Source organism: Mytilus californianus, unplaced genomic scaffold (assembly GCF_021869535.1).
Source record: "Mytilus californianus isolate M0D057914Y unplaced genomic scaffold, xbMytCali1.0.p SCAF_4, whole genome shotgun sequence".
Classification (NCBI taxonomy): Eukaryota; Metazoa; Mollusca; class Bivalvia; order Mytilida; family Mytilidae; genus Mytilus; species Mytilus californianus.
Genome location: NW_026262690.1, coordinates 106,843,575 through 106,987,753, shown reverse-complemented (window position 1 = coordinate 106,987,753; position 144,179 = coordinate 106,843,575). Strand labels below are relative to the sequence as shown.

Sequence of the window (144,179 nt, the reverse complement as noted above, 5' to 3'; positions counted from 1 at the left end):
GGAGATACAGAAGAACACACACAAGAACACACCAAAGGAGGTAATGGGTAGTGCAGAACCAATCAAAGTGATAGAAGAAAACATTATCATTGATCGGGTGACAGCAGCTACCATTACAGTTCCAGTGGTCATTAACAAGATTGTGGCTAATGCAGTTATTGACACTGGAGCAGAGGTGACGGTTCTTAGTGACAAGCTGTATAAACAGATTCCTGAGGGTCAACGGCCAAAATTAAGGAGAGCAACAAGGAATTTGGTAGTTGCTGAGGCTGGAAAGAACCTAACAACAAGAGGAATTACAGAGGTAGACTTTGGTCTAGGAAGTGAAACCTTCAAATGGCCTGTGTATGTAGCACCCATTGGTGACAATATGCTATTAGGTTGTGACCTAATAGATGATATGGATATCACAATTAATTCCAAGAGAGGCCTACAGATAAATGGTCAGTGGATTGAGTGTGAGACAAAAAGACAAACTGACGGAGTAGCCAGAGTCAGAGTAAAAGACACAATAACTATACCAGCTAACTCTTTAGATAATAGTTGCTGGAAAAGGTGAAAATAGCAAGTTTCTGTCAACAAGATATTCCATGGTAGAACCGGTAGTGGAGGATGGTAGAAAATTTATGGTAGCATGTACCTTGGTAAATCCTTTTGGGAATAGAATACCTGTCAGAGTAATTAACCTTGACGAACACCCTGTTAGATTGAAAAGAAACTATTTGCTAGGAGAACTTCACCCAGTAGTGGACATAACTGAGGTCAGTAACATGGAAGAACAACAGATACGTAGTGATGGCAACATTCATGATAAGTGTAATACATGTTACTACAATGGTCCAAATCCTAAAGATTTCATCTCATACCAAGAAAATGGAGATAAGGTGATTGTACCAGAGTCATGGGTTCAGAATACAGATCATGTAAGAAAGATTACTGGGGAAAATTGTCAGGATACACAGATGAACAAGGCCGATGTTCAGATGTTGCCTGAATTTTTGCAAGATTTGTATGAAAGAAGTATTAAAGATCTTACAGAAGAACATAGAGAGAAATTGCGACAGCTTCTAATTACAAATAAAGATGCTTTTGCAGCAAACAAGACACATTTAGGAACCTGTTCTTATATTAAACATAGCATTGACACTGCAGGTGCAGCTCCTGAAGGCCAGCCATTAAGACGTACACCTACCAGATTTGAAACAGAGGAAGAGAATAATCTAAAAGACCAATTGGAACAGGGTGTCATTCGACCATCAACTTCACCGTGGGCTTCAAATGTTGTTTTGGTACGAAAGAAGGACCAAACAGTGCGCTGGTGTTGTGATTTTAGAAGGCTTAACGAATTAACTGTAAAATGCGCCTACCCCGTTCCGAGAATCGATATGTGCATCGATTGCCTTAGTTCTGCATCAATATTTTCCTGTATCGATTTACAAAGTGGATATTGGCAGCTCAAAGTTGAGGAAAAGACATCCCTAAAACAGCTTTTATTACTAAATATGGGTTGTTTGAATACACTAAGATGCCATTTGGATTATGTAATGCCCCAGCCACATTCCAACGTTGTATGGAACTTATATTGCGTGGTTTACAATGGCAAACAGTATTAATATATCTTGACGACGTCATCATTTACAGTTCTAATATAGATGAACATTTGAAGCATCTTAATGAAGTGTTACCTCGATTAAAGAATGCAGGATTAAAGTTAAAACCATCCAAATGCGATCTGATTAAAGATGAAATTTTGTATTTAGGGCATATTGTTGGTAAGGATGGAGTTTAACCTAATCCTAAGATTATAGAAAGAGTACAATCCTGGAAAACACCTAGCAACACCAAAGAAACCCAACAGTTCCTAGGACTCTGTAATTATTATAGGCAATTCATTAAAGGATTCAGTAATATTGATGCCCCATTGAGTCATCTGACTAGAAAAGATACCATATTTGAATGGACAGATGCAGTACAAAACAGTTTTGACCTTCTAAAGACAGCACTATGCACAACACCTGTACTTGCATATCCTAAGCCAGATGGGAAATTCATATTAGATACAGATGCTTCAAATATTGGTTTAGGAGGTGTCCTGCACCAGATACAAGATGGAAAAGAAAAAGTCATAGCTTATGCCTCTAAAAAGTTGGATAAAACCCAACAGAGATACAGTGTGACAAGAAGAGAGCTTTTGGCAATGGTGACTTTCATACACCATTTCAAACATTACTTGTTAGGCAACAAGTTTACCATCAGAACTGATCATGCTGCATTAAAATGGTTGTATTCCTTTAAAGACCCTCAAGGTCAATTAGCAAGGTGGATTGAGTCATTGGCACAGTATGATTTTGATATTGCTGTCCGTCCTGGCACCAAACATAATAACGCTGATGCAATGTCAAGATTAGATTACAATGATCAGCTATGTGAACACCAACAGAAGGAAGAATTTAATCAAGACTGTAAATGTTGCATAAGTCTAATGAATGACTGGCAGAAATTTAAGTCAGAAATTGACAATATAAAAGAGCTAAATAGCAAGATGGATCATAGTAAAGATACAGAGAGCAAAATAAGGGTTACAACAAAACAACAACATAATCAAAGTACAAACAAAACCTGGTTAGCCAAATATACCAACCAAGAGATGGCTGTATTCCAAAAAGAAGATGAAAACATAAAAGTTCTTCACCAATGGATAAATAGTGGATCTATACCTGATAGAGATAAGGCGGCAAGTCTGAACCCTGCTGTACGCCGTTATTGGTTAAATTGGCAGAATATAGTACGTTTGGAGGGAGTAATTTATCAAAAATGGATTTTAGACCAAAATGGTAGATACAATCTACAGCTTATAGTCCCGGCTGTTCTACAAAAGGAAATCCTGATAAACGGTCATGACACACCCTTTTCTGGACATTTAGGTGTTGCCAAGACAAAAGAAAAAATGAGACAAAATTTCACTTGGTATGGAATGGGCAAAGATGTGACATCCCACATAAAAATGTGCCAGATATGCAATAGATGGAAAAACTCCTCAAGAAAACCAACTGCACCTTTGGGGGACTACAGAGTAGGAAATCCAATGGACCGCATTGCTATTGATATAATGGGACCTTTGCCTCTTACAAAGAAAAAGAACAGATATCTCTTAGTCATAGGAGATTATTTTACTAGATGAATGGAGGTGTATCCAATTCCTCATCAAAATGCAGACATCATAGCAGAGAAATTGGTTCATGAATTTATAGCTAGATTTGGAGCACCACTGGAGATTCATACTGACCAGGGAAGGAATTTTGAGAGCCAGTTATTTGCAGAAGTTTGTAAACTGCTAGAAATCTCCAAGACTAAGACCACAGCTTATCATCCAGCATCAAATGGAATGATAGAAAGATTTAATAGAACATTAGCTGGAATGATAAGAAGTTTCATAAATTCAAATGCAAATAATTGGGATTTATATATTAATCTTCTTTTAGCAGCTTATAGGAGTAGTCCACATCCTGCAACTAGACACACACCTAATTTTATGATGTTGGGAAGAGAAATCAACATTTCTAGTTCAATTTTGTTTCGTTTTCCCAAGGTAAAAGAATATGACAACGAGGATCAATATATAACAAGATTACGAGATAAGATGATGGAAGTTTACAGTATTGCACGAAATCACTTGAAGTCATATGCAGAACGATCATGATACGAGGATTTTCCACAGTCAGTATGAAGTTGGGTCCCTTGTCTATAAATTTGACAAAAACATTAATAAAAAATTTAAGTCACCTTGGGTTGGTCCATATAAGGTTACAAAAATTTTAAGTCCTGTTGTGTATGAAATATCTCATAAGAACAAAACTGAAATAGTTCATTTTGACAGACTTAAGCCTTGTACTTCTGATTGACAAGAGTTTCAGAAAATACTAATCAACTTGGACATGTATGTAGTATAAGTTGATATAACCATTGAAGTAAAACCTTTGGTTAATTTTATGTATTTTCAGTAAAAATGGTTTTCCTTCAATGTTCCCTATGTAGATACCAAGGAAAAAGGAAAAATGCTGTTGATCATTATTTAAAGAGACATTTGCCTGAGAAAGAAGTTCCATATTTTTGTGTGTTATGCAAATTCAGAGCAGTTAATAAATCTAAATGGGAGAAATATTTGCATTCTTTTCCAAAGCATATTAATGCTATTAATTCTTGTCTGACTAAATTATCAGATAGTGCATACTGCAAAGAATCTAACAAGAAATTTGAGCTTGACATAAGTCAAAATGGCCAGCTTGTACCCATTGAAAATATAAATGCATGTGTTCAAACCGTCCAACAGAGCACTAATATATCGTTATAAAATAATATTGGTTGTGAAAACAATGATGAACCCGTTCCTGAATATTCTGAAGAAATAGTGATTGTTCCTATGACGGAGGAAGATCAAAATATTTTTAGTCTAGATGAAGAAATACTTCAATTGAAAGACACTTTATTAAAAGAAAGAACACAATTTGAAGATTATTTAAAGAAGCTGGAGAAAACTAAAAGTACTCTAAAAACTGAACTAGATCAAACTAAAAATGAACTGGAAAAACAGAAAAATAAAGAAAACCAGAAGAGTGGAGAAAAGGGAAGAAAAGACAGAAAAAGGACTTTCCAGGAACCAAGAATTCAAAGTGTAGTTGTTGTGCCAAAGAGAAGACGGTGAATTGTTAATAAAAACATTTTTTAGTGACAATATTAATAGAGACAAAAACTTTAACTTGTTGACATTATTTATTTGTATATATATTGTGTTTATTTTCATTGATATAATTTTTAGCATACTAGGTGTGGTGTCGTGATATCAGATTAATCGTGACATAGCCAGAAATATATATATACATATATATTTTATCCAAGATAATTGAAATATTTTAATTTACTTTTATATCCATAAGCTCCTCAGCAGGTGCTTGTTAAAATCGTTTTATTGAATGTTCCAATTTGTTAAATATATCACATTTAATTTTTGTAATTTCGAGACGAAATTTTATTTGATGGAGGGCAGTGTTATGAACGTTTAATTATACTTTCATAGTTTTGTTTAGCCGAAAATATTGTTCCCGGCAAAATTGACAATTTCCTATTTTGCGTTACGAAATTCCGCCAACATGTGGCATTCGAATAACATCTTTTGTTTTCCAGTTTGTTATTAATACTACATTTCCTCAGTAACTGCATTTTACCTGCTTTATATTCCCAAATCGGTGTAAAGTCGGATGAAATTGTCCATTCCTTCAATATAATCCAATGTTTACGTACTCGCTAGTTTTAATACACACAGTTAACCTTGACCGGTAGCGACCTATTTTCTTACACGCAAGGATAAGGCGTGCTAAGTATTATAAAAAGGGGATTTTCCGAATAGCAAAACGAATTTGAACTCATCTTTACAGAAACTTAGTAGGTAAATACTTCACGCACGAAAATCACAGAAAACCGTTAAACATATTGTACTTTCATTCTTTGTAGTAATTTATAGTAATAATAATAATTTCTATTTCTTGAAATAGTAGTTTAGTTGTTATTTTATTTAGAAAACCTGGCTAATGTATTTCGAAAAGCTCAGTTGAATAGAATAAATATCTACAGACTAAAGGTATTGTAAGAAAGATTGAGAACAATCTTTACAGTGTGCTTAAAGCTCGCTTCAGGTAATCTTTTAATTCCGTTGGAATTGCAACCAAAGACGAAGAACTGGATCTTCCATCACTGTATTGGATACCTAAACTACATAAGTGTCCTTACAAACAACGGTATATTGCTGGGTCTTCCAAGTGCTCCACGAAACCTCTTTCTAAATAATTAACATCTATTTTATCAGCAATCAAAGCCGGGCTCCAAAGTTATTGTGAAACTGCCTATTCTAGAGGTGGCGTGAATCAGATGTGGATACTTAAAAATTCCAAAGATCTTTTAGAGTACATACAATCTAAGACTCTCTCATCTTGCAATAGTATTAAAACATTTGACTTTTCTACACTTTACACAAGTATTCCCCATTCCAAACTAAAAGACAAATTGAAAGAGTTGGTATTACTTTGTTTCATTAAAAAGAATGGCGAACGTAGATACAAGTATCTTGTCTTGGGGAGGGATAAATCCTACTTTGTAAAGAATCACTCTGATTCAAACAAAAAATTCTCTGAAACTGACATTATCAAGATGCTTGATTTCTTGATTGACAACATATTTGTTACGTTTGGAGGACGTGTTTTTCAACAGAATGTCGGAATTCCAATGGGAACCAATTGTGCCCCTCTTCTTGCCAACTTGTTTCTTTATTATTATGAGGCTGACTTCATACAGGAGCTTCTTAGGAAGAGAGATAAGAAGTTAGCAATATCCTTTAACTCTACGTTCCGCTATATAGATGATGTTCTCTCACTAAATAATACAAAATTTGGTGACTATGTTGAACGAATCTATCCCATCGAACTAGAGATGAAGGATACTACAGATACAGTTAGGTCTGCCTCATATCTTGACTTACATCTAGAAATTGACAATGAGGGTCGGTTGAAAACAAAACTTTACGACAAAAGAGATGATTTCAGCTTCCCAATTGTGAACTTTCCATTTCTATGTAGCAACATTCCAGCAGCGCCTGCATACGGAGTATATATCTCCCAATTGATACGATATTTCCGGGCTTGTGTTTCCTATCATGATTTCCTTGATAGAGGATTGCTGCTCACAAGGAAGCTATTAAACCAAGAGTTGCAAATGGTGAAGTTGAAGTCATCCCTTCGTAAATTTTACGGACGCCATCACGAGTTGGTTGACCGTTATGGAATAACCGTTTCACAGATGATATCGGATATGTTCCTTATGTCGTAATTACAATACCCTTCCCTTTTCACGAATGTGACTTACCGAATTAGACTATTTACCGGATTTGTAATAACATAAGCAACACGACGGGTGCCACATGTGGAGCAGGATCTGCTTACCCTTCCGGAGCACCTGAGATCACCCCCAGTTTTTGGTGGGGTTCGTGTTGCTTAGTCTTTAGTTTTTTATGTTGTGTCACCTGTACTATTATTTGTCTGTTTGTCTTTTTATTTTTGGCCATGACGTTGTCAGTTTGTTTTCGATCTATGAGTTTGACTGTCCCTCTGGTATCTTTCGTCCCTCTTTTTTAATACTTGATAAAAGCTCTTTTGCTGTTATCTTACTTTCTGTATCATAAATGACTTATTAAATTGAAAAAATTTCGTTATGAAGAAAGCAAATATGTATGCTCTGACTCATCATTTACTTAAATCAAAATGTCTTAGTCCCTCAACAATAAGAGCAAAATACCAACAATGATATATTTCATTGATAGAAGTTAGAAATATATTTTAAATAATAAGGAGATGATTCCTGAGTCATGCCAAGAACATTAATGGGCAAAGGGATGTAAACTGTGACCTATAATTGCTAAAACCAACAGGAGATGGAATAATCGTTAAAAACGCCCTGTAGTAGTAGTAGTAGTGGAATAATAATTCACAATTTAAACTAGTAACCAATTTAAACATGTGAAACTTTTTTTTTTACAGATGTCTTCATAAAACCGGTGGATCCCTCCAATTCAACTCTCCTAAGTGTTGCAAGATGATTGGGGCATGTTTCAGACTGCATAACAAGGCTTGCAGTGAAGGGCTGCCAGTACCTGAAGATGTGGACATTCAACAGTTAGCGCATCATAACATTATCAATGATGACCAACAAAATAATGAGGCAATCGCTATAAGGAGGAGATTAATCCAGAGATTTTGAGTCAAATTAAATTTGGGAAAACACTGATTATGTAGTGATTAATTTTTCAAAGTACCAAAAAAAAACAAAATAACTTTCAGAAAATTTAATAACTGGTGACAAACAATGGAGATCTATTCCAAACTGGTGTTCTGTCAGCTGTGAAGCTCTAATGGCTTCTAGGGCCACAGTAGACCTCCGTTGCATATCCAGCATCTGCTCCATGATCTTCAACTTTTATGCTTTGTACATCTCTATTTTTTGGAGCTTACTTTCTTCTAGTAGGAAAATACTGCTCTTCGGCCTCAGAGGCAGCATCTTGTTTACTCATGGCAGCTATTAAACAAAAATATATATATTGTTTAAGCATGAATAGTGAAATGAAAGCTACTTAAAAAATCTTTTTTACATTTTATCCATGTTCTGCTTTGTACTAGACAAACTTTAAAAAACAACATCTCTGCCAACAAGGTTGCATTGATTAACACTACAATTTTCCAATTTTTTTAAATGCTTTATTCAAATGCTTTTTTTTTGGTGAACTGTATGTGATCATATAATTACGAGCAACAGATCAAATTTGAGTTGCATGCTGATAATGTTATTATTATTATTATTATGTTATTATTTCTAATGATTAGTTGTTTTGTTCATAAACGATAAATTAGAAGTGACTAACAATAAAAAAAAAATAGCGGTTAACCGATAAATTAATAGCGGTTAACCGATAAATTAATAGCGATTAACCGATAAAAATAGCGGTTAACCGATAAAAAAGGCAGTCAACCGATAAAATTAGCGGTTAACCGACAAATATATAGCGGTTAATCGATAAAAATAGCGATTAACCGACATTAAATAGCGGTTAACCGATAAAAATAGCGGTTAACCGGTATATAAATAGCGGTTAACCGATAAAAATACCTTTTGAACCAAATGGTGTACCATTTTATCGGTAAACCGCTATTTTTTTTATTGTTAGTCACTTCTAATTTATCGTTTATAAACAAAACAACTAATTATTAGAAATAAGTAAGTGATTGATTGAGGAAGTTTATCGCTTAACCTGTTTCAACAGTAATTTGAAATGCTGACTCCTCCCATGTTGGTCAATTATTCCCACCCAACTTAAAGAATTGTTTGACGAACGCCCACTTGTTTCGAGCGTTGAGCACGTGGCAATATCATATAGCACATAGCACTATATTGCACGTCAGCAATCTTTATTTTATATATGACAAAACGTATTGCTTTGCGTGAATTAATCACTAAAGAATGGATTAATTTACCTCTCAGATTCCCATCTTCTCCCGCCCTCACCTCCTTTTTTATATTTACGCCGACAAAACAACGCGGTAGACGCCGCCTGGTGATGGAATTTACAATTTCTACCTCTTTATTCCTAAATATCATAATTTCTAGATCGATTCGTGATTTATTGTTTTTTTTTGTTCATTCTCTTTATAAAACATTGAAAAAAATATTATACACTGGTTGTTTTTGGCTTATTAAGCATCTTTAACGCTTCCACAAGATACCAAAATGACACAGAAATTAACAACTATTATAATAGGTCACCGTAAGGCCTTCAACAATGAGAAAAGCCCATACCGCATAGTCAGCTAGAAAAGGCCTCGAAATGACAAATGTGAAAAAGTTCAAACGAGAAAACTGACGACCTAATTTATGTACAAAATAATGAACGAAAAACAAATATGTAACAGCAACAAAAGACAACAACTGAATTACAAGCTCCTGACTTGGGAGAGGCAGATACAGAATGTGGTTGGGTTAAACTAGAATACATTTTTCAGAAAATTTATGAATACTGGTAGCTTTTTTCTTGAAAATGTATCACTTGATTTTTTATGAAGCGGTTTTTTGTTTAGGTAAAACACATTTTACTATCACATGAACCCAGAATCCTTCATGTGATGATATAAAACTAAAACCATATACTGTGACCTATAAGAGTCTAGTAGTTATTCGTGTCGTTGGATTGCTGTCTAAATGACATATACTATTGTTTCTAATGATACATGCAGAAAAGTCTAAAAAGAATGCTCACAGAATTATGAGAATAAAATGTTTCTTTGGAAATGGTTAAGATATATTATAAACCAAAAAACATTGGTTGGCAATAAAATAGATGCAGGGAATGTGCCACGGGAGTTTACAATACATTTTATGGCACAAGTAACACGATACCGAATGGCATATCTCCCTATTTCTAAAATATTTTGCACACTTTGAATTTGATCCGAGTTATTTTGGAATATGAAATACAAAATGGGGGTCACCATTTTTGTTTTCTTGTAATTTTCATAGGAAAACTTCAATTTTGGTGGCATAGGACAATGATCACTTTAGGCCAAATATAGCCCTGAATTTTAGATATTTATCGTAAAATTTCAAAATCTTAAATGGATCTGTTTTTAAAAGATTTACTATCTTGGTAAAAGAAATCTCTTCATAACAGTGCATTCTTTGCTTCAAAATCAGCACATTTTTTATATTTTGTCAAAATAGGATGATTTTGTGAATTTCGGAAAATTCCGGACCTATTAGCTTGAGAAAACCCTTGGCTGCAACCTAGGATTCAAAATGTTCTGTAACCAATTGTTGCCAATGATGATATTGAATCCCTAGACACAAAACTTTCTGAATTTGTATGGTGGCCAAAGTAAATTATGCAAAAACATGTTAAGAATTATTGACCAAATCAAATAAAGAATACTTAAAGAGTCAATACTTCGTCATATGTAATATGATGTGCCAAATTGAAGTTATTTTGTAATAATTTAATTTTGGATGTAACGCGTCTTCTGATTGGCTGACGTTGTTTTGTTTATCAGCTCATAGACATAATTTTGTCATGTGACCGTGACGTCATCAACGTTTTTTCATGGTTTACTCCGGTTTAAAAAGATATTTAGAATTGAATTATAAGAAATGACTGTAATATTTTTTCTGTTTATGCGAAATAACATAAAAAATGTGGTGCACACTTTAAAATAACCCGCTACGCGGGTTATTCAGTGTGCACCACATTTTTGATGTTATTTCTTCATAGACAGAAAAAATATTATAGTCATTCCTTAAATAAAAGTAATATCATGACTATTTCTATGTGATCTGTGTAGTATTATGGCCTGATTAAAAAAAAAAAACATCAAAATCTTACGGCCAATGTTAGACCTTCGTGAACTTATATGGATATAATAAGGAAAAAGCCTTTTTCGACTTACAGTGGAGATCACTTCTAACCTCTCATTAGAACTGTTAGAATAGTCTGTTATAGAACTGTTCTAAACTGTCCTAGAACAGTTCTACCTAGAAAAGTTCTACCCTAGAACTGTTCTAAGTAGAACTGTCAGAATCAGTTCTAGGTAGAACTTACCAAATCAGTTCTAGGGTAGAACTGTCTAAAACTGCTCTAGATAGAACTGTCAAAATCAGTTCTAGTTCTACCAGTTCTAGTCGTAGAACTGTCAGCAGAACTGAACAAATCAGTTCTAACCATAGAACTGTTCGGAGCTTTACTTTTGCGCCAATTGGCATTTCATTTGCGCTAAAATAATCTTTCATTTGCGCCACAAACCATATTTCATTTGCGCCAAAATAAAACATTTCATTTGCGCCAATGATACAGGTTAATACAGGTAATTAGTAAAACAAATAGTTATATTTAAAGGAGACTTTTCATAATAACCTCAAAACACAATTTTTGATTGCATCATAAAATATATTTCTCCGAAATCAGTCATCGTAACCATAATGAAAGCAATATACACGGATACGTTCTTGATAACAGATATTTCATAATACAATTCTGTTATAAATTAACGAGATCATCAAACCCAAAAGGAAGCACTATACACTGGAGTAAGACCAAAAGTTCGTTCTGACACAAGACTTGTAAGCAACGGCCCGGATGTACTCATGTACACTGGATAAACTATATGTGTGGTCAAAATAAAAAATTACAGACTTATTTTATATTTATAGTTTTATATCTAAGTGACTCTCAGTTTCATGTATAAGAAATGAGCATGAACTTACTTAGATATCAAGGGGGAATACCCTAAACAAACCTTATTCACGATAAAACGATTTATATTTTTAACTTTTCCGTTAAAAGTTACCTGTAAAATGGCGCAAAAGTAGTTTTTATTTTTTGGCGCAAATGAAATATAACCTTGTGGCGCAAATGAAAGATTGGATTTTGTAAAAAAAAAAAAAAATTGGCGCAAATGCAATGCGCCCGAACTGTCAGCAGAACTGAACAAATCAGTTCTAGCCGTAGAAATGACCAAACCTGTCATGATTGTAGAACAGTTCTAAATGACGTCACTGCACTTAGGGCATCTCACTGGTCACCATTCAGTGTTATTATTATCGTTAATAAAGACACACGCAAAATGAGAAATTTTTAATATATATTATATTTTTTTGACTTATTTATATTTAAGACAGAGAGTTATGAAAACTGGTCTATGGATAGAACTGACTAAATCAATTCTAGCCGTAAAACTGACCAAATCAGTTCTAATCGTAGAACTATTCTAGTCGTAGAACTGTTCTAGCCGTAGAATTGTTCTAGTCGTAGAACTGACCAAAGATTTGGTCAGTTCTAGGTAGAACTGTCTAAAACTGTTCTAGGGTAGAACTGTCAGGATCAGTTCTAGGTAGAACTGTCTAAATCAGTTCTAGGTAGAACTGACCAAATCAGTTCTAGATCAGAACTGTTCTAGTTAGAACTGTCTAAAAGGTGTCAGGGTGACAGTTCTACATACTGTCCTAGAACAGTTCTCCTGACAGATTTGATGAGAGGTTAGAAGTGATCTCCACTGTATCTATTTAGATTTTTCAATGTATGGCTATTTTCTTATATATGGAGAAATAAGACTGACATAATATTCTGGATTGTATACTACATGTAATTGCATGCATGTATAAAAATACTAATGTCACCATCCCTTTGTTTTTTTAGATAAATTGCTTCAAAGTTGATCAATCAATACGTTTAGAATTTGACCGAAAACGTGTATCAGTGACGTTATTGAATATAGAAAAAAATTAAACGTTATTCTTTACTCAGCCGCTGAGGTTTTGAACAAAAAAATATGTGTCGGGATCTGACAGGTGTTTATTTTAGTTTTATTTCGCCCTTTATTTTTCGTAACAAAGGAAAACCGACGAGGAGACAAGAAGCAGTCAACATAACACAACATAGAAAACTAAAAACTTAGCAACACGAAACCCAACAAAAAACTGGGATGATCTCAGGTGCTCTGGAACGGAAGTAGATCTTTCATTTTGGCCAGAAATTTTTGTAGTATAAAAATAAGAAGATGTGGTATAATTGCCAACTCTCCACAAAACACCAAATGACACAGAAATTAACAACTATAAGTCACCGTACGGCCAATTTTTTACAAACACTTTTTTCATAAGAACTTTTTGACTCAATTTTACAAATGATTTTTATTTGATCTCTTGATAGATATATGTATACAGTTTCAGACAAGGTTCAAAATGTATCACTTCAAGGCATTGAAATTTTACTTTTAACCAAATTTTTGGCAAATGTATACGTGACATCTTTCCCCACTTTTTGCAATATGCTTTATCAAATACATGCACGGTGTTTTCGCCGTGTCAGCTTCTACCTCACCTAGATTTCTCGGCATCGATTGCTGTCTATGCCTTCTTGTTCGTCTTCTACGATCTCTTCAAGCTCCGTAACAGCTATTAACCTGTCTCTCTTGAGCTCTTACTACCTTGCCCACAAACCCAACTGCTTTATTTCCAAGTAGATATATTAATTGTGTTACTTTACATTCTGTGAACTAATGAATCTAACCAACTAAATGGAGAATGTATCCGTGGGACATATATAATGCCCCGGCTTGCATATAACGTTATAAAAGGTCATTACTCCAGAACGGTAAAAGTGACGCCACCCACATTCGCACTTGAACTGGGTTTTTTTATGGTAATAAGCATATTGTATACAATTAAGTTAGAGAACGGAAACTATTTGTTGGGACGTACAAAAGGATATTCGTCATGTTACTACTATGACATTAGGATATTCATTAAGTACCTGCTATGAAAATAGGATATTCATCAAGTAACTGCTATGACATTAGGATATTCATTAAGTACCTGCTATGACAAAAGGATATTCATCAAGTAACTGCTATGACTATAGGATATTCATCAAGTACCTGCTTTGACTATTATAGGATATTCATCAATTCTCTTATTTGAATGTAGGATATCCAACAAGTAGCTGCTATGACTATAGGATATTCATCCAGCACCTGCTATGACTATAGGATATTCATCAAGTTACTGCTATGACGATAGGTCATTCAACAATAACCTGCTATGACTATAGAATATTCCTCAAGTACCTGCTATGACAATAGGATATTCATCAAGTAACTGCTATGACTATAGGATATTCATCAAGTACCTGCTATGACAATAGGGTACTCATCAAGTAACTGCTATGACTATAGGATATTCATCAAATACCTGCTTTGACTATAGGATATTCATCAATTCCCTTATTTGAATATAGGATATTCAACAAGTAGCTGCTATGACAATAGGATATCTATCAAGTACATGCTATGACAATAGGATATCCATCAAGTAACTGCTATGACTATAGGATATTCATCAAGTACCTCACTACCTGCTATGACAATATGATATTCAACAAGTACCTGGTATGACAATATGATATTCATCAACTACCTGGTATGACTATATGATATTCAACAAGTACCTGGTATGACTATATGACATTCAACAAGTACCTTCTATAATAGCAGGACATTCATCAAGTACCTACTATAACAATAGGATATTAAACAAGTACCTAGTATAACTATAGGACATTCAAAAAGTACCTACTATAACAATAGGACATGCAATAGGTACCTACTAAATTTTATCTATATGACATTCATCAAGTCCATGCTATGATTATAAGACATTAAAAAAATACCTGCTTTGAAAATAAGACATCCATCAAGTACCTTTGTCTAATTTTATGGTATTCAACAAGTACCTGATATAACTATAAGACATTCAATGAGTATCTACTATAGCTATAGAATATTCATCAATGGCCAATAATAATTTCCCATAGGGTCCAATGTTAAACTAAGTCCCCTCTAGCGGCCATCTTGGATAAAGGATCAGCTACAAAGTAACAACACTTGGTCAGCACCTTGTAAGGAACATTCATGCTATGTTTGGTTTTATTCCATTCAGTGGTTATCTAAAAGAAGACATTTGTATGTATTTCCCGTAGGGTCCTATGTTAAACTAAGTCCCCTGATTGCAGCCATCTTGGATGATGGATCGGCTACAAAGTAACAACACATGTTCAGCAGCTCATAAGAAACATTCATGCTATGTTTGGTTTCATTTCATTCAGTGGTTCTCTAAAAGAAGACATTTGTCTGTATTTCCCATAGGGTCCTATGTTTAACTAAGTCCCCCGATGGCGGCCATCTTGGATGATGGATCGGCTACAAAGTAACAACACTTGGTCAGCACCTCATAAGGAACATTCATGCTATGTTTGGTTTCATTCCATTCAGTGTTTCTTTAAAAGAAGACATTTGTATGTATTTCCCATAGGGTCCTTTGTTAAACTAAGCTCCCCGCTGGCGGCCATCTTGGATGATGGATCGGCTACAAAGTAACAACACTTGGTCAGCACCTCATAAGGAACAGTCATACCATATTTGGTTCCATTCCATTCAGTGGTTCTCTAGAAGAAGTTCAAAATGTAAAAAGTTAAAGACGACGACGACGACGGACGACGGACGCCAAGTGATGAGAATAGCTCACTTGGCCCTTCGGGCCAGGTGAGCTAAAAAAGCAGTTACAAAAATGTATAAAACTAGAGGCTCTAAAGAGCCTGTGTCGCTCACCTTGGTCTATGTGCATATTAAACAAAGGACACAAATGGATTCATGACAAAATTGTGTTTTGGTGATGGTGATGTATTTGTAGATCTTACTTTACTCAAACATTCTTGCTGCTTACAATTATCTCCATCTATAATGAACTTTGCCCAGTAGTTACAGGGGAAAATATTTTGTAAAAATTTACAAAAATTTACAAAATTTATGAAAGTTGTTAAAAATTGACTATAAAGGGCAATAACTCCTTAAGGGGTCAACTAACCATTTTGGTCATGTTGACTTATTTGTAGGTCTTACTTTGCTGTACATTATTGCTGTTTACAGTTTATCTCCATCTATAATAATATTCAAGATAACCAAAAGCTGCAAAATTTTCTTAAAATTACCAATTCAGGGGCAGCAACCCAACAACGGGTTGCCTGATTGGTCTGAAAATTTGAGGGCAGATAGATTTTGACCTAATGGACAATTTTATCCGGTCAGATTTGCTTTTAATGCTTTGGTTTCAGCGATATGAGCCAAAAACTGCATTTTACTCTATGTACTATTTTTAGCCATGTCGGCCATCTTGGTTCGCGAGCGGGGTCATCAGACACATTTTTAAACTAGATACCCAAATGATGATTGTGGACAAGTTTGGTTAAATTTGTCTTAGTAATTTCAGAGGAGAAGATTTTTGTAAAAGATTACAAAAATTTACGAAAAATTGTTAAAAATTGACTATAAAGGGCAATAACTCTTTAAGGGGTCAACTGACCATTTTGGTCATGTTGACTTATTTGTAGATCTTACTTTGCTGAACATTATCGCTGTTTACAATTTATCTCTATCTATAATAATATTCAAGATAATAAACAAAAACGGCAAAATTTCCCTAAAATTACTTGTTCAGGGGCAGCAACCCAACAATGGGTTGCCCGATTCATCAGAAAATTTCAGGGCAGATCGATCTTGACCTGATAAACAATTTTACCTCCATGTCAGATTTGCTCTAAATGCTTTGGTTTCAGAGATATAAGACCAAAATCTACATTTTACCCCTATGTTCTATTTTTAGCCATGGCGGCCATCTTGGTTGGTTGGCCGGGTCAACGGACACATTTTTTAAACTAGATACCCCCAATGATGATATAGGCCAAGTTTGGTTAAATTTGGCCCAGTAGTTTCAGAGGAGAAGATTTTTGTAAAAGTTAACGACGACGGACAACGACGACGACGGACGACGGACGCCAAGTGATGAGAAAATCTCACTTGGCCCTTTGGGCCAGGTGAGCTAAAAAAGCAGTTATGTACATTTCTACTAGTTGATGCACAGTTTTCCATTTTAGGCGGAATTTTGACGAACTTTCATAAAACGTTTGTTTCTCGTTATTAAATAAAGTTATACTTTCTTATTAAATAACTCTCTCCATGACTTTATACCACCCAGCTTGTAACATATATCGGACATAAATCGGAAAGTAGATGCTGAATCCACCTTTTTTCTAATAAGATTTGCAATAATACAATTATAACAAAAAATACATTCTTCAAGTGATTTATTAAAAAAATATTGAATTAAAGCATTGGTAGAGTTCAGTGGCGGATCCAGAAATTATGATAAGGGGGGCCCACTGACTTCCTAAGAGGGGGCCCGCTCCAGTCATGCTTCAGTGATTCCCTATATAATCAACCAAATTTTTCCCACAAAAGGGGGGCCCGGGCCCCCTGAAAAACCCTCTAAATCTGCCTCTGGAGTTTTTGAATAGCATTAATAATTTAATTCAATAATATAGAAAATGTATCATAGATATCGTTTCATGTCTGTGGGAGAAATATGGAAGAGAACAGATTTTCATTTCTAATTTGGAAATAACACAAAATATATGTGCATGTTAGAAGATAACATTTCTCGTCTTCATTACACACGGTATCATCAATCGAATTATCATTTATACAGATTTGTAGTAATGGAATATATACAAGCACCTCTTTTTGATAAATGAGCATTTTCATGTTTTTTCACTAAGTTTTTGGAATTTAAAACATCGTCATATAATTATTTTATATTCAGATCCATGAAATCCAATACATTTTGTCATATTAAAAGTGTAAAATTAAATAAAACAAAAATTGTTGACGTACAATAAAGTGCTATATAGAATTGCCACGTGTTCAACACTAAAATCTTGTGTGCGTATGTCAATTAACAATTCTATAACTTGGGTGGGAGTGATTGACCAAAAATAGATATATGGGAGGCGTAAGCAATCCACATTACGTTTTAACAGGCTAAGCGATAAACTTTGTCCATCAATCACTTACTCATTTAAGATAATAATTTATTTGTGCATAGACGATAAATTAGAATTGATGAAGCAATAAAAATAGCGATTAACCGATAAAAATAGCGGTTAACCGATAAAAATAGCGATTAACCGATAAAATTAGCGGTTAACCGGTAAAACTAGCGGTTAACCGGCATATTTATAGCGGTTAACCGACATAAAAGTAGCGGTTTACCGATAAAATAGCGGTTAACCGATAAAAGTAGCGGTTTATCGATAAAAATACCTTTTGAACCAAATGGTACACCATTGGAGTTTGCCAATTTTTCTATGGCCGGTTTCGTCAAATCGTTTCAGAATATTTGGTCTGCTGGCATCATTATCGTGATGAACATGGAGCATGGCAAGACCCCACAGTCTCTCGCCACTCATGCATGCTCTTTCCCAAGTTTTCAGTCGTCTCAGGGCAGAAAAAGAACGTCCACAGCAAACACTCGTCACTGATATTTTAGATCAAGAATCGAATAATGAGGGGGTAGGAGGGGGTCCGATCCCGAAATCCCATATTAAAAGACACGAAATTCCGTAGTCCCGAATTAGAAAACACGAAATACCGTTTAAAAGGTCCTACCGTCCCTCAATAATGTCAAAATTGGATTACGGGATGTTCTTAAAAATTTTAAGGTAAAAGAAACATGGATAAAAACTAATCCATGCAGGTTTCATATTATTTATATTTTGTTTATCTGTAAAGAGAAGGTTGGGAAAATGAATACGCAGACAGGACCGCTCCCGTACGGGTGCCCCAGTACTTGATTTGTCAGTCTATTTATTGTTTTTGGATTAGTTCCATTGAAAATATATTCAATACTCGAACTCTTAACACCTGTTGTAATCACAAACAACATCAGTTAGTTTACTAGAACTATTCCTTCCTCACCTTCAGTATCGCTTTTCCTTTTTCTGCAAGAGCCTGTTTTTAACCAGAGATCGGATCCATGATGATTACCGTTACTAGGTTAATGTAATCGAGAAACCCGGTGAGATGCTGAGTTATATCCGGGAAGAACAATTTAAAAGGAACGATGTGACTCAAGTTATCGAAGAAATTAAGGTTGAGACAGAAAAAACAAATGACTATATTTCGTATTTAAATACCATAAACAAATACATAAAAAAAAAATTCAGTGTCGAAATTTTAGTGAGGCAATTGCCTCACTTGCCTCAATGGTAGTTACGGCCTTGCACCAATGGTCCATGATACTATTGTAATCATTCTGCAAAATTTAAATAATACAGGTACAGACATTTTGAAATGCAGTCTATTATACAAATTGCAGTTAAATTTTTAAAATACATGTTCTTTATTTATACTCAGAGACTGCTTTTTTCTATGTGAAGCTCAACAGGATAACATGATTCAGTCGGTGGATGAAATGCCAGATGGTAGAACTCCAACAGATGATTTTAATGACGGTATTCTTGTTTTGTGTCATTTTGATATAAAGACCATTAAACCACCACAATTCTTGTTTTTTCATGGCATTTGATGATTTCAGATGAATTTCTTAAAGGGGCACTAGCTCTCAAATTCATGATCACCGATTCGACTTAAACTCTTATACTATAATTGGAATTTTCTAAAGTGTCAGAAGTAAAGGTAGAGAGTGATATACAGTCAAATATGGTATGTCACAAATGAAGATACAATCATTGCATATTTCTAGTTGCTCAATTATCAAAGCTGATATATATAAGAGACAACAACAACCAGAACCAAGTTATAAAAAAAGGGCAATTAAATTTATAAGATAATTACAAAAAAAAATCCACAAAAAGGAGTGAAATAAGGAAACTGCTTCATGTTAAATAATAATTCAATACTAATTCTTATATGATTGTTAATTTTGTCTTAAATGTTTATATTTACAGATGTTGGTTCACAAGCAAGAAACCAGTAGTAGCAGTGCTCCTGCAACCTCTGCATCAAAGGGGAAGAAAAGGGGTAATCATATTGTGCTTTTGTCAGGAAAATAAATGAAATCATCAATAATTCTGAGAGTATTGCTTGTGCAATGCAGTATCTCCTACTGGCTGTTAAAACTTAATATTTTTTGCAATCTTTATATTTCAAGGGCAATAACTCTCACAACATTATCAGCATACAACTCAAATTTGATCTGTTGCTCGTAATTATATGATCACATACAGTGCACCAAAAAAAAAAACATTTGAATGAAGCATATAAAAAAATTGGAAAATTGTAGTGTTAATCAATGCAACCTTGTTGGCAGAGATGTTGTTTTTTAAAGTTTGTCTAGTACAAAGCAGAACATGGATAAAATGTAAAAAAGATTTTTAAGGAGCTTTCATTTCACTATTCATGCTTAAACAATATATATATTTTTGTTTAATAGCTGCCATGAGTAAACAAGATGCTGCCTCTGAGGCCGAAGAGCGGTATTTCCTACTAGAAGAAAGTAAGCTCCAAAAAATAGAGATGTACAGATCATAAAAGTTGAAGATCATGGAGCAGATGCTGGAGAAGCAACGGAGGTCTACTGTGGCCCTAGAAGCAAAAATCGAATCCCCAAGAAGCCAAATCTGACCCTCCATTATTGTTGGTATATTTGAATTGGCCAGAATGAAGGCATCATGAGTGGCTCCTGGCCACTTAACAACTATGTTTGTAAACCTTTTAAATAAAATAAAAAAAAACTTTATTACTGAAAAAATAATTATGATCCTAGATACTCATTTAAATGCAAATCTGACTTGGACTTTTTCCTTGGTTTCTGTTCAGATTATGTTTATTGGCTATTTATTTTTTAATTATTTATGCCAGCAGAAACCATTCACTCTAATATGTAGAATGCACATCTAAGGCAGTAGAATTGGTAATATTGTTAATCTAGATTTGATTTCATTTAATTTAAGTTTTTTTTAAATGTATTTCTATTTGTATTATCCATCTGATGAGTTAATAGATATAGAAAGATGTGGTATGAGTGCAAATGAGACAACTCTCCATCCAAGTCTTTTTCAACTGATTTTTATACGACCGCAAAAAATTTGCCTTCGTATATTGCTATCACAATGTCGTCGTCGTCGTCCGAAGACAGATTGGTTTCCGGGCAATAACTTTAGTTAAAGTGTATGGATCTCTATGAAACTTAATCAAAAGGTTTGATACCACAAAAGGAAGGTTGGGATTGTTTTTGGGGGTGATGGTCCCAACCGTTAAGGAATAAGGGGTAAAAAAAGGGGCCCAAAACAAGCATTTTTCTAGTTTCCGGAAAATTACTTGTGAATAAGTTTTGTTGATTGCTCTTAAATTGTACCACAAGGTTCAATACCACAAGTAGAAGGTTGGGATCAATTTTGGGGGTAATTGCCCGAACATTTTCAGGAATGAGGGGCAAAAAAGGGTAAAAAAAAAATTGTTTTTTTTCTTCAAGATTTTCGAAAATTTCCATTTTTTCACAATTTGGTAAGCAAATTTTTTTTGGGGGGGGGGGGGGGTGGGTTTCTCTCAATTTTTTTTTTCACAATTGATTTTGCTTATTCTTTGTATATAGTCTGAAATCAGATAACAGCACATTGTATTGCACAACAGCAAGAAATCTTCAATTGAAAATAAATTCAAATCATTTAACCAATTTCAAGTTCTTTGACTACATTTTTTTCAGTGTCAGAAACCTATAATGTGTCAAATATTTAATTAAAATCCAAATTCAGACCTGTATCAAGCTTGAATATTGTGTCCATTTTTGCCCAAACTGTCCAGGATTGGACATCTGCGGTCGTATCCAGCTGCGTTCGGCGAAGCACATTTTTATAGTTCGTTCTTATGTTGTACTGTTACACCACTGTCCCAGGTTAGGGAGAGGGTTGGGATCCCGCTAACATGTTAAACCCCGCCACATTATGTATTTATGTGCCTGTCCCAAGTCAGGAGCCTATAATTCAGTGGTTGTCGTTTGTTGCTGTGTTACATATTTGTTTTTTTGTTCATTTTTTTATACATTAATTAGGCCGTTAGTTTTCTCGTTTGAATTGTATTACATTTGTCATTTCGGGGCCTTTTATAGTTGACTATGCGGTATGGGCTTTGCTCATTGTTGAACGGTGACCTATAGTTGTTAATTTCTGTGTCATTTGGTCTCTTGTGAAGAGTTGTCACATTGGTAATCACACCACATCTTCTTTTTTATATTGAATAAGAATCAGTGGAAACGGGGAATATGTCAAAGAGATTCTATGTACATGTAAATAAGTACACATACTTATTTTCGAATATTGATTTTCTTTAGCTTAAAAACCATGTATAGTTAATTTATACAATGTTGTTCATTTTGTTTAATTACTGATGATGAACTTATAAAAAGAGCTTACTTCAATTCTGCATCACAGATGGCCTGCACATTTATTGCGTGGTACTGTTTTCTACACACATAATTTGGCTCATCATCCCCTGACATCCCTTGGATGGGAATCAGCGTCCCATCAATGGCACCCAATACATTTGGAAAGCTACTGATGTCGTAGAACATTTCTTTTACCCTCCTCTGTTCGGCTTCTTCTCTTGGGAACTTGATGTTCTGAATCCTCTCACAAATAGCAGCGCAAACAGAATGAACTACTCTAGATGCAGACGCAATGGAAATGCCATGCAAATCTGCAACTTCTGACACATAGTCACCCTTTGCCAATATTCTCAATGTTGTCATAACCTTCGAAAAAGAAAAAAAATATATATATATTACACGCTGCAGCAATATGTAGTACACCACAGGCAAATTCCGGTGTACGATGATATACAATGAGTGGGTAAATAGGAAAACAATATAAATGTGTTATTCGGAATATAACTGTCGCCGAAATTACGCCCTGCAACTTGCAAGATTTTATAAAGATTTTGTCAACTGAGGATAAACTGATTTGCTTGGACGGATTGAACATCTTTGTGACTGCATGTCATTAACAATTTGTACACCGGATATTGCAAGTAGTGTACTCACTACTGGAAATTGCGAGAGCTAAAGCGAACGGAAACATTGATTTAGACGAATGAATCTTTATATATATCTGCGCTGTGAATAATGTATCATGAGGGGACACTGGACAAACTCCATATAATTTTTAAAATAAATGTATTGATTTGGCATGAATGTTGATAAAACAACTATACATACTAAAAAAGTTAATTAAGATTTAAGCAGCTATAGCTAGGTCACCATTGGCCAGACTTCAATAATGCGTAAAATTCAATAAATCGTATTTTAAGCTTAAAAGATCTTGGCATTACAAAACATTTAATTGGTTAAACGAGAAAACCAACCGGGACGGATTCATATATTTAAATCTGAAATAAAAAAAAAATTAAAAAAATGATAGAAAACTACCCAACAGAACCACGACATTACAATCTCATGACTAGGGAATATATGGAAATGCATGCAGTATTATGAAAGCCATCATTGCTTAATTACAAGCACCTGAGATCACCCCGGGTTTTTTTTTGGGGGGGGGGGGTTGTGTTGCTTATGATCAGTTTTTTTAGTTTTCTATGTTGTGGTAAGTGGAGTGCTTGGTGTCTAGTTTTTTTTTTATTATTATCGTCACGGTATTAATGTTTTGTTTTCGACCTTTGAGCTTAATTGGCCCCTTGGTATCTTTCGCCTCTCTTTTAATCAGTTCCTATGATGAAACAGTATAAATATATCGTTCTATAATAATATTTATTGGAAAAAAAGAAACTAAAGTCAGTGGATGCTTTGTTAAATTTTCAATGACAATATTCCTAGATTTACTAGTTAATGGTCATAGGTTTTCTATGTTTTTTAATGTTGTCGATTTTTTTTGTGATTTTCACTCGTCATCAAAATGACTGACCCTATTTTCGACAAGGTATTCTGCGGCTCTAAGCACGGACATGGGACGACCCTTGTATATGGAAATTAATGTCAGATATGCAGAATACCAAGTGTTTTCATGAAACCCATCATATCTTTTAATTGTAAACAAAAATTTAAGAAGCAATTTATTACCTTTTAAAACATGACCGAAACAGTTACATTGAATTAAATTTGTAATAATAAATTATATGTCCGGCTTTGAAAGCAACTACTACATTTCTAAGTCGGATAAGCATGCACTGTTGTTGTTCTAATTATTGAAACCCGAACATGCATCATTATATGCAGATGTGCAGTTGAAATGGATTAAATAAAGGTAGGTCGAAAACAGGTCATCTGACAATCCCCCCCTTCATCCGAGTACCCTTCATATCTCACCCCAAATGTGTCCATTTCTGCAACTGTGTGTACAATAATCAGACTGATAAATTTAAGGCTTGGGAAAAAAGGTTTATTGATCTTTAACATTCTAAAAAAATCTGTCAGTACAACCTCGAGTCTTGCTTGTGTGTATGTGTTCGGGATTGGCGTAACATAATTTGCAACCATTCACTTCATAGCGGACGTGATAGAGAGCACCAAATTTGCACATTCAACTACAAGACGGAAGAAGAAAGTTTGATTTGTGTTGTTATACTTACTTGAATATGGGGAGGGATTGCATTTGATCTGTTGGAAGGTCTTTTAATGGCATCTCTGAGCGTGTCTGTTAAATCCAAAATAGACTGCCTGGGGAAACGATACCGTGCAATTAACTGGTCATCATTTAAAAAATCAAGGTTGTCTGTCCTGTCACGAAAAACGCGATCTCTTCTTAAAGCTCTTCTGTTTATGACATTGAAAATAACTAAGGCAGCCATTTTTATTTTCTTAAGATTTCTCTTAAGTTTAAAATATATACTTAAGAGTGGGTAATAGCACTCTTAAAGTTACGATAGTTTTTACTCTTAAGATTTACTTAAGATTTTTTGTGAAAAACCTAAAAATCTTAAGATTACTCTTAAGAGTAAAATTTATCTTAAGATTTTTTGTGAAAAGAGTCGCTGGATTTGTACCAAACTTGGACAGAAACTTGTTTATGATCAAAAGCTAGTATCTAGAAGGAAATTTTGTAAAAATTTATTTCCTGTTTTTCCGTATATTACTTATAAATGGACTTAGTTTTTCTTCCAGTTAACATTACATACAGTCTGCAGTTAAAAGTTTTTAAAACATTTATTAAATTCATAAACCATCCTTGATTTTTACCAAAGCTTCTTACAATCAAAAGATAGTATCTAGAGGAAAATTTTTAATAATTTTTTCCCCATTTTTGTTGAGCCTGCAACTAACAGCAAAAATAGGCGAGACAATGGGTTCCGCGGAACCCTTACGAATTTTGTAGATAGTTTCCCCACCGAAAACTGTACTCGAGTATCGCTCGGTAAAGCCAACGAGTACTCGATTAGTAATTCTTCGCCGAGTTCACATCCCTGACATAAGGCCAAAATTTTTAAGCGAATGTTGTCATACAATTGGATTTATAATTCAGCGACCCTTGGGCATATTGTGAATTGATCACTCAAGATAATCGTGAAGAAGATATTATAATTGAGCCCTCTGACTTTAATGATACGATATAATGGTATTCTTCTATCTGGTCAAAATCCTGCAAACGTCCGGTCTGTGTTTTTGTTTGAAGTTTTTCTGCTTTGTATCGATCAGATGAGTTAAGCCTCTTCAACTATTTTTTTATAGTTTGTTCTGATGTTGTGCTGTTACACTACTGTTCCAGGTTAGGGGCAAGGTTAAGGGCTCACAAACATGTTTAAAGTCAGGAGCCTGTAGTGCAGTGGTTGTCGTTGGTTCATTGTCTGTCGTATTTGTTTTTCGATTTTTTTTTGTTATAAATTAGGCCGTTAGTTTTTTTTTCAATTGAATTGTTTCATATTTTTCATGTCGGGGCCTTTTATAGCCGACTATACGGTATTAGTGTTTCTCATTGTTGAAGGCCGTACAGTTGCCTATAATTGCTTACATCCACTTCATTTGAACTTTGGTGGACAGTTGTCTCATTGGCAATCATATCACTTCTCCTTTTTTTTTAATTGGTCTTAATGTTATGTGACCCCTAATTTTAAATAAGAGGATAGGTTGAATCCAGAAAAGGGGTATTTGTATAACCAGCTGTCTTGGTAAATTACTTTCCTCTATATAAATTATTGATTGGATAATTCTTTACTTCAACAAAGAGATAATTTCTCCCTTTCATATTGGCTTTTCAAAATAGTGCAAAAAATCCGATCACATAATTTGATGTAAATAAAAAAAAGGAGATGTGGTATGTTTGCCAATGCGACAACCATCCACCAGAGCTCAAATGACATGGATATATGCAATTATAGGTTACCGCACGTCCTTCAACAATCAGAAAAACCAAAACCGTATAGTCGGATATTATTGACTAGTATATGCCAAAGTCTATATAATCAATAGGTGCACATTTTAATTGCATCCACATCAATAATACATATATAAACACAAAATATGTGACAGAATAGCAGAAGGCGTTGTAATTATAAATAAACACTTTTTTAACGTATCGGTTCTAAGCTTAAAAGATCTAAAAATAGATCTACCTAATTCTTTTACATTGTTTTTACTCATTAGTTTAATAAATTTCTACATCGATAGTTTTCTCTAATAATGTGGCTTTATATAAATTTTTTTAAACTTTGAAAGAATGGACATTTGATGATGAAATGATACTCATCCTCTTTATCATTTTTACAAAAGGTATATATTATTTCTGATTATACCACACAATGTTCCATTTTCTATAGCTAAGTTGTGGCTACTTAATCTTCGTAATACATGTTTTGTAAACATTAGGAATTGGTTTGCATAAATAAAATTGCAGACAAAAATTATCTAACATGCATTTGTAATTAGACCCTTTCAGAGAAGTATGCAACTGAGCATCAAGTTCTTGTTTTAGACAATCATATAAACGTTGCTTTATGACAGCATAAAAATATATCCATCAGGCAAGTCTGAAATAAGGTTTTGGCTATACTATACATCACATAAACCAATAACAAACAGTTCATTCTTAATAAAATACAACCAATTACACTTATTATTTGGACATCTCTATAATTCGCCATATATATAATTATAACAGTTTTTTAAGATATAGTTTGGAGTATAAAGCAATCTAAACCAATATTTCAAAATCTTGCATTTTCTTGTTAAAATAAGAGGCAATCTACCTAGTTCATGATATATCATAATATTGTTAGTAAATAATTTAACACCAAGTATATTCTTACAATAGGTTAAGTGTACTCTTTCTATGTCCGGGGCTTTGTGTGCACCCCATATTTCACTTGCATAACTCAATAAAGAATTGATACAAGTATCAAAAAGGGATAACAAAGTGACATAGTTTAAATACATACTTTTGACATTTCTTCTCAAAGCAAACATTGCTTTTCTTCCTTGTTCCGAAAGTTTCTGTTGTAACATTATATTTTTGTCATTTAAATTTAAAAGTACACCAAGGTAGGTAAAATTATTAACAACTTCAATTTCTTGGTTATCATAAGACCACAAGACATATTTCATTCTTCGAAAAAAAAAGCTTCTGTATGAAGTCTGCCTCATTTGAATAACGGATCAAGTCGGCAAGAAGAGGAGCATAGTTGGTTCCCATGGGAATGTTGATTGTTTTTTTGAAAAACACGTCCCCCAAACGTAATAAATATGTTGTCAATCAAGAAATCAAGCATATTGATAATGTCAGTTTCAGTGTATTTTTGTCTGAATCCGAAGGGTCTTTTTTTACAAAGTACGATTTATCTCTGCCAAAGTAAGATACTTATATTTACGTTGGCCATTCTTATTAATGAAACAATTGTAGGTCACCGTACTGCCTTCAACAATGAGAAAAATTCATATTGTATATTCATCTTTAAAATGCCCAGTCATGACAAAATGTGAAACAATTAAACCAACACAAAAAATACGAAGGCCTTATTTATGACAAAACAGCAACAACAAAAGAACTTGACACATATCAACCAATGATAACCACTGAATTACAAACTCCTGACTTGGGACAGTCATATACATACATGTGGCGGGGTTCACATGTTTTTGTTGCATTCAGTGTTTCTGTTGTTCCGTTGTTTTCCTCTTATAGTTGATGTGTTTCACTCGGTTTTAGTTTGTAACCCGGATTTGTTTTCTCTTAATCGATTTATGACTTTTGAACAGCGGTATACTACTGTTGTTTTTATTTGAGCGCTCAACCCACCCCTAACCAGGGACATGGTGTAACAGCAGAACAAACTGTCAGATTGACACGAAGCACAAAAACAACTTAAATCAAGACAAAATAAGTTTACTTAACTGAATCATAAAATAAACTATCGTCAAATATATTTCAATAACCTTTGCTATTTTTTTCCTTCATTTTCTTTAATGGATGCTGATATGGAAAGCCCTTTAAATAACAACAAGACTTAAAATATCGTCCATGTTGTACACGTTTAATTGTTGAAGATTTGGTCATGGAAATGTTCATAATACACACCTAAACAACAGTTATTGGATAGCGATTCTTTCTCTTGTCTATCGGTTTTATTCTAATTTTTCCCCATCTGAAAGTACGAGAAAGTCCAACTAAACACCAAATAGTTTGAATAGATCCATGCATTCCTTGCAGCTAACACTTTTTCAGATGTCCATAACTTTTCCAGTTTATAATTTTTTCACATTCTTAAAGCCATTTTAAACTTTCTATATATATGTTTACTCTCGCCACACCTTTTTCACTTGTTTAAAACTACAATCATATAGCTGCAATTGAATGCTCAATCAGGAGTAAGAATTGAGACATTCAATAATTTCTAACATTTTCTGTACGATGAACGAATTTTTTCTTAATTAAGTAAAAGGAGCTTACAGTTAGGAAGTTGAATTTTTAGATATTTTTTACATGTTAATATGAAACATACTCCATAAGTGCGGAAGAGCTTTAGGCCCTCGAAATTTCCCCTTTTATTTTCGAAATTTTTTTTTCACAAATATCAATGAGATATATGCAGATTTTTTGAATGCAAAATGATTCTATTCTTCCGCGAAAATATAACGAAATAATCGTCAAAATATGCTTTTTCATGAAATTTGTTAAAAATTTAAATTAATTTTGAAATGAATTGTTAATTGTCCAAAATTGTTGAACCTAGTCAAATATTAAAATACCACATGTTGTGTAATAGGCCGCGGATCAACATTGAAAACATCGATTGTTATAAAAAGCAAGATTATCTATACGTAAATATTTGTATATAAATAGAATAAATCCCACTGGACTCATTTAAAGGTATACTGTAAAACATTCTAAACATTTTATCAGTAAATAAATGATTATTTGTTGCTTCTCTGCTAACCACACAGCATTTAGTAGTAGGAACAAAGACTGGCTAACTCCGGTGTCAGAATAATGTGTCCGTCGAGTGATAAGTCTCCCTGCGAACTGATACCTTGTGAACTAGCATTTTAAAAATTCGACTCAGCTTGTCTGTCTAGTATAAAGCAGGGTTTATATTCATATATTATCATCGTCCTAAATATGCATTTAGTTTGCCACTGACATTAAACAGCCATCGATCATCAGCCAATGGAGAAAACAAATTACATTCTGTTGATTATAACTAAATATCTCCTTTTCAGGCTATATGAAGTTATATACCTTGTTTAAAACTTGAAAGGAATATTTAACTGTTCATTACAGTTCAGTAGACTATTTTCATGTTACCGACTTTTGACCTTGGATTTTCGATAGGTAACATATTCTGTTACTCGGCCAAGTAGGAGCAACCAAAAGAAGTAAAATTAATCTTACATACAATCGGTGCAATTTTAGGAAAAACATTTGCTGTTTCCCGATGATTTTACCTTGTCAAAAAACATGAAACAGTTAATATTTCCCCAAAATTGCACCGATTGTACTTTCTTTTAGTTGCTCCTACTTGACCAAGTACCAGAATATCCTTCGTCAGATAAGTAAACTTGTTGGAAAATTAAACAATCCTGAGTCAAAAGTTATATTTACAGGACAATGCTGGTTAAAATGAAGTAATTATTCGCATTGCCGACAATATCAACATTCCTCCCTCTCACTCACCTGCCAGAGCTTTAAGGAGAAACGTGTCTTTTAAATATAAGAGTATCATACCTTGGGGTGTTGTTCAGTACCACAAAAACATATGTTGCCGCAGCTTTTTTTACTTTTAATATTGGTTCTTAACAACTACCGTCTGTATTGCACCTAATTTTGGTGTCAAAAATTGGGACTTGCACCTCTCCAACAGATATTTGAAGAAAATTTTTACTGATTCAATATAATTATTTAAATGTATACATAATGTTGCATAAATAAATACCTTTCTTCCATCAAAGTCATTACTTTAAATATCATACACATTCATAAAAAAATACTTCTTGGCTTTATTTTGGATGCCAGGTGGCGCACATAACTATATTTACTTCCTTGTAACCTGCTGGTGTTCAGTGTGCATTGAAGCTCAATGAGAGTCAATTAAAGGGAATACAACTGAGGGTTAGGCGATGTGATGTGAAAGAAGCCCAGAAACAGAAAGAAAAAGTATAATTTTTAAGCCATCAGTTTATTATAATTTCTGTATTTATAGTAGAATACATTTTATGTGCCTGTCCTTTGGAATTTAGACTCTTTTAAATGAAAGCAGGGGTGGATTATTTTGGCATAAAGCCATTGAACATAATTTGTTTTGTTCTGTTCTCCAAAATTGTCAGGATTGTACTCACTCTTACTTCAAACCTGGATCAACACCTTAAAAGTATGATTTTTTATCTAATTCTCTGTCTTCTGTTTACTTTTATTATGAAACATTTTTCCGTTCTATACGTCCGTTTATGGGACGTATTACGGTAAACCATTGTCCGTCTGTCCGTCTGTCCGTCCTTCGTCAACACGTCGGACAATAACTCAAAAACGCTTTCACTTATTTTCATGAAACTTTGGTGGTGAATTGTTTATATCTTTTGACGTAAGCTTCCTTTTTTTATGTATAAATTTTATATTTTACGTTTGCGATTCTATTCACAAAAAATGTTGAATTTGCAAGTTTTCCGACTATAACTCAAAAATGCTTTAAAAATTTTCATGAAACTTTGGTGAATTGTTTATATTTATTGACGTAAGTTTCTTTTCGATTTAAAAAAAAATTCTGATTTTACGTTTTGGAGTATTGGGACATCATTAAAAAGGGGGGATTTTCCAGTTTTCGGACAAAAACCCAAAAACGCTTTCAGCAGTTTTCATGAAACTTTGGTGACTTGTTTATCTCTATTGAAATAAGCTACCTTTCGTTTTTTTTATAAGACATTGGAGAGTTATGGAACTTTATTCGTTTAAAATAGTTGCAAACTGTCTATTTACCACACTTTAGATGGTTATAGAATTTTATTCGTTCAAAAATCGAGGCCACAAACTTAGTAAAACTTCAAGTAACCTTAATAGTGCCAAATTATACATGTTTTGTCTCAATGGGTACCACTGTGTGTGCATGCCTTCTTTTGGGGGTGGGTTGGGGTTGGGTTTGGGGAGGGCTCACAGTACTCTAGTTGATCATATAAATTCATTCAAAGCATAAAGACGAGCTAAAAGAACTACGGGCGTATCATGCGGTCATGGCGCTCTTTATTCTCAATTGCAAATTTTATGTTGATTAAGACATCTTCAGTCCTCCCAACTGAAATGTATTCCCAACTTGTATAAGCATTAGTCAATTTGGTTGTTATTTTGATTTCCATCTTAATCTTTTAAGAATATATGTGTAAGAAGTGCTGTGTGTTTGTTTATTCTACATTGGCTAGAGGTATAGGAGGAGGGTTGAGATCTCAAAAACATGTTTAACACCCGCCGCAGTTTTGCTCTTGTCCCAAGTCAGGAACCTCTGGCCTTTGTTAGTCTTGTATGTTTTTTTTTAAATTTTGGTTCATTTATATGTTTCGGAGTTTAGTGTGGCGTCCATTTTCTCTGAACATTTTTGTTTAGGTTCCAGCTAAAGCCCGCTTCCTGTTGCGTGATTTTCTCGCTGTGTTGAAGACCTGTTGGTGGCCATGAGCTATTTTCTGCTATTTGGTCGAGTTGTTGTCTCTTTGACACATTCCCCGTTTCCATTTTCAATTTGATGTCAACACTTTTTTTTTATGTTTGTTGATTTTTTATCTTAACTGATTGAAATACAGATCCTGAGTCCACACTTTGCTACCAGGGATCTGAAAACACCCTGTTCTATTTTCTATTTTGATAATCATTAAAGCAGCCAATTAAATTTTTCTGCCTTCAGAGAAGTTCAATAAGGCACTAATTTGGCCCCTATTTCCAGCTAATATTTCAAATTAGGATTTATTGACTGATATCACAATGAGTCATAGCTTAAAAGAGAGCAGAATGATAGCAAAGGGACATTCAAACTCATAAGTCGAAAATAAACTAACAAAGTCACGGATAAAAAAGAAAAAGACAAACAGACAAACAACAGTACACAAAACACAACATAGAAAACTAAAGACTGAGCAACACGAACCCCACCAAAAACTGGGTCGATCTCAGGTGCTCCGGAAGGGTAAACAGATCCTGCTCCACATGTGGCACCCGTCGTGTTGCTCATTTTTGTACAAACCTGTTAATAAGTCTAATTCGGTAGGTCACATTCGGGGAAAAGGGGACTAGATTGTAGTTACGAAAATTGGAACTTATCCGCTATCATATGTGAAACGGATATTCCATAACGGTCAACCAACTCGTGATGGCATTCGTAAAATTTGCGAAGGGATGATTTCAACTTCACCATATGGAAATCTTGGTTTAATAGCTTTCTTGTGATCAGCAATTCTCTATCAAGGAAATCATGATAGGAAATACAAGCCCTGGAATATAGTAACAACTTTGAGATATATACTCCGTATACAGGCGCTGCTGGAATGTTGCTACATAGAAATGGAAATTTCACAATTGGGAAGCTGAAATAATCTCATTTGTCGTACAGTTTTGTTTTCAACCGACCCTCATTGTCAATTTCTAGATGTAGGTCAAGATATGAGGCAGACTTAACTGTATTTGTTGTATCCTTTATCTCAAGTTCAATGGGATAGATGCGTTCAACATAGTCACCAAATTTTGAATTATTTAGTGATAGAACATCATCTATATACTAGTAGCGGAAAGTAAAGTTAAAGGATACTGCAAACTTCTTTTCTTTCTTCCTAAGAAGTTCCTGTATGAAGTCATGAATTCCAAATGAATAAAGGAACAAGGCGGCAAGAAGAGGAGCACAGATGGGTCCCATGGGAATGCCGATTGTTTGTTGAAAAACACGTCCTCCAAACGTAACAAATATGTTGTCAATCAAGAAATCAAGCATTTCTATAATGTCAGTTTCAGAGAACTTTTTTGTTTGAATCAGAGTAATTTTTACAAAGTAGGATTTATCCCTTCCTGAGACAAGATACTTGTATCTACGTTGGCCATTCTTTTCTATGAAACAAAGCCATCTTGTTTCTTGAAATTATAGCATCACATCCATAATACAATCTACAAGAAAATCCTTTCAGATAGCATCACAGAACCAGGATGCTTAGAGAGGAGAACAATTGCTTGTATTGTGCTTTCGTTTTATCTTAAGACGACTTACCGGGTATTTGAAATATAGGTCATATTTGACATGTTTGTTGACTGCAACAAATTTATCTTTTCTCCAACTGAAATGTATTCCCAACTTGTATAAGCATTAGTCAATTTGGTTGTTATTTTGATTTCCATCTTAATCTTTTAAGAATATATGTGTAAGAAGTGCTGTGTGTTTGTTTATTCTACATTGGCTAGAGGTATAGGAGGAGGGTTGAGATCTCAAAAACATGTTTAACACCCGCCGCAGTTTTGCTCTTGTCCCAAGTCAGGAACCTCTGGCCTTTGTTAGTCTTGTATGTTTTTTTTTAAATTTTGGTTCATTTATATGTTTCGGAGTTTAGTGTGGCGTCCATTTTCTCTGAACATTTTTGTTTAGGTTCCAGCTAAAGCCCGCTTCCTGTTGCGTGATTTTCTCGCTGTGTTGAAGACCTGTTGGTGGCCATGAGCTATTTTCTGCTTTTTGGTCGAGTTGTTGTCTCTTTGACACATTCCCCGTTTCCATTTTCAATTTGATGTCAACACTTTTTTTTTATGTTTGTTGATTTTTTATCTTAACTGATTGAAATACAGATCCTGAGTCCACACTTTGCTATCAGGGATCTGAAAACACCCTGTTCTATTTTCTATTTTGATAATCATTAAAGCAGCCAATTAAATTTTTCTGCCTTCAGAGAAGTTCAATAAGGCACTAATTTGGCCCCTATTTCCAGCTAATATTTCAAATTAGGATTTATTGACTGATATCACAATGAGTCATAGCTTAAAAGAGAGCAGAATGATAGCAAAGGGACATTCAAACTCATAAGTCGAAAATAAACTAACAAAGTCACGGATAAAAAAGAAAAAGACAAACAGACAAACAACAGTACACAAAACACAACATAGAAAACTAAAGACTGAGCAACACGAACCCCACCAAAAACTGGGTCGATCTCAGGTGCTCCGGAAGGGTAAACAGATCCTGCTCCACATGTGGCACCCGTCGTGTTGCTCATTTTTGTACAAACCTGTTAATAAGTCTAATTCGGTAGGTCACATTCGGGGAAAAGGGGACTAGATTGTAGTTACGAAAATTGGAACTTATCCGCTATCATATGTGAAACGGATATTCCATAACGGTCAACCAACTCGTGATGGCATTCGTAAAATTTGCGAAGGGATGATTTCAACTTCACCATATGGAAATCTTGGTTTAATAGCTTTCTTGTGATCAGCAATTCTCTATCAAGGAAATCATGATAGGAAATACAAGCCCTGGAATATAGTAACAACTTTGAGATATATACTCCGTATACAGGCGCTGCTGGAATGTTGCTACATAGAAATGGAAATTTCACAATTGGGAAGCTGAAATAATCTCATTTGTCGTACAGTTTTGTTTTCAACCGACCCTCATTGTCAATTTCTAGATGTAGGTCAAGATATGAGGCAGACTTAACTGTATTTGTTGTATCCTTTATCTCAAGTTCAATGGGATAGATGCGTTCAATATAGTCACCAAATTTTGAATTATTTAGTGATAGAACATCATCTATATACTAGTAGCGGAAAGTAAAGTTAAAGGATACTGCAAACTTCTTTTCTTTCTTCCTAAGAAGTTCCTGTATGAAGTCATGAATTCCAAATGAATAAAGGAACAAGGCGGCAAGAAGAGGAGCACAGATGGGTCCCATGGGAATGCCGATTGTTTGTTGAAAAACACGTCCTCCAAACGTAACAAATATGTTGTCAATCAAGAAATCAAGCATTTCTATAATGTCAGTTTCAGAGAACTTTTTTGTTTGAATCAGAGTAATTTTTACAAAGTAGGATTTATCCCTTCCTGAGACAAGATACTTGTATCTACGTTGGCCATTCTTTTCTATGAAACAAAGCCATCTTGTTTCTTGAAATTATAGCATCACATCCATAATACAATCTACAAGAAAATCCTTTCAGATAGCATCACAGAACCAGGATGCTTAGAGAGGAGAACAATTGCTTGTATTGTGCTTTCGTTTTATCTTAAGACGACTTACCGGGTATTTGAAATATAGGTCATATTTGACATGTTTGTTGACTGCAACAAATTTATCTTTTCTTCTATCATACAAAACGTTAAATTTTTATCATATGATAAACAGTAAAGAGAAAAAAAATAATAGATCGGGAACAAAACTGGGCAGGGATAATAAGAAACTGAGCTTCAGAAGTACCAATAAGAAGACTGATCTATTTCAACATTTAAGTGACAAGAAAAATAACCATGAATTATCATTGATATTGTCATAATTACAAATTAACTGTTAACAGAACTTTGAATTTTTGAAATACTAAGGCTTTTCTACCTCAGGAATAGATTACCTTAGCTGTATTTGACAAAACTTTTAGGAATTGTTGGTCCTCAATGCTCTTCAACTTCGTACTTTATTTGGCCTTTTTAACTTTTTTTTATTCGAGCGTCACTGATGGGTCTTTTGTAGACGAAACGCACGTCAGGCGCAAATACAAAATTTCAATCCTGGTATCTATGATGAGTTTATTATGTAAAGACATCAAGCAAACAAAAACATTTCAGATTTGATGAGAAAACAAAAGGACAACCAAAAGGAAGAAAAACCTTTGATATGAAAGATACGAAAATGAATAAATGATACTGGAATTTAAATTGTTTTTTATTTTGTCCAAATTTGGGGATTAAAGTTAGTAATCCAATTTCAGATCATGGGAGTTTGATATCATGTTGTTTTTATGCTGTTTTTTTCAATAGTTTTTATCAGCTACACTAAAATGTGTCGCATCTTTTCTTAGGAAGACAAGATTTTAAATTTATTTACTGATTGTATCTTCTATGACAAATTTATTCATAAATATCACACAACTCAGCTTATGCGTACAATGTACGTCTGGATATTTTAATGATTTCTTAGGACAATTGTATTTTGGAAGTTGCAAAAATGCCAGTTTTATATCGTACACACAACACAAAGTGCTATTTTATAGAAACTGATAGGGATCAGGAAAAAATTAAAATGTTAATTATATAGTATGAAGCTCGTCTCCGGTTGCGGGATTTTCTCGCTGCGTTGAAGACCTATTGGTGGCCTTGGGCTGTCTTCTGCTCTTTGGTCGGGTTGTTGTCTCTTTGACACATTCCCCATTTCCATTCTCAATTTTATTTCAGTGACTACCAAAACATTAATATAAAATATACTGAAACTTCTAAATAAAACGTTTTTTAATTTCACCAAAATTTAATTATTGGAGTTCTATTATTAGACGAATCTAACCGTGCATTTAGATATTTAATTGTGCGGCCCCGTTTTCAATTGGTTCACTTGAAGGTCCATAGGGTCCAAAATTAAACTTTGTTTGATTAAAAAAAATGGATTCTTGATATGCAGAATCTAACTGTCTATTTGTATTTTTGATTTTTGGACCGGTTTTCAAATTGGTCCACATTAAGGTCCAAAGGATCCAATATTAAAGTTTGATTTTAACAAAAATTTCATTCAAGTGGTTCTTTGATATACTGAACCGAAAAATTGTTTTTAGATTTTTGATTTTTGGGCCCAGTTTTCAAATCGGGTTCCAAAATTAAACTTTGTTTGATTTTAACAAAAAATGAATATATGGGGTTATTTGATATGCTGAATCTAACCGTATTAATTGGTCCAAATTGAGGTCCAAAGGATCCAAAGATAAACTTTGTTTGATTTCATAAAAAAATTGTTCTTGGGGTTCTTTGGTATGCTGCTAACCATGTATTTAGATTTTGGATATTGAACCATAATAGGTAAATGTTCAATTTCAAATTATCTAAGTACTTAGACCACATTCATTCTGTGTCCGAAACTATGCCATGTCAAATATTTAATCAGAATCCAAATTCAAAGTGTATTGCACAATTAAATGAAATTGTAAGTTAAGTCATAGTTAAAAAAAAATAGATACAGCATCATTATCTAATTTTAGAGAAGAAATTATGTATAGATATAGTTAGAAATTTACTGTTCAATATTAGATATTTTAAAAAAAAAAAAGTAAGAGGTAAGTTTTAAAGATTTTTTAGAGAATTTGTATAATAAGGAAATTGTTTTTTTTTTTTTCATTCTTTTTGTAAATTGTTTGAAGAAATTTGTGGTCAGTTTGTTCGTTATTCTGTATAAATTTATTTTCAGAATGCTATATATATTTTTTTATGAAGAAAACCCCTTTAAAAACGTAGCTATTATTTTCCATAAATAAATAAATAGATTAAATTCTTGGCGTACTTGGATATGCTGAATCTAACTGTATTTGGATATTGGACCATAATAGGAACAAGTCCAATTTTAAAATTTTCAGTTCTCTGACCATATTCATTCTGTGTCAGAAACCTAAGCTGTGTTAAATGTTTAATCACGATCCAAATTCAGAGCTGTATCAAGGTTGAATGTAGAGTCCATACTTGCCCAAACTGTTAAGGGTTAGACACCTGCGGTCGTATAAAGCTGAGCCTGGCAGAACATTTGATGGTATATGTATCTGAAATACATTGAAGTTATTAACAACTTGGACTTGGATCAGTGTACGTGTGTATTGTTGGATAGCATAGGCCAGTTTCATTTTTCTGTAAAAGAATAGCATTGTTTTATATATATATATATTTTTTTAGACAAGTGCAAGTTGTATTGTCTGTTGAGTCATAATTGACACATGCATATGTTTTTACAAGTGTTAATCACTAATTCTATTTTTTGACAAAAAGTAGATGAGCTTGGGTTTTTGTCTCGCCTTGACGGAATCAAAAATCGAGACATAGGTATGCTGTTTCCGGCGTCGGCGACGGTGGCGGCGTCAACAATGTATTAGTTTGTGATTAGGTCTAGTTCATGGTGAACCACTAGTGGTAGGTCAATGATATTTGGTATGCAGTTGTATTAGCATTGGCACATTTCATTACCATGGAGATTATTTGGCCCCGGCTCCTCAGTCAAGGTCTATTGACTTTGAAACTTTGCTTAGTTTACATGTATTAGTTTGTGATTATGTCAGTTTATGGGGAACCACTAGTGGTAGGTCAATGATATTTGGTATGCAGTTGTATAGGCATTAGCAAATCTCATTTCCATGGAGAATATTTGGTCCCTACCCCTCAGTCATGGTCTATTGACTTTGAAACTTTTGCTTAGTTTACATGTATTAGTTTGTGATTAGTTCAGTTTAAGACGACATGCTAATGTTAAGTCAATGATATTCGGTATGCAAATGTATTGGCATTTGCAAGTTTCATTTCCATGGAGATTATATAACCCCACCCCCTAGTTATGGTTCATTAACTTTGAAACTTTTACATAGTTTACAAGTTAATGTTTGTGTTTAGGTTTGTTTAAAGGGAACGACTTATGAAAAGTCAATGGTATTTGGTTTGCAGTTGTATTAGCATTGGCACGTCTCATTTCAATGGAGATTGTTTAGCCCTGTACCTTCAGTCATGGTTCATTGACCTTGAATATTTGCATAACTTACATGTTAAAGTATTGCTATTTTAATTTCAACATTTGCATTATCAAAATATCAAATAGGCGAGACATATCTCTGTGTTAACAGTTTATTAAAATTAATTGTCTAAATTGCAATAATTAAAGTAAGTTATAAGTAGTTTATTTTCATTATATATATGATTGTATGAAAAATTTAAAATACTTGATATGCTTAGAAAGCATATATCAAAATATTTATGGAAAACAAAATTTAATATTAACAAATTGTAAAAAAAAAAAGAATTTTGTTCTAAATTCCATTGATAATTAAGTGAGCTCATTTATGTCGACCATCAAAGTCGAAATTGGATTTGAATTCCCCAAATTAATGTTCTATGCTATTGAATGTCCATTTAGTTAGACCAAAATATTTGTGTAAACTAAAATTGAAGTTGATATCAGAAGTTTTTCATCAGGGAACACAAAATTTTTTCAAAGCATATTCTTGTATCACAAGGACGGAAAATTCATTTAGTGAACCGTTTACACAATAAATAACAAAAATTCACTCTACATGCCCAAGTTTGGTTATACTTGGCTCCTTGGCCGTTTCATCTCGGCCTCTAGTAAGTGTTTTACAACTAATCTTTCAGTGCTTTTAACTAGTTCCTTAACAACTATAAAAGAACTTTTCATTAACTTTTGTAATGAAACAGGAAAAAGTGGAATTAAATAATTTTGGAGTGTAATAATTTCTTTGGATGTTTTAGATAAATTACGTGCTTTTGAAGGTTTTTTTTATTCTGTTGACAGTTTTGACTTTTCAACTCTTTAAACTACACTGCCACACAATCTTTTCCTATTTAATTAAATGGTCGTCTGGTAAATCTGAACGCAAATATATTTTGCTGCAACTCATCAACAGCCTTCTTCTCTAATGGGAAAGATAAATCAATATACATGTACTAGATATACTTTCTGGAAGTGTGATGAGATGCTTGAAGCTGTTAATTTTCTCCTTGGTAATATTTATGTACGTTTCGGCAATAAAGTTTATCGACAGGTTGCAAGTATTCGTATTGACACCAATTGCACCTTTTTAATATCAAACTTTTATTAATAACAGTAATGACCACACTCAGTAAAGAACCGTATAAATTGCATTTAATTGATAAATTTAACAACACTTACCGTTATCTTTATGATACTATTTCGTTAAATAATCTAGATTTTTCTAGATATACTGCCGAAATTTACATAAAGGAAATTACTTTAAATCAATCAAATATAAACGGTAATAATGGTCCTTTCCTAGATTTAAATATTTCAGTTTTACATGGGGACTCTTCACTAAAATTTACGACGAAAGTGACGATTTTTCGTTCCCTATTGTTAATTTTCCTTGTTTGGACGTTGCTATTCCATTGGTACCATCTTACAGTGTTTATATATCACAAAACGTTCTTTATGCCCGTGTCTGTTCTGACGTTTTGGATTTCAATGAACGTAATTTTTGTATTACTTGTAAATTATTAAGTCAGGGATTTCGTTACCACATATTACTTAAAACCTTCACTAAATTTTTCCATATATATAATGATGAGCTAATCCCCATTCAACTGATGTTTATAGTTTGTTCTTATGTTGCATTGTTACACCTCTGTCCCAGGTTAGGGGGAGGGTTGGTGCCTTCAAACTAGTTTACCTTTCTGTATGTGCCTGTCCCAAGTCAGGAGCCTGTAATTCAGTGGTTGTCGTATGTTGCTGTATATCATATTTGGGTTTTTTTTCGGTCATTATATTGTACATAAATCCGGCCATTATTTTCATCATTTGAATTGTTGAACATTTGTCATCTCGGAGCCTTTTATATCTGACTATGCGGTATGTGTGTTACTCAATGTTGAAGTTCGTAGGCAACCTATAGTTGTTAATTTCAGTGTCTCTTGTTGAGAGTTTTCTCATTGGAAATCATACAACATCTTCTTATTATTGTTATATAGAAGATATGATTAATTATAGTTAATACGAACTTGATAAATGTTTTATTCAGGTGTGTATCAAAAATTACCTCCATGTCTGGATATGATTGCCAATGCGACAACTATCCAGCAAAGACCAAATAAAACAGAAGTTAGAGTTTGTTTTGTACAGTAGTTTTCTCGTTTGAATTGTTTTACATTTGTGATTTCGGGGCAATTCAATTGACTATGCGGTATGGGCTTTGCTCATTGTTGAAGGCTGTACAGTGACCTATACTGTTAATTTTTGTGTCAATTGGTCTCTTGTCTAGAGTTGTCTCATTGGCAATCATACCACATCTTCTTTTTTATATGTGTCTGTAATGGGAAACTCTCAAAACAAATTTAATTCAACATGAAAATCTCCGATAGATGATTTCTCATGGTTCTAAGTTTAGAAAACCCCAACGCATCAATTGGAACCATAACTTCAAAATAATAATGGATGCCATTGAGGACTAAACGAGAAGAAGTTGAACTGGACACTTTGTCAGAATGGGTGAAACAAATAGGTCTCTGATAAAACTTCGCATTCATAAGTTAAAAAATTGTGTGAATGATCGACCAAAGTCTGTTTTTACAGACAAAGAGGCTGTGAAATGTCTATCATCTCTTCATGATAAATATGTTGTTGTTCCTGCGAACAAAGCTTCAAATAATATTGTCTTTGTAAGTAAATCGTACTACTACGAGTGTCTTGTAAAAGAATTAGGAATAAATGAGCACTCAGGTAATCCCATATACAAAAAAATATCATTTGACAAGGATGAGATTTTGGCGAATCATAAGTCCTTCATGGCTTCAATGAACATTACATTAAACAACAAATCGGAAGACTTACCTTGTTTGTATTGGATACCTAAGCTTCACAAAATTCCGTACAAACAACGGTACATTGCCGGCTCATCTGCATGTTCGACTTAAGAATTGTCCATTAGATTGACAAAAAATTCTGTCCGCAGTGAAAAAGGGTCTTCAGCAATACTGCGAAACTGTTTACTCGCGTTGTGGTGTTAACCATATGTGGATTCTAAAAACTCTAAAGAACTTCTGGATAATTTTAAATCTCGATCTTTTTCTGAGATTAGTTCTATCAAAACTTTTGATTTTTCAACCCTGTATACCACCATTTCTCATGTGAAATTGAAAAATCGTCTAAAACAAATAATCCACAATGCTTTTCAACATAAAAATGGTAGCATACGCTATAAATTTATTTCTTTGGAATATACATTTTGTTAATAGTGAACAAAAAGGTAAAGCATGCTACACAGAGGAACAAGTGATCAGTATGCTGGAGTTTCTAATTGACAACATATTTGTTGAATTTGGAGGTAGATTTTTTCAACAAATTGTCGGCATTCCTATGGGAACAAACTGTGCGCCTCTCCTTGCCGACCTCTTCTTATTTTCATATGAATCGGACTTCCTCCAGACACTCGTCAAAAACAAGAAGACCAAAGAAGCCAGGTCATTTAATTTCACATTCAGATATATTGATGATGTTCTTTCCATAAACAATCCAAACTTTTCTGATTGGGTTCCATTAATATACCCCCCAGAACTAAAAATTAAAGAAACAACAGACACGGCTTCCTTCGCCTCATTTGTAGACTTATACCTCGAGTTTGACATACACGGTCATCTCAGTACCAGAATCTATGACAAACGAGACGATTTTAATTTGAAATTTTCAATTTCCCTCACCTTAGTAGCAATATACAAACTTCACCTGCATATGGGATATACATTTCCCAACTTATTTGGTATTCAAGAGCTTGCAGCTCCTGGTTCATACTCAGACTAAAACGTCACCAGTGTCTGAGTAGAAAGTTTATGAACTCGTCCTTTTTCTTAAAAAAGTTCATCGGAAGGTACAAGACCTTGTTGATAAATATTCTGAATCAACTTCACAAATAATACACGATGGTCTTGAAGTATAGATTCTGGGCACTGACGTTGTTTATCATCTTGATAACGTGTTGTTCTTTTATTTGTCTTTATGAATGTTACTTTTACTGTTTAGTCTGTTTATAATGTTATCCATTTGGCGTGGCTCTGTACTTATACATCCCGTCACTGTGTTATTGTTCTATGATAATTTTTGTATTCTTGTCTTTCATTTTTGCTTATGTGCTTTGTCTATATTCCTTTTTGTGTTTCTTTTAAATATATGAAGTGGCTCTGTACTTATACATCCTTTCATTGTTCTATGATAATGTTTTTTCTTCTTGTCTTTCATTTTTGCTAATGTGCTGTGTCTATATGACTTTTTTGTTTTTTTTATACATATGACATGGCTCTTTACTTTTACATCCCGTCATTGTGTTATTGTGCTATTGTAAATTTTGTATTATTGTCTTTCATTTTTACTAATGTGCTTTGTCTATATACATTTTTGTGCTTCTTTGTTACATATTTGTTTGTTTTTATAGTGATTAAGATTAAAACACAGTGTTGACTGCTGTACCCCTATTTGTGACATTTTTACCTATTATGTCTGTTTGTTTTGTTCACACATCGTTGTCAATATAATGGAATTTTATGCGACAGCCATACAAGTGAGAGGTTTAGCTAGCTTTAAAACCAGGTTTAACCCATCATTTTCTACATAAGACAATGCCTGTACTAAGTCAGGAATATGGCAATTGTTATCCATTCGTTTGATGTGTTTGAGTTTTTTATTTTGCCATTTGATTAAGGACTTTCCGTTTTGAAATTTCCTCGAAGTTCAGTATTTTTGTGATTTTACTTTTTCATCGTTTAAATCTGGATTTTTTTTTTATTCGTATCAAATATTTTGCAGGTGAGTTTCAGTGTTACTTTATCTATAATAATGTTTACGAGGCTAAATATTGTACTGAGAATATAGGAATTCTAAAAACCATTAAGGTTTCAAGTTCCGGTGGAATTTATTTTTTTTATTTTTACTTATTTTTTGCCATAACTTGTCGTAATTTTCTTCATAAAAAACGTTTTTGAAATTTTCCTATTAAACTGTTTCGTCAATTCCAACACAAATTTGGGCCGAAAATCCTAAATAATCCTCAGAGTAATTATTGTCAAATCAACAAAGATAGCCACTAATCTGAAAATTTAACACAAGATGAACAAAAATGCTAATATGACGTTTTAATGTTTTTGCTTTGTATCAATAAACAGAAACAGAAATTTAAAAGAGAAAAAAATATCAACAATGCTATGAAAACTGAAACTTATAACTGATTCCATACGAGACTTATTGTCCTTCAATAAAGTATGATAGACTTAACTTTTCACAGAAAAAAATGACAAGCAATACGAGATGAAAAAAGCTGAGCCACCAAATAACGCCATATAAAATTTATTGCATATCAATTGTAATTTTTAAAAACTTTTTTTTTAAAGTTATGGGGAGAGAGAAACTTAGCTGAACAGTGAAATATATGGGTAATAGTTAAAAACTGAAAAACTGAAAAGTTAATCCCCTTGGTTTGAGTGCTCTTCAAAGTTGTATATTTGGAAATAAGTTATCTGTTTAAAAAAAAAAAACAATAAATAATTGAATACGAAAAAGTAAAAAGATATCAAATAACCATTTTTTTTTTTTGCTAGGTGAACATTTCAAAGTCTAAAGAGACATATGTTTATGAATAAAGGATGAGAAAAAACTGCAACATACACCGAACCTTGGACGTATTTTATTGTAAATATATTACTTCCATAGTACAAATCACGGTCAAATGTGTAAAACCATGAGTTTATATCCCAAATGAAAATACACTCAGTAAATGTTGCTACAGTTTCCATAAAAAAAAACATGTTACAGCAAATCGCTGTTTATTGAAGACATTCTAAAAATTTCCGTTTTATGAAGAATGAATGAAACTCTGTATAAAGGACACTAGATTTTTTACAGTAATTAGTCTATATATATACTATTTAGTTTTATACTGTACACATTGTAGCAGTTTCGTTTGTCTTGATTACATTAAAAGTAAAAAAAAGAAAAACATTTTTGTTTTGCTATGGAAAGTTAATCCTCGGTAGAAATCTGCAAAATTCCTTTCTGCTTAATAATGTTTAAGGTAACATTTTTAGTATCTGAAATACTGTTGCTTTTTTGTCTTGCTTCAACCAACAGGTCATCTATTGCAGAACGCATGACTTCCATCTCGCCTATGACTGTATCTAGCTTTACATTCAAACCCAACTTGGATATTTTCATTTATCATGTCTTGGAACTTGTCGAATTCTTCAATTTTGTTGTGAAGGCATATGAGATTTTCAATCTTATTATCTCTCTCTTTTATTTCTCCTAGGAGTGCTATTGTTTGCTTGTTTAAACGATCTTGGAGTAAGCAGTTTTCTTTTTGCAATAAGTGAAGATGTTTATCTTTTTGCTTTAGTATAAGTTGTAAAACATTTATGTCTTTCAAAGGGTTTGCATTCGAAGACTGGTTTTGTTTGTAACGAACATATTTCTGCTTTCTTCTTAATCTACTTCAGTATCCGGTCTTTTACCTTCAGTTATCATGAATAAAAGCTCCATTGCTCTTTCATTTGTACATTTGCTTTTGCCTATCTTAAAAAGAGAACAAATTATTGGAAAATTTCAAAACAGCAGTAATGGAAATAACTTGTATCAGTTCTGATGAAAAATCAAAAAACCTTATTGTCTCTCTCAAATAAAGTACTTGTAGTACTAAGAACAATTGATTATGGATTTTCTTATATATTGTGTGTAACACCGTCACATTGCTTATATTTCTGTCCCTAAACAGGCGCCTCTGATCCATTGGTTTGTCAATGGTTACCGTCTATTATATTGTTTTACCTCTCTAAATTTCCGCAAAAAATTGTTCTGATCAACCGTTTGTACTTATTGCATGATGATTTATGATAAATTAGAACTCTTAACATGCTGAAGGTCTGGTTCTTATAATATATATGTCTTCGCATTATCTTTTCATTATTTAACGTTTTTATGCTAATGTTTTCATTTTTTGTTTGTTTTTGGAACTTGATAAAAAAAATGAAAAATTATTATTAGCAAAACAAGTTAAAATATAAATCAATTGTTTTAAAAACAATTGTTAACGGTCTTTCCCCTCCGAAACATGATTAATTATTTTTTTTTATTGATTGATTGATTGATTGGTTGGTTGGTTGGTTGGTTGATGTACTAATTAAACAAATGGGATAGGGTCTCTTGTAACAGGCGAAAAAGAAAGAAATGAGATGTTGGACCCCGTATCAAACAGATCGATTGATTGATTGGTTGGTTGGTTGATTGATTGATTGGTTGAATGATTGGTTGGTTGATTGATTGATTGATTGATTGATTGATTAATTGTTTGCATGGCACTCTCTTTCTATGCAAGGCATCAGACTTAACGTCCGTATTCTGACAAAACGTGTCTGCGTACTTGTTTATCCCGGACAGCCAAACGGACGGCCTGGATTTCTTAATGAATAAAAACCTAATATCTTCTTTTTATTAGTTTTCTCTACTGTCTACGGGAACTTGGACTTCATGTTTTTTTTTTTTTTGTTGTGTGTGCATTTTGTTTAAACTTGTAAGAAAAAACTGAGTTACATTTTGTCTTGAAAGTTTCGCTTTCTATAGTTGGATATGGAATGTTATATACTAATTTTAGGTCCGCGCGCGCGATGGTGTTGTGAAGTCACGTGACGCTGAGATATATATATCTGGAGAATATTAATTTCTTTTCAGGGGAGACCGTTGAACAGAGCACATGTGTATGAATCGGAGAAACACGATCATTCTTGGTTTTATTTTTTACAGGTCGATGATGTCGAATCATGAATGCATTTTACGAACACATGTTTACGGGAGCACAGATTTGTATTTTAATGCATGTTTAGAAATTTTATTGTAGGATTTCAGTAATATTTACGAACTTGGAAGCGATTTCTACGTCATTGATTTTAATTTCTCAATCAAGCGGACTGCACGTGTCTTACGGGAATATATTTTCTTGGTTCATTTTACAGGTAAACTATTGTCTAATCGCTGATCACGAGTCTGCATTCATTGCATGCACACAAAAATAATGCTGTTGTTATATTATTTTAACAAATGTTTATCGATTAATTTCAGAAAATACACGAATTGGAGCAGATTTTTTCAGGGATGGATTTCTATTTCAGAAAGAAGTTTGTACATAAGAAGGATTAGCATTTTACAGTAAAATGTATGTACGGGACTATAAGCGATTAATTTTTCTCATATAGAAATTAAAAAAAAACAGTTGAAAAAAAAAGAGGCGGTGAGTGTAGTGGTAGACTGTGGTTGATAATTGAGATAAGAAACATTTACAACATGATAGCTGCAAAGTTTGAATTTTTTGAAGTAATTTGTTGATTTGACCATAACAGGGTCATAGACCCTTCAATAAAATGACGCGTACCATTTTGACAAAAAAATTCCAGTAAGGACATATCGCGACAAACATTTTGGTTAAATTGTTTTGTCGATATCTATAACTCTTTCTGGGAAGAAGCGATATGAACTGAATGTAAAAAATCACAACATGACCTTGACCTTGGACCTAATTTTCTTTATTTTGGACCAAGGACCTCAAATCAACAGACTAGGTCTCTATCACTTATGGTTTACCAGATGCAAACAGGGGCGTTTCTAGGATATTTGAAAGAGGGGGCATAGAATGAAATGTTCGGTGAGCGAAGCGAGGCGAAAAAAATTTTTGGACCTTTTTTTGGGGCATAAAAATATTAAATAATTGTGAAATGCACTAATGTAACGGTTCCTGACTTGGAGCATGTATATTTTATAGTTAAAGTGTCAGGGTTTGACATTTTTTATGCCGAATATATTTTATAGTTAAAGTGTCAGGGTTTGACATTTTTTATGCCGAATTCTCTCCATTAATTGTCTATAGTATATTAAAATGATTGGATGGATCTTAACAGCAGTAGACCAATAACGAGAAATTCCAAATTCTAGGGTATAAGGCGTTACTTAACATTTCAATAGTCCTAAGCTAGGATTTTATGAACGGGAGGAAAAATTACGGTTGCCCTGGTAGAGGGTCTATGGGAAAGCTCAGAAGCTCCTGGATTTCAACAATTTAGCATCAAATTATGAAGTAGCCAGACTGATAAATATCTCTCTATTTTAGATTAAGTTCTGGTTTCGTTGAACGACACACATGATACAAGACAAACAAACACTGAAGTATAAAGTTCTTTCGTTCTAAATATTGTAGGCTTTAATGTGGAATACATGATTGAATATGAAAAATTGACGTCATTGTACTACAGCACTAAATTAAAGCAATCATGTCACTGTCTAGTTCCGATAGGTGGTATATGGTGCATAAATAAATATGGTGCTTGAACTTAATGGCAAAATGTAGGTCAATGTCACTTAGTTACTTACTAATGGATATTGAAAGAATATGATACTACCAAAGGCTATCCAGATGGGAAGTAAAAATGCTATACCAAATATACATGTTACTAGTATAAATGTACCTTAACGCAAAACCTAAAATGAACATAGAAATACTGACCGACTCTCATTTTCAATGAATGGTTAGACTAGAGTGGATTCATTAGAACCATTTCAGAGTATGTGTTTAATTAATGTATATGCAGATTACGATAGTTTTTTTTATTGAAAAGGGGGGGGGGGCGTACGCCCATTACGCCCTCACCTGGACCCGCCCCTGGCAAATGTATATTACTTATATCAAATGCACAAGGGACATAACTCTCATATGGAGTCTCCGGATGGCTCCGGTCAAAATTATTCTTCAGATCCTGAGGATATTGTCGTAATCTTTTATGGTTGCGAAGGAGATGCGCACACAAGAAAAACAGTGTTTGGGGAGATATCTCTTATAATAAGCAGGTTAAACAGGGTAGGTTTCAACGTCGCAATAACTGTTCGATATCATATGCAAAAAATCTAAGCGACATCTTACGAAACCACCAAACACCGGCGGAAGAAGAAAAAACATTAATAATAATCAGAACAAATACAATAGGACTTTCCACAGAAAAGTGGAAAGACCTAAATATATATAAGATATAAACAGTAATGCACCTGATGTCATATGTTATATTATTTTATTACAATCAAATTACAGTTAATGGGTTATGTCATTGTTTTTTTTTTGGTAAAGTATGCATACCACTTTGGCTCTTTGAGCTATAGTAATAAATACAAATCGGATTATTAAAATTCAGTCGTTATATTCGGCTGCCCTACGATTGATTGTTTGTTGCTTAACATCCAGTGGAAAATATTTCATGCAGGTTTAGGACGAGGCTACATTAGGTATTAATACACAGTAAGGAGTGTTATGTGGCATGTTGGCCCCGTTGATGTTTTTAATTGAAAGTTATTACATGTATGCAATAAAATTTATTTTAAGACAGCTGATAACTTATTTTTAAAGCAATCAAAGTGAATTGATAGGAACATCAAGATCAAAAAATTGAAATAACAAAACGAAACGAAATGTTGACAAAATAAACGAACCGAAAAGTTGACAGAAAACAACGAAACCAAAAAGTAAACAAAAAACTTTCCAAAGAAAAGTCTCAAAAATAAATGGAACGTGACTGACATTCTCCAAGAAGGTAGTGGCTGGCGGACTGCATTTTTGGTCAAGCATGTCTAATTTGTCTGAATTTTAAAACAAACTTAGATTATAAATATTTATAGAGAGACAACTAAAGAACAAAACTCTTTTTCAAACGATTCTTTATCACTACACCTTTTGAAACTTTTTGGTAGAAAGTTTTATTTTTCGGTTGCGCTTCGTTTTGATTTGTCAATTTTTTGTTTTGTTTTGTTTTGCCTCGTTTTCGTTTCGTTCATTGCATTTCGATTTCGTTTCTCATTTTAGCACAACCCAATTATTAGTGCATTCCAATTAAAACATTTGGAAATCCAAATTAACAAAGTTTAAATTGCACAGAAAGATGCCAACTAATCGTATTGGTCATTTCACTTATTTGGAGATTTTTTTCTTGCTGATCATTTTTGCATGTATAACGATTTAAATATTAAAACCAAAAACGTGAGAAAAGAAATTGTATAAATACATATAAACTTTAAGATAATTGCTGCCAGGTTTGGTTGCAGTTTTCAGAAGAAATGAAGTATTTTTGTACAAAAAAAATAAAACAAACGACGACGACGAACAAAGAACGCACTGTAATGACAAAACCTCACTGATAAAAATGTTTTTGTATATCAACAAATTGTTTATATACATACATTAGCTACGTTTTTGATATCTTCCTGTTAACATTTTAATACATGGTGGGGAAGGGGAGTGCTTCATGAAATGTTGTGATTCTTGGACATTTATAGCTTCTTCATGTTCAAGAAATAGCATTTGTAGAGAACGTTTCGATATTTTAATTTTATATTTTGATAATAGTAATGAGAATCTCGGATGTGCTATAATATTTTGGAAGTCAACATTACACTTTACACAGATTAATTCCAAAACTATCCAAATCAAATGTGTACATATCCTTAAATTTTTAAAGCAAATTTTACTTTTGTAACATCAATACAATATTTTAGCACTACTGATGTATATAGACTATTCTTTACAAACATTTTAAAACATAACAATTTCATATGATCTTATATACGCTCAATGGCGGAAAATGTTATCAGTGATTTATCTATATTTAAAACCAGATAACAGTTCAAATAAACCTGATCTCTAAGTAAAAACGGTAAAATATCAAAAATACAATACATGTCTCTATTCATACATGCTATTCATTTCGATCATACTTTTTTGGCAAATATCATCACTAAAATCAATAGATTAAACCAATGTCTAGAGCTCACTTTTTCAAGTTTCTACATGTCAATAGTATGAATGTTAAGAAGGTAAAATTAAAACAAAGGTTGTCATGAATATTTAAATTATTGACTATTTTTTAGATTAACCAATAACATTTACTGTTATATATAAGTGGTTCATCCTTACAAAAGTAGTCTGTGTTTGAACAGGTCCGGCGCACTACTTATTAGCATATAATGTTCCCGCCAATATAATTGTTTGTTTACATAATCAAATACTCATATTTTGTTACCTGCATAATTGAAAAATCAAATGAATGACTTGCAATGCATGGTGGACTACTATGTGTTTAAAAATTTACGGAGAACACGTGTTTTTTATAATGACAACCATTTTTTTTTCTTTTTATAAGATTAAATTTACAGACCAGAATATAATGTTTTAGCTCTTTTTTTTAGATTAAACAATAATCGTTTCTGTTTTAAAAAAAAGAATGTTTGAATACTTGAACCGTGTAGCCACTTATATTATGGATGAATTGGAAACAACTTCCTGGACTTTAAAGTTATCTCGTAAAATAGGGAAACCGATATAATATCAGTAATATACACTCTTAATCTTTTATTTGGTTCTATGATCTTTAACTTACTTCTGTAACAGCAAAGGTCAATAAAACTCAATACAGGGGCAAATTGGTTAAAAAAAAGCTAAATACTGCACACTCTCAGAGATCATCAGAAACTGTGTATAGTCTTACCACGTGAAATGAATATTACACTATAATTATTTAATTGTTAATAGTTATTGTCTCGGGTTTTTTTTTTTGTTATGGCGTCATAGTGGACTCCGACTGTGCATATACCAGATTTACGTTAATGGCAAATACATTCATTCATAACTCAAATACAATATTTCATTCAAAATAGAGGCCAAGAACTGACGGACTAATAAATTCGACAAAGCACTACATATATACACAATGAAACCGTGAACTATTACAAATAATGCAAATTAATAGCTGTAGCTCAGTAATCTAAACCTTTACTAGAAAACTATTTAAAAGGTACGACAAAGCCGCATCGAATCTTATCATAGATTTTGATAAGGATAACATATATATTGATCCATACATTTAACTGAATGAAATTCTATCGGGAAACTGCCACGGTGAATTAGACTTTTCAAATAACAAAATTAACATACCTCTTAATAATGTATCAACATTAAAGCTTACGCTAAGTAAGCCGGTTAACCAGTTCATGAAATAAAAAAAAAAAAAACAATATATATTTATAAGGCGTAGTAATTTTCCCGCGTGCTTGCAATCATATTTTTATTTTAGTTGACGCATTCATGTGTATAGTGACGTGTATTAGAACAATCTCCGTACAGCGCTCGTTTCCTTTCCGTATACTCAGTACACTACAATACAATATTATTATCCTATGGCATATTTTGTTCCATCATGCTTCCGTTTCAATTTCATCAACCGCTTTGGTTTTGAAAAAAAACATAGTTTATCTAGATACCATTTTAGTCTATTTTTAATCATTTTCAACACTATTGTATTTCAGTTAGATGTAAGTGCGATTTGGTGGTATGAACGAGGATCATTAGGATTTTTGGTATACAGTTTTAGAGTGCAATGAAAAGGAATTTGCATAGAAAATATATATCATCATTAATGGGATTCCAATTCCAAGAGACTGGTTTTACAAACGTCTAAACATTGTATAACCTAGGTACCATGCGAAATGTCATATGTATCAATTACCGCATCTTTCAGCTCTGGTAAGTGAAATTTTAAGTATGATCTTTGTATTTTTTATTCTTCATTATAATAACTTCTGCTACTGAATGTAATTAGCTTGTGAGATTATTATCAATCAACTTTTTGCTTGGTAGAGTCAATTGTATATCGTTATCTTTTATTGATATCATTTCCTTTTTTACCAGTATGTTTACGTAACATTGTAAAAACAGTAGTGCACAGATTTTGTAGTATAGTGTCAGAGTTCAAGGAGTCACAATATGATTCAAGGTATTGTTTTAAGGCGATCCTTATTGTGTTCCTACGAGCATTTTGTTTTTCCTTGTCAGTGGAATAAGGGTACAAGGGTACAAACATTTTTTTAAATATTTTTGTTAGTGTTTAACTAGGAAGTACTGACAACCGATTCTGTATATTGTTCAACCAGGATTTTCTGTTTCATGTCGATTCTCACAGGTGGTACTAAGTTATGAGTGTTTTTGGCCCTTATTGTATTATAAAGGTTTGCATAAGTAGAATTTTACAGATTATTGAAAATGGCCTACCCCCTTATCTCATTTTTGTCAATTTCACAATTTCAGTTTTGTAACCGTAACTTCAGATTTTCAAACATGAACCACTTTGAAGATTTTTTTAAACGATGCGCCATTGTCTCCTCTACAACACCTATATAGTCGTTGACCGTCACAATCTCTTGAAATTGGTCCAAAATTAACTTAAATTGTCCTACCTCTCCCTAATCTCATTTTGTCAATTTCACAATTTCAGTTTTTTAACCGTAACTTCAGATTTTCGAACATAAACCACTCTAGAGATTTTCTTAAACGATGCGCCATTGTCTCTTCTACAACACCTATATAGTCGTTGCCCGTCACAATCTCTTGAAATTTGTTCAAAATTAACTTAAATTGGCCTACCCCCCTAATCTCATTTTGTCAATTTCACAATTTCAGTTTTTTAACCGTAACTTCAGATTTTTGAAAATGAAACACTCTGGAGATTTTCTTAAACGATGCGCCAACGTCTCTTCTACAACATCTATATAGTCGTTGACCGCCACAATCTCTTGAAATTGGTCCAAAATTTTCTTTTAGTGCCCTACCCCCCTAATCTCATTTTGTCAATTTCACAATAAAATTTTCAGTTTTTTAACCGTAACTTCAGATTTTCGAACATAAACCACTCTGGAGATTTTCTAAAACGATGCGCCATTGTCTCTTCTACAACACCTTTATAGTCGTTGCCCGTCACAATCTCTTGAAATTGGTCCAAAATTAACTTAAATTGACCTACCCCCCTAATCTCATTTTGTCAATTTCACAATTTCAGTTTTTTAACCGTAACTTCCGATTTTCGAACATAAACCACTCTGGAGATTTTCTTAAACAATGCGCCAATGTCTCCTCTACAACACCTATATAGTCGTTGCCCGTCACAATCTCTTGAAATTGATCCAAAATTAACTTAAATTGACCTACCCCCCTAATCTCATTTTGTCAATTTCACAATTTCAGTTTTTTAACATTAACTTCCGATTTTCGAACATAAACCGCTCTGGAGATTTTCTTAAACGATGCGCCAATGTCTCTTCTACAACATCTATATAGTTGTTGCCCATAACAATCTCTTTAAATTGGTCCAAATTTTTCTTTTAGTGCCCTACCCCTCTAATCTCATTTGTCAATTTCACAATATAATTTTCAGATTTTAACCGTAACTTCAGATTTTCGAACATAAACCACTCTGGAGATATTCTTAAACGATGCGCCATTGTCTCCTCTACAACACCTATACAGTCGTTGCCCGCCACAATCTCTTGAAATTGGTCCAACATTAACTTAAATTGTTCTACCCCCTAATCTCATTTTGTCAATTTCACAATAAATTTTTCTGTTTTTTAACCGTAACTTCAGATTTTCGAACATAAACCACTCTGGAGATTTTCTTAAACGATGCGCAAATCTCTCCTCTACAACACCTATATAGTCGTTGACCGTCACAATCTCTTGAAATTGGTCCAAAATTAACTTAAAGGGAAAATTCGCGATTTTTTACTTTTCATCTTATTATGTTCATAATACCATAAAAAACATATTTACCAAGTTTTATCTGGATATGAACACTAATAAAGAAGAAAATTGGGAATTAATAATTTAATTTATTCCAACTTCCTGACTTATGTGACGTAGTTTAAGTCTTTTTGCATGCCGGGAGTGAATAAATCTCGTTGTAAGTCTTGTTCGTTAATCATCTAATAACGCGATTTAAAGCGCATCGACGACTTTTGGCGTAGCTATTAACCAACTAATAATTAAGAAAGTAAAGTGATCCGCCGTGCAACTTTCAAAATTGAAATGTACAATTTATATTTAAAGGATTTCTGATATGATTATAGTAATAAAAGTAAATCATACAATAGAATATATTTTCATGAATTTTTTTTCCGACGGATATTTTGAACAAACATATATAACTGATATTGTTTTACAAATGCATGTTTGTATTCTCACCTGAAGGCTTTTACTTCAGTCTAGTACTGTGTAAATACAATGTGTATTGTACTGTGACACTAAGTGACCACCTGTTGAATGCGTGGTTAAATTCAAGGTAATTAAAAGATTAGCATTCTGTAATTCTATTCTTTTGATCTTCACTCAGTGAATTTTAGCCAACACGGTTCACCGTTACAGGTGTGAACAACATTTCGTATGAATGATAAAAACATTAATTATTTGGGGAGGAATATGGTGGCAAAAAACCTGAATCGCCGTTATATACATGTATATCTTTTATATTTTGCGTAAGCTTAATTTTAAAATAGATAGGTGAGTATTTTGTTGTAACATCGAAATTCTGAATAACTTTCAATTAAATAATTTTACAAATAAAAATGGTCCACGAAAACGAGCGTATAAACCAAACACTGTACTTACTTTTTCAAATTATCATGGGTATTAACCGTGAATATTTCAATGTTTAGAGAAAATTATCGCGGTTACATGATTAATATAGGTTGGTCCGTCCACAGCGATCTACATTTACCTAATCGGGAATGCCCTTATTAAAATATTTAAAATCTCACAACGTATACATACTTTAGCTATTTGACCAACGATGTTTAAAAAAAATAACAGAATCAATCTAACGTCAACTTTCCTTTTTTGAATGGAGACAGACCGGAGGAATCAATTTTCAATGTGCTTTATATCTTGTACCTTTGCAAGACTTATCATTCATTCATAAACCCACTTTATACCAGAGACATATATGTCAGTCTTAACTGACAAGAATACACCTAAAGCGGACAAGCAGTATTTTCTTTAAGTTTCTGTGATTTAATACCAAGAAAGAAAAAAATCCCGGAATTAATTTGATACTTTGATACTCAATATTTTTCCTGGAAAATATTCATATCCTCGTTTGGTCTGAAAATAAGATAAGAATTTGGTATACAGAACATGCAGAAGTGTGAATGTCATAAAACCTTGTTATATCAGAAACCATTATAAATGTGAACCTGTATACGTAAGACCTCATGGGACGTCACCTAACCACATACAGGTAATATACAACTAGCTCTGTTATACCCGGAAATGTCAAGGTAAATCACTACCGATACAGAATGTACCAATGCAAAGAAAATTCTGATGATTGTGAAGCATGACCATTCATGATTTTAGAGGAGTCTTAGGTGGAAATTGCCGGTACGATTTAAATTCTGACTATATTTTTTTCTTTCAATTTAAATCACTGAACTTAAAAAAAAAAGAAACATACTCCCAAGATCAGAATTCTTCATGTAAGAAAGTATATACTTGAAATAGATTTATGATGAATAATATGCAACTGCAGCACCCCTTTTTATCAAAGTGTACATGCATGTATTTTAATGACTGTCCGTTATTTCGATTAAGAATGACAAGTGTACGTGAAATTCTATAGTTGCCTGTGAGACTTTTTTTTACCAGATATGCGACTTTTCGTATTTATATTTTCTCTTATATTACTCTCATTTAATATTTTATGCATAAGTGCAATATTAGGAATGGTTTATCCCCCCTCCCTTTTAAGCTAACTAAATAAATTAATCAACCTTTTAGCTGACCAGACGTTAACACATCTACTATCAGTCAATTCGGAGTGAAGTTTCTTTATTTCTTCAAATAAGCTTTTTGGGGATCATTAGTGTACGTCCAGTGGCATATATATTACATGCATGTCGGAACAGGAAAATTGACATGAGGTATAATAGAACCATGTTCACATTATTACATTATTATATATAATTCACAACCATTGAGATGATGACGACTTTCTTAAACTGTTCAAAATAATCTTATGGTAATAAAAATCTGTGATTTTACTATGTGCATAACTTTCATGAACCAAAGCAAGTTAGATATAAATAATTAAAATAAACAAAATAAATAAAATAAATATTTTATTATAGTGTCACATATTTGATCAAACAATATATATATACAACAATTCACAATAAAAACAGAGATCAAATATCCAGCCTTAGAATAGACTTATGAGACACTTAGATATCGACCTGTATTTAAATCAGATTGGTTTTGGATGTTTCTCTCGTATATTCAATATACATGTATATATTCTAAATTGCGACTATCTATAGTTCCGTAACCTTTTATCTAGGCGTATAATCCAATGATCGACAAGTGCGTACATTTTGTTAAATCAATATTTGTACGTTTCAAAATGTCCATAATTATTGACGAGTAATTACTTACATTTTCCCCAATTTACGTTTGGAAAATATGTAAATATATTTTTATTTTATCAAATCTTTTTTTGGAATTATTTAGATTTTCATAAATGTTCTTTACACCATAAATGTTATTTATAAACAAGCGTATGAGTTTAGTCATATATATGATGGCTATTATATCTATGGTTTAGTAAAGACTAGCATATCACTATCGGACACGCAAGACAAAGATGTATATTCACCTGATAGTTTCAAAATGGAAAGTTACAAGTTATCGGCCGTGTACACTTCTCAATACCCTCAGAGGTGAAGTGATGCACGAACTTGCTTTATGTAATTGTGTAATAAGAGTTTTAAAGCCCGACAAGAAATCGCTTGAATACCTGGACTTGTCAACTCACAATACCTCTGGGAACAATTCCTTTAGCAATGCTGGTGATCAGATAAGGGAAGGTCCGAATTTATTTAAATAAGATTATTACATAAATGAATTATGAACACACTAGATTTTCGAAAACATTTTTACACGGAACACTTAATTTATCACTTTGAACTTTTTAACTAATTTCCATTAACATTTCTTGTTTCAAAAACTTAGTAAAAAAAGACAGTTTCAAAACGACAGACCATAGTACTAGTTATTCAAAAAAAATTATATATAATTACATTTTCCGTATCAAGTTAGTTAGGAAAGGTTGCATGCACAACCATGTCTATTATAATCTTTTTTTGTGACCCGGGAAACTGTTTAGGCTTTCCTTGTCGGGTAAAACAACCGTACGCTTGACAAGATATCGACACTCAATTACGGCTACGTTAGGTTACCGCTTGTTTTGGTCCTTTGTGGTTTATAGATATATCGTGGTTTCTATTCAGGGATGATGTCAAAATGGCCGCACGCGGAGAAGTGATACTCTAAATTTAAAATCGATGGTGATCTCTTATCTAGCAGAATTAAACTTTAATATTTATGAATTTGTGGTTTTTTATACATAATCAACATAATATCAATTTTTCATTTTTTTGCGAAGTTTCCCTTTAAATTGCCCTACCTCTCCCTAATCTCATTTTGTCAATTTCACAATTTCAGTTTTTTAACCGTAACTTCAGATTTTCGAACATAAACCACTCTAGAGATTTTCCTAAACGATGCGCCATTGTCTCTTCTACAACACCTATATAGTCGTTGCCCGTCACAATCTCTTGAAATTTGTTCAAAATTAACTTAAATTGGCCTACCCCCCTAATCTCATTTTGTCAATTTCACAATTTCAGTTTTTTAACCGTAACTTCAGATTTTTGAAAATGAAACACTCTGGAGATTTTCTTAAACGATGTGCCAACGTCTCTTCTACAACACCTATATAGTCGTTGACCGCCACAATCTCTTGAAATTGGTCCAAAATTTTCTTTTAGTGCCCTACCCCCCTAATCTCATTTTGTCAATTTCACAATAAAATTTTCAGTTTTTTAACCGTAACTTCAGATTTTCGAACATAAACCACTCTGGAGATTTTCTAAAACGATGCGCAATTGTCTCCTCTACAACACCTTTATAGTCGTTGCCCGTCACAATCTCTTGAAATTGGTCCAAAATTAACTTAAATTGACCTACCCCCCTAATCTCATTTTGTCAATTTCACAATTTCAGTTTTTTAACCGTAACTTCCAATTTTCGAACATAAACCACTCTGGAGATTTTCTTAAACAATGCGCCAATGTCTCCTCTACAACACCTATATAGTCGTTGCCCGTCACAATCTCTTGAAATTGGTCCAAAATTAACTTAAATTGACCTACCCCCCTAATCTCATTTTGTCAATTTCACAATTTCAGTTTTTTAACATTAACTTCAGATTTTCGAACATAAACCACTCTGGAGATTTTCTTAAACGATGCGCCAACGTCTCTTCTACAACATCTATATAGTTGTTGCCCATAACAATCTCTTTAAATTGGTCCAAATTTTTCTTTTAGTGCCCTACCCCTCTAATCTCATTTTTCAATTTCACAATTTCAGTTTTTTAACCGTAACTTCAGATTTTCGAAAATAAACCACTCTGGAGATTTCTTGAACGATGCGCCAATGTCTCCTCTACAACACATATATAGTCGTTGTCCGTCAGAATCTCTTGAAATTGGTCCAAAATTTTCTTTTAGTGCCCTACCCCCTAATCTCATTTTGTCAATTTCACAATATAATTTTCAGTTTTTTAACCGTAACTTCAGATTTTCGAACATAAACCACTCTGGAGATATTCTTAAACGATGCACCAATGTCTCTTCTACAACACCTTTATAGTCGTTGCCCGTCACAACCTCTTAAATTGGTCCAAATTTTTCTTTTAGTGCCCTACCCCCCTAATCTCATTTTGTCAATTTCACAATATAATTTTCAGATTTTAACCGTAACTTCAGATTTTCGAACATAAACCACTCTGGAGATATTCTTAAACGATGCGCCATTGTCTCTTCTACAACACCTATACAGTCGTTGCCCGCCACAATCTCTTGAAATTGGTCCAACATTAACTTAAATTGGCCTACCCCACTAATTTCATTTTGTCAATTTCACAATAAAATTTTCAGTTTTTTAACCGTAACTTCAGATTTTCGAACATAAACCACTCTGGAGATATTCTTAAACGATGCGCCATTGTCTCCTCTACAACACCTATTTAGTCGTTGCCCGTCACAACCTCTTAAATTGGTCCAAATTTTTCTTTTAGTGCCCTACCCCCCTAATCTCATTTTGTCAATTTCACAATATAATTTTCAGATTTTAACCGTAACTTCAGATTTTCGAACATAAACCACTCTGGAGATATTCTTAAACGATGCGCCATTGTCTCTTCTACAACACCTATACAGTCGTTGCCCGCCACAATCTCTTGAAATTGGTCCAACATTAACTTAAATTGTTCTACCCCCTAATCTCATTTTGTCAATTTCACAATAAATTTTTCTGTTTTTTAACCATAACTTCAGATTTTCGAACATAAACCACTCTGGAGATTTTCTTAAACGATGCGCAAATCTCTCCTCTACAAAACCTATATAGTCGTTGCCCGTCACAATCTCTTGAAATTAGTTCAAAATTTTCTTTTAGTGCCCTACCCCCCTAATCTCATTTTGTCAATTTCACAATAAATGTTTCTGTTTTTTAACCGTAACTTCAGATTTTCGAACATAAACCACTCTGGAAATTTTCTTAAACGATGCGCCATTGTCTCCTCTACAACACCTATATAGTCGTTGCCCGTCACAATCTCTTAAAATTGGTCCAAAATTAACTTAAATTTTTCTTTTAGTGCCCTACCCTCCTTATCTCATTTTGTCAATTTCACAATTTCAGTTTTTTTACCGTAACTTCAGATTTTCGAACATAAACCACTCTAGAGATTTTCTCTAACGATGCGCCAATGTCTCCTCTACAACACCTATATAGTCGTTGCCCGTCTCAATCTCTTTAAAATGGTCCAAATTTTTTCCTTTAGTGCCCTACCCCCTAATCTCATTTTGTCAATTTCACAATATAATTTTCAGTTTTTTAACCGTAACTTCAGATTTTCGAAAATAAACCACTCTGGAGATTTTCTTAAACGATGCGCCATTGTCTCCTCTACAACACCTATTTAGTCGTTGCCCGTCACAATCTCTTGAAATTGGTCCAAATTTTTCTTTAAGTGCCTTACCCCCCTAATCTCATTTTTCAATTTCACAATTTCAGTTTTTTAACCGTAACTTTAGATTTTCAAACATAAAACACTCTGGAGATTTTCTTTAACGATGCGCCAATGTCTCTTCTACAACACTTATATAGTCGTTGCCCGTCACAATCTCTTGAAATTGGTCCAAAATTAACTTAAATTGGCCTACCCCACTAATTTCATTTTGTCAATTTCACAATATAATTTTCAGTTTTTTAACCGTAACTTCAGATTTTCGAACATAAACCACTCTGGAGATTTTCTTAAACGATGCGCAAATGTCTCCTCTACAACACCTATATAGTCGATGCCCGTCACAATCTCTTGAAATTAGTCCAATATTTTCTTTTAGTGCCCTACCCCCCTAATCTCATTTTGTCAATTTCACAATAAATTTTTCTGTTTTTTAACCGTAACAGGAACAATCATGGTATTTTTTTGTCTATGAAACTACACTATGACATCTGATCTGCAAAACCTACAAACAGACACAGAAATATCATCAAATAGTGAAATATAAGATTGATTGCACCTTGTATGGATAGTTCCGACACGTGTTACATGGGGAGCCCGTTTGTTTACAAATAATAATGTCACGTGATCACGCACTGACCGTCACAAATTTTTATCCTCCGCCATAATTCTACACAATATTACTGTACTTGCACAATTCACAAATGCATAACCCATTTATCTTGCGGACATGCAATGGGAATGTGCACGGTTATCAAAAACTTCAAAAATATTGCATGTACAGTTAATGAAGAAGTTATTTCATCAAATAGATAAGATTTTCACTCATGACTGGGTGTCATCGCCATCGGGGATAATTGATAAATGGGATTAAATTGACCGCCAAGAAGGTGTAGAGAACCACCTCTGGAGAACCTTAACATTAATAAATAATACTCAACAAAATTTCTCTATAATTAACGCTATTTTCTGTTGGAAAATTTGAGAAAGATGCTGATAAACTTATTTGGTGACACAGATTATTTTCTTGTTATGGCGCGAAATATATTCTTACTCTTAATGCTTGACGTAACAAAATTTGTATAGAATTATATTTTACTAAAGCTCAGCGTAAAAATGCAGAAGCATGACAATACATTAATGATAAAATGTGTAAATATTTCTGTAAAGAATATAATTTTACTTTACCAGCATACTTCACTTAGAATTACATTTGAGCGCAAGAAAATCTCTATGTGAATCGGCTGAATCCCGGGGTCGAAGTTCAACATATCAACGGAAATTTTTGCGTGTGCTTGCGTTGCTTTAGATCAAGGCCTCAGCTTTTCAACCAATCGGGGAATGTATACTTGGGGCATACATCTATTTTTACTGCAGGTTTCGACATGTTTAAATCGGGATTATAGAACAATGGAATGTTGTTGGTAGATACAAAACAGAAAATGATGAACACTTTTAGCAAAAGATAAATTGGATCGGGGGTCTATGAATTCACATTATTTGTACAACCCTCCTTACTCTTGGGAAGCGTGTGCTTTACATCGAGGCTTGCGTTGCTTTACATTGACGCCATAGTAGTTCAACCAATCGGGGAATGTTTATTTGGGGCATACATCTATTTTTACTGCAGGTTTTGGCATATTTTAATCGAAATTAGAGAAAAATGGAATGATGTTATGAGATATAAAACAGAAAATTATAAATATTTTTAGCAAAAGATGAATTGGATCGGGGTTCTGTGTATTCACATTATTTGTACAACTCTCCTTACTGATGGCAAAAAAATGGAATTTCCGTAACCTAAATGGTTCGCGAAAATTAATATTTTTATATATATATAGTAATAAAATACCTTCAAACAAATTTTCTTGTAACTTAAAACGACTGTATCTTTAAATGTGTAACCTCGAATTATGATTGACTAAAATTATTATGCATTAAAATACCATTGTTGGTTAATATGATTTTGTTCAATTCTTACAGCAGATCTGTAATAAAATAAAACAACATGGTAAACCAGAAGGTGGGTCGGACTATATTTTCTTAAAGTTAATCTTTGCCTAGGTTGAAATGTAAAGTTTGTGAGTAAGCGATCCATTTTACACATCAATAACCTCTAGAAAACATTTGTTTAATCCTTATAATTCTTAGCCAAACATTCGCAATTTCAAATTAACAATTTTTGTGCATTAGTTTCTATTTACCATCAAATGCACAATTGACATGTCGTAACTAAGGAGTTAGCCACCATACTGACTTTCTGCAATCCATAAATATTCGATAAATGCAATAGAAACTAAAACTAAAATAACACTTACTTCAAAAACTTCATTTTGATGAGATACTATATACTATAAAACAGAAAATTTTTCGCGATTTGCCAACTGATTCTTAATTCTCGCCGTTTTGATTTCGCGAGTATACCAACTGATTCTTAATTCGCGCCGTTTTGATTTCGCGATTGGTGGGATTATTCACAATTTTTAATGATTTTGAAACGGTACATGTGTACGTGTATTGTAAATTAAGGGTTGAAAATCGGACAGAAGTCTTTTTATCTGAACAAAATGAACGTTATCTTTGGTCAATTTTTGTAATGTATCAGATACACCTTGAGGACGTTAATTGTGTAAAAAAATATTTTGGATTTTAGGGGAAAAGAAAATATTACACAGTAAAAAGGGGTACATAAAAGGAAACAACTTTGGATATTAAACACATTGGTGACTAGTCCCGACCTGTTTAATGCATAACTAGACCTAGATAAATTAAATAAAAATGCATTTTATGTTTCAGAAAATTAAAAGCTTTTTATATTCTGTTGTTATTTCTTCTTTACAAAAGGTCCTAAATTAAAACAAATTGGGAAAATATGTTTGGGAAGTCCCCTTACGTAATAATTGTTAACAATAGAGTGACAATTTATATCTGTACAACAATAGGTGATTTAAACTGTGTGACTGTGTATACCGTATTAAGTGTAACTCACGTGTTTGTTTATTTTATCATATTCTGCAGATTTGATAAAAATGCACATCAAAATCTAGGCAAATTATTTTTTTATTTTCTTGAAACATAAAATGCATATATAACTATTATATATATATATATATATATATATATATATCTGGTGCAGCCATCAAAGGCGCTTGGGTACATAATACAGGATATTGTATTTGATATTGTTGGCTTAAAATTTATTTTTTTTTATTTTTATACCACATATCTAACACTACTGCTCATGTCTCACTTTTACAAACTCTGATACAACCAATTATTTTCGATTTTTTACTAAAAAAAATGAATATTTTGCACCAGAAAATGCAGAACAAAATCAGTATTATTTTAACACAAAAGTGAAAAAGAATAAGCCGTACTAGCAATAGGTATAAATGAATATACCACCAGCAAAAAATCCTCCTGACCCCTAGAAATTCAAATGGTCGTCCCCAAACCAGTACTTTATTTGAGAGAGAACACATCTTACTTATTTGGGGTTACTTTTCATCACATTCGTTTTTCTCCAATAAAGCTATATTTCGAAAATCTTCCATCAAAAGTTTCTCTTTTTTAGGTCAGCAAAAATTAATGTGCATATGAAAGGGCAATGGAACTTGTTTCCATGATGACAGAAGACAAAAGACAGATTTCTGAAGTGGGTGATACAAGAAAACAGATATATGATGATTACAAACAAAACCAGTCTTCTAATGCAAACACTTTGAACGATATTGATGCTTTACAACTTAAACTAAAGCATTAAGATAAGCATCTACAATTTATACTCGAAGAGAAATGCTTACTCCAAGATCATTTAGACAAGAAAATAACAGCACTTCTAGAAGAAATCAAAGAGAGAGATAATGAGATCTTACATCTTCGCAACAAAGTAGAAAAATTCGACGACAAGTTCGAAGATGTGATAAAAGACAATACCATAGATGGGTTGACTGTAAAACTAGACACAGTCATAGGTGAGATCGAAGTCATGCGTTCTACAATAAAGGAACTGTTGTTTGAAGTAAGAAGAAAAAGCAACAGTCTATCAGATACTAAAAATATAACATTCAACATTAAGCAGAATGGAATTTTGCAGATTTCTACTGAAGACTAACTTTCCATAGCCTAAACATTATTTTTTTTCACTGTTTATTTTTCTTGGACGAATGATACTACTATTGTTTATACAGTATAAAACTAAATTTTGTATAAAGACTAGCCACATTAAATTAACTAGTGCCCATTATATAGAGGTTGATTTATCAAGAATTCTTCATAAAACAGATATTTTAAGAGTGCCTCTAATAAACAGTGATTTGTTTTGAGATTTTTGCAGGGAAATATAGCAACATTTAAGAAGTGTATTTCCATAGGGATAAAGTTTCATTGTTTTAATAGACAGTAATTTGTACATAATTTTGTGATTGTTTCAGTGGTTGTTGCAGGTTTTTTTTTATCATCCTGATCCTAATCTTAAGACCTTAAAATGCTCACATTGCAAATGTGTGGTAATTTGATTTTTTTAACTTTTCTGTATTCAAATGGGGGTTGTTGTTTTTTTAGAAACAAATCACTTATTTTCAAATATATAACTTTTCAAGATCACTCATATTAAACCAAGGAAAATAACTTTTTTTCTAATACCAGGTATTTAACATTAATAATTTAATAGGGAACAAAAATCAGGATATTTTTATTTTTTTGGCAAAGTTTTGCAAGACCCCCAACCCCAGTACACCTCAATTCAAATGACCCTCCACTTAGTAGTGATCACAATATCAAAGACCAATACAATGAGTTGTAGATCTCAACTTATTTGTTAAAAATAAACTCATCATAGATACCAGGATTGAAATTTTGTATTTGCGCCAGACGCGCGTTTCGTATACAAAAGACTCAGTGACGCTCGAATAAAAGAAAGTTAAAAAGGCCAAATAAAGCACGAAGTTGTAGAGCATTGAGGATCAAAAATTCCTAAAAGTTTTGCCAAATACAGCTAAGGTAATCTATTCCTGAAGTAGAAAAGCCTTAGTATTTCAAAAATGTAAAGTTTTGTAAACAGTTAAAGTTTCTCTCTTTGTTTACTTAAGAAAATGTTCGAAAAAGTTCATACAAATTACAATTAAAGGGCAATAATTCTTATATGGAATTAATTTTTAGATCGGTCATATTAGCGTCTTTGATCTTGTATTGCTTATCTTATCTGCTGTGAAAATTTATGTCTATGTATCATCCTTTTCATGATAATAAGCAAAAAAGAAAACAAAATTGTCAAGTGCGTTATTGAAGGGCGATGACTCAAATAGTGCCTATATAATTCTTTGTTCAGGTTTTTATAGATCTTTTATAGCTGATAAATTTTTCTTTACAGTTTCTGTCTGTCAACAACTGATAACAAGCAAAAACATAAACATGACAAATGTTTGTTTAAGGTTAATAAGGCCAATAGAAATATATGCTTGTTTCCTACCTCCCGACCGTCCCTGTCTCAGTCCCTCCGACCCTAATTTTTTTTGTGCTCTTGTAGAAAAGTTTGAATTAGTCGTCGATTCCGGTTTATTTTGTCTAGCTCCTCCAAATATAAACAAAATGTCAATCAGACAATATCAAAATAAAAAATAATGTATCTAGCTTTTATTCTCTCATAAAATGTTAAATAATGCAAATTTATCACCACACAAATAGCCCTGTACTTTGTACTCCTTTCCGAAAAGATAGAGAAAATTTCTGGATAAGGGAACTATAGGTACTGCAATGCCATATGGTTGCAATGACAATGTCAAAGGAGTAGGAAATTTGGCAAGTCCAGCATGCAGTGATGTTAATGTAATGAGTTTATTTAATACTACCTTACGAAACCACCGTAGTCATGGGTAAAACATTACCATCGGCCTAATGTAAAAAAGTCTTCCAAATCTAGATCACCCTCTGGGAGCTTTGATGACCTTCTTTCTCATCTTCATCATCCGCTAGGGTTACATTACATTAGAACTATTCTTTTTTCACTGCCTGTTAATTTTCTAAAATGTTTGAGAGATTATGCACTTGAAAAAGGATGCATAAATACATTTTCTTCAATATACAGACTTGTTAGTATAATTTGTGATGTAGCTCTTTTCCGTCTTTTCAAACCAGTAAGATAGGAACATTTACATGAGGAAAAGAGGAAATTCCTTCCTGTTTACTTTACCAATAGAGGAATTGATGCAATCAACATCAGCAATGTTCTACATCACAAGGAGGTAACATCTAAAATTCCTATTTATTTTCAAAATCAGTCTGTTCCTATTGTATCCTACAGTTACACCAAAACCATTGCACCCAAAATATTTAACTATAAACAAGCATTACAGGACCTTGATTTAGAACAATACCTAAAAAACCCTCTGACATGTGACTGTTCCCACTCGCCTTACAATTACAGCCCCTCTGGCCATGTTATTACTGGGGATCTAAACATAATTCAACATGAAAATTTTCGAAAGGTGATTTCTCATGGTCCTAAGTTTAGAGAACCCCAACACATCAATTGGAACCATAACTTCAAAATAATTATGGATTTCATTGAGGACTACGCTAGAGCATGGGGTAAATGAGAAGAAGTTGAACTGGACACTTTGTCAGAATGGGTCAAAACAATCAGGTCTCTGATAAAACGTCGCATTCATAAGTTGAAAAACTGTGTGAATGATCGACCAAAGTCCGTTTTCAGAGACAAAGAGGCTGTGAAATGTCTATCATCTCTTCATGATAAGTATGTTGTTGTTCCTGCGGACAAAGCTTCAAATACTATTGTCTTTGTATGTAAATCGTATTACTACGAGTGTCTTGTAAAAGAATTAGGAATAAATGAGCACTCAAGTAATCCCACATACAAAAACATATCATTTGACAAGGATGAGATTTTGGCGAATCATAAGTCCTTCAAGGCTTCAATGAACATTGCATTGAACAACAAATCGGAGGACTTACCTTGTTTGTATTGGATACCTAAATTTCACAAAATTCCGTACAAACAACGGTACATTGCCGGCTCATCTGCATGTTCCACTAAATAATTGTCCATTAGATTGACTAAATGTCTGTCCGCAGTGAAAGAGGGTCTTCAGAAATACTGTGAAACTGTTTACTCGCGTAGTGGTATTAACCATATGTGGATTTTTAAAAACTCTAAAGAACTTCTGGATAATTTTGAATCTCGGTCTTTTTCTGAAATTAGTTCTATCAAAACTTTTGATTTTTCAACCTTGTATACCACCATTCCCCATGTGAAATTGAAAAACCGTCTAAAAGAAATAATCCACAATGCTTTTCAACATAAAAATGGTAACATACACTATAAATTTATTACTTTGGGATACCATAAGGCATATTTTGTTAATAGTGAACAAAAGGGTAAAACATGCTACACAGAGGAACAAGTGATCAGTATGCGGGAGTTTCTTAATGACAACATATTTGTTGAATTTGGAGGTAGACTTTTTCAACAAATTGTCCTATGGGAACGAACTGTGCGCCTCTCCTTGCCGACCTCTTTTTATTTCCATATGAATCGGAGTTCCTTCAGACACTTGTCAAAAACAAGAAGATCAAAGAAGCCAGGTTATTTAATTTCACTTTCAGATATATTGATGATGTTCTTTCCATTAACAATCCGAACTTTTCTGATTGGGTTCCATTAATATATCCCCCAGAACTAGAATTTAAAGAAACAACAGACACGGCTTCCTCCGCCTCATTTTTATACTTATACCTCGAATTTAACATACAGAGTCATCTCAGTACCAATCTATGACAAACGAGACGATTTTAATTTTTTGAAATTATCAATTTCTCCCACCTTAGTAGCAATATACCAACTTCACCTGCATATGGGATATACATTTCCCAACGTATTCGGTATTCAAGAGCTTGCAGCTCCTACTCAGACTTTGTAAAACGTCACCAGTGTCTGAGCAGAAAGTTGATGAACCAGGGGTATATAAAAGGACGTCTCGTCCTTTTTCTAAAAAAAAGTTCATCGGAAGGTACCAAGACCTTGTTGATAAATATTCCGTATCAACTTCACAAATAATACACGATGGTCTTGAAGTATAGATTCTGCGTACTGACGTTGTTTATCATCTTAATAACGTGTTATAGTATTCTTTTTTTGTCTTTATTAATATTACTTTTACTGTTAAGTCTGTTTTTTGAGATATCCATTTGACGTGACTCTGTACTTATGTATATCCCGTCATACTTTGAACGACAAAATTATTTTATTTATTAATATTACTTTTACTGTTAAGTCTGTTTTTTGTGATATCCATTTTACGTGACTCTGTACTTATGTATCCCATCATACTTTGAACGATAAAATTATTTTATGTCTACCTGTGCGAATTTCAAACGCGCGATTTTACGCCAGTACTTAAAACCTTCCATCCTTTATGGGTGGATTTTACATAGATAAATAAAATCGTATAATAAAAAAGCAAAATGAGGATGTTAAATTTGATTTATGCCTTTTTGTGATTCTTCGTTACATTTGTGTTTTTGTTTTTATAGTGATTAAGATGATAACACAATGTTGACTGCTGTACCCCTATTTTTGACATTTTTACCTATTGTGTCTGTTTGTTTTGTTCACGCATCGTTGTCAATATAATGGAATTTGATGCGACTGTCATACAAGTGAGAGGTTTAGCTAGCTATAAAACCAGGTTCAATCCACCATTTTCTACATAAGAAAATGCCTGTACCAAGTCAGGAATATGACAGTTGTTATCCATTCGTTTGATGTGTTTGAGCTTTTGATTTTGCCATTTGATTAGGGACTTTCCTTTTTAAATTTTCCTCGGAGTTCAGTATTTTTGTGATTTTACTTTTTTGGTATTGGTCTTGAGTATTTTCCGTTCTGTAATTAACCCTGTATCTTAGTTATTTTTAAAAAAAATCCTACCTACCTACCCTATTTTTTCAGGTTGAATGCATCATTTTTTGTTGGTCTAACTCCTAGGTGGTGTCATTTGATTTTTTTAGTCATATTAGCATTTTACTACACCTCTTTTTAGCCATAGTGACCATGTTAGTTGATTGGGAAAAAAACTAAAATGTCACAAAATAATTCTTAAGGACCATACAGGCTTTTTCAACTAAAGTTGGGTTTATATTTGTGAAGTGGTTTTAGAGAAAAAGATTTTTTTGTAAGTCTTTAACGAAGGATGGGACACCAAGTAATGACAAAAGCTCACCAGACTAGGACCAGGTGGAATTATTATTGTATTCAGAATTTCTCTATTAAAAGTACAATTGTCTGCCTTGTAAACAATATACTACAAATATACAAAAAGGGTTCATATTAACTAGACAAATCCCTTTCTTTCAATAAATGTCCGAATATAGTAACACTGAAAGGCACCAGCAGAATATTTCAATGTGATTTAGAAAAAAAAAATCGATGTTGAGATGCTCATTTTTGGTTGGACAGTTTTCCCTAATAAAGACACACTTTTCCGTTCACAAAAGTGACACAGAAAGTAATAACTGTAAAAACAAGCTCTAATTAGATACTATATCATCAAAACAATTACTAGCAAGTGTTAATTGGTGATTGACCTGTATACCTGGTAAGTAAACAAGTTCCAGGATAGTAATCTGGTTTTTTTTCAGTTGAATTTCATGTTTGACTAGTTTGCAACTAATTAATAGTAGCAATAAATGATAAAGTTTGTTAAAATGATATCAAAACTAATTAAATTCAAAAGGTTTTGGAGAGGAAATCGACAGAACTACGTTGTTTGCATCCCCCCCCCCCCCCCCCCCCCACACACACACAGGTGTGAAACGTAAAAATACATTCAAAAATTAATGTAAAACACATAAAATAAGCATATGCAACATTTAGGACGTCGACGCAGCCACATTGATTGCATAAATACCCTACACACGCAATTGTAAAACGTAAATATGCATTTCAAAGTTAGTGAAAGGCTTATATGCTCTTAATCATAATAATTTTATATATTTTCCTTAGAATGTTTCTGCTGAGCTAGAACATTCATAAGTCAACTTGGTGTGAAGGTTAAGTAAAAAGCAAGGTATATAAAAAAGAAGATGTGGTATGATTGCCAATGAGACAACTCTCCACAAGAGACCAAATGACACAGAAACTAACAACTATAGGTCACCGTACGGCATTCAACAATGAGCAAACCCCATACCGCATAGTCAGCTATAAAAGGCCCCGAAATGACAAATGTAAAACAATTCAAACGAGAAAACTAACGGCCTAATTTATGTACAAACTAGAGGCTCCAAGGAGCCTGTGTCGCTCACCTGCTATTTTTGTTTACAATTGATGCATGAAATAATGCCATCATTATACTTTTGCTTTAGTTTCAGAGATATAAGCCAAAAACTGCATTTTTAGCCATGTCGGCCATGTTGGTTGGCAGGCGGGATCATCGGACACATTTTTTAAACTAGATACCCTAATGATGATTGTGGCCAAATTTGGTTAAATTTGTCTCAGTGGTTTCAGAGGAGAAGATTTTTGTAAAAGATTACAAAAATTTACGAAAAATTGTTAAAAATTGACTTTAAAAGGCAATAACTCCTTAAGGGGTCAATTGACAATTTTGATCATGTTGACTTATTTGTAGATCTTACTTTGCTGATCATTATTGCTATTTACAGTTTATCTCTATCTATAATAATATTCAAGATAATAACCAAAAACTGCAAAATTTCCTTAACATTACCAATTCAGGGGCAGCAACCCAACAACGGGTTGTCTGATTCGTCTGAAAATTACAGGGCAGATAGATCTAAACCTGATAAACATTTTTATTCATGTCAGATTTGCTTTAAATGCTTTAGTTTCAGAGATATAAGCCAAAAACTGTATTTTACCCCTATGTTCTATTTTTAGCAATGGCGGCCATATTGGTTGGCAGGCGGGGTCGTCGGACACATTTTGGAAGAAAGATAACCTAATGATGATTGTGGCGAAGTCTGGTTAAATTTTGAACAGTAGTTTCAGAGGAGAATATTTTTGTAAAAGATTACAAAAATTCAGGAAAAATTGTTAAAAATTGACTTTAAAGGGCAATAACTCCTTAAAGGGTCAATTAAAAATTTTGGTCATGTTGACTTATTTGTAGATCTTACTTTGCTGAATATTATTGCTGTTTACAGTTTATCTCTATCTATAATAATATTCAAGATAATAACCAAAAACTGCAAAATTTCCTTAAAATTACCAATTCAGGGTCAGCAACCCAACAACGGGTTGTCTGATTCGTCTGAAAATCACAGGGCAGATAGATCTAAACCTGATAAACATTTTTACTCCATCAGATTTGCTTTAAATGCTTTAGTTTCAGAGATATAAGCCAAAAACTGTATTTTACCCCTATGTTCTATTTTTAGCCATGGCGGCCATGTTGGTTGGCAAGCGGGGTCGTCGGACACATTTTTTAAACTAGATACCCCAATGATGATTGTGGCCGAGTTTGGTTAAATTTGGCCCAATAGTTTCAGAGGAGAATATTTTTGTAAAAAGTTAACGGACGACGGACGACGACGACGACGACGGACGACGACGACGACGACGGACGACGGATGCCAAGTGATGGGCCAGATGAGCTAAAAATGAACGAAAAACAAATATGTAACACATCAACAAACGACAACCACTGAATTACAGGCTCCTGACTTGGGACAGGCACATACACACAGAATGTGGCGGGGTTAAACATGTTAGCGGGATCCCAACCCTCCCCTAACCTGGGACAGTGGTGTAACAGTACAACATAAGAACGAACTATAAAAATTAGTTGAAAAAGGCTAAACTCATCAGAAGGATACAAATAGAAATACATATAACAAAAACAAAGAGTGGACGTGGCCGGGTACTTGTATATCCCAACAACAATAAGACACTAAGTACAGATCTGAGAGTACTCGCAGTTACTGACAGCTAGTTCAAAGCCACTAACAACTAATTAAAAAAATCATGCATCTAAGACTAGATTATCAATCAGTACACATCCAACATCCAATGGATTTAGTGTAAAGACGTCATAAACAGTCAGAGAAAAACATGACCCTGTGCAATGCCAAGATACAGGTATCGACAGATTGTAGATCCATGAATGTGTATATGTATATAACAATAATATTTAGCATAGCGAACGAGTTGTGAAATATAAACACCGTAAGATGGTGCTAAAGGAACATCACCATCCAAAAAGGGAAAATTAACAATAGGGAACGAAAAATCGTCCCTTTTGTCGTAAATTTTAGTGTGGTGTTTCCCGTGTAAAACCGAAATATCTAAATCTAGGAAAGGACAGTTATTACCGTTTAAATTTGATTTATTTAAAGTAAGTTCCTTTGGGTAAATTTCGGCAGTGTATTTAGATAATTCTTAATTATTTAACGAAAAAATATCAAGATAACGATGTGTTCATCAATTAAATGCAATTTAGACGGGTCTTTACTTAGTTTGGTCATAAACTGTGATTCATAACAGTACAAAAACAAGTCTGCTATCAAAGGGGCGCAATTGGTGCCCATTGGAATACCTACAACCTGTCGATAAACTTTGTTGCCGAAACCTACATAAATATTATCAAGGAGAAAATTAGCAGCTTCAATCATCTCATCACACCTCCAGTAAGTATATCTAGCATATTTACCTTTCTCATTAGAGAAGAAGGCTTTAAATGACTTACAGCAAATATATTTGCATTCAGATTTACCAAACGACCATGCAATTAAATAGGAAAACTTTTGTTTAATAAGATTGTGTTGAAGTGTAGTGTAAAGAATAGAAAAGTCAAAACTGTCAACAGGATCAAAAGGACCATCAAAAGCATGTAATTTATCTAAAACATCCAAAGAATTTTTTACACTCCAAAAATAGTTAATTCCACTATTTTCATATATTTTATTACAATAGTTTATGATAATTTCTTTGATAGTAGTTAAGGAACTTGTTAAAAGCACTGAAAGATTAGTTGTAGAACACTTACTAGAGGCCGAGATGAAACGATATTTTACTGGTTTTTTTGTGTAGTTTAGGTAACCAATACATAGTAGGTACCTTCAAATGTTCAGAAGAAGCCTTAAGCTGTGATGTGGTTATGATATGTTTGTTTACTATATGACTCTCTGTGCAGCGCACGGACTTGAATGTAGATGAATTTAAAATTTCATTCTTAAGATCGTCCGTGTAGTGTTTACGGCATACCACCACCACATTCATTTGACAATTGAAATTTAAACGTTATACTAGTAGTCAAGAAAATATAAGTGCTGCTTGACTTGAAAAAGCTTCCAATCAATCAAGCAAACAAATATAAAAGCATCCAACACGCCATATTCCATATGGCATGGTCAATCAACCTATAGTGTCAGATTATTTGGCAAAACAATACCTGCTTATGTGTAAACGCTAACCACTAAAGAATTTATTTATTCAAATGTTTCTGTATATTTCGTATTAATGTTTTGATGGTTACTGAAAGAATATATTTAATCATCATTATCACTGATAATTATCAGTTTCTAGATAATAGCATCTTGTGTTGTGTGATAGGTATAAAACTTGCATTTAATTCAACATTCAAAATACAATGATTGTTTCTAAGAATACATATAAAGACGATTGTAATATCCTGTGAATTCAGTATTTCATTTACATTTAAAATTCCAGACGGACCATGCATGGATATTTGCTATTGAAGAAATAATCCGTATATTAATTCACCTTTTAAAATGTTGTCTTCCCAAGAAAAAATGCGACACATTTTCACTGTAGCTGCTAAATCTATAGAAAAACAGCAGAAAAACAACAATTTTAATTTTAATCCCCAAAATTGGACAAAATTAAAACAATTTAAATTCCAGTATCATTTCATTTATTCATTTTCTATCTTTTCGTTTTCTTATCTTTTGTATTAAAGGTTTGTTCCCTTTTGGTTGTTTTTTTTTTCTCATCAAATCTGAAATGTTTTTGTTTGCTTGATTTCTTTATTTTTCCTGTCACTTAAACGTGAAGTGGATCCGTTTTTTAATATTGGTACTTCTGAAGCTCAGTTTCTTATTATCCTTGCCAGGTTTTTGTCCCGATCTATTAGTTTCCCTCTCTTTACTGTTAATCGTCTGATAAAAAGTTAAGGGCTTTTATAAAAGCAGAAAAGATTACATGGTTTCAGTTTAATGTGCAATATAATATGCATTTCATATAAGGCATAGTTTTGAAATCAAACGAAAATACAATACAAGCCAAGTGTGAACTCAGGATTTGTATTTTAATCAGTTTGGATAAAAAATCAACAAACATTTACATCAAAGTTTGACATACATTTTAAAAAGATTACACAAGAACTCACAACTACAACCAAATTGACTTAAGTTTAGACAAGTTGGGAATAAATTTCAATTGGGAAGATTGAAGATGTTTTAATCAACATAAAATTCTGCAATTGAGAAAAACGGAACAATATTTCATAATAAAAGTAAACTAAAGACAGAGAAGTAGATAAAAATCCCACGTTCAAGGTGTTGACCCAGATTTGAAGTAAGAGTGAGTAACTATATAATCCTAACAATTTTGGCGAACAGAACAAGACAAATTATTTTTAATTGCTTTATGCCGAAAAAATATATTTTTCCTGAATATAAGGGGTGGTGAATCCACCCCTGCTTTCATTTACAAGAGTCCTAATTCCAAAGGACGGGCACATTAAATGTATTCTATCATAAATACAGAAATTATTATAAACCGATGGCTTAAAAAGGATACTTTTTCTTTCTGTTATTGGGCTGCTTTCACATCACATCGCCCAACCCTCAGTTGTCTTCCCTTTAATTGACTCTGAAGGAGCTTCAATGCACACTGAACACCAGCAGGTTAAAAGGAAGTAAATATAGTTCTGTGCGCCACCTGGCTTTTACATCCAAAATCAAGCCAAGAAGTATCTTTTTATGAATATGTATGAAATTTAAAGAAATGACTTTGATGGAAGAAAGGTATTTATTTATGCAACATTAGGGAGCTATCATTTGATTTTTATGGGGGGGGGGGGGGGGGGGGGGCTAGGATGAAAAATATTGTCCTGCATTTTTTTTAGTTGAAATCTCTGTCCTGCCTTTTTATTTTTCACTCTATTCGGTCCTGCCTTTTTTTTTATTAGTTTATCCTGACTTTTTTTACATATATTGTCATCCTGCCCTTTTTTTTTTTGCCAAGTTGCTCATCCTGCCTTTATTTTCAACTCAAAACTCCGGTCCTGCCTTTTTTCAAATTTCATCCTAGCCCTTCATAAAAATCAAATGGTAGCTCCCTTATGTATGCATTTAATAAATATATTGAATCAGTAATAAGTTTCTTAAAATATCTGTTGGAGAGGTGAAAGTCCCAATTTTTGACACCAAAATTAGGTGCAAGATAGACGGTAGTTGTTAAGAACCAAAATTACATGTAAATAAAGCTGTGGTAACATGTGGTTTTTTGGCACTCTCTTTATTTCTCATGATGCAGATCGCTTAAATTAATTTTGGTTTTCCGATAATTAAGCTTGTATGGAATGATTTTGATAGAAAAAGGCCATTGTTCAATAAATCAACCATTTAAAAAATTTAGTTCACAATTAGGTTTCTTAAACTGATTTCTGATTATAACTTTAAATTAAAGTAATAGTATACATGACACGTGGCTCTGCAGTAAACTTTGAATTTAATTATATGTCTTAACAATTAAGATCAAAGTAATAATTTCAAACTTTGAATATTGAACAAAATATAGATATTTCCCATAACCATCACAATATCGTTGTCAGTACTTTTTCAAACAGACAAAAGCAGGTCTTCTTTGTTTGTTTATTCATAAAGACACAGTCTTTGTTCACAATGAAACATGAATAGCTTTGATTTAAATTGCACCACTTTTCCGATCGGCTTTTTCAAAAAGGTACATAAATAACAATCGTTTTTTTTTTTTTATTTTACAGCTGTGAATCATCGATCATTCATGATTGTGCCGTACATTGTACCTACCCCAGGTTTAAATATCCGCCTTGGTCTGACAGAGTACTATCTATACTTATACACAAAGAAATACTAAAACCGACGCATGTTTTCAAATGGGAAAATTCCATATATCGGGAATCATACAACTATATAAACTGTAGTTTGCCAAAATTGCCAATTGAGATAAATTAAGATCGCAGATACTAATATGCACCAAACATGCTATAATATTGCATTAATGTTCAAGTAAGACCAAAAGAGACAGCCTTAAAATTATAGTTTGCAAAATAGAAACTGCAGACTCTTAGTGAAATGGATATCAATCGACTACATGTACCTAAGGTATGTCCACCAATTCAATGATTTACCATTCATATTGCTGTTTTCGACTAAAGTTTCTTTTGAAAGATAGGGGACGAATATTTGATATTCTGGGGGGAAGGGGATAATTTTGGGAATAAATATTCTGGCAAGGTAGCAACTGAAAAACCTTTTGTTTTAGATAGAGAGCAACTGTGAACATGAAAAACGATCACCAATACAAGATCAACAAAAAAGAGATTTTTGCTATGAATTATATTCTATTCAACAACGTTTAAGAGTGTCCATTGTTGAAGATGCACATATAGACATGGGAATAGTATATACTTATATATTATGTCACAGCATAGACCTAGGAACCTCTAGTTCCAAAATCCGTTGTTGGTCACGTTATAATATATCTCTCTCTATGTACATGTATTTCAAATTAGTGACTGCTGTGCATAGTGAACAAGCAATTGATAGTAAATGATAAACAAATCTTATTTCGAGTATATTCATGTAAGTTAAAGGCATTGGTTTCGTTTACCCGCAAAAAGTAACAATAAGAAATAATTACTATTACTTCCTAGACTAATTGCTAAAATGTATTTCCGGACAGGGACCTGATTCCATACGGAAATTGCAGGTAATTATAATATCATGTTTTATTGATACCTGCTAAATTTTATATTTGCCAATTATGTCTTTTTTTGTGTGTAGAATCGGGATATATTGTACTGTCTTCTTGTCATTGCCCCGTATACGTTGTTTTACATATTTGAATAAATTCATTTAAATAAAAAAAAATACGTATTGGAAACCATGAATGCATGTACATTCCAAATTCAGAATAAATTATACCCTTCTTTTATATATTTTTTTTGGGGGGGGGGGGCTTTGGTGGTACTCCTGTTTTACAAGTACTTATATAACTGCACAAAATTTGCATCTGGGAGCCGTTTAAATTTATCATTAAAATCTTGAAAGGATATAAACTTTTCGCCGACCACAAATGGGACAACTTGCTCATTCGTATCCATGCTTCAGAATAGTGTGTTGTTTTTATCGACCTCTATGTCTGTTGTGGCAAAACAGAAAGTGATATTGGTAAATACATCTGGAAGTTTAATCACGGTAAATGTTTTTTTAATTTTTACATTATAATGTAATTGTTTAAATTTATTTCACGGAATACTCGCAAATCGAACATTTATTAGATCAGTGCCTGTCTGAATATGTTTTGCAGGTTATGGCCCTTATGGTTACTTTTTGCGGTAAATCGTAGCCAGTGCCATTCGTGCAAGTGTAACACAAAAAAACATAGAAAAATCCCCAAAAAATAATTTAGAAAAGGGGGGGGGGGGGAGGGGGGGCAATAACAAATTTCCTGCTCCAAGAACCTTTGCTTGCGGCAGCAATGACGCTCAACGAAAAGTCAAAGATAAGCGGTTGATTTAAAAATTAAAGTTAGTTTATAGTAATTAAACTTGAAATGTTTGCAAATTAATGTAAAAGTTTTATCGTTACTTCTCGCCATTTAAAACTGTACAGCAGTGTACCAGTACTTAAACAAGTATACTCCCTAACAAAGGCAAACACTGGTCTTCAATATTGTAACTTTAAAATCAGAAGTAAGTTTCAACTGTTACAGAAGGACAATCGATATCTACATAACGGGTGATATAAACTATGGAGATAAGTGCACCGTATCAAAAAGAGAGGCGAAAGATACCAAAGAGACATTCAAACTCATAAGTCGAAAATGAACTGACAACGCCATGGCAAAAAAAATAGATCTCAAAAGACCGAGAGACAAACAACAGTATACAAAACAAAACATACAAAAACTAAAGACTGAGCAACCCGAACCCCACAAAATAACCGGGGTAATCTTAGGTGCCCCTGAAGGGTAAGTCGAATTCGGTAGGTCGAATCGGGGGGAAAATGACGGGGTTGTGGTTACGACAATTGGTACATACCCATTGTCATTTGTGAAACAGATATTCCATAACGGTCGACCTACTCGTGATGGTGTCCGTTAAATTTACGAAGGGGTGATTTTAGCTTCACCACTTTGAACTCGGTTTAATAGCTTCCTTGTTAGCCTCAACCTTATATCAAGGGAATCATGGTAGGAAATGCAAGCCCTGGAATATCGTATCAACTAGGAACTATATACTCCATATGCAAGTGCTGCTAGAATGTTGCTACATAGATGAATGTTGCTACATAGAAATGGAAAGTGGGATCATTTGTCGTAAAACTTTATCAACCAACCCTCATTGTCAATTTCTAGATGTAAGTGAAGATATGAGGCAGACTAAGTTGTATATGTTGTATCCTTACTTTCATGCTCGATAGGATAGATGCGTTCAACATAGTCACCAAATCTTTAACTATTTAGTGAGAGAACATCATCTTTATATCGGAAAGTGAAGTAAAATATAGTGCTTACTTCTTTTCTTTCTTCCTTCCTAAGAAGCTTCTGTATGAAGTCAGCATCATATGAACAAATGAACAAGTCGGCAATAAAAGGAGCACAGTTTGTTCTCATGAGAATGCCGATTATTTGTATAAAACACGTCCTCCAAACGTAATAAATAAGTTGTAAATCAAGACATCAAGCATCTTTTCAGAGAAATTTTTGTTTGAATCAAAGGGATTTTTTACAAAGTACGATTTATCCCTCCCTAAGACAATATACAAATGATAATACATGTGTATCAGTTATCTTGATTACTAGCGGTCTTGTCGGTCCTGACCACCAAGTAGGTACCGTAGGTCTGTCAATGTTAGGTTTTGTGTTGGTCCTAGTGTCCAACTAAATGTGTGTGCTTGTTTTATTCTCTTTAATATAAATTATAGCGCCTGATTACAATGTATACCAATATTTGATATTAAACCATATATAGTTATTGTGCAAAATTGGCCTAATCTTATTTATACCTACATGTATGGAAATAACAGCAAAAAGGTTTATTTATAGATGATTAATTTTCATCTTTCTCTAGAAAATGCAAGCTATTCATTTAAAAAAGATATGTTTAAAAACTCTTCTTCAAATGGTTTTCTTTTTTTAAGGTCAGCAAAAGAAAATGCACACATGAAAAGGCGGCAGAAGACAAGAGACAAAATACTGAAGTGGGTGAAACAAGAAAACAGATACCGGTATATGTTGGTTACAAACAAACCCAGTCTTCTGACAAAAACACTTTGAAAGATATTGAAGCTTTAAAACTTATACTAAAGCAAAAAGATAAGCATATACAAGCACTTCTAGATGAAATCAGAGAGAAAGATAACATGATCCAACAGCTTTGCAACAAAATCGAAAAAATCAACAAGTTCCAAGAAGTGAAAAAAGAAAATACCCTAGATGAGTTGACTATAAAACTAGATACAGTCATTGTCGAAATTAGTGGCATGTGTTCCGCAATAAACGAACTGTTGTTTGAAGCAAGGAGAAAAAACATTCTATCAGATACCAAAAATATAACACTAAACATTAGGCAGAAGGGAATTTTGCAGATTTCTACTGAAGACTAATTTTCCATGGCCTAAAAATGTGTTTTTTTTCCACTATATATTTTCCTTAGACGAACGATACTGTTTTTGTATAAACAGAATGATACTAAATTTTATATACAGTCTAACCACATTAAATGCATAAGTGCCCATTATATAGAGGTTGATTTATCAGTATTCTTCATAAAACAGATATTTTTAGAGTCTCTTCAATAACAAGTGATTTACTTTAACATTTTTGCTGCGAAAATGTAGGATCATTTAATGAGTGAATTTCCATGGGGATAAAATTTCATTGTTTTAAATGACAGCAATTTGTCCATAATTTTGCACTTGGTTCAGTAATTGTTGCAGTTTTTTTCCCGCTCATATGGCAAAAATATGGTAAATTGATTTAATTTATAGGTTTTCAAATGTTTTTTTAAGAAACAAATTACTTATTTAGGAGAAAAGGTTGATAAACTCTAAAACAAAATAATGTTAAATATCTTCCTTAGAATGTTTTTGGTGAACTAGAACACTTAACTCTGTGTGAAGGTCAAGTACAAAACAAGGTATATTCATTTGACAATTAGAATCTTAAACATTATAGTCCAGAAAATATATGCAAATAATATATTTGCTGCTGGACATGGACAAGTTCCAATCAATCAAGCAATCAAATCTAAAAGCGTCCATAAAGCCATATTCCATATGACATGGTCAATCAACTTTTTTTGTCAAATTATTTGGCAAAACAATGCCTGATTGTCACTTTGTGTGTAAACACTAACCAGTATAGAATGTATATTTTCAAATGTTTCTGTATATTTAATATTAATGTTTTGATGGTTACTGAAAGAATACATTTAATTTTAATTATCACTGATCACTATCAGTTTCTATATAAAAGCATTTTGTGTTGTGGGTTAAATTTAAAAATTGAATTTTTATACTTCCAAACTACAATAAAAAATTATAATGTGGTATGCAGGGTTTCCCCTGGGTCCATCTCTTTTTTGCCAACTCTTTCGCCAAAACAATATATTTTTCGCCACTTTTAAATTTTTTCGCCAACTATTACATAAACAATTGTTTAAAATTTTCCTTCTTTCTAACAAATTCAGTTTGCTGCATTGTTGTCTACAATTCTACATATTTATTTTTTTATCTGCATTGGAATAAATAAACACTCATTTATAACAAACATTTACTTTTTAAAAGATACTGTAAAATTGCAACATAGATCATGACATCATTTTTTTTTTTTTACTTTTAGGAACACAGGATTAATCTTCGATATCATAAGTTTATCGGAATTTCTTCACGACTGTTTGAAGGATAAAGACTAGAGTCAAAGATTTTTCTTTTCTGGGCCATCGTCAAAACAAACACTATGATTCAAACACATGTGTCTCTAAAACGATTGGAAAGTACCCACTTCAAAGCACAAAAAAATCCTTTAGGTGACATGTGAAGCCATTTAACCACACCATTTCATTAAACAATACAATCGACACCTTTATTAATTAGTCCATTGTTACCAACAACTATAAAATGTAATCAGCTGATTATTGATTTTCTATCAAAATCGTTAATTTTAAGGTGAATTCCCAGTATTGTCTGATCTGGGAAAATATTTGAGAAATGTTACATTTCTTTCGCCAAAAATGAATTTTAATCGCCACATTTTTAATTTTTTCGCAAAATGCGAAAATGGCGACCACCTGCGGAAACCCTGGTGGTATGATTGTCGATGAAACAACTCTCCAACAGAGACCATATGACATTGAGGTTAACAACTATAGGTCACCGTATAGCCTTCAACAAAGAGTTAAATCCATGCCGCTCAGTCAGCTATAAAAGGCCCCAAAATGACAAATGTAGAACAATTCAAACGAGAAAACTAACGACATTATTTATGTACAAAACAATGAACAAGACAAATATGATATACATAGATATAAGAAGATGTGGTATGAGACAACTCTCTCATCCAAGTCACAATTTGTAAAAGTAAACCATGTACATGTACAGCAACAAATGACAATTACTGAATTACAGGTTCCTGACTTGGAACAGTAACATACAGAATGTTGCGGGGTTAAATAAGTTTACTTGTGCCCAACCTTCCCCTTATCCGGGGACAGTGATGTAACATCACAACATATGAACAAACTATAATAAACTGTTAACACAGAGATATTTCTCGCCTTTTTGTTATTTTGATAGTAAAATGCCAATGTGGAAATTAAAATAGCAATACTTTTAACATGTAACGTATACAAAATATTCAATGAACCATGACTGAAGGTACAAGGCCAAGCAATCACCATGGAAATGATATGTGCCTACGTTAATAATTTTGCATACCAACTATCTTTGACCTACCACAAGTGGTTTCCAAATAACTGACCTAATCACACACTATTACATATAAACTTAATAGAAATTTTTTAAGTCAATAGACCATGACTGAGTGGGCAGGGCCAAATAAGCTCCATGGAAATGCTAATACAACTGCATACCAAATATAATTGACCTACCACTAGTGGTTCACCACAAAAAAACCCTAATCACAAACTAATACTATGAATTCATTTATTTTTCGTGGATACCAATTTTTGTGGATTGAGGAAATCTTACATTTTCGTGGATATTTGATTTCTTGGTTTTTGCAAAAGTCTGCATACAAACCCATAGACAATTTGTACCGGTAATTTGTTGAACTATTAAATTCTTGGTTCACCTGTACCCATGATATCCACGAAAATTGGTATCCAACAAATAATAATGAATCCACAGTACATGTAAACTTTGTTGTCTGCTCTTTGGTCGGGTTGTTGTCTCTTTGACATATTCCCCATTTCCATTCTCAATTTTATTCAAAAGTTTCAAAGTCAAAAGACCATGACAGTGGGCAGGGCCAAATAATCTCCATGGAAATGGGATTGACCTACCACTTGTGGTTCACCATAAACTCGACCTAATCACAAACTAATACATTGTTGATGATGCCTGCTGCCGCCGGAAACAGCATACCTATGTCTTTATTTTTTTACTCCCTCAAGGCGAGACAAATATCAGTTGACAATTGTTTTATTCTGTAAATTTAATAAATATATATGTTATTAGGATTTTATTTACCTTTAAATTTCCTGACACACCTTGCATGAAGAAGCTGAGTTGATATTTATGGATAAATTTGTCATAGAAGAAAAAATTAGTATACAAATTTAAAATCTTGTCTTCCTAAGAAAAGATGTGACACATTTTCACTATAGCTGCTAAAACTATAAAAAATCAAAGTGCTTGTGAGCACTGAAGGGTAAAGATTGCTTTCATTTTGCAATTTTGTGAATTTTTAAATAAAACATTGAATTGTATTTTGCTGAACATATGAAAAATAATTTGATTTGGAGTTATCGTCCATTGTTCATGATTGTACATTTGTAGTTGACGCTATCTTCATAACATATTCATAAACTATGCATTTATTATGTAATTTTTAATAAAAAAATGTTTTCTTGACAAATATTGTAATTCAATTACACATCATATTGTGACTAAATATCAAAGTGTATCATATGGGTTACACATCCTCAATAAATTGCATGACATTGACTGGATAGGATCTAAATATGATCATTTCGCTGCACTTATTTGTTTGAACTATCAAAGGTAGTGATAAACCTTGGAAGATATAGATATCAAGTCAGTACCATAGGGTTTTGATTGCATTTACCCCAAAACAGCATAAAAAGAACATCATGACAAACTCCTTTGATCTGAAATTGGATTACCAACTTTAATCCCCAAATTAAAAACAATTTTAAATTCCAGTATCATTTATTCATTTTCTTGCTTTTCGTTTTTTTATCTTTTGTATTAAAGGTTTTCTTTCCTTTTGGTTGACCTTTTGGTTGACCTTTTGGTTGTCCTTTTGTTTTCTCATCAAATCTGAAATGTTTTTGTTTGTTTGATTTCTTTACATGTTTATTTTTCCTGTCACTCAAATGCTGAAATGGATCAGTCTTCTTATTGGTACTTCTGAAGCTCAGTTTCTTATTATCCCTGCCAGGTTTTGGTCCAGATTTATAGGCTTTCCTTTCTTTACTGATTATCATCTGTTAAAAGGTTGAGGAATTATAAAAACTAAAACATGCTCATATATATTTTTTCAATTTGAAGATCATGCCTTATTTGAAAAGTATGTTACTATGCATTTTATTTAGCACAATATTACTTTGTTGCAGTACCCAAAAATGTCAATTGTAATCAGAATTTATTCTAGGGCATGATCTTCAAATGGCAAAATAAATATTAATATTCAATAAAGGAGTAGGGGCAATAAGGTCCTTATTTTGACCAAATATTACTGCAAATTTAAAAGTTATCATACATATTCTTAAGTTTGTCCTTACTACACTAAAGTACAAGGTATTCAGAAAATAAAAACAAATTCAAATCAAAAGGTTTGAAGACATCATTCAATGATATAAAATCCCTATTTGCCACTTTCCAAAATGGTGTAGCCTTAATATAGAAAAATGCCAGACTTATGATGTTACTTTAACATAATGTAAAGGTAGGTATCAGATGTATAATGCATTTTTTTTAAATTGGCAATGGAACATGGTACAAATCGGCTTATCTCCCATTTACCACAATAAATCTCAATTAAAAAATAACTTATCCTTACAAATGCATTAATGTATGTGAGATAGATAAGATAATTAAATAAGGTATAAATTATGTTGCTTGCATCTTTTTCTCTAATAGGTGACATCAATGCGGTAATACACTCCATTAACGAGACGAAACGTCAAACAAGATCACGGGATTCAACATTACTACTGCAGCTACAGGGGATACAAAATGGCATCTTACAACTAAAGGGGGGCAAGAGGGGGTCCATTAACAGGTTAACAATTTTTGATTTTGCTCAAAACAGATTAAACAGTAAATTTATAAATACTGATAAATGATAACAGCAATTTAAATTATCTTAAATGAAAAAACTGAATTCAAAAATCAAAAAACAGTTAACAGGGGTTATTTTTTCACAATAACAGTTAACAACAATGTCAATTTTAAGAAAACAGACAACAGCTAATTAGTCAGCACATATATTTTCAAAATAACAGTTCACAAAAGTTTATAAATGCCTAAAACACCTTAACAGAAAAAATCTCCCCGCCCCCTTCAACTAATTATCATCACAAAATGAACAATTGTTCAAACATATTCTAAAAAGCTTACTTTTAGTGTCAATAACCAAACATATTCTAAAAAGCTTACTATTAGTGTCAATAACAAAATGGACAATGGTTGGAAAACTGGATAATTACATAGATAAATGACAAGATGTGAACTCATAAATTCCTATAGGGAGGACTGGAGATGTTATAATCAGCATTAAATTCTGCAACTGAATAAATAACAACATCAAATAAGGAAGAAAAAGAAGAGTGTACAAGCAGAAAAACACATTTTCATTCACTGAGGTCCTAATTACAAAGGACAGGCATGTAATTTGTATTTATTTTGTACGATTATTTCAAGCTAAACTTAATCAATGGGAAATACTGTATTTAAGTATTGTTTAACAATTTTGCCATCCCAGCTAGCATCCAGTGTATAAAAAAATAATTCTTTTTTAAATTTAACAAGATTCTAATTTTTGAATGTAACGGTGTTGGTCCATTAATCAGAACTATTATAAATATACAGATTATAAAAAACTGAAAAATAAAAAAATAATACTTTTTCTTTCTGTTTCTGGGCTGCTTTCACATCACATCTCATAACCCTCAGTTGTCTCCCCTTTAATTGACTCTCATGGAACTTTAAAGCAAACATAACACCGTCATTTTCCTGTAAAATATAAAACACACCAATAACTGTAATGAACAATTAAATCATCATCTAAGTTTCAGACAAAAGGTTTATGATTTAATATATGCCCAGAGAACACAGAGAAGGACAGTTATGTCCTTTGATTTTGTTGTCTACATGTATACTGTAGCCTTTTTTGTGGACAGTGTAATATGTGTAAAAAAAAATGCATACACCTTCCCAATTTATTTCTTCATGTTATATGCACAAAATAGTAAGTAGGGGGATGAAATTACACTGTAAAGTAGTGATTTGGTCCAGTTGAAACTAGAGGCTCTCAAGAGCCTGTGTAGCTCACCTGATTCTACTTTGGTTTTGGAAATCATGTTAAAATAGATTAAAATCATAACAGATACCCTAATAATGAGAGGCCAAATTTGGTTTAATATTGGTCCTGTAATTTAATAAAAAATCCTGGTGGCCATCTTTAACAGTAAATCAGCAACAAAGTAGCAACACTTCATCAGCACCTCATAAGAAACATTTATGCCATGTTTGGTTTCATTCCATTCAGTGCACCTCTAGAAGAAGCATTTGTATGTATTTCCAATAGGGTCTTATGTTAAAGGAAGTCCCACCGCTGGCGGCCATCATGGATGAAGGATCAGCTTCAAAGTAACAACACTTGGTCAGCACTTCATAAGGAACATTCATGCCATGTTTGGTTTCATTCCATTCAGTGGTTCTCTAAAAGACGACATTCGTATGTATTTCCCATACTGCCATAGGGTCCTATGTTAAACTAAGTCCCTCGCTGGCGGCCATCTTGGATGATGGATCGGCTTCAAAGTAACAACACTTGGTCAGCACCTCATAAGGAACATTCATGCCATGTTTGGTTTCATTCCATTAAGTGGTTCTCTAGAAGAAGTGTAAAATGTAAAAAGTTAACGACGACGGACGACGGAAGCCAAGTGATGAGAAAAGGTAACTTGGCCCTTCGGGCCAGGTGAGCTAAAAAGGTAAGTAAACTGTTGACACACAGATATGTCTCACTTTTTTGTTATTTGATAGTATAATGAAAACGTTGAATCTCAATGGCAATATTTAAATATGTAAATTATGAAAAACATTCAAAGTCAATAAACCATGACTGAAAGTGCAGGGCTAAATAATCTCGATGGACATGAAAAATGCCAAAGCATATAAAACTGCATACCAAATACCATAAAAATTTTCACTTTAAGAACTTAAAGGGAATGTTAAGTTATAACCAAAATAATGTCACTTTATATTGTCCATTGATGTCTTTGCAGTCTAGGTACTGTGAAAGTACTTTTATTCGTGGGGAACCAATTTTCGTGGTTTTCGTGGATGACTTTATCCACGAATTTAAGTGTCCAACGAAATATAACAACTGTTGCCCAAATCAAGACATGAAAAGATTCCCATGTAGGTTTGACTACCGATATGATCTAGAGAATACATTGAATATCGGTAAATCTGAGACTACTATTATAGTAGTCTCAGGGCAAATGCTCTATGAACTACAACTGCAGGCAGGATTATACCCATTTAATCTTTAAAAACCTAAACTGTACAACTTCTGATTGTTTAATTCTCATAAAAAATATTTTTGATCGATGAAAGTCAGATTTCTGGTGGTGATATGCTATGATAAAGTGTTCATTTTATATCCTCATAATTCTTGTACGGGAAATAACAATTTCATGCTGGGCTTGCTTTTAATAAGAATTAATTTAACAATTCAATGTACATTTATAGCATTTGTTTATGTTTATTGTTATTATTGTTTAAGTGACATGTTTATAGCCTAAATAACACCTTTGATGGTCTTTAATCTGTTGATCGCTCGATCCCAGGTTAATTAGTGTCATCACTACACGGTTGCAACAATTTAGATGTTTACTTTGCAATTTCCTTCAATCAAGGCAATTTGTAATCTTCGTTTCTAATGGCTTCAATTCTACACTCTATTTGTTTGTTTTTTTTTTTTTAGAAAACTAAAATCCACGAAATTAAAAACCCACAAACATGTAACTTTTGTTCTAACCACGAAAACTGATACCCACGAATTAAAGTACTTTCACAGTACTTCAACATTACCTGAGTCAACATCTTGTATTTAGTTTGTCCAAGGGAGAGAACTACAGATAGTAAGCAATCAGACCTGGGTGGCACAAACATCAATCAAAACTAAGACTTAGTAAAAGAGTAAAAGACATTTGAATTTAAAGTGTAAATTAAATCTGTTGTATTTGTTTATGATTTATTTCAATCTTTGAAATTTAAGGGAAGTTTTAATAATATTTATTGACTTTTGTGGAACCAAGTCCAGATTAAGCAACTACTCTCTGTAAGCTGTTTGTGTTCTGTATTTGTATTTTAAGATTCCCTGTGATTTACATCTTGGACCTTGTAGAACAAGGAATCAAATATCAAATTATCCCCTCATAATACAGAGGCTGAGAAATATGTGACAGAAAATTTCCATGCTCAGTAGGTATTAGAAAAAAATCAAAGTATCATATAACAGCATGGGATTTGGCAATGGCTTACACAATAAAACTCATTAATCTTTTGTTCCAAACCAACTATCAAATATTTAAAAAAAAAAACATAACAAAAGTAATGGACAGCTAGGTGAATGTAGTTTACAACACCCCGTGAGTTGGGATATAATTAGAAAGCTTAGTTAATTTCATATTCCTGCAAAATTTCATTGTTAAACCATCAAACAATCTGAAATCTTTGCAAATTCTGGATTTATCATTGTATAGATTATTTACTTTCCTTTAACTGTATGTACCGATATGTAATAAGTTTACCCATTCCAAAATCTGAAGTAGATACTCACTTTGAACTGTATATATCCAATTCCCTTTCCTGTGCCAGTTTTATTATCTCGTATAATTCTGACATTCTCTATTTCTCCACAATCTTCAAAATGATTCCATACTTCATTTTCTGTTATATCTAGAAAATCAGAAATTCGTATCATGTAAATGACAACTACATTTGTAATTAAAATCTCGCAGTATATTTCAAACACAGATTCGTAAAATTTTTAGACCTTAGATGTTACTTCTTAGTTTTTTCTTTTAAAACTGACAAGTCACCATGTGTGAAACCCCTCACAATTACTCATTAAAGTTTGTTGTTATGTTTCATAATGCTATCAGGTATAATTGACCTTGAAAAATAAAAAGTTCTCAAACTCTCGGACTCCCAATGATCAAACTTGAACAATGTTTGATGAAAACTGGACCTTAATGGACCACACGCAAGCTTTAATCTCATAAATATGTTTCTACTTAATTTGTAATACCAGTTTTCTTGTATCGATAAACCGATATATTGATGCAATTTATGAGTAAAACAAAGTTTACACAAGTTGATTAGTAGTGTTGTGACCTTGGCCTATGATCTTTAAATAGGACTCAAGCGCTTCCTATTGCAAAGAATTGGATCATAATTGATGGATTAGATGCACAACTGGACTAAAGTAACTGCATGTCTTAATCATAGTGTGTTAAATAGTGTTATTACTTTTGACCCCTGACCTTTAAATCAATAATCAAATAATGGAAATAGGCTGCATATCAGATTTGATTTCTTTATTGGCTACAAGAGCATTTGGATAGAAACACACACAACCATGCACACAGACTTGCTATTGGAGGTTGATGATTCAATATCTCTTTCACATAGTTTATGTAAATTTTCAAATATTGTCCAGATTCAGTATTATATCCATTTCATATCACAGGCCTTAAATTGGCAGAGATTCATAAAATTTAGCATTTGAACAAATTAAAAACTTTAACATGAAACTGAATCTGTTTAAAACTAAATAAACTTATATGTCAGGAAAAATGTATATATCAATAATGTGTAACTCCAAGTACACTGAAGCATGACTAATGAGTAGACTTGTATTCTTTTCCAGGAGCTAAAATGCCCATGTCAAATGATTGTACCAAAATTTTATGGAAACTTTATTTTCAAGGCATTATTAAGGTTAAACTTCTTTAGTTTACAAATTATTGACAGCAATATTTGCTGATGTTATAACAGCTGATTCAGATTATTCTTATCTATAATTGGTCAATAAACTAGATTTTTCAGGAGCAAAAGTATCGGATAAAGACTAAATAAATGGACACTATCTGTCTGTTCTACAACAGATTAACAAAAATACTTATATGAACCAACTTACCATAAGTCATGTTTCCAATGAAGACTGTATTGGCATCGTCATGCTGTAATGAAAAAATATCATAATTGTTTCAAATATATTTGAACAGTTTTTAAATTTTATTTATAATCGAGTATTGAGGGAAAATGGTATCTTCGTAGATATTTTGCCAAAGTTTGCATACAAGCCTACAGAAAATTTTTAATTTGTTGAACATTAAAATTTGAGGTTTACATACACCCACAAAAACAAGTCACTGAAAATAATAATAAAAAGAGGGACACAAGAATGTAATTTTTTTTTAAAATTAGACCTAAAAGTCTTTAAATCAAAACAAGTAATACAGTTAAGTAAGCATAATTGGGAATTTTTTTATCTAAATCTTTTGAAATTTTGTATCATTTTAGATCTTGTTGAATTACATCTGAATATTGATAAAATATCATAGCTTACCCTCTTTGCATTGTTAGATATATCCACTCTAATGTGATACCCATCAATGTCCTGACCATTTCTATAATGTAACATAAGCAAATATACTTAGCATGTCATGCTTATGTTTGATTGCTTGATTTTTTTTTGGAAATTTTTATTTGTTATATTTTAAATTCATTGTTTTTCATAAGGGTCTCGGGGAAGACTAGTTGCATAGCTAAATGTATTATCCTCTTTAAATTAAGAATTATTATTAATTTCATACATGAGAATCAATAATTTCAATCAACACCAATGACTGTCTCAGTTGTCTGCAGACATGGCTTTATCCCCAGCTTAGTTCATTCAACAACACAGCTTAAAATTAGTATCTGCTGCTATAGGTAGTAACTTTTTCATGATCACATATAATGTATGTTCCCTATGTATTGTCCTTCTATAAAGAATGATACAAATACCAAGCAAAATTTGATCTACTGTCAACTCAGAAATTATTGTGTACATTTATTATCATGATTTTGTCATTTTAGACCAAAATTTGATTATTATTTTTTGGCGATACTCAGAAAAATTCAGCTTCATTCATATAAAAAAAAATCCAAAATGAGAGTTTAAATTATTGCGATTTCAATCCTGTCACATTTACATCGCAATAATTTCAGAATTTACAGTATTAAATCATTTTCAAATTACAAATCTTAAATTCTTTAAAAATGTAACTTACAATAATAGAGCCCTTCTGGCACTTTCCTCGTCTTCAAAGCATACATAGGATATGATATTATGTCTGTCTTTGTGAAATGTTTTCCTACAAATTAATAAAAGCATGCTAAAGACATTCAATATTTTGTTTTCAAAATTGCCATTAAAATTAGTGTTCCTAGAAACCTTCGCTGTTTAACAGCCAGCCATCAATACAATTTTTTTTCTATTTTATGCCTTCTTCTATGTAAAGTTATGGTGGTGATCTTGACTTATCAACTTCCCTTGTTAATTTCTTTACTTACAGTGACTTGGCTAACAAAGGAGGTCACTGCACTGGATATAGTCAGTCTATTTTGTATTGACCAAAGTTTAAGAGATGAATTTTTTTTTATAGAAAATTATAGGCTACATTAAACCCCATACAGACACATTTTGAATGGCATCTCTTACATTGAATAATTAAAGAGCTGATTCTTGCAATAAGATAGCTCAGAATTTCTGATACAACATGTCTAAATAAAATGCTCCGCAGGGCGCAGCTTGATACGACCGCAGAGGTCGAACCCTGAACAGTTGGGGCAAGTATGGACACAACATTCAAGCTTGATACAGCTTTGCATTTGGATTGTGATTAAATATTTGACACAGCATAGGTTTCAGACACAGAATGAATGTGGTCTAAGAACTTAAAAATTTTAAATTGGACATTCACCTATTATGGTCCAATATCCAAAATCTAAATACATGGTTAGATTCAGCATATCAAAGAACCCCAAGAATTCAATTTTTGATGAAATCAAAAAAAGTTTAATTTTGGACCCTTTTGACCTCAATGTGGACAAAGTTGATAACGGGGCCCAAAAATCAAAAATCTAAATACATGGTTAGATTCAGCATATCAAAGAACCCCATATATTCAATTTTGTTGAAATCAAACAATGTTTAATTTTGGACCCCGATTTGGACCAACTTGAAAACTGGGCCCATAATCAAAAATCTAAATACATGTTTAGATTCAGCATATCAAAGAACCCTAAGAATTCAATTTCTGTTAAAATCAAACTAAGTTTAATTTTGGACCCTTTGGACCTTAATGTAGACCAATTTGAAAACGGAACCAAAAATTAAGAATCTAAATACACGGTTAGATTCGGCATATCAAAGAACCCCAATAATTCAATTTTTGATGAAATCAAACAAAGTTTAATTTTGGACCCTTTGGACCTCAATGTGGACCAATTTAAAAACGGGGCCCAAAATCCAAAAAGTCAATACACGGTTAGATTCAGCATATTAAAGAACCCCAAGAATTCAAGAATAAAACCACATTGAAATTGGTCAAGAAATAAGCAATTTATACGAAGTATCTTCTTTTGCACAATACTGTGCAATTCAATATTTCTTGCTATTGCGCAATACTGTACAATTGACAATTTCTTGCTATTGCGCAATATTGTGCTATTGGATATTTCTTGCTATTGCGCAATACTGTGCAATTGAAGATTTCTTGCTATTGCGCAATACTGTGCAATTGAAGATTTCTTGCTATTGTGCAATACTGTGCAATTGAAAATTTCTTGCTATTGCACAATACTTATTACATAATAATTTACACATCCTGTTTGGTGTGTATCTCCTACCATATCATTATTATTTGCTTTTAAATATAAATCAGAAATAACCAACTTAAAATGGAAAATTTTAAAAGAAAAAAAAAAGGAAAAAAAAAAAAAATCCCCCCCCAAATTTTTTGAACCCCCTTATGATTCATCACCCCCAAACTCAATCCCAGCCTTCCCTTTGTGGTATGGTACCTTGCAGTACAATTTCAGAGAGATCCATACACTTGAACACAAGTTATTGTCTGGAAACTAGAAAAATGTGTTTTTTGGCCCCTTTTTGGCCCCAAATTCCTAAACAATTAGGGCAATTACCCCCAAACTCAAACCCAGCTTTCCCTTTGTGATATGGAACCTTGTAATCAAATATCAGAAAGATCCATACACTTACACACAAGTTATTGTCCTGAAACTAGAAAAATGCTTGTTTTTTTCCCCTTTTTGGCCCCTAATTCCTAAAATATTGAGGCAATTACCCCCATCATCAATCCCAGCCTTCCCTTTGTGGTATGGTACCTTGCAGTACAATTTCAGAGAGATCCATACACTTGAACACAAGTTATTGTCTGGAAACTAGAAAAATGCTTATTTTTGGCCCCTGTTTGGCCCCCAATTCCTAAACGTTTCAGCAATTACCCCCAAACTCAATTCCAGCTTTTCCTTTGTGATATGGAACCTTGTAGTACAATTTCAGAAAGATCCATGCACTTACACACAAGTTATTGTCATGAAACTAGAAAAATGCTTGTTTTTTTGCCCCTTTTTTGGCCCCTAATTCCTAATATTTTGAGGCAATTACCCCCAAAATCAATCCCAGCATTCCTTTTGTGATATGGAACCTTGTGGTACAATGTCAGAGAGATCCATACACTAACACACAAGTTATGTCTGGAAGTTACAAAAATGCTTATTTTTGGCCCCTTTTTGGCCCCTTTGTGGCCCCTAATTCCTTTACTGTTGGTACCATAACCCCCAAAATCAATCCCAACCTTCCTTTTGTGGTATTGAACCTTGTGGTAAAATTTCATAGAGATCCATTCACTTAAACTAAAGTTAGAGTGCGAAAACCAATGTGTCTTCGGACGACGCTGGACGACGCCAGACGACGACGTCGACGACGACGCCAACGCCATACCAATATACGACCACAAAAAATTTTTTTGCGCTCGTATAAAAAACCATTGAAAAGTTCATTATCTTATTACCGGTATAGATTAGTCATGTGGCTGTACTTTTCCTTAGTTTGATTGATGAGTTTTTATTGTCTAAATTCTAAATTAGGCTTTTACTAAACTATTTTTTGCCGATAGTAACTCCAGATTTAAATGTATTTTGTTTTACTCAATAAAGTTGTCCAAATTGAAGGCAACATTTTGAGTTTTTGAATTTAGAAACTAGACAATTGCATCGAGAATATCAATTTTTTTTTATTGTGTAGTTACCTCCCTTTGTTCTAGTTTTGACAATTGTTTTTGGAGGTGTTCATCATACTATCCATTTTATTTTGATTTGAGGAATTCTTCCTGATGTTTTTTGCACTTACATATGTTTTCAGCAAGCCGCAATCATTAAAAACATTTTAGACCAACAATTGATACATTTAAGAAAAAACGTTTGTTGAACATCCCAAAAATTTGAATTTAAGAAAATTAAAATAATAAATTCATGAACATATGTTAAATAAACTATGTAAGAACACCTCCACACAGGGAAAGACAACTCTTGAAAACTTGTATCATGATGATAATAATAGGTTGTACATTCTTACGTGATTGCAATGGCTCTCTTTGGTAATTTCAAATCTGCAGGTGGCTACAAATATAAAATAAATTCCTTTTTATGTTATTCTGATAAACATTGATTATTTGGAACTTATACATTTATGATGATAGACACCATAATACCAGGAGTGAATAAGTAAATAGTATAAATTTTAGAAAAAGAAAGTTTGAAGATGTAAACATTTAAAATATATATGGAGTTTCTCATACTGCAGGAAGAATAGATAGACCTCTTATTCAGCTTCATGTAGGAACCTGTTAGTCCTTATTATCTATAGTATTGCTCTACATTGTTACAGCTTAACTAATCAATTGTGTATATACTACAACAAATTTAGGTTTAACTGTTTGTTAGTTTGACCATGAAATCAAGTTCACTGTTGTTTTTGAAAGTTTCAATTGTCATTTCAAGTAAAAGTATTGTACTGTCGTTTCATTATTATTTGTTGATTTCTTGGGTACAGGTGTATCAAGAATTAAAAAAAAAATCAACTAAGTACACATTTTTTTATCGGTACAAGTAGATTTCTACAAAAATACATTTTTTTCTTGATCCCCCCAAATTAGTACCAAATTTAATCCACAGTATTATAAAGTAGGTAACATAAGGATTGCTGAAGAACCTGTTTGATTTGCTTTTTCTGTAAGTATCATAGAAAATAAGTAATTCATGAATACCGTAAGTATTTTAATTCTTCGTAGTAACTAAAAGCCCATATCAATTAGCTGAATATCAGAGCTCAGGCTGCAGCCATTATTTAATACTCCATACGTACATGTAAACAAAGCATACTATTTAATTAATCAAACCACTAGGTAAAATGAGGCAGACACTTACTGGACACCGGAATCTGACACTTTCTATTTTACCACACGATCTGAAAATCTTCATGAGTTGCTGAAAATATAAATATAATTACTGGTCAAAGGAAATATAAGGTATATGTCAAAAAGTCATAAAAAAACCAGAAACACATCTAAGAGTTCAACATATAGTCTTCAACAATGGGTAATTACACAATATGCCAATCTTTCAATTAAACCACCTTAATGATGAAAAATAAAGGGCTATTCCAGTAAGACCATGCAACACTAAACATTTGTTTCTGTTGGTTGAGGATGATTTTAAGTTTTCATTCATGTTATTTTTTTCTAAAAACAGTGGGTGTTATCCCCCTTAGGTAATTATTACTGGAAAAGCATATTTTAGACCATTCCCTGAAAGGAAAATGAAATAAATATAGGCTGTAATCATGGAAGTATTTCATTAACCTTTTTATCAAATGATAATGGGAGATTCCCAACAAATACAGTTCTTGAATCTTTTGTTCTGTCTCTCCTTTTATGTCGAGGTTTTCTCCCTACCAAATTTGTTCCTTCACTCTCGCCTTCACCAGTCCTACAAATCAATCAGAGCATTTTATACTTTGAAATTTCTTTCTATTCATTAATCATACTATATAGCACAATTGTTTTCTGTACATGTACTTCTTGGTTATTTTGATCTTTTTCCTCCTGTTGGATACATTGAGGTCTATTCCATTTAAAATTGAGGGGAAAAGGAAGGAACTTTCAAAAACCCACCACAACTAACCTACCATCTTCAAATTATTTTGCATTCTGATTCATCAAAAAGATATCACTGTTATTAACATTAAATGACCGAGTACCTATGTCAGAAAACAAAACTCCCCCACTATTCTACCATATTCATTTAAATGGATAAGCCCTAGAGAACCGTTTGGGGAAGTTTATAATTACAGTACACACAAGTTGTCTGGCTTGCTCAAATATTTTGGTGTCAAGCGAATTTTTAGACACAACATTTTATAACACGGTTGCTTCTATTCTTTTAAAATAAAAAAAATAGCAGAAATAAACATCAGTCTTTGACCATAAATCAAATTTAAAGGAGAGACAAACTTCTCTATAGATTAATCTGATAAGGGAGGTAATCTCCTGTGTACACAATTTTAGAAGGGGAGATAATCCTGGTGCAACCATTTTGCTGAACTTCTGGTCTTTTCCTTTTTTTTGTATTTGTTGTATTGATATTTGTTTACTCATGTAAAACATCTTGTTACAATTTTTAAATGTGTGATTTTGTAATTTTAGTAAAATAAATAAGCAAATGTGTTAATTTTCAGTATGCAGATATGATTACATCTTAAACATATACTACAACGGTTTTCAAGAAGAATACCTATCTGTAGTGTCCTTAAGCAATGATTCATGAACTATCCCTGGGGGTGGGTCAAAGCCTTCTTGATTCTGTGTAGGTATACTTATGTCCAATCCTGTCTTTCTTTTTTTATGAATTTTCTTCTCTTTATTTTTAGTGACATTGACAGTCTTTAATGTTGTGTTCTTTGTACTGACATATGAAATTGGCTGTAATTTAAATCAAACAAAGTTAAAATAAATATCAATGATAAACAGTATGGATTTAGTTTAACATATATCTTAATGGCAATTATACTATAATAGGTCCAAAAGGACTGAGTAAACTGTGTAAAAAAATACATTAAAATTAAAATTCAAGAGGAAAATACACAAAAAACCATCTTCTTTTATGCATAAATCTGAAACAAACAATCACACAGAGTTTGGAATCTGCTGGAAATTTATAATTGACCAATCAGAATAATTGGACATCATGCTCTGATTCTATTTTGAATTATAGTGTTTAATTTATATGCACATCAGTGGTGGCCGTTTGTTGCTGTGTTACATATTTGATTTTTCGTTCATTATTTTGTATATAAATTAGAGAGTTGTCTCATTGGCACTCATACCACATCTTCCTATATCTATAGGCTGTTAGTTTTCTCATTTGAACTGTTTTATATTTGTCATTTCGGATCCTTTTATAGCTGACTATGTGGTAGGGGCTTTGCTCATTGTTGAATGCCATACGGTGACCGATAGTTGTTAATTTCTGAGTCATTTGGTCTATTGTGGAGATTTGTCGCATTGGCAATCAAACCACATCTTCTTTTTATACATAATACATGAATTTAGTAACACAATTTTCCATATGTAATACTGGCACTTGTGCATGTCATGCAAAATTGAAATAGGATTACCCAAACATACAGATGTTTAAATGCAAAGTACAGTAAACCTAAACAGTGTGCACATGTATATGTACAAAATGGAAATTTGAATGGGTGTTTCAATGTGTTACATTTCCAGGGAGGTGTCAAAAGATACATATCTGAAGGGAAGAAATATGTTTTAGTCCAACGAGTTGTTCTCAATAAACTGTGTGTTTGAATTTTGTTTATTTATACATAACAATGATAACAATGCACGATTTCAATCATAAAACATTAAAAACATGAAGGCAGATTTGAAATTAAATGTACTGTGTATACATTGTAATAGGTGTGGATTATAAATCCTTGCCTCAGGTTCAATTTTTTTAGCTGGTGCAGCAAACAAAGAAGCTAGCTTGGCTATTTCTCCTTCTGATGATTTTCTCTTCTTTGCTTTTGATGATTTCTGGATGACATCAGACAAGCTCCCTACTTTATATTCTTCTGACATTCTAATTTACTGAAAAAAATTATGAATAAATTAAAAAACAATAAAAACAAAAGAATGTTCCAATCAAAAATAAAAAGCAGCCAATCCAGCAAATGGTCATTTAATTCCACTGACTCATATTTGGTTTATAGAGGATTGATTAAATCACTTGATATATAATTATATTAGTGAATATAAAACGTGTAAACAAATATTTCACAGCTTACAGGTATCAAAAGCATAAACTCTAGATCTTATGTTGGTTATTTTTTCTGTTTGTTGTACAATGACAATGTAGCTTACAGATCAAGATCCAAACTGTTATTATTGCAGGGGTTAAAAAAATTTGTTACAGCTCACTAGCCCAGGACTTATTGGTAGCAGGATTTTACTAGCCCTGTTGAAAGATCTGCTAGCCCATCAAAACTGACCTGCTAGCCCGAGTATACCTTACAAATTTAGAGTGGGTGTCCCTTGTTTTGAATGCGGCATTATACACGGTATTTGATAAAATAAATCAAATAAATTTTTGTTTTATTAATTATAACAAGGATCTCTAGACATCTTTTTGGATATCTCTTGTACTATGGGTTGTTAAATATTTTCGGGCACAGAAAACATGTTCATTGATCTTGTCATGTGAAACCAGTGGTTCAATTCGTATATTTGTTGTTCCCACATACAAAGCAGACTTTTTATCAGCGTGATCAGGAAAATAATGGCAATATTCACAAAACATCATCTCTTGTTTATCATCAGTAACAATCGACCTTGCCCATTGGGAATCTTTCTGTCCATGACACTATAAATGTTTTTTTCCGCTTTTCCTGGTCGTATTTGGGGGGGCGAGATCATTTTCGGGACGCCGGGATCGGCCGATTTTAGCAACAGGAAATCGGGATTGCCTTGTTTAAAGATTTAAAGATTGGGAATTCGGGATAGAAAAACATCGGGATACGGGAAAGCCACATTTTTTGCCACGGGAAATCGGGATTTTTATGTTGAAATATAACGGGATTGACAAAAAACTGTACCTTGGACAGATAAAAGTGCCATTTTCATTATACTTCAATCAGAATCGCATCTAGAAACAGAGTAGATCCAGATCAGAGTACATGTAACAGTAAGTTGAGAGATAAGCTTTTAGATCGGATCAGGTCCTCAATTATACCGTTTTGATTCAAAAAAATGAGCTAAGTCTCTTACACACATGGGCAAACACACATGGAAAATGTGTTAGACAAGGAACTGTTCGACTTGAAACCACGGCATACAAGTGTGGCACGCTTCCCTTAAAAATGTATGAATCTAATACAACAACTCCGGGCACTCCAATCTCTTTCAAAGACGATGATACGAATATTTCAGATCAATACTTTACGAATATCATCAAGACTGGCTGATTATTTATAGCACTAACACTGTACATTTTGACTCGAAATCTCTAATGGACCAAAAAAAAAGAAATTTCACAAAATTGTTAAAGTCACGGACTATCTTGATTATTTTTATTTTTAAAACATGTTTTCTACATAAAATAAGCTTAACTTTCTACTTTTCTAAATTGTGTCCCCACAAGAGCCTCAACATTAATTCATACCTGTCAATCACTACTAGAAAATTGACCCATTATTCTTCATTATTGATTTTCCCAAGGTCAGTCGATCAGCTTCTTGTTGGTGATCAGTTGTGTAGTTGCATACAGCCCTAAGCATAATCATTTATCCTAACAAGTGTCTTAAAATCTGGTATTGTTTTTAAATTTTATAATGTAAAGCAGCGTTTCGACTACTTTATAAATCTCTCAAGTGACATATATAGATCTGTTTATGTCTGTAACTTGGTTGATCCTTGGTTCAGTGGTTTTTCGAATGGTGACTCAATAGATTCAAATTTCTCTCCGTTACAAAACGATTCCAGTGCTTGTCATATAGGTTCTTGTATTGACTTGAACTGGAATAAGATTTATGAGAACAAAAATGCTTATATTCAGCTTGACGTTACGGTAATATTGATAATACATATTCGGATTGGTTACGCTGAAAGACTACCAATCATACCCGAGACGTTTAAATCGTAAGCATTGAAACATTAAACTTTAAAATTGGGGAACAAATTTATCGGGATCGGGATTTTTAACAAAATATTCCGGGATTTCGGGATTTTCTGATATTAAAACCGGGAAATCGGGATGAGACCCCCTCTCGCCCCCCCTCGTATTTGGCATTTTTTGGGATAAATTTTCAGCCTCATTACCCCCTTCATCTACCGTTTTTCGTTTTGAAACTGACAAAGTTCCTATGGGTGGTCGTACTAAAATGTTTAGAAATAATTTGTGCACGGTTTCAAGCTCAAATTAACAGCTGTCCGACAAGACAGGTCAATATCGATCATTACATGACATACACCCAAGTACCATTAATTGAAAATCTCGGCATAAGCAATGTACAATACCCCCTGTACTGAGAAATTGATATTGAAAGTACGTGAATTGCGATCAAAACATGATACCGGTCCACCCAGAGTTAGTTGTTCTATTTTTAAAACATGTACAAAATCGGTTCAAATTCTTGGAATCCCGGATGACGTACATAATTGAATCTGATTGGCTAAGATAGAATAGTGATGAGGGGATTTTCCACTTACTATTTTGGAAATGCCAAGAATTGTTTGTTACTAGTCCGTCGGGCATATTCGGTTACCAGTTTTAATTGCCCGAAGTGTAAAAGTCTAGTCCCGGGCGTCGGGCTAGTGGATTTTTTAACCCCTGTATTGAAGGGAGACAATGCAATTTGAGTAGTTTTAATCTCCATGTACAAAAATATTAACATGATTAAAGAGTGTGGGAAAATAAAATGAACATCCATTCTTGATAAAGATATGTGTTTAAAAGAATAAAACTGTCACACTAATAGTTAACTCTAGTAGAATTTCCATGCTTTCACAACAACTTTTCAGAATATAAAAGCTGTGTTCATTTAGTAAGATGTATGTGCAAATTTGTGAATTTTCTTCTTTTACACTGTGCACTGATATGCGATGTCATTGCCTAACATTTATGAGACAGAGTATCAAGTCCTGTCCATGCTCTAAATGAATAATAGGCAGTGGGATCAATAGCAAAATGGAGACTGCCAATAAATGTGAATGCCAGCTAACCGCAAGGACAGTTTTTAATACCAAAGCATTACTGGGTGATATATACTAATACACTATCATCGACTTTGATATTATGATAATAAGTTAAATTAGATATTGGATGGTAGGACCAAACACTGCACTTCCGCAAGAATTCACACAGTTCTGTTATCTCATAAAACAAGTGATTATCGAGTAAGCCTCTTATCTCTTTATGGGTACACTCATTGAAACAAGTCCTGTGACCCCTGATGTGCTTGTTAAGCAATACACTGATTATCGTTATTTTTCAATAAATTCCAGTAAATTTTGACATCGTAAAAAAAAAATCTGACACAGAAATGTAGTAGTGATTGTTGTATAACATTTATAGTTGTTATAAATGCAGATTCAGAAATACGTGTATCCTCGTCTGATTGGTTTTTGTGCTATTAAAGAAAGCATTGTGACGTCACAATTTCTATTGAAAAAGCGTGCATAGTACAAATTCATGAGGTATGAAAACATGATCTGACCATAGTTTTTACAAATAGATTTCCTTGGATCAAGTATAATGACTATATTCATGGTATTAGACCTTGCTTGGATCTGTATCTGAAATGTGTTTTATATTCAACTAGGGCATATGCTCTCAACTTTATCAAATTTTGTAACCTTGGGCGTATTATAACCTGTAATATTATGTTTATGCTGTAAAGCTTGTATTATTACATGACTGTAACTCCCCCCTTTTTTTGTCAAACTATAAAATGAAAATGTGTCTTTTACACTCTTGATTATCATTACTGACATTAGACTTGTTTATGCTCATTCAAATCCTTGGTGACTATAAATAACTAGAAATAATGCTTGTATATGACTGTTTACTTCGTTACACATATATATATCTTACATACATGTGCTTTGCTTATTTTGGTGTCCAGCACGCCATCTGTTGGATATTTTTCGATTCAAGTTCCCGGATGTTCAGGTTGACAATAATGGCGTCAAGGGAAGCGTATTATTTTTGTCCAAACTTTTACCTTTAACCGACACTGGAAACAATTTAGAGAAAACTAGTGAACTTTTAAAGCTATAAAAATCAACTTTAATTTGTTATGAAAGTGTTTTAACGGTGCATAACACTTGGAAATAAGTTCATACCTGTGGAGATTACAGGTAAACAATAATCAGGGTGTGTAAATCGGTGACAGTTGACTATCCTGCCCACATAGTTCCTCTGTATTCATAAAATATTGTCAAATTGTTAGTCACTTACAATTCCTCATAAATTCGTGCACTGGACAGACAGATTTCGTTGGGAATAAGCTGGAAACGTGCAGAAAAATACAGGTAATCTGATGAAAAATGTGATACCGGAAGTCTTAGCATAGTTATTTGAAAGGTGACCTACTTCATAATATTGTTTCTGATTTATTATGATACAAATATACATTTACAAATTAACATATATTGTTTACATATACAGCAAAGTAAAAGAATCTACCCCTTACCAAAAACTCAGTTTTCATTATCATGATTATTACATATTAACACACAAAATCCCGAAGTTGCCCCACACTTTACATCATATTACACATGCATGCAATTTTATATCTTGGAAGTAAAAGTTCAATTGAAAGTTTGTTTAAGTGCTTTACTCCTATACAAGTTAGTGGGTAAGAACACCTTTTATTATATATTATGTATAAAGCTATAGTATAATCATGATAATCAAAACTTGCCGGAAGAATAAAAAGGACTTATATTGTACTGTGAAGTACACTTGTATACATAAATCTCATGGTCAGGATTGATTTGTATTTGATTGACAAACAATTCCACATCTGATAGTGACCCCATTAGAATGAGCATTTTATATCAGAACCATAGGTAAAAGAAATATGAACATAATTGTAGGTACAAACGTACCTGTACAATGTAGGTAAATGCCTGCTGTAGACAAAAAGTATCTGTTAGATTTTAATAGTTGCCAATTATTTTAGGGCTACCTAGAACACTGTATTAGAAAACAGCTCTTTTGTCGAACTGTGTAAGACCGGTCAAATTCGTTTAATAATACTTTTCTTCAATCTTCTAAGTTTGAACATGCTAATGAAAAAAGTATTCATAGACATTTATAATGAATAATTGTTTCAGTTCCAAAGATTTTGCATTTACTAACACTTTCTGTAATTATTACAACATGTCTTCCTCTGTTTTGATAAATTGCCATTAGTATTTACAGTGCAGAGTATTTTTTATTATGATAAGGCTTGGTTGTATAAACTAAAGAAATAATGTATAATTAAAGCTAAAAGCACTTTGCATTGCAGGTGTGAATCTTTTTTTGTCTATCCAAAAGCCATTGATAGAAATTTATGTCTAGTAAATAATTCTGTTTCTTTGTCTTGTGTTCTTAGACATATTAGAATATGCCATGGTTACGAGTCTTGGCTAGTACATTTATTACTTCTTTGAACAAATCAAATACTGTCAATGAATACATTTTTTTTTTAATTGTACATTTATTAGGCCAAAAAAAATAATACATGTGTTTCCCCTTACGTGCTGAAACAATTTGGGTAGGTAGGTAGGCAATATCATTTTATTTTACAATCATATTTTAGCTGGTTTCTATTAGGGAATCATTCTGACTTTAACAGTGCTTGTTCAAAAATGGCATAAAAAGTGTTAGAGTAGGTACTAAAAATTAGGGTAGGTAGGGTTAGCGGAAACACATGTATATTTTTTTTGGCCTTATTGGGACTGTTGAAACATAGACAAAACTTGATTTATTATTACGAAAAATCGGGAAATGTTGCAGAAAAATAATGCTATCAAAATTTGAAATATAAGTTTTTACTTTTACAACACCTATTTCTATACCCATTGCAATTTTGGCAACAATAAAAACATCCCTAATCTTTTTTTTTCAATTTGTTCTGATTAGGCTCATTAAAAGGAAGCAATATTTGGAGTGTTGAAACATTTGACATGAACTTTGTTATGTTTTCCCTTCTAATTACCTTGAAGGAAACATTTTCCTTTCTCTGTTTGTTTGTTTTAAATAATTTAAGTCACATTATACATCAGAACTGTGTTTGAGAAACCCAAGTGATTATCAATGCTCTGCTTATTGTGAGTTTTGCTGTATATACGATATAGGATTTACACTGCAGGGACGAAAAATTTGTTCTTATTTCTTTTATAATAACTCCATTGCAAGAGTGTACATGTATCCATATTATAAAAAGAAAAACAGGTTTGATATGGCCTGTAAACAAGGAATTATTTGAATCTGGAATAGTTTTGAATTTTGGAAAATTGATAAGAAATGTATGGTGAGAATTTTAACAATTTCGGAGGGTTTGATATGGCCTGTTACACATGCAGCTAAAACAATGACTAGATTGGAAATACATGTAGGTCTCATTGTTAAAAATTTATGAATCAGAAATCTTTTTGTGACGTTACTAATAAATGCAGCACAAATTTTGATTTTCATCCAATTAAACGGCACACTTTCCATTGGTTTAAAAGGATGGGAAACACACAGCTCACACATGTACAAAATGTAGTGATGTTCATTGACACAAAAAATATCTTTTGATATTATGTTTGTTATAACTAATAAATACATACATGTATATCTGTTTTGATGAGCCCTGTGTTCTATGTTTCCTAGGCCTAAATGTTGTTGAAATTCTTTGTTAACATTCACCAAAATCTCAATTTTTGGCCTACATGGGGTGTAAATGTCAACACTTTTAAAGGAAGGCTCAATAAAAATAGTTCTTTTAATATGACAATTACCTGTTAAGTCCTAATTTTGCAATGTTCTGACTGTTTTGTCACCAACTGCATACTCAATATCAAGTAGATGCTGAATGAATTGTTCTTTGATGACGTGAAAAGGGCTGTCAATTGGCACTGATTTTGAGGCATTGATGTCTTTTTATTCAATAAAGAAATATAAATACACATGTATGATGGTTCAGTTACATTAACATGTACATGTATCTGGTAAAACCATAATGTTCTGCAACTATGATTATTTAAGGAAATGACTGAAAGAGAGTTCTAATTTTGTTCTTGTCATATCTGGTACAAGTTTCTGTTCAATAGAAAGAAAATTTAATTTTAAATATCAGTTTGTACGGAATATCTATTTACAATTTACATTTTTGTTTAAAGTGTAGATCAGACATAATTTCATACAAACTTAAGTGCTAAAACTAATCTGGCTTTTTTAGGTGCATCATCACTGAATGCAACAGAGAATTTTGTGTTGCTTAAGTGCAATTTTTGTGCATCAAAAGTGCAAGAAAAGCACTCTGGAGAAAACTCTTGAATATGTTTCAATACAAACAATGTTAAATGCCTTGATAATTGTACATTACCAGTATATACATGTAGTGGTAGGTGTTGGTCAGCTGGTGTTGGTGACATATATATATATATATAGCCACTATAACATGTATAAAACACCATGATTAGGTGTGATAGATTTTTTGCTGCTACCACCATATGTGTATAATGGCAAATTCTTAATCCACTAGATGTAAGGTGTGTACATGTACTTATTAAATATAATAAAAAAACTGCACATACAAATATTTTGATATCTTATCATCAAACTCTTCTATCTGATAAATACCCCCATCATAGACTTAAGATCTTTTTCAAAACTTTCCAAGGATCAGTTTTATCAGTAATGGTATTCAGATTTTCAAGGTCAACCCATGGCCAATGATACAAAAAAGACTTCTGCTGACCTCCCATAGCTGTTCAAGAATGTGAGGGTAAAGTATGTGAAGATTTATCCTTGAATGTCTCAGATGATCGGAAGTTTTATACACATTTTATATTTACACTGAATTAAAGCTACATATACAGTTCAAACTAAAAATGTGACATCATAAGAGTGGATCTTCATTTGTATTCATTTTCTGATTTGTAACTAAAAACTCTGTTTGTGCTGTTGATATTAGAGAGGATCTGTTAAGTTGTGGGAAGGAAAACAAATAATTTTAAACCCTTGTTTAATAAATTTGTAATGAAACAGTATTTTTAATAACTATTTTTTTAACAGGAATGTTCATAAGGTTTTGATTAAATTTGCAAGACTTAAATGGATTGCAAGAACAGTGTTAATTGGAGTTATTATAAAAGAAATGAATTTTGCCAGTAAATTTAATTCAAAGAACATAAATTTTTTCCTAGTTTCAAGTGATCCTATAAAGAGAACACTCAATTTAGTATAACGGAATAATTTAACAATTGGTAACATCATTAACATTCCATCATACCATTTAAGATCATTTATAAGATGAAAAATGTGTTCATCAATATAACTGATATTTTGACTTATAATATTCTGTTTCCTATGCATTGTATTTTTTAACCAACATGTTATTATGTCCTATCAGATATAACAATGTATGGTCACGACCTCATGTATAATATTCCAGACTCTGTGATAACTCAGGTTGCAGCATTTAGGCCAAGCAAAATCATAATATTGTTGTGTATGATAAAATCTGATGCAGTAATCAGGCTAAGCAAAATGATAAAATTTTTCTGTTGTCGTAATAGAATATGAAATCGGGTGCACTTAAGTGAGGCCATGCATATTAATATATCATGCCCTCTAACATTATAATATCATTTGCAGCATTTAGGCCTTGAACAGACATGATATTCTTAAAGTGTCACTGCCTTAACTACAGTTCATAAAAGCTGTTGCATTGTTGAAGCCATGCCCAAACAATTATATTGTGATGATATTGATCACTGTCTTAATGATGTAAATCAGTGGCACTATTTACATGATTTAGTCTTGACACAGTACAGAAGATACATTGTACTTAAGGGATGAAATTCAGGATTGGTGCAGCATTTTTATAAAATGCTCTAGACTTGAATGGTATATATAGAAGTTAGTACTCTTTCATTTTTATTTACATGTATTACAATGTATGTATAATTTATCACTACAAATTGAATGTGTAGATAAATACATGTGTACATGTACACATCAATTTGTTCCTTGAAAATTTTGACTTTAAATCTTGCTAATAGTCAAATTCATATTCTATTTTAATATTATCATAATTCTGTAATACATGAAAATATAATACATCATAGACACAGTGTCATATTGATTATGATGTTGGTAATAAAAACAGAATAATGGCAGTTTAAATGTCTGGTAGGATTGGCAGTAAAACTTTTAATAATTTTTGTCTTCACTTTCTAAACATTTAAACCATTATTCTATATCTATTAAAAGTGAATAATTGACTTACTGAATGAATGTATGAAGTTTTAAATTTCTGTGTAGAATTACATGTAGTTCAAGGAAAATTGAGCAAAAAGAATTATGAATTAATTTATTAACTTTTTGTCAAAAAGAAAAAAAAACCCTAACAGGTTAATTTAAATGCAAACAGTACATGAGTTACAGCTAACATTCAACACATGAATCAAAACAATACACAGAGATTTTAGGATAAACTCAAAATCAACTCCCCTTTGGCCTAATTGAGTATGTTAAAATGAATTAGATAATAAAAATATTTTTGAAGTGAAAACTTCCTGTCTCTACTTGTAGGTGTCTTCTTCTGATGATTATTTTGGCAACACGGAGATAGGGAATCATGTTTAAGAAAGGAAAAAGGAGACCAGAAATATCTAAGCCAAGTAACTTTGAACATCGTGTCCATACTGGATTTGATAGGGACCAGGGGAAGTATGTTGGACTGCCTCCACAATGGACAGGGATTATTATCCCGGAGGAGAACGATCGGAGGAAACCAATCGTTGATGCCTCTAGGATCACACATACTGAAATTCAGCCCTTAAAGGTAATTATGATACTTACGTGATTATGATTTTGTTTTTGATATTGATATCTAAATTAATCACCAATTAATCTGGTAATTAACATCATTTTTTTAATTATCAGAACACTAATTTGATATGGATATTTAAATTATTAAGTTAGATTTTTATTCTGAGAGAAAATGCCATTGTACAAAATTTTATTGGAACAGTTCATGCTAAAATTTATTATTGTTATTTTATTCTAATGACAAGTATACATGTATAGAGAATATATGAAAATGAATTGAGGCAATTAAATCTTATTATCTTGATTATCTTGAGTCTTTTTTTTTCTCAGTTGATCTATTGACAATGCATTTCATGTGTTAAATACCAGTAAGAGAAATTTTATTCTTCTGGAATGTACTTTTATCATTAGTATAATCAGTATTATAAGTTTATGAAATGGAATTAAAGGTTTTAAAATGGCTCTTGAAGATAAGAGAAAGTTAATTCAAAACATCTTGAAGAAATAATGGTAAAAACATCTGGCGAGGGCTGTTATATTGTCTGTCAAACTGGAGGAAAGATGAGGCAGCATGCACCAAGTCCTCTTCAAACCACAAGAATTACATCATTATCATATCGTTAAAATTCTTTAATGATTCTTAGGCTAATGAAACTTTTTCCAGATTATTTATAAGTCAGAAGTTTGAAATATTATATATAATACTTTGTTTTTAATCTTTAAAAGATATTCCATTTGTCTTTGATACAAATCGATAGTTTTAATGAAATATTATTATAGAGATGTCCTTTTCATTGAAATGATTTTACACATGTACTTAAAAATATATCTCTAATGCAAAAAAAAGACAAAAGATCACTGAAGGAATATTGTTGCTCACAATTTCCATTGTCTGTTCAATTATTCTTCGTATTGTCATTTAATCAAAACTAAGTTGAATTAAAGGAGGTGTGTGTGGTGGGGAGTATATACTAGTGTTGCAGAAACCCATCAACATTGGTGTATACATGTACATGACGTACATTACATGTAATAATTTCTGATAACTTTTTTTGGCATTTTAAGACTAAATGATTTCCTGTCCAATTACACCATTTCAGTTATATAGGTTTGAATTTGTGCATACATTGCTTATTTTATTGATTACACAAATAATTTGACATCAAGGGACCCACACTGTGACTTTTTGTGCTGCATGACAAAATTATATTGGGAAAACAGCCCCCAAATCACACATTTCGCCTTTGAATTATGTAATTTTGTCTTAAATTACATTTAATGACGTTTTCAAGTAAACTTTGGATCAAAACAATAACCTTTTCAAGTAGGCTTTGCATCAAAACAAAACAATTTTATGTCATAGACTATGACATAAAAATGTTTTGTTTCTGTGGGAAAAGTTTACTTTGAAATTGTTATTATAAGTAATCCTAGACATATTCAAGATAAAAATATTAAATTCATAAGTTCTTGTCTCCTTTTCAAGTCCTATTTACCTAGCCCCAAAACCATGAAAATTACACAATTGATTTGATCTTACCAGAATTATTTGTTTATATATAATATTGAAAAATGCAAAACAATAACATGGATTCAAATAGAAACTGAAACATCAAATGAAATGCATGAAAATAAATTGTGATTTGTTCAATAAAATGTCAAATTGAAACTCTGGTATTTTTCAATTTCGAGTTTTATGATATTTCAAATCATATATATTTCTGTTTTAGACAATCATTGGTGAACCAAGACATATGAATGGATATAATCCTGATGTAAGGTCAATAACTGTTGCACGTTCAAACTCATTACGCAGAGCAAGTCCTCCACAACAAAGACGTTATGTTCAAGAATATCCTCCTCTTCAAGAGGATGAACCTCCTCCTCATGATAGGTCATATCAAAGTCGAGGTGGTCCCCCTCAGTATGACAGAGACCAAGAGCGATCTAGGGGAGATCCAAGACAAGAACCTAGAGATTATAACCGCTATCCCACTAACGATCCTCGACGGGAAATGAGAGATCCTCGTGATAGACAGGATCCAAGGGACATTCACAGAGATCCAAGGGATCATAGAGACCACAGAGACCCTCGTGATTATAGGGAGTATCCTCCCGATCAAAGAGATGGACCTCCTTTCCGTGATGGGACATTGGACCGAAGATCTGAGGACCATAACAGGAGTCATAATAGTTCATTTGATAATAGAGACATGTACCATCCAAAACACAATCAACCTCATTTTGATGGACGAGGTCCACAGTTTCCGTATGACGATTATAAACAACACAATCAGATGCCTATGAATGGCAATTCAATGCATCCTCCGGAAAGATTGCCTCGTCATCACGGAGGACCAGATTCACCGCCACATGGACCTCCTAAAAATGGAGCAGGCTTACAGTATGATCGGGTAAGTTGCTATCACAGCAGAAGTTTAAGAATTTGCCGAATTAATGTTGTCATCTGGAAATCTATCAAGTATGGCAAGGGTTGATGAGAGTATTTTTTATCAATAATGATTTTTAATGATCTAGAATTAAAAACACCTAAAATATTTTCAGTATAATAGCATATTACCATAATTAAAGACTGTTGAAAATGTTTTAAAGTTGACATTATTTACTTTAGGTTTTATTGAAAATGTAAGAAAAACAAGAATGTCATTAGTATACTACATGTAGAAGAAAACGTTAAATACATTTTTGTAAAAGTGCTTGGAATATGCAAGATACAGGACGTGAAATTTCATATATGTTAAATATTATTGTAGATTTGTATTTATTTGAATTATAAGAATGATTTGTTTAGAGCAAGTGTGTATATTTACATCTACATGTATGTGTAGTTTGCATGATGTTTGAATGAATGAGAATGTGCTTATAAACCTATTCCAAAAACCTTTACAAAGCTTGCTTACCAATACCATATTTTAGAATTTATGATTTGTTGATTGATTGATTGTTGGTTGCTTAAAGTCCAGTGTTTAGGAATTTAAAAGAGAAATCTGTTTTTGATAAGCATAGTGGAATGAAAAAAAAAGAAATAATGATTATGACATCACATTATACTTATGTGATGTTTTGATTTACTGACTCTATTGGTTTTGGTGGTTTTAGACAAATGAGGTTTCAAATTGAAAGGAAAAAAAAAATAAAGAAAAGGGGAGACAACTGTTTGAAAAACTCAAATGGTCGCACTCGAAGACTGCTTCAAATACAATATATTCACATGCTCACCTCATTATTGCATAATGTGTCATTTTGAATTAACATAACTTTGCCACCTTTAGATAAAACAGATATGTTATATTCTTCATGTAAATATATAGACTATATTCATTTAAAATCAGTTTATTGGATACTATGATTTCATTTTATATTTTGTAAGTGAGAAAATTGAAATTTTCTAATAAAATATGTATTAAAATTTAAAATCTTATGAAAAAGTTAAATTAAAGCCGACTTATAATAACGTATTCAGCATGTCATATGGTAATTGGTTAATCATCCATTGCTTTATGTGCTCAGTCATTAGGCCATTAAAAATTAAAAAGGATTGGGTCTACTTAAATATATGAAATTGTATTATATAATAGAAATTAAATGGACAGTAAACACTGATGAGGATGTTTCAATTGAAAATCACTCTTGATTGTGAACCTGGTGGTTGTGAGTGATTAACTATGAAACTTTGTTACATGTATATTATGAGGTTACATATACATGTACAGGTAGCACCATCTTATCTTGTGTAACAGGCTTACCTTGATTGTGGGAGATCCTGAGTTCATCCCCAGCCAGAGCAAACAAAAAAACTAGAAAATTGGCATTTGCAGGCTTCTCATGATCAGCTAATAACAAATCATTTTGTTAGAACAAAGACTCTGTATAATATTCGTCTGGGCAGGGTGACATGTTTTCAAAATCCCTTCTGACTGTTACTTTTTGAACTAGCATGTTAAAAATCAGGCTCAGTGTTGGTCTAGTACAAGGCAGTGTTCATATTTATATCAAATTTAAATTTTCTCATCCTGATATGTATGTAATATTTGCCACTTGACATTGAAGGTAAATACACCCTCATTTCTATGAATATTTCCATAGGTTTTATATGACAAGGTCATAAATCAAAGTAAAATGAACACCAGCAATCACCCTGTTTTACTGTAGTACATTTACTCACCTGACCACCAGCAGGAGTAATTTTCAAAGAAGTCCTGTTGTGGACAATATATATAGTCATTCATTTGCATTAAAGTATATAACATCATCATGGTCATTGCACAATGTGATGGATGTCAAAATTGAATAATTCATAAATAATTGACTTAATTTCCGTGGAATCAATATAATATTTTATATATTTGGGCCGACATAATAATCTTTCTGGATTTACCTTTTTTTCTGGAAATTTTAAAACCAAAAACTTGAAAGACGATCATGTATTAGTACTTGACGAGCTATATGACCAAAAAAGGGGCCTAAAAAGAATAGCCAAAACTATCTATGGTCAACTTTGCTAGATGGCGTTGTGAACCTTAGTTTCTTACTTTTAAGTAACTTCGAAATTTCTAAATTTATCAACGGAAAATATGACCTATACCCTATATGCTTAAACTTTTGATGTCTTTTGACAAATGCTTTTCCTTAACAATTTTCTCCATGTGCCAAATGTCAGATATTGTAGATTGATATTGATATTCATAATCTTGCAAACAATTTGACAACAAGCTCATAGCCAAAGTTCATTAAGGTGAAATGATGTCAGAACTGTTATCACACTGGGTATTCCTATCTGAAATAGCGGAGGGATCAGAATCCTGATGAGCAATTAAGGAAAAATTAGTAAACTTTGGATCGGATCCCACAGAAGAATTTTGCTCCATTGGAATTGGAACCAGATTTTACTTACCTACCGTTACAAACTTTTCATTAATTGCTCCTTTGAATTTGGATCCTGATCCTGTGGTTATTATAACAATAAAAACTTTTGCATTTGAATTGTATGCATGTATTTAAGGGATATTCCATTAAAATGAATGTTGGAGGGTAGGAAAGGAAAACTCAAGTTAGATATGGGTTGTAGGTGATTCAGTGTTTTACATGTATATCCATTTGATGTGCTGTAAATTCAAAAATTATTGCGAGGTTTTTTTAATGTAAATAATGCGACTTGGTGATTATCGCAATAATAAGAACTCACATTCCAATATCTGATACGGATATCTGTCTGCAGATTTTCCTAAAATCGCAATAATTAATCTCGCATTTCTGTCCATTCTTCAAAAATAGCAGTAATAAATGCAAGCAATAATTTCTGAATTTACAGTATGCAAAATTATCTTGGTTGTGGGGGGATTTTTGGAATTTACTTTTTTCCCTCCCAAATTTATTATAATGGAATAGCCCTAAGTTATGACTTACTCTGCCAAATATATATATCATGCTTATTGTTTGTTGTGTGTCAGGGTGGAGCCAAACCTTCCAACTTGCAAGTTTCACAGAATAATTATTCTCCGACACCAAAAATGCAGCCACCACCGAAATCCCCCAACAATACTGCACCGCCGCCTGGGTCCATACAGGAGCAGCAGAGACTTTCACACGAGCAGGTATCACTATCATCTTCATTTAGGCCAGACTTAAAAATATCAATGTTTGCCATAGTCCATTCATCTCTTTGAGTTATAGAGTTGTTGGTTTGTTTCTTTTCTGTATAATATTTGCAAAAAGTGGTGGGAAATATGTAAAGAAAGAAATTTTAATACATGGCAGGAACTTTTTGGTTCCAAGAGACTATGGCAAGCATTATTTATTTTAATTTTGGCTATATTTTAGGGCACTTTGATAATTTGAACTCGTGTAATATATAGAGTTTGTAGTGCAGGTCATTAGAAACTTTGAAAAAATGCTGTGCTACACACTTTTTCAAATTTCATTTTATGGAAAGTGTGATTGTCTTATTTTACAGATACATTTTGTACAATTTCTTTCTATATTATTAAATAATGGGATGCATAATTCTTTAGACTACTGCATGATAAATACAAAGTCAAACTGCAAGTTAGCATTAGTTTTATGAATGTGTTTAGTCAGCCATTTTTCTTGTATGATTTGCTTAAATAGAAATGTATTGTACATGTAGTTTGTAAATATAATTGTTCATTCAGAATGAAAATAAATATTTGTGTTAGTGTTAAAATTCCTTTAACAGCACTGTAAGCCCTTTCTATGCAAAGCTCCCCCATCCTTTTTTCTCACTAAATCCTCAAAGCTTTATAAACATTTTGACATGTCAGAGGTAAAATAAACAATTAATTACCACTGTCAATTACTTTGAATTGATCTTAAACTGTACATCAGATAATTAAAAAAATATATTAGCAACACAAAACAGACTCATAGTTGTTCTATTGTCTCATTTCAAAACTATAGAACTGAGACAATCACAGCCACAATAGTTTCATCCTTTTTATATTTTTTGCTCTGCATTACATGGTAGTTAATATTAGTCATGCATCTATTGGAAACCTTAGAAGTTGTTTTGTTTTGTAAATTTTTAGACAGGAAACTATCGTTCAACTACATGCTTCCTACCAGAAATAACTACCTCATTGCTGAAGCACTGAGTGCACATAAATCTCACTCTATTCAAGTGCACATCTATTTCAGAATGATATTGCATAGTATCAGTTTATTAAATTAATTTGTTAAGCTTTTGTTGGTGAAATCATTATTTGAAAAGATTTAGTTTGATTTTTTTTATTTTTGTTCCAAAAAGATTTAAGATTAATATGTTGTAGGTCCCATTTTCTGTAACATAAGCCTTTTGATATTGTAGTTCCGAGCAGCATTACAAATGGTCGTAAGTCCAGGCGATCCTAGAGATAATTTGGAAAACTTCATAAAAATAGGAGAGGGATCTACAGGCATTGTGTGTATATGTACATCAAAAACAACGGGTCAAAATGTGGCAGTGAAAAAGATGGATCTGCGGAAACAACAGAGGAGAGAGTTGTTATTCAATGAGGTAAGCTCACTATGCAGTATGGGTTTTGCTCATTGTTGAAGGCCGGTCAGTGGCCTATACATCATTTAGTCTCTGATGGAGAGTTGTCTCTTTGGCAATCATGCCACGTCTTCTTATTTTATTTAATAAAACTTTTAAAGGAAAAATTTGCCAAATGATATATAAAAGAAATTTAAGAGAAAACTGCTTGCATATTTTTCTCAAAATTGCCTGAAATACAGTTTATTATTATGCACAGGGTATTCTTAGGAAGAAACATATTGTAGTTGGGTGATCTGTAGAAGTGAAACTTTTCTACATGAGTTTAAACTATGCTAAATAGGGCTTTCAAACACTTTTGAGACTCAGTTTCAAGCTATCAAAAGTAAATTACAGATAAGAAATATTTACGATAGGCAGCTTTTGGAGTAGAAATAACTGGTTACAAAAATGCCAACTACTGGTCACTTTCTTCTGAAAGCCCTGGCAACATGTATCAATCATTTTCCCAAGAAAAAGGAAACTTAATTAAATGTGGGATGGTTTTAATCTGATTTATTTATAGTTGTCATGAAAATATTGTAAACAAACTTAGTGATTATTTTATGACTATCGTGAGTAGAAAAATAGTGTGACTATGAATAAGCATGAATATATCAAACTCGAATCGTCTCCTATATGAATAAAATACATGAATGAAGTTAGAAAATCAAGAAAAATAAATTGCTTTGAAATCAACTGAAAAGTAAATGTGAAAAGTTGAAATATTCAGGCGTGATGATTTTCAAATTATTTTCACCCTTGTTAAAGAATGCTGCGATGAGTGTGTGATCAGATTTTAATATTCATAATGCACGACTAGTTATGAGCTTAAAATATAATCATTGAATCCATTACACTAAGAGGAGATATTTACATAAATAATCTAACCCCTCATTTCTGTTCTTTTTCAGGTTGTTATTATGAGGGATTATCACCATCCCAATATTGTAGATATGTATGATAGTTTCCTTGTTGGTGATGAATTATGGGTAGTAATGGAGTTCCTTGAAGGTGGTGCTCTGACTGATATTGTAGTCACACAAAACAGGTAGATACACATATAAACTTTTATGGCATAAAGATCAAAGGGACTATATCAGAAAGTCATAGAATAAACTGCTATTTTGAAAAATATTCAAAAAGGAAATATCAAGGTCGATTATTTTAAAGATTACTAGAAGTCCAAATAAGTGAGATTAGGACAAACAAAAAATTGAATTCTTGATTCCTGAGCCCAAACTTGCATATTAATTTCTGTATAATTAAAAAAAAATAATTTGTGCTCCACTTACGATAATTGGTGGCATTATGTTTCCTGATCTGTGTGTCCTTTGGTCATAAGGTTAAATCTGTGGTTTAAGGCTGTTTTAATGAAGTTGTGGTCACATCAATTTGAATCTTAATACACATGCTTATTATGATGTAATTTTTTTAAAGTATATGCCAAATATTTTAGGCCCAGATTTCACGGTTCACTGATCTGGTTTAAAGTTTTTGTATTAGGTAGTTTAACACTAAGTTTTGGTCATATCACTTGAAACCTTAAACACCTGCTCATTATAGACTTTAAAATTGCATCTCAAACCAGGGGTTGAGACCTACTTCTCCTTGTTCACCACAAAGTTGTGGTCAACATCTTGAAAATTATTACATTGATTGATTGATTGGTGTTTAACACCACTGTCAGCACTATGGTGCTATTTTGTGGCAGTCAGTTTTATTGGTGGAGAAAGGCATAGTGCCTGGAGAGAACCACTGAACTTCGGTAGGAAAACTCACAATCCTAGTCAATGGAGATTGGAGTCAAGGGCATTGTAGGATTCGAACTCACAACCTCGAAGTTGACAGGCTAGTGATACAGTAGTTTGACTACTAAGGCCACCAAGGCCATAAAAAATTAATACACATGTACATTATGATGTGAACTTTTTAAAATATTTTCCAAATGAAGTTTTTGACCTTGTAACAGTTTGAATACCTTATATTTTTTCAGGATGGATGAACACCAGATAGCCACTGTATGTAAAGCCTGTCTGAAAGCCTTGGATTTTCTACATAGAAATGGTGTTATACATAGAGATATTAAATCTGATTCAATATTACTGGCTCATGATGGAAGGGTAAATATATGTAATACTTGAACATGTAATTTATCATTTAAAAAAGTGTAAACAATGTATACAGAATATTTTTACATTTCTCATCATACTCCTTAGAAGTACACTTTCCTATGCAAATAGCTAACTTCTCGTTTAGAATGTGCTAGAGATGGCAAGGTAATATTAGTATGCTGAAAGATATGTGAGTGAAATGACAAAAGAGTGTGTTTGATATACACAAAAAGTTGTAAGGGTGTTTAATATACACAAAAAGTTGTAAGAGTGTTTGATATACACAAAAAGTTGTAAGAGTGTTTGATATGTTTTACTACTCTGTCCAATTTCTTAAGAATGTTACAATGCATCCATAAATGTTGTCTTTTAACATTATACTTCAAAGGAACATAAAGTTATAAGAGAAACGCTCCAAAATAAAAATACCATGATATAAATTTGGTTTGTTCGAAAGATTTTTCTGGAATTGCCTTCATCAGTGCTCAGACTCAAAAACTTGAATGCCAAGGAACATAAACCTTATTGCTATTTGTGATTCCGAGACCATTAACTATTGATTTCAAACAAACTAATCACACCACAATCACATTTGCATCAATTCACCGGACATTTTCTCTTTTTACATCAAAATTTACGGGAAAATATGTGATGTACTGAAATGGCAGATAAATAAGGATAAGGTTTAATCTTTTCCAACACTTTTACAGTAAATCCTCTGCAATAAATTCTGATTGGCTTCTGAATGAATGTTGGAAATCATTTTAATCTTGATATATATAATTTTTAATTTTCAGGTTAAATTATCTGATTTTGGTTTTTGTGCACAAGTCACACCAGAACTACGCCAAAGAAAGTCATTGGTAGGAACACCGTATTGGATGGCTCCAGAGGTCATTTCAAGGTTACCATATGGCCCAGAGGTAATTAAATCTATATACATTTGTCACAGCAAATTTTTGTTATGCTGGCTTCATTTTGTGCATCATAAAAGGCAACTCATTCTGGTAAAAGGCATAACTCAGTGTTCTCCCCAGGCCGATATGATGCTGCGGTCCCACAGCGCCTTCAAAATATTTTCGTTGATCCCACAGCGCCTTAATTGGCCGCTGTCCCTTAATACTTGATCCCGCAGCGTGTTAATTTTCACATTTTAATTATAAATTTTGGTTAAAATTGTCAAGTTGCTGATTACCGCTGAGAGGTTGGTCAATGTTGCGCAATAACTGATAACTAGAAAAAGTCTCTGATTTACCTGTTCCAGCCTCATCATACCATGTAATCATGTTATAGCGTAAATGATCATCAAGAAGATAGATATTTCTAGTAGAAAATAAAAGTTTTTAAAAACTTCAGTGCAAAAATTGAAGAAATAGATCGCAAATACATATTGTATTTACGCATCGTCTATGTGCGATACTTTGCCATTTAAGTAACAAATTTTTTCATTGGTCGAGAAGAAGAATCTATTTAAACTCGACCAATGAACATGATGAATACACGTGATAAATTTGATTGCACATTACTAAAGAAATTTACGATAATTATGAATGAGAGTATTTGTACGTCAAAAAAGTAAAATAAACTTTTATTAAAAATAACGAGGAGTAATTTATTTTATTAGAAAGTGAAAAATTGTTGCTTGCAAGTAAAGTTCGTCTGTCAACTGTCACGCTTTAGATAAAAAATAATTCTTAACATCGATCGTTAATTCGTCCATTGAGAAATATATGTACAGAATTGCTGCAGCATTTGTATAATGTCACTAAAGAATTTCACTGGTTTTAACTTTGACGAATTTGTCAAGTTTCGTTTATATCTACCTGCCAAAGAAACGTTTTGACAATTATACACACGGAAGCGTAATGTCAAACTACGGACACTGGTCATCTGGTTCATTACAATTTTTTTGTTTTAAAAAGTTGTATATCAAACATCTTAAACAATCAATTTTAATGCTGAATCAACATGTTCTTTGCAAAGAAAAAATGGGTTAAGCGAAAGGCAGATGATGTTTTGAACCCTAAAGAGGATAAAGACTGAGGAACAGGCTGTCCAACAAAATTACAAACTGTCTTGTTACTATATCTCTAGAAGGAACAGAGAGTAAAGAAATAAATATTTCTGAAGCTGTTCAGCATTGGAAGGCCCAGAAGAACATGAGGATATTTCTTGAACTATATATACATTTTAACTTATTTAATTGACTGTGATATAAATGCTTTTTGTGTTTAAAATGAATTTATTTCATATATATATTCTTATTCTTTAATATCATGTTTATTAATACTGTGCATTATTGCATGTAATGATTTATGACCGATTGCTTCAGTTCACAATAGTTCACTCTAAAATAGAGTTACGCGCCCTTGAAATTTTGCGCCTTAAACAATTTCTAGGGAGAACACTGTAACTACAACCAGAAGTCATGCTTTCATATTGTGAGACCTTTGCTTAAGAGAGGCGAAAGATACCCGAGGGACATTCAAACTCACAAGTCAAAAACAAACTGACAACGCCATGGCTAAAAAAGAAAAAGACCAACAGACAAACAGACAAACAATAGTAAAAGACAACATAGAAAACTAAAGACTGAGCAACACGAAACCCACCAAAAGCTTGGGGTGATCTCAGGTGCTCTGTAAAGGTAAGCAGATTCTGCTCCACATGTGGCATCCGTCGTGTTGCTCATGCTAGTACAAACCCGGTAATAAGTCTAATTCGGTAGGTCACATTCAAGGAAAGGGGACAGGATTGTAGTTACGACATAAGGAACATATTCGCTATCATCTGTGAAACGGATATTTCATAACGGTCAACCAACTCACGATAGCGTCTGTAAAAATTATGAAGGGATGATTTCAACTTCACCACTTGGAACTCTTAGTCTAATAAAGAAAACGAATAACATCATTTATGAAATAAAAATTGAATAAAAGTCAAAACTTATTTTATATTTTATCTTTTGTTACAGGTGGACATCTGGTCATTAGGTATAATGGTTATAGAAATGATAGATGGTGAACCACCGTTTTTTAACGAGCCACCACTTCAAGCTATGCGTAGAATTAGAGATATGCCTCCACCAAAACTTAAGAATGGTAATCGGGTAAGTTGATTCCTTATAGTATTATTACGCTTCAAATTTAATTGTAGCAATTATAAATTTTGATATTGTAATGTTTTTTTAAGTCAGTGCATATACATCAGTATCTCCCTCTACACTGCAGTGGACTTTTAATATAAGTGTCTGCAAAGGTTTTTCTATTTTTTTGTCGAGCCTGCAACTTTTGTCGCAGAAAGCTCGACATAGGGATAGTGATCCGGTGGTGGCGGCGTTAGCTAACTTCTTAAAAGCTTTATATTTTAGAAGGTGGAAGATCTGGATGCTTCATACTTTGTATATGGATGCCTCATGTTACGAAGTTTCCGTCAGTCACATGTCCAATGTCCTTGACCTCATTTTCATGGTTCAGTGACTACTTGAAAAAAAATTAAGATTTTTGTCGAGCCTGCGACTTTTGTCGCAGAAAGCTCGACATAGGGATAGCGATCCGGCGGCGGCGGCGGCTACGGCGGCGGCGGCGGCGTTAGCTAACTTCTTAAAAGCTTTATATTTTAGAAGATGGAAGACCTGGATGCTTCATACTTTGTATATGGATGCCTCATGTTACGAAGTTTCCGTCAGTCACATGTCCAATGTCCTTGACCTCATTTTCATGGTTCAGTGACTACTTGAAAAAAAAGTTAAGATTTTTTGTAATGTTAAATTCTCTCTTATTATAAGTAATAGGATAATTATATTTGGTATGTGCATACCTTGCAAGGTCCTCATGCCCGTCAGACAGTTTTCACTTGACCTCGACCTCATTTCATGGATCAGTGAACAAGGTTAAGTTTTCGTGGTCAAGTCCATATCTCAGATACTATAAGCAATAGGTCTAGTATATTCGGTGTATGGAAGGACTGTAAGGTGTACATGTCCAACTGGCAGGTGTCATCTGACCTTGACCTCATTTTCATGGTTCAGTGGTTATAGTTAAGTTTTTGTGTTTTGGTCTGTTTTTCTTATACTGTATGCAATAGGTCTACTATATTTGGTGTATGGAATGATTGTAAGGTGTACATGTCTAGCTGGCAGGTGTCATCTGACCTTGACCTCATTTTCATGGTTCAGTGGTCAAAGTTAAGTTTTTGAGTTTTGGTCTTTTTTTCTAATACTGCATGCAATAGGTCAGCTATATTTGGTGTATGGAATGATTGTAAGGTGTACATGTCTAGCTGGCAGGTGTCATCTTACCTTGACCTCATTTTCATGGTTCAGTGGTCAAAGTTAAGTTTTTGAGTTTTGGTCTTTTTTTCTAATACTGCATGCAATAGGTCAGCTATATTTGGTGTATGGAATGATTGTAAGGTGTACATGTCTAGCTGGCAGGTGTCATCTTACCTTGACCTCATTTTCATGGTTCAGTGGTCAAAGTTAAGTTTTTGAGTTTTGGTCTTTTTTTCTAATACTATATGCAATAGTTCAACTATATTTGGTGCATGGAAATATTTTATGATCTATATGTCAGTCACGCAGGTTTTATTTGACCTTGACCTCATTTTCAAGGTTCATTGCTCAGTGTTAAGTTTTTGTGTTTTCGTCTGTTTTTCTTAAACTATAAGCAATAGGTCAACTATATTTGTTGTATGGAAGAATTGTTAGCTGTACATGCCTGCCTAGCATGGTTCATCTGACCTTGACCTCATTTTCATGGTTCATTGGTCAATGTTTAGTTTACTTGGTTAATGTTAAGTTTATGTGACAGTTGTAATAAAGCTTTATATTTAGGACTATCAACATAATATCAATGATTAGTAAAGAAGGCGAGACATTTCAGCGTGTGCACTCTTGTTTGTAATGTTAAATTCTCTCTTATTATAAGTAATAGGATAACTATATTTGGTATGTGCGTACCTTGCAAGGTCCTCATGCCAGTCAGACAGTTTTCACTTGACCTTGACCTCATTTCATGGATCAGTGAACAAGGTTAAGTTTTGGTGGTCAAGTCCATATCTCAGATACTATAAGCAATAGGTCTAGTATATTCGGTGTATGGAATGATTGTAAGGTGTACATGTCCAACTGGCAGGTGTCATCTGACCTTGACCTCATTTTCATGGTTCAGTGGTTATAGTTAAGTTTTTGTGTTTTGGTCTGTTTTTCTTATACTGTATGCAATAGGTCAACTATATTTGGTGTATGGAATGATTGTAAGGTGTACATGTCTAGCTGGCAGGTGTCATCTGACCTTGACCTCATTTTCATGGTTCATTGGTCAATGTTTAGTTTACTTGGTTAATGTTAAGTTTATGTGACAGTTGTAATAAAGCTTTATATTTAGGACTATCAACATAATATCAATGATAAGTAAAGAAGGCGAAACATTTCAACGTGTGCACTCTTGTTTTTATACGACCGCAAAATCAGTCGTATATTGGTATGACGTTGTCGTCGTCGTCCGAAGACACATTGGTTTTCGCACTCTAACTTTAGTTTAAGTGAATGGATCTCTTTGAAATTTTACCATGAGGTTAAATACCACAAAAGGAAGGTAGGGATTGATTTTGGGGGTTATGGTACCAACAGGTAAGGAATTAGGGGCCAAAAATAAGCATTTTCTAGTTTCCAGACAATAACTCTGGAACAGTGTATGGATCTCACTGAAATTATACTACAAGTTTCCATACCACAAAGGGATGGTTAGGATTTGCTTTGGGGGTTATGGCTCAAACCGTTTAGGAATTAGGGGCAAAAAAGGGGGAAAAACAAGGTTGTCCTGGTAAATGGACAAATACTTTAGTACAAAACATAATTTAAAGCAGTGTAAGGGAGGTAAATCAAATACATCATTGAAATTACCTCCCTTACACTGCTTTTAAATTATGTATAAAGTAATAGTTAATAAACAATTAAGATAATTTAAAACAGTGTAAGGGAGGTAATCCAAATACAACGTTTTGGTTACTTCCCTTACACTGCTTTTAAATTATGTTTAAAGAAATGCATATTTATAAAGGAAGACCAGTAAAAATATCTGCAAATGTTGCATCTTTTTTTTTTACAAAAAAATCCATATGAAAGATTTGACACTATATTTTAAATTCTATTATAAAATAGATTAAGTTAGCACTATGGTAAATTTAAATGGGTAATTATGGTTGCAAACTCCATTGGAAATTTGAATTGAGATTATGACCATATCTTGAGGGAAAGAATTTTTTGGGGGAAAAAAAGAGGGGGAGGGGGGGGGGGGGTAAAAGAAATTGTGGGGGGTCAATTTTTTCTCATTCAGATTTCAGAAATTAAAAAGAATTATTCTTCAAATATTATTTTTTTTTCAAATTTCAAATATTGAAAAATTTCGAGAAGTAATCTTTAATTGCACAGTATGGCGCATTAGATTTGAAAAATCTTTGACCACATTTATGTATTTGTTATGCCGAATCTAACCGTGTATTTAGATTTTTTAATTTTGGGTCCAGTTTTCAAATTGGTCTACATTAAGGTCCAAAGGGTCCAAAATTAAACTTTGTTTGATTTTAACAAAAATTGAATATATGGGGTTCTTTGATATGCTGAATCTAAACCTGTATTTAGATTTTTGATTTTTGGCCCAGTTTTCAAGTTGGTCCAAATTGGGGTCCAAAATTAAACTTTGTTTGATTTCAACAAAAATTGAATATATGGGGTTCTTTGATATGCTGAATCTAACCATGCATTTAGATTTTTTATTTGTGGGCTCCGCTATCAAATTGGTTCATATTGAGGTCAAAAGGGTCCAAAATTAAACTTTGTTTGATTTCATCAAAAATTGAATTATTGGGGTTCTTTGATATGCCAAATCTAACCGTGTTTTTAGATTTTTAATTTTGGGTCCCGTTTTTTAAATTGGTCTACATTAAGGTCCAAAGGGTCCAAAATTAAACTTAGTTTGATTTTAACAAAAATTGAATGCTTGGGGTTCTTTGATATGCTGAATCTAATCATGTGTTTAGATTTTTGATTATGGGCCCAGTTTTCAAGTTGGTCCAAGTTGGGGTCCAAAATTAAACTTTGTTTGATTTCAATAAAAATTGAATATATGGGGTTCTTTGATATGCTGAATCTAACCATGTATTTTGATTTTGGACATTGGACCATAATAGGTAAATTTAAAAAATTCAAGTTCTTAGACCACATTCTTTCTGTGTCAGAAACCTATGCTGTGTCAAATATTTAATCACAATCCAAATTCAGAGCTGTATCAAGCTTGAATGTTGTGTCCATACTTGCCCCAACTGTTCAGGGTTCGACCTCTGCGGTCGTATCAAACTGTGCCCAGCGAAGCATTTTGTTTATGTTTAAAAGAATAAGTAGAAAACTAATGGAGTCTTGGTGTATGAAACTTGGAAAATCATAAGAACAGAACTCAAGAAAACATCTTGTTTCTCACATTATAGATGGTTATTTTCAGTGGAAGAAGTGTTCAGTATTATTGTTGGGCCTCAATTGCTGAGTGCTTTGAGTAGTTCATCTACTGTATAATATCTATTTAACACTGAAGTTGTGAATGAGTACTTGCGACTTGACAGGTGCGTTTGACTTCCATCTTATTTGACTAGGATTGTCAGTCTGTGGTTCTCTCTGGCCACTCAGGGTTCCTGCACCAATAAAATCTGACCGCCATGATATAGCCAATAGTGCTGAAAGTGGTGTTAAATACCATCAATCAATCAATTCTGTTGACATGATTACAAAATTCAGTCATGTGTTCTTTTGCATGTAAACATTAATTAAAAGTTGACAAAAAGTCTTAACATAGTTTCAGTCGTTGATAGATAAGTGTACTGATCTCTGGATGGTTTTTCTTTTGCATTTTTGTGTTGTTGGATTACTGTCTCATAAACCTGTACAACACATCTCCCTTGATCATGTCTTTACTTTTATTTTGAATATTTGATCTGAATGAAGATTTAAAATCGAAAATTCTATTGCCATAGGTTTCACCAAGATTACAAGGATTCTTAGAAAGAATGTTGGTGCGAGATCCCATGCAGAGAGCAACCGCGTCAGAATTATTACAGCATCCGTTCTTAAGAGGAGCAGATAAACCATCTTGCCTTGTGCCACTAATGAGGAGTTTCAGACATAGTCCATGCTGAAGAAAAATTTTATAAAATAACTTTTTAAAGTGCTAGTTATACAAGGATTGTTAAATTAAAGCATGGCATTCCACAGTAATCTGGATCATATATAACTGGAATGTTATTTAGTTGTTGAGCAGACAATTGAAATAATGACAGACATACAGAAAACATAAGAAGAGTGAAATTGGCAATGAATGATGGAACATACCAGAAATACAGCATGGCAAGTCAGTGTTTACGGCAAAATTCTTATATCAGAAACTTCACATATGAAAGATTTGATATGAGCTATTATTCGTGATTGTGTAAGAATTGACATGCACACAAAGGTTGTATGGATTGTTAAGTGTTAAATTTGATTGGATGTTTATCATTTTAAAACAAGTTTAGAGAATTTATAAGTAAATATCAAAGCGTTGTTCATACTGTGTGGAAGGATGGGAATGTGATTGTTTATATTCATGGGAGTCATGTGTTAGTCCCTGGATAGTGTTTATTTATCATTGCCGTTAGGTTGTTTTGTTTGTTTAGTTAACTGCCGTGTTATAAATAAATCATATATTAATAATAGTCAAATATCGTGAATAATATAAAAGTAATAAGCCAGTTATTTATATTTTTTGTTTTTGTTTATTGCTAATGTGAATTATAGTCACCTTACATTTGTAACCATATATTGCATTTGCCATTGTAAAAATGTACAGAAAAGGTGACTTTGTGAAAATCTCTTTAGCTGGTGTTGAGTGATTCACTGTGAATGCTGGTGGTTGTCATTTGTTTCCATAGTACACACAAGGTGACTTAGTGAAAAATCGCTGTTGCTGGTGTTGAGTGGATCAATGTGAAACTGTGATTGCTAGTGATTTTTGTTGACAAAACTCTTTGATTTATAACCCAGTGATATATAGCCTATGAATAATTCATAGAAATTTCAGAGTAAATCACTTAAAATCACCAAGATTCACCCTGAAAAATTGCCACTAAGAGTGATTGTTAACTGAATATAGTTTATTTGCATACATTTCCACACCCGATTCCAGGGTTTAAAATTTGAAAACATTAACAGCCTTCCTCTTACACCTCATATTTAACTGATAACTTTATATCTGTATGTTTCATTGAATCTTGAATTTTATTGGTGCAAATTTCATCATGTGACTTTAATTTAGATTGATTCTTCATAATCATGATAATCCAGTTAAAACAAAATTTAAGTTAACACATTTTCATGATTTTATTTTATCAGTACATCAGCAATGCTATTGAGCAGGAATTTTTGCAACTGATATTAAGAAATTATTAAATATGAATAATGTTTTTTTATCGATTGTGTAAATACAAATAAGAAGATGTGGTATGAGTGCCAATGAGACAAGTATACATTTTAAGATTTAAATGCATCTTTTTTCTTTTTTCGCATGGTTGTAAAAGCATGGACTGTTTGTGCAGTTTTTTGTGCATCATTCAAAATGCGCCATGATCAACATTTAATATTTCAATGAACTTACAAAAAGAAGCATTAATACAGTTAAATCTAATTGTTCAAAAAGATACGAAGTCATGTTCAAAAAGTTGATTTCAAACCCTGTTCATACAGTACAAACAAATGACCAAGTAAAAAATATCATGTGCACTGTACATTATTGTTGGTCCTTAATTTCTTACCACTAACCCTGGAATAAATCAGTCATTGAAAACTAAGCAAATAGACTGACTTCATGTTCTAAGTCTTTACATTGTATATAAGTTTGGTGAAATTTAAATCATCATTTGTTTTGTTTGTATGGAAAGTGTACTCATTATTACGTTGAATAAGTTACAGATGTCTGTCATTAGCTGAATGTTTACAGTTATCTCCCAGAGACCACTGAGACAAACTCACATTCCATACATTACCATGATCGAATTGATACTTTTTTAAACATTTTTTAGGCCAAAATGATATATACATGTGTAATTGAAATTAGTATTTGTATTGTAAGACCACCAAGAAAATGATTTTGACAAATTGTAAAAAAGTAATGGATTTTTGTCATAAATTGGGTTGTTAACTACATGTTTTCACATTTGCTGATACATGCAAGTTGTATTGTGAACTTTTTTTATGTATAATATACTAGTATAAATTTATTATCCCCTGACCCAACTAGGTTTGGGAGGGAATAAAACATGTTTGTTCATTCTTTAGTTCTAACATACATTTGTCCTGGTTAAGTTTTGTCTTTAAGATCTTAATTTAAGCAACTACAAATCATAGAGGATAATCATTTGTCAGTTGATGCACATGTTTATCGATTAAGGTACACACATGAATTATGAGACCTTGACCTTCACTCAGTAATGTATTCAATTTGAAAACAAACAATAATAACATGGCAAGGGGATTAGCTGTCAATTATGACCATTTCTTTTATATTATCTAAATATTAATTTAAAAGTCATTTAGATTTCATGATGGGTTTGGTTTGTTTTTTTTGGGGGGTGTTCCTTTTTTTTTTGTTACAGGATATTTGGATACTGATTTCACAGTGTAATTATGCAACAGTGTGTTGAGATTACCTCTATTTTACATTTTTTGGAGGGTACCCCCAACATTACCATTGTACATTATATATTGGACAAGTTGTTGCTTGTATATTTCCGTACAATCATTGTCATACTGTCATGGGCATTGCTTAAACTCAAAATTAATGATCTGTAGTTTCAATACATGGAATCTTTACTGGAAATGAATGATTATTAGGGGTTCAGTAAAGGGAATCTGTACTTACCATTGCTTTTATCATGTTATTAGCTGTAAAGGTATATATTGTTAACTTTTATATGATATTATATATATATACAGACTTTATATATGTACATATCAAACCCTATATATATATGTTATATATATAGGAATGCATGGTTGTTCTCATATTTATAAATTTTAAATTATATTTTCATCAAATAAAAGGTTGTTTTTTTAAGAGTTAGAATTTATAACTTTTATATTTTAATGATAATTTCTGTGATTATTTGTAAATAAATAGGAACTAATAGGTTAGTGAGAGCTTGTAGAACAAATATTATTTTGAAATACTAACTTTTCTTTTTTTGTAGTATATGTTAAGCCTAACTATGGGTGCATTTATTTATTTTAAGCGTAAAACTTTTGATTTATTGAGAATATGTTATCCTAAAATGTAAATGAAGTACCAGTTATTGAAGCTTTCAAGAGTTCATCTAAGCATTGTACTAAGTTTGGTGATGGTTGACTGTGACTTGGGCTCTGTTTTGGTTATAAGATTGTTATTAAGGTTACAGACAAAGACACGTCATTAAATCTCATTCACCACTTTGTTTAGAAATTACCAACTTTACTTTAAATCCATATTTTATAATGTCTGTCAGTCAATATGATTTTAAGAATGTTAGAATATATGTTCTTCCATAAATATCTTTTCCATGGATACTTTTTACTGCAAATTAGAATTTTTCTTATGTAGTTATTTAATTGTAGCCATGAGAACAAATAGCATGGATTATTAGGAACAAATGAATTTGAAAAAATGAGACCAATCATCGTACTTCAACAAAATCGTCAATTACTGAACATATTGTCACAAGTTGAATTTTGCAGCATGTTTTTTTTTAGTTTTTTTTTACATTGAAATCTTGTGTAATAAACAGATATTTTGATAAATGCACGAATAATTTATTAAGAATGTCTTTGAGGAAATGAAATTTTATCTAAATTGTAAAACTTATGAAATAATTTTTCGCTTCATTTGAACAAATGATTTTTTTTTTTTAAGAAATATTGACAATATTTTAAACATTGAATATAAACATTGAAGCTGCCAGTTGTAAATACATATATTGTATTATTTCATCTGTAATAAAAAATATTCAAAGTATAATTTTGAATTTTTGAATGTGGCATAATTTACCAGCATGATGCTCAATTCATTCCTTCAATTTATCAAACAGTGGCACAAAATTTCATGTATCAAGAAACAAGTTTACAATAATATATATTGGCAGTAGGACATATATGTGTATGTGTGTGTGTGTGTAATACTTTTTGGTGCAAACTTTAGCATGACATGATAATTTCATACACCAGTTGACAAATTAGTTGGCATTGCATTTATCAGTGGTGTGTCATATCATTTCACTTTATGATTTCAGTATTAAAAATCGTCATATGTAGTACAAAACATTTCTGCCCCAAGACTGTTTTTAAGCAGCTACACGTCTTGCTTAGTTTAAACATATTTTGTCCATGTGAAGAAGAAAAAAAATGTTTATACTAAACACAACATGTAGTTGCTTCAAACAGTCTTGGGGCAGACATTTTGTTAAAGCCATATCATGCATGTAACTAGAAGGGGCTGGGGGTTTTGCAGGCTAGTTTTTGTCAAATTTTTGGTAATTTGAAAACAAATATGAAGAAAAAGGGCATTCCAACCCCATAAACCCATGAAAACATAATTTGACACTGAAAAAATAGGAAAAGATGAAGAGTAGTGTTTACCATCGCTGCCACATATAGTCAGGCTACCTGAAAATTCTAATTTCCTTTGAGTTTGGCCCTATGATTGTTTTTGTTACTTTGTGAACACTTTTTAAATGGATATACTAGATGTAATATTTGTTTTAAATAACTTGTATGTAGAAAATAAAAGATTACTAATGAAAAAGGCAAGGTTAGGAGCAATATATTTGAATTTAAAGTCAATGTTTTAATAAAATGTGCCTCTTATTTGCAAAAGAAGATAAAAAGAATCATGGTTAACAGCTGATTTATGTCAAGTTGATAAATATTTATATGGTGTTTACAAGCTTTTTAAGAAGCTAAAACTTTGTCTTTTCTGTTTATCAAAAATCATAATTCTGGAAATACTTCACTCTCCATAAAATATTTGTTTGAAAATCATTAAATCTGTTAATTATAATGCAGTGCCAGGTGACACTTAGTTTTGCACACATGAATATAAATTTTCATTCTCTCATCATGGAAGGTCATTTTGTTTCATAGTAACTCAGTCAGTTAGAAAAAAGATTAAACCAGAAAGTTACCAGATCCATTGAGTTAGAAAAAAGATTAAACCAGAAAGTAACCAGATCCATTGAAAAAGATAAATTGTCATTAAACACCCAACTGTTTTCTCTAATTGTACAGGAAATTTTTCAGGAAACCAGTGGCTCTTTTCTCAAAAAATCCTAGAGTAAATACCTGTAAGCCATTTTATCATTTCAGCCTGACTTACGTTGTATTTTAATCGTGAGATTACCAGGGAAAAGAATCGCAGATACGGTTCCACATCCCTAGTTTATTTGTTTCATATTTTCACAATTTTTATATAGAAACATGTTGATTTTGGGATTGAATTTTTGCAGATCAATTTAAAATGCAAAAATAGATACTTGTATACCTCAATTATTTACCAGCTTGCAGGAGTGATAGAACATTTTTGACATTCCATAGAAAAAGTAATTATAATAATGGTTTTCTAAATAATAGCTTACATTTCTCAATGGTAGATTTAATACCAAATCAGTTCAATTATAAAATAAGCTTAATAATTGATTATGATGAATGATTAAAAATGTTTATTTTGCCACATCAAAGATGTGCCACATACTTTTGATAGTTGGGACACTTTTTCTTCAAGTCTCTTCGAAAAAAGCCAGAAAGTTGCCAAACACAATATAATTTATCCAAAACAATGTTTTTAAAATGTGTATTTTTACATCCTGGGTATTCAGATGCTTATAAGGTTGCTATGGGCACTAGACCATCAAAAGTTTTCTTTCACATTGATTAATTGAAATGTAAAAACAAATTATTTTATTAACACAACATATTTTTTTTGTACACTAAAGTTTATAAATATTTTAAATATAATTACAACTTGATAATGTAAGAAACTTGAGTTTATTCATGGAAGTAATGTTTACTAATATAAAATTTATATAAAAGTATTGTTATATCAGGAAATTTATGTAAGGCATTAATTTTACAACAGGAAAAGACTTATTTTTTACACTAGAAATATGACATTACATTGATTAATCAAGAAAATTTCAATTCAAGTTTATGATACAGTATACATGTACTAGGAAATTAATACATTCTGGACGAAGAAATAATTATGCACATACCGTAGTCTTTTTATGACTTGTACATTTTTGTAAATTCTTTTTTAATAATGCTGTAAATATATTGCTACTAAAACTTTACAGAATGGTAAAGGAAATAAAATAAAATATATCTTTTACATAAGTAAATGTTGTTTGGTGTTATTTATATAATATGAAAATCAGGAGATGTGGTATAATTGCCAATGAGACATCTATCAACCAGATTCCAAATGACATGGATGTAAGCAACTATAGGTCACTGTACCATCTTCAAAAATTAATAAAGCCTCTACCATATGGTCAGCTTCAAAAGGCACTGACATGACATTATTTGAGGCAAGTCAAACAAGAAACCAACAGCCTCATTTATGACTAAACTATAAACGAAAAACAAATATGACAGACATCAAAAAAAACCAACAAGCACTAAAGTACATTGTACAAGCTCATAACTTGGGACAGGAACATACAAAATGTGGAGGGGTTAAACATATTTGTGTGCACTCAACCCTCCTCTAATCTTGGATAGTGATGAAATCGTACAACAGAAGACCACACTGCCTCATGTGATGTCATATTTTAGTCAGTTAATGATCATGAATCCTTCTTTGGACCAGACACATAAGTGATGTGTGTAGGCATCTGTTATCACTTGTTGTTTTCAATGGGCGTGACACAGATGTAATAAAACATAAAGGAGATAAGGTGTCATGAAGAACTATCAACCAGAGGACAGATTTGCAAAAAGTTGTCAGCTTATCATTTATAGGGCCTGACACCAACTAATTACGTTAGTCTTTTGCTAATTCTAAGTGTAATTCACTAGACCTGACAAATACCCGTAGTCATAAGCCTGCTTACAATTTACTGGGCCTGACATATACCTGCTTTTATTAGTCTTATTAGTAGTTTCTTCACTGGACCTGACATAGAAGTGATATCATTAGTCTGTTTGCTATCACTTTGCGTAATTCACTAACACAGACGTGATATCATAAGTCTGTTTGCTATCGATTGGTGTAATTCACTGGACCTGAAACCGATGTGATGTCATAATTTCTGTTTGCTATCACTGATTGTAATTCACTGGACCTGACACAGATGCGATGTTAGTCTGTTTGCTATCGCTGAGTGTAATTTACAGTACCTGACACAGACGTGATATCATAAGCCTGTTTGCTATAACTGAGTGTAATTCACTAGACCTGACACACATATAATGTCATAAGTCTGTTAGCTTTTACTAGCTGTAATTCACAAGACCTGACACAAATGTGATATCATTATTCTGTTTGCAATCATCGATGGTAATTTACTGTACCTGACACAGATGTGATGTCATAACTGTGTTTGCTATCACTGAGTGTAACTGACACAGATGTGATATCATTATTTCTGTTTGCTATCACTGAATGTAATTCACTGAACCTGACACAGATGTGATGTCGTAAGTCTGTTTGCTATCACTTGATGTAATTCACTGGACCTGAAACCGATGTGATGTTATAATTTCTGTTTGCTATCACTGAATGTAATTCACTGGACCTGACACAGATGCGATCTCATTAGTTTGTTTGCTATCACTGAGAGTAATGTACCATACCTGACACAGATGTGATATCATTATTCTGTTTGCAATCATCGATGGTAATTTACCGTACCTGACACAGATGTGATTTCATAACTATGTTTGCTATCACTGAGTGTAACTGACACATATGTGGTTTCATTATTTCTGTTTGCTATCACTGAATGTAATTCACTGAACCTGACACAGATGTGATGTCGTAAGTCTGTTTGCTATCACTTGATGTAATTCACTGGACCTGAAACCGATGTGATGTTATAATTTCTGTTTGCTATCACTGAATGTAATTCACTGGACCTGACACAGATGCGATCTCATTAGTTTGTTTGCTATCACTGAGAGTAATGTACCGTACCTGACACAGATGTGATGTCATTTTTCTGTTTTCAATCACCGAGTGTAATTTACAGGACCTACCACAAATGTGAAATCATTAGTCTGTTTGCTTTCATTGAGTGCAATTCACTAGACCTGACACAGATGTGATATTATTACTACTAGTCTGTTTGCCATCGCTGGGTGTAATTTACAGGACCTGTGAAATTATAATATCAAAAGTATGTTTGCTATCACTGAGTGTAATTCACTGGACCTGCCACAGATGTTATGTCATTGTTCATATCACTGATTGTAATTTACTGCACCTGACACAGATGTGATATCATAATTTCTGTTTGCTATCACTGAGTGTAATTTACTGGACCTGGCACAAATACGATCTCATTAGATTGATTTCTATCATTGAGTTTTATCTACTGTGCCTGACACAGATGTGATGTCATTTGTCTGTTTGCAATCACTGAGTGTCATTTACAGGACCTGACACATATGTGTAATCATTAGTGTGTTTGCTTTCGTTGAGTGCATTTCACTAGACCTGACACCAATGTGATATTATTCGTCTGTTTGCTATCACTGAGTGTTATTCAATGGATCTGACACAGCTATTATTGAGTGTAATTTACAGGACCTGACACAAATGTGAAATCATAGTCTGTTTGCTATCATTAAGTGAAATTTACTGTACCTGACACAGATATGATATCATTAGTATGTTTGCTATCACTGATTGTAATTTACTGTACCTGACACAGATGTCATGTCATACGTCAGTTTGCTATCACTGAGTATAATTCATTAGGCCTGACACAGTGTTATCTCGTTAATCAGCTTATCATTCACTGGGCCCAACACAGACGTGATATTATAGGTAAACTCATCATTCACTGGACTTGACAAAGACATGATATTGTTAGTCTACTTATCATTCATTGGACTTGACAAAGACATGATATTGTTAGTCTACTTATCATTCACTGGACTTGACAAAGACATGATATTGTTAGTCTACTTATCATTCACTGGACTTGACAAAGACGTGATATTGTTAGTCTACTTATCATTCACTGGACTTGACAAAGACGTGATATTGTTAGTCTACTTATCATTCACTGGACTTGACAAAGACGTGATATTGTTAGTCTACTTATCATTCACTGGGCTTGACAAAGACATGATATTGTTAGTCTACTTATCATTCTTTGGGCTTGACAAAGACAATGTATTGTTAGTCTACTTATCATTCACTGGACTTGACAAAGACATGATATTGTTAGTCTACTTATCATTCACTGGACTTGACAAAGACATGATATTGTTAGTCTACTTATCATTCACTGGACTTGACAGAGACATGATATTGTTAGTCTACTTATCATTCACTGGACTTGACAAAGACATGATATTGTTAGTCTAATTATCATTCACTGGGCTTGACAAAGACATGATATTGTTAGTCTACTTATCATTCACTGGGTTTAGACAAAGACATAGTATTGTTAGTCTACTTATCATTCACTGGACTTGACAAAGACATGATATTGTTAGTCTTCTTATCATTCACTGGACTTGACAAAGACATGATATTGTTAGTCTACTTATCATTCACTGGACTTACCACATGTGTGATATTATTAGAATAGGTTAGAATAGAGAACGGAATCGGGGAATGTGTCAAAGAGACAACAACCCGACCAAAGAGCAGATCAAGGCCACCAATGGGTCTTCAACGCGCCCATAAAATCCCGCATCCAGAGGCGGGCATAAGCTGGCCCCTAAACAATAACGATACTAGTTCAGCGACATGGACGCCACACTAAACTCCGGAACATGCAAATGAACCTAAATTTGAAGAAAAAAACACAAGCCTAACAAAGACTAAATGTTCCTGATCTCAACCTTCCCCTTTACCTCTAGCCAATGTTGAATAAACAAATAGTAGTCAACTTATCATTCACCAGACTTGACACAGACGTGATATTATCAGTATATATCATAACGAACCAACTTAGAAAAGTAAACTGCTTGAGGCTTTCTATTTGCTTGTATTGGCTCTGAGAACCTCAATGTTCAAAGAACCCCGCTAAAATCAGTGTTGAGGGTCGTCTTGAACTTGTAAGGCGCAAGCGTTTGTATTATACTTCAGTTAAAGACATTTCTGTGACCTTGAGATAAATAAAAGCAATAAATTAAAAATTCTCCTGTTCATTTTTTTTGTAATGTGTTTATAAGAAAAAATTTGTTTTGTTTTATGAATACACAATATCCCTTCTTATCTACTGCATAAAAAGAACCACCACGGAATGGAAAAATTAATTATATGACAAAAGTCACAAATTTTGGCATGAAGATTCGACAGAAATTCTAATATCAATTAGATATAAGAAGATGTGGTATGAGTGCCAATGAGACAACTCTCCATCCCAGTCAAAATTTAAAAACAGTAAACCATTATAGGTCAAAGTACGGTCTTCAACACGGAGCCTTGGCTCACACCGAACAGTAAGCTATAAAGGGCCCCAAAAATTACTAGTGTAAAACCATTCAAACGGGAAAACCAACGGTCTAATCTATATAAAAAACGAGAAACGAGAAACACTTATGAACCACATCAACAAACGACAATTACTGAACATCAGATTCCTGACTTAGGATAGGTGCAAACAAATGCAGCGGGTTTAAACGTTTTAATGGTACCAAACCTTCACCCTTTTTCTGAAACAATAGTGTAACATCACAACATAGAAATCACACTATAAAATATCAACTGAAATAGCTTAACTCAATCAAAGGACATATTAACACCAATTAACATACAATGAACAAATAAATTTGATCTATGATACAATGCAAATACAAAATAAATAAACTAAGGGAAGAATAATAAAAGTAACATGTAATATCGGTATGAAATGTTAAACAATTTAAGAAAAACAATGTGCTCGAACAAAAATATCAGCCATTAGCAATTATTTTAAACACAGGTAAATGAAAATAATTTTGTTGTTAGGTATACGTGTACAGTTCCAATAGAGAAAGGAAATATTTTTACAAAATAAATAAATTTGATGTTCATAGTACGAAGTGAAAATTTATAGTAATACCAAACACTTATCAAAGCTGGTATATAGACCAGATATAACCCTGAATAACATTAAATAACAAAAAAAGCATTACAATTAGTATCAACAGGTCAAATAAACAAGAAAGTACGATTTGAGAGTACTCGCTGTTACTGACAGCTAGTTAAAAGCCAAAACAATTAATAATAAAAAAATCATGCACCAGAGACTAAAATCAACTAAAACACATCCCAGGGATTTAGTATTTTAACGTCATGCACAGTCAAAGAAGACATGACTTGTGCAATGCCAAAAATAAATGTATCGACAGACAGTAAGATAGTTAGGAGTTTAACCTCTTTATAGATCAAAATGAACGTGGGTGTGTCTTTATACATCCCGTTTGAAAATAATACAAATTTAGTTATGTTTTAATTTGCTGATGACAAAATCGATATTAGTGCCAATGTAAACTATATTCAAAGATCTAATTACAACATTGGTAAGATAACCTTTACTTATAAGTTTGTTTAAAGGTTCGATGAGTTTACACGGATCACATAGTGATTTCCGCGCTTTAAGTACAATATTACCGTAAAATTTAGGATGTGAAATACCAATTTTAATCAGTTTTCTACAGGTACAGCCAAATTTACTAATCAAATCTTTGTATCTATGACAGAATTTAGTAAAAGTTTTACGTAATTTATGGTAACGAAATCCCTGACTTAATAATTTACCAGTGATGCATTGATTACGTTCGTTAAAATCTATGACATCACTACACACACGGGCATAACGAACGAGTTGGGATATATAAACACCGTATGATGGAGCCAAAGGAACATCGCCGTCTAAAAAAGGAAAATTAACAATAGGGAATGAAAAGTCGTCTCTTTTGTCGTAAATTTTAGTATGGAGTTTTCCTTTAGAGATTGAAATGTCCAAATCCAGAAAAGGACAACTACTGCTGTTTATGTTAGATTTAGTTAAAGTAAGTTCTTTTGGGTAAATTTCGGTAGTATATTTAGAGAACTCTGGATTGTTTTACAAAAATATATCATCTAGATAACGGAAGGTATTGTTGAAAGTATCAACCAAATGTAACAATGACGTGTCTTTACTGAGTTTGGTCATAAACTGAGATTCATAGCAATACAGGAATAAATCTGCTATTAAAGGGGCGCAGTTAGTGCCCATAGGAATACCTACTACTTGTCGATACACTTTATCGCCGAAACGTACATAGTTTCTTGTGTAATTTAGTAAACCAGTACATAGTGGAAACCTTGTGATGGTCGTTAGTCATTTTCAGTTCATTCGATTTCGTTGTTGTGATTTTTCCTATGGTGAAGTAAAAGTTATGAGAGTTATAGAATCTGTTATCACAGATTAAAGTATTTCGGTTCAGTTCTTACGCCAAAAACGACATTTTTTGGCCGATTTGTTAGCATGTCCTAACAAAAACACCTTCCAATATTATTTACTGGTTGTGCTTTACACAGGCGCTTTGGGCATGGACCCCTTTCTTCTTTTGGTGTTTAAAGATTTTTAGTAAATTTTCTTAAATATTTCAAATTATTTTCACTTAAGTTATGTGTTTTTTTTCTCTGATTCAAACAGTATAATTACAATAACAGTAGTTTTCACGTGCTGGTCCGCTACTCTTATAGAGGAAAAAGAGAGTAGTGGGGCAGCCTGTATATAAAATTGTGTGGACAAGCCTGGTATCTTAGATGACTTTGTGTGATACAATCACACAAGTCTTTTTTTTAATTTGTATGATTAAAAATATCTCGAGAAGAAATATACGTTTCTGAAGTGAATTGAAAAAAATGGTTGTTTCCATCGATAATAAGGGGGATAAATACATACACTATTGAGATAAAATATCTTGTTCCTGCATACTCTTGAAAAAATAGTGTGTCTTGTAAATAAAGTCAGAAAAGGTTTGTCTTAACAAAACAAACAAAAAACATGCCTATACCCCCTCCCCCCCCCCCCAAAAAAAACCCCAAGAAAACAGGAAAACCTATTGATTGGCCCCTATGTGACTTTGAAATAATGTAGCCATTCATATTTCATATTTGAAACATAAGGTATGTTAATTAAAAATACCAGGAATTGTTTGATATTCAATTTTCACCACAGGAAAATAAAAACCGTTATTAGTGAAAGTTGATAGGTAAACAAAAGGGTATCAAATTTAATCTGTCGTTTCGAACTTTAATTGTACAATTGAACTAGTTGGCCATGAAATAAAAACAATGCACCAGTTTGAATTGATATCTACCCAACCTTTTAATTACAAATATTCCATAACTTGAAAACATATTTGCCAGGGAAGCTTTAGTTCGAAATTAATTTCACTGCAATTTACATCCACCATGGCAACAAAAAATGAAGAATCTCTAAATTATTTTGATATGGACTTAAAAGGAGTTTATAAGTTAAACAAAACTGCACACCTGAGACTCAATTTGTACATCAACAAGCTGGAGAAACGTCAGGAACAATCGATGGTCAGAATTGATCATGATATAAGGGAAACCAAGCGACAAATAGCCCGGATGGAAGACGAGAAAAATAAACTTGTGATGAAACTGTTAAAATCTTACGTTAGAAATACTACTCATAAGAAAAAGAAACCCTCACGTCTTCAGGAATCGATTGCGCAAAGTAGAAGTGGCTTTAATTCCGGATTTACCTTTAGTACCTATTTAGATGTACCTGGTTCGAACAAAGATAGTTCAACAGTATCAGAAATTCATCCAGCCATTTCTCGACTAAAACGACCAGTTTCGATTAACTTTCCTACACTGGACGGCAACTTTAGAATGGATAGTGTTCACGAAGGGAGAGCGATGTCAGACTTTGCATTCCCGTTCCGAAGACATGTTCAACGAGAGTCTAGTCGACAAGATTCAAGGATTTCAAAGCGGGATGAAATTCAACGATGTGACAATCACTCAAGAGTTTCTACTCGTTCGAGATTTTCTAATCGCCTTGACAACCCTTCTAGAATTTCCAACAGGTGTGATATACACTCGCGTGCCTCTAAAACTAGCATGATAAGTGACTTAGCAGCAACTAGAGGCCAAATTCTTGGAGCCAAACTTTCAGAACATGCTCACAATCAAAAGGTTAAAGAATTACTTGGGGGTAATACTTGTTTATTCAGGGGACATCACCCACCTAGAGGATTCAACATAGAACCATTACATAAAATGGGAAGGGGAATTCTACCATCTGAAATGCACCCAGATGACCACATAGAGCCGAGTAAGCTGCTTGAACGGATTAAAATATTTGGAAATGTTAAGTTACCAAATGTTACACGGAGACAGAATCTAGAAATTGAACCAGAAAGCATTTCACAATTTCATTCTCGGAGACTAATGCCGACACTGCCACCAATATTGTCAAATACGAAAAGTACATTCGAAAATTCAAAGACAGATGCAGAATCGGTATTACAAACTAAACATATAAAACCAATGTCTACAGTCAAAGTGCGGGGAACACTGAACATGGGAAAAATGCAAAAGAACTAAAATATTACGTATTTGGAACTATTTCAGTCAACTACTAAGTAGTTAATAATACATTCGATGTCTTCTTGATTCAAGTTACTGTAACCGCAAAACTGCATACTGACTCAATAATATTTGAAAAGTATTTTGCCATTTTTGTTTTCAGTAATCCTATAAAACAGAATTCTAATAGTGAAATTGTCATTATTATTTGGTTGCAGAACTCTGAAAATCGAATATATTACACGTACTGCATGGGAAATCTCAAAAAAATAATCCAATATTGATCAGTTACTGAACGTCTTTTGGAAATTGATCAATGTAGTATATTCGAACTTTTAAAATTAATAATAATATAATTAAAGATTAAACCAAGACGTGGCTAGCCACGTAAGATATCTACTTAAAAGTACAGCGGCCAGTATTAGGGAGAAGGAATGCCCGATTTTAACATCAATTAGATAAAAAAAAACTTTTGAGCTGTCTCGCAACTGGGACTTATTCATGTTTTTTATCTATCGGTCCCAGTCCCCAATTACTGCATGCTACATTCATTGATATTATCTAATATCAGAATAGTTATATTATACTGCCTTTAATCTACTTTTTTCTTTCAACATTTTAGCTCTAATTCTTGTCCGTGTTGTCTTAACTCTAGCACTTTTTGGTCTTATCAGCTAATCAACGTTCGTATTAGGTTTTAGATTTTAAATAGTTTGTCATCGAACATTTCGACATTTTATAACTTTTCGTATCAAAAGGGGGTTGTTGAGTATTCACAAAAACTAGCCTATGGTCAATGTCGAATCTCTGCTTCCTGTCAGTAGTTAGTCTACTGTAGAACATTGAGCCAGGATCTCATGCTAAGCTTGGTATAAGTTATAGAAACAGTCTTATATATAATTGAAGAGCTCTCTCTATATACTAGTATACAAAAAGAGGTCATTTTGTTTGTGGTTTATGATGTTCCTAGGTTGCCGTCTCAAGGACGCATTCCACGCATCTACTTTTTTCACAGGCAGTAAATATTTTTTTTTAGTTTTCCTAAAAATAAACATATGGTCTGAAGTTATGATATAACATGGGTTACTGCAGAAATCGTCAGTGGGCAACAAACGAAGCGGAGAAGACTTGACGACATGATCCCAAGGCCAGACAATAAAATCTCATGTACTAGTAATTTATACGGACTTCAAATACGTTTTGTTGAATTGTCAAATGTTACCGAGACGTGGCTATTCATTGACGATTTTCTAGTCCTCAAGTTACAAGTATGATATTGCAATACTGTACAACCATAACTGTTTTAATAAACAAATAATGAAAACCAACACGAGGCCAGGTTATTCATGTTATTATCTAGAGAAGTCTGTTCACAAATAGTTAAGTTCTATGTCAAATCAAGGGTGACTGGGGAATAGAAGTATGGTCACCATTGGTCTTCCTCCGACCGGCGGTAAAACCCTCGTCAAAGTGGGGCGTCCGTTTGGCTGTGCGGGATGTACAAATTTGCAGCCACGTCCGGTCAGAATGGGGACGTTAAATCCAATGCCTCGTGTAAAGAGAGTGCCACGCTCTTTGCACGTTAAGAACCCTTGCAACAACTCTTTGAGGGGTCCGTAGGTGACCTGTTGCAAGGCTAAATTTCTGTCCCTATCCAATATACCCTCATTTCCCGTGGCAGTCTAAATTTCTCCGACCTTAATCCCTTAATCTATTACAGAACCTACCTATTGTATTTATTGTGAACTTGTTCTCGTCCTGAATATGCATGAAATATTTGCCACTGGACGTTAAGCAACCAACAATCAATCATCAATCAATCATGTCAAATCAAAGACATGTATATTCTCTGACGACAACATCGTGAATGTACAACACCAGTTTCTTAGAAACAACGGTCAATGAATTGAACGGTGAGCTGAGGGCGAAAGCCCGAACCGTTCAACAATTTTCTACACTGTCTAAATAATCATACTAGTTGGGTCAACGCCTAATGACATTTTTGTTCGGTTATGCTAACCGTATTGAGTATATAATTAATGTAACGCTAAACACACAAATGTCCTAGATTTCACTTCTCAATACCTAACGTCAAATGTTCACGTTTACTCCACCCACTGACCGCGTATTTGACTCTCACTCTTAATGTGTATGCTCCACCAACTGATCGCGTAACCTGATGATCTATTGATTTTCCATGTAGCGCATAGTTGATGTGTTCTTATGCCAGCTAAAGATGGATCCTGGTAAAAGACGATGTCGATACAACTTATAAAGAAATCGAACAAAAACGTTTAAAAATGAGTGCTATAAAAGAATAAGGCAGCAATACCGTACAACCATAGTTGGTTTAATAAACAAATAATGAAAAACAACACGAGGCCAGGTTATTCATGTTACTGTCGAACCTTTGATACTTATCTAGAGAAGTCTGTTGACAAATAGTTAAGTTCTATGTCAAATAAAAGACATGTATATTCTCTGACGACAACATCGTGAATGTACAACACCAGTTTCTTGGAAACAACGGTCAATGAATTGATTCCATTTGTGAATCTGTCTCCAAGAATTTAATATCAACTGCCGAAAAGTGTTTTTTTTTAAATCTCGTTCTAGCTGTTTCGTAAGGGTACATATCTTCTATGTATTAACAGAGACATATAATATTATACAGTATGCATTATATGTCTCTGGTATAAACGATATACTGATTGTATGGTGTCACAGGGAAAACTCTTATGTATTTTTCTATTAAGAGTATGAATAAAAGAAAATATGGAGAAAATGTCCACGAGAGAAAGCAGCCCAGCAACACAAGTCATTCGTGGTCTTGATGGATAAGTCTTTTATTTTTTAAAATTTACATCAATATACATGTATAAAGTTTTACAGGCCAAGACTATAAGAGATATATCTGTCATTCGTCATCTCTGATTTTTTAATAGAAATGCATGAAAAGGGATGTGAGATAAAGAATGTTGTGCTATTTGAAAATAAGATTTATAGTTTTTGGGGATTATTTCCTAATTGGTTGACTGGTATAGAAATAGGGTCACCTTCGTCTCTGTCGATCCCTACCTATTGTTTAAATTGTTAATCTGATTTCCCCCTGGACATGCATGAAATATTTCCCACTGGACGTTAATAATACAACAATGCATCA

The 144,179-nt window shown here is 32.9% G+C and overlaps 3 protein-coding genes and 2 long non-coding RNA genes across 9 annotated transcripts in view; 3 read left to right on the top strand and 2 right to left on the bottom strand.

Annotated features, from left to right (window-relative positions):
• LOC127739026 (uncharacterized) overlaps nucleotides 1–5,546 on the top strand; it is an 8,872-nt gene extending 3,326 nt beyond the window's left edge. Inside the window, exon 2 of the long non-coding RNA XR_008000246.1 lies at nucleotides 5,444–5,546. This is a non-coding gene — a long non-coding RNA (uncharacterized LOC127739026). The remainder of the gene's footprint in view (nucleotides 1–5,443) is intronic.
• LOC127739024 (putative nuclease HARBI1) overlaps nucleotides 1–7,832 on the top strand; it is a 13,747-nt gene extending 5,915 nt beyond the window's left edge. The window contains exons 3-4 of the mRNA XM_052250588.1: nucleotides 5,670–5,690; nucleotides 7,584–7,832. Coding sequence (XP_052106548.1) covers nucleotides 5,670–5,690; nucleotides 7,584–7,803 — 241 coding nt within the window. The 3' untranslated portion in view covers nucleotides 7,804–7,832. The remainder of the gene's footprint in view (nucleotides 1–5,669; nucleotides 5,691–7,583) is intronic.
• Nucleotides 7,833–84,719: 76,887 nt separating this feature from the next.
• Nucleotides 84,720–103,555, bottom strand: LOC127739022 (RNA-binding protein 34-like). Of its 4 annotated transcripts, none has more exons than XM_052250585.1 (12): nucleotides 103,452–103,555; nucleotides 98,936–99,085; nucleotides 97,731–97,918; nucleotides 96,800–96,926; nucleotides 96,366–96,425; nucleotides 95,515–95,558; nucleotides 92,147–92,230; nucleotides 91,441–91,501; nucleotides 91,009–91,051; nucleotides 89,647–89,765; nucleotides 86,697–86,807; nucleotides 84,720–85,057 (listed from the first exon to the last, which is right to left on the bottom strand). In XM_052250585.1, exons 2-12 carry the CDS (start codon nucleotides 99,074–99,076, stop codon nucleotides 84,776–84,778), a joined length of 1,260 nt encoding a protein of 419 aa, XP_052106545.1. In that variant the 5' UTR covers nucleotides 99,077–99,085; nucleotides 103,452–103,555; the 3' UTR covers nucleotides 84,720–84,775. The 4 variants fall into 4 exon arrangements, with proteins under 4 accessions (XP_052106545.1, XP_052106547.1, XP_052106546.1 ...); XM_052250587.1 differs by having other exon boundaries at nucleotides 103,337–103,457; XM_052250586.1 differs by lacking the exon at nucleotides 103,452–103,555 and adding an exon at nucleotides 103,086–103,169.
• Nucleotides 103,222–132,638, top strand: LOC127739021 (serine/threonine-protein kinase PAK 4-like). Of its 2 annotated transcripts, none has more exons than XM_052250582.1 (10): nucleotides 103,222–103,351; nucleotides 108,789–109,041; nucleotides 110,759–111,442; nucleotides 114,500–114,643; nucleotides 115,873–116,061; nucleotides 116,994–117,130; nucleotides 118,076–118,202; nucleotides 118,991–119,116; nucleotides 121,168–121,302; nucleotides 126,219–132,638. In XM_052250582.1, exons 2-10 carry the CDS (start codon nucleotides 108,835–108,837, stop codon nucleotides 126,378–126,380), a joined length of 1,911 nt encoding a protein of 636 aa, XP_052106542.1. In that variant the 5' UTR covers nucleotides 103,222–103,351; nucleotides 108,789–108,834; the 3' UTR covers nucleotides 126,381–132,638. The 2 variants fall into 2 exon arrangements, with proteins under 2 accessions (XP_052106542.1, XP_052106541.1); XM_052250581.1 differs by lacking the exon at nucleotides 103,222–103,351 and adding an exon at nucleotides 103,386–103,525.
• On the bottom strand, nucleotides 121,693–123,035 carry LOC127739025 (uncharacterized). The gene is made up of 2 exons (XR_008000245.1): nucleotides 122,941–123,035; nucleotides 121,693–122,352 (listed from the first exon to the last, which is right to left on the bottom strand). It is a non-coding gene; the product is annotated as an uncharacterized LOC127739025 (long non-coding RNA).
• Nucleotides 132,639–144,179: the final 11,541 nt, after the last annotated feature.

Excerpts from the sequence above, each read along its gene's own strand:
- LOC127739022 (XM_052250585.1), bottom strand. The coding sequence starts at position 99,076 with ATGTCAGAAGAATATAAAGTAGGGAGCTTGTCTGATGTCATCCAGAAA. Across the intron at positions 97,919-98,935 it reads CTAAAAAAATTGAACCTGAG|CCAATTTCATATGTCAGTAC; the intron begins GCAAGGATTTAT and ends TTTAAATTACAG. Across the intron at positions 92,231-95,514 it reads AAGAGAGCCATTGCAATCAC|GAAAACATTTCACAAAGACA; the intron begins GTAAGAATGTAC and ends ATTAATTTGTAG.
- LOC127739021 (XM_052250582.1), top strand. The coding sequence starts at position 108,835 with ATGTTTAAGAAAGGAAAAAGGAGACCAGAAATATCTAAGCCAAGTAAC. Across the intron at positions 114,644-115,872 it reads AGAGACTTTCACACGAGCAG|TTCCGAGCAGCATTACAAAT; the intron begins GTATCACTATCA and ends TTGATATTGTAG. Across the intron at positions 116,062-116,993 it reads GAGAGTTGTTATTCAATGAG|GTTGTTATTATGAGGGATTA; the intron begins GTAAGCTCACTA and ends GTTCTTTTTCAG.